The 117,525-nt window shown below is 44.3% G+C and overlaps 1 protein-coding gene across 1 annotated transcript; it reads left to right on the forward strand.

Annotated features, from left to right (window-relative positions):
* The first annotated feature begins 29,257 nt into the window (after positions 1–29,257).
* On the forward strand, positions 29,258–115,086 carry LOC129335815 (sodium- and chloride-dependent GABA transporter 1-like). The gene is made up of 15 exons (XM_054988622.1): positions 29,258–29,480; positions 36,370–36,501; positions 38,555–38,655; positions 42,704–42,813; positions 45,501–45,633; positions 47,600–47,734; positions 49,985–50,088; positions 55,605–55,729; positions 60,935–61,047; positions 66,721–66,852; positions 69,451–69,553; positions 69,975–70,075; positions 71,252–71,419; positions 114,474–114,655; positions 115,077–115,086. Exons 1-15 carry the CDS (start codon positions 29,258–29,260, stop codon positions 115,084–115,086), a joined length of 1,872 nt encoding a protein of 623 aa, XP_054844597.1.
* The last annotated feature ends 2,439 nt before the right edge of the window (positions 115,087–117,525 follow it).

Here is a 117,525-nt window from a genome sequence, read left to right on the forward strand (position 1 = left end):
TCTGCAACGTCCTGCAACGTTCCAGCTTCAGGTAAGCCATGCGGAATCGTCCATGGTGGAAAAGGAACTCATCCCTGTTGCTGAGACATATGAGTTTCCCATGTAAATTTCCTTTCAGTTACGAATCCCACATATGCTAGATGAGGCCATAGCTCCAGGCCTTGTTGTTATTGCCCCGAAGTTCTGACAGCTTCTCCCATATATACTCCTCCGTAGGGCTGGCCAAGTTTTTTCACTGCCATGAGCAAATAAAAAAATTGCTGCAGTCTCTGGCTCATTGTATACTAAGCTGTATATAGCACAAGCACATTAAATGGCCAAAAGTTGATTAAGAACTTATTTTTTTCATTTTGGTTTTATGCTGTCACTTCTCATGCTCCTCCATTTTAAAGAGTGTTTATGCCCTTGGTAAGAAAGAGATATTGTTTCCTTTAGTGTTTTTTATTGTTCCAGATTTTAATATTCCTTTGCTTCATTTATACCTCACCATTCTCCACACTGGGGACCCAAGGCAGCTTGCAACCTGCCGATTCCCTACAGTTTCTAAATTGTAGTGGCACACTAATTGTGGAAAGCTCTTAAAAGTTGAGCTCCACTTAGCCCTACTTTGAATTCAGCTCAGTTACTTTCAGGGAAGCCATAAGGCAATTTGCACCTGTTCCAAAAATCTTGGCCCATGTGATGTGCTATTTCTCTGACTGTGTGCTGTTTTTACACTCCCAGAAGGATACGTACACTTGAAAGCATTTGGGGGGAAATGAATGTCCTTGTGTTTTCCGCTTCTTAATTGCCTTAGTCTGATGTACATGTTGTGACGGAATCCTGTTGAATAAATATATCACTGTTGGCACTGCAAGTATGCGAGAGTTTGGCTTGCTGCTATAAATAGAGGCATTCTGCAACCTTGATAAAAGCATTTGGAAGTCTCCCTCCCTCTTAGGAAGAAATGGGTGAGGGGTGGGAGGGTGAGAACAGTTCTGCCTTTACCCAGGGTAGAGGTGTCAGCAGCACCCTGAGGTCACACAGGAAATAATCCTGTCAATGGAGGTGATATATAGCCCATGAAGTGACTGCAAAACAATTCCCAACTGTCCACTTCTATTGACAGCAATAAATCCCTGTGTGTGTGGGGGGGGGAATGAAATCATATTACCAGAAACAGGAGCTCATTTCTTGCCAATAGTCACATAAGCAAACAGCAACAGGATCCACACACAACATTTCTCTGTCCCTCCCCCTGCCCCCATCATACAGTGTTAATTGGCATTGCATTTCACTATTCTGCCATGCAGGCCTAATGGCCTTCCCACCAGATTCAAGTTCTTGCCCTGCTTGCTTTTTAAAATCTAATTTCTCTACTTGGACAATATCTTTGCCCTCACTGTTTTTGCCCTCTCCGTTCTACTCAAGTTCCTTTGTCAAGGTCACTCGCCACACATTGGATTTGTAGGTGTAAACCTGTATGTGTCTGTCAAAAAATGGGAAGTAATGGGACAGCTCCATCTTTGATGTCGGAGACTATTGCTACCAATCAGAGAATTATTACAGGACGGCCCCGCTGTCATGGAAGTGCAGAGCCATTAAAATGGTGGGACCATATTCTCATCAGAAATAGGAATGCTTGAACTCGGCTAGTTGGACTCACATCCTGTTCTCCAGTCACAAACATGGAAATGACTGTTTGTTGGACTTTGATTTTCCCTCAGCTAGTTCACAGTCTTTCAGTGGATTGTTTTTCTGTATTCTTTTCCAACAATGCAGTTCTGTGCAATCGGCATACATGTTCTTACACGCTCGATTGAGCTTCTCCCCTTGCTATGCCATTACTCTAGTCAACAAACAATTGTTTAAATAAACAGTTAAATCAGTTGAAAATCACACAGATCAGTCCCCTAAAATTCTGTGTTTAAGTTCTATTGTTAAACATGTTTACAGCAAAATTTGTAGCAGGAAGCAAAAATAAATGGGACTCTTATTTATTACTTATAACATTTGTATGCCACCTTTCTGCCCAAAATAGGGGGATATCAAAACACAAACAATTTAAAAGTACATTTAAAACAATTTAAACAATATTTAAAATATATTGTCGAAGGCAAAAAAAGTGTTTTTGCCATATATCAAAGGAATCACTGATCAGATGGGAAAGCTTATGAAAAAGTACAGCTTACAAACAGTATTCAGACCCACCAGAAAAATACAACAGATGCTACGTTCAGCAAAAGACAGTAGAGACCCCCTCACCTCTGCAGGAGTATACCGCATACCCTGCAGCTGTGGACAAGTTTACATCGGGACCACAAAGTGTAGCATCCAGACAAGAATAAAAGAACATGAAAGACACTGCAGACTTGGCCATCCTGAAAAATCAGCAGTGGCTGAACATAGCCTAACTCAAACAGGACACAGTATCCTATTCCAGGACACTAAAATACTGGACAACACTTCCAACTACTTTGTCAGACTCCACAGGGAAGCCACTGAAATTCACAAGCACAAGCAAAACTTCAACAGGAAAGAAGAGACTTTAAGAATGAATAGAACATGGTTTCCAGTCCTGAAAAACACCAGGCTAACAAAACACTCTACACCCGACAATAGCCCTGCAGAGAAGATTAGCACATCAAGCACCAATCCATATGCTAAAGAACCTCCTCAGGATACAGTGAAGCCTCCCGCCATTAGCATTCCACACCCTGGGAAACTCTTACAGGATGACTCAGCTGAACCCCACCCCTCCTGAGTAGATATAAATGACTTGCCAACATCTTTTCCACACTGTGACACTGAGAGATCTCTGTATTTTGGTGCTACACCTCTGAAGATGCCAGCCACAGCTGCTGGCGAAACGTCAGGAACTACAATCAGGGCCGGCGCCAGAGGTTTTAGCGCCTGCGGCGGCGCGCGCACACGCGCCCCACGGGAGGCGTGATGACGTCATCGCAGACGTCATCACGCACCACAGGGGGGCTGGGCTGTGCGCGGACCGCCGAGCGCAGAAGCTGCGGGCTGCTGCTGGAGCGGCGCGTGGAGGCTGCTCCGTGCGCTGCCCCAGCAGCAGCTCACAGCTTCTGCGCTTGGCTGGGGCAGAGGAGTGCGCAGCGGAGCTGAGGTGGCTGGCTGCAGCAGTAGCTGTAGCCAGCCAGGCAGCCCCGTGCCGCCGCCGCCACATGCCCCAGATGAGCGCAGAAGCTGCGGGCTGCTGCTGGAGCAGCGCGCGGAGGCTGCTCTGTGCGCCACCCCAGCAGCAGCTCACGGCTTCTGCGCCCGGCTGGGGCGGAGGAGCGTGCAGCTGAGCTGGCGTGGCTGGCTACAGCTGCTGCTGCAGCCAGCCAGCTCCGTGCTGCCGCCGCCGCGCGCCCCAGCTGGGCGCAGAAGCCGCGAGCCGCTGCTCGAGCGGCGCACAGAGACTGCGCCCAGCTGAGGTGTGTGGCAGTGGCGGCGGCGGCAGCAAGGGGCTGGCTGGCTGGCTGGCTGCAGCAGTAGCTACAGGCGGCCCTGTCATGCCAGCTTCGCTGCGCGCGCCTCTGCCCCCAATGCCCCCTCCAGCGCCCCTCCAGCACCCGCGCGCCCGAGGCCACTGCCTACCTGGCCTCCATGGGCGCGCCGGCCCTGACTACAATGACAAGACCACAGCTATACAGCCCAGAAAATCCACAACAACCAATATTTAAAATAGTTTTAAAAAATACAATAAATACAAGCAACACAAAGAACAGGGAGGAGGGCCAATAACAGATATTGTGGCACCTTAAAGACAAACAAGAGTCTTGTGACACCTGAAAGGCAAGCAAGATTTTATTCCAATATAAACTTGTGTCAGCAGGAGCCCACTTCTTCAGATGTGGTGAGTGGCTCCTCTCTATGCTGTCATTTTATGTTATAGTGAGGAGTCCCTCATTGCATCTGAAGAAGTGGGCTCTAATTCATGAAAGCTCATGCTTGAATAAACCCTTTTTAGTCTTTCAAGCGTTTCAAGAGTCTAGTTAATTTTTGCTATAACAGACAAACTTGGCTATCCTTCTGGAATTACCATCATGAATCTATGATTCCCTAAAGTTCCCTATTGAGGGTACACTCCATAGAAAACTCTGGTTTTCTACATGTTCCAGATGTCTCCTTCTCTTTCTACTGTCTCAGTGCTGTTTAGAAGATACGTTAGATGCTACTTAAGAGGACAAAAACTACCTTGTCAGACCAAAGTCCGTGTACTAATCCTGCATTCCAACACTAGGCTTGAAATGTGGCTACTCCAGCCATGTGATGTGAACATTGCAGAAGGTCTTGCATTCAGAGCAACTGCCAAACTTTTTATGCATTAGTAGTCATAGTATGAGAAATGGGATGTTCTCCCAATAACCAGGAAACAGAACCCATTTAGCCAACAGCTACCTGTGTAACATCAAGAAAAATGCCTTGGATGTAAAAGCCAAATAATATTTTTTGGTAGACCCACCCAAATTGACACAAAACAGTGTGCAAACTTTCAAGTATACCAGAATTCTTCACCAGGGTGGATATTACAGAAACAATTTTTTAAAAAATGAGGTTGCGGGGACAACACATGTATCATATCCTAATTTTGGTTGAACCTAATAAATGTATTATGAAGATTTTGTTCTTTTAAAATTTTGCTTTGAACCAAAGTAGCTGCCTACAACTTCTTTCTGCTTTGAGAATACCTAAATTCAGCCAATAATGAGAAGGGGTTGTCAACTGAAGGAGAATAAGCCTGGGAAGAAAGTGTGCTTATGGGGTTTCACCCACAACAACATAAGGTCAAACTACTCAACAACATTAGGTCAAACTACTCAATTTGGCTTCAACCTTGTACATCACTTTAAATTTATCTCCAGGGACTACCTACAAGAACTACCAAGCACTTCCTTTGCTCTCAGCCTTCAAAGGATCTGTGTCTCTCACCTGGTGTTAGAGAGAAGTTTAGCATATTGTTGACTTTTGGATTTCCAATGGGAGGAATCTATTTTTTTCTTCTCCTAGAATGCTAGAGATGCAAGCTGGAGCATTTTAAGGCAGCATGCCCAGTCAACTTTGTACACAGGATGTTGACAAAACCAGATATGAAGGCCATGACCTGAGATATGCCCCTCCCTTTAAAGAAATTGTAATATCCAGTCTAATGAATAGTTTTGATTAACCTGAAATCTTGCAAACTGTTTTGTGTCATTTTGGTGAGTTGTAATAAAAAGTAGTTTATGCAGATTTTGTTCTTGTTTGTGGATTTTGCTTCAGATGGCTACCTACAACTTCTTTATTCTTAGAGTGTTAACTGTCTGGAAGGTATCTTTGGAATTCTGCATATAGGCTGGTTAGTTTTTGTGTGGTGAGTTTAAAATGTGGCACTGTGGCTCGGTGGTAAACATCTGCATTGAACGCCCTCTGTCTGAAACCTGCTTACTGTTAAGGTAGACAGTGCTGAGCTTGTTAGACCAATGGTCACATCACACAGGCTGCTTTCACACATGTTGAATAATGTATTTCCAATGCACTTTAGCAATTGTTTGCAATTGTTTCACGCAGGAAAATCCAGTCGCAAATGATTGCTAAAGTGCATTTTCTAACGTGTGACAGCAGGAAAGCTGGTGAAGGGCGATTTTCAGCCCTTTTTTTTTTTTTTTAAAAACGGCACAATTCTCTAAATTGTCAACTTATGAAAAATTCCATTTCAGCTTTGCTGAATCCAACAGTTCACTAAGCCACTGGCCTCCAACCATTTAATCTGGAATAGACACATTGCAGCAAATGGTTTTGATTAGCCTGTGTGGAATGAGGGTTCCAAGGCAGTGGAGCAAAGCTGTGGCTTGAGGGTAGAGTATCTTTATTGCATGCAGAAGGTCCCAGTTCCAGTCCCCAGTTTCTCTGGATAACAGCATCAGGTAGTAGGTGATGTGAAAAACATTCATGAGGACCTGGGCCATTTCCAGACGGCTTACCTGCCCCCGGAACGTCACGCCACGTTGCTGGGGAAACGCGAAATATCGCGTTTTCTCACGCGAGTTTTGTGCAACATCGCGCAACGTCGCGTGACATCACGTAAAACTCACGCGAGAAAACGCGATATTTCGCATTTCCCCCGCAACATGGCGCGACGTTCCGGGTGCAGGTAAGCCATCTGGAAACGGCCCTGGAGAGCTGTTGCCAGTCGGAGGCCTTTTTCGCACTGCTTACCAGCTGCAGAACATTGCACAAAGCTCCTGGAACAACAGCATCTTCCTGACGCGATTTCGTGCAAGAACGGTAGTTCTCACGTGAAATCGCGCCAGGAAGACGCTGTCGTTCTGGGAGCTTCGCGCAATGTTCTATGGCCAGTAAGCAGTGAAAAAACGGCCAGAGTAGACAATAGTGAACTTTCTAGACCAATGGTCTGACTCAGTATAAGGCAGCTTCTTATGTTTATGAGGCAGCAGTGATATACCTGTTTTCACAAACAAAAGCCAACAAAGAGTGCCTTATAGGAGCTCTACAAAGATGAGGCTGTGGCGTTCCAAGCAGGCCTGCCATTTTCATCTGTAGCCCAATCAGAAACAGTGTGGCTTGGGATGGCTTCCCTGGAGGGAGGAAGCTGAAAGTATCACATCCTTACAGCAAAATAGTAGAGTCCCGTAGCACCTTTAAGATTAACCAACTTTATTGTAGCATAAACTTTCGAGAACCACAGTTCTTTTTGTCAGACGCATCTGATGAAGAGAGCTGTGGTTCTCGAAAGCTTATGCTACAATAAAGTTGGTTAGTCTTAAAGGTGCTACAGGACTCTTTACTATTTTGCAACTACAGACTAACACGGCTAACTCCTCTGGATCCTTGCAACAGGCAGCTAACTGGAAATTAGCTAGCTGTAAGTGAGAGTGCTTCTGGAAGCTCACAGAAGGATGGGATTGATAATTAACGCCCCCCCCCCAATTGCATATGCTCCATCAGTCCCTGTCTAACAGGCACCCCTCCTCTCGCTCCTGGTGAATATCACGGACTCTGTTTTGCTGTTAAGAGGTGCCTTCTAATCCCACCTTCCCCCATATGCACTCTAGACTTGTCTTTATTGAGGCTTCAGGCAAACGACAGGGGGAACGGTCCCAAACTCCAAAGCAAAGGCACACTAAAGCAAAGGCTTCAGCCAATTCCCAGGGCCTGTAAGAGTAAAAACTGGAGGAGCGTCAAGAGGAAGGGCAGATTCAAGCCCTGCACGTGTAAGTTCATGTGCCTGAGCATGAATGCCCTATGCATTGTGCAACCTGCCATTTCACATACTGCTGAGCTTAATTTTGAATGTTCAAGCACATGAAGTATAGACAAAAAAGTTTTATTTCCTTAATCTATGCTGAATAGAAAGGATAAAAATCCTTTCTGGTTTTTTTTTTAAGTTTGCACATTGTAAATTAATGTGGTTTACAGCTGGTGGGAAAGAGCCTATCTCAACATGTGATACCCAGGGAGCTCTTAAACAGTAATGCTTGGTGTGGGGAGAATAGGGGTGTTACAAACATATTATCTGTGAAAATGTGAAATATCGGAAGATGTAACAATGGTGGATTCAGCTATCTGGCTGGACTGCTTTCAAAGTGGTGCCATGTGTCTTTCTTTGACTAGCTTGAAAGCAGACATAAAAACAAATATTGCCCACACTCTAAAGAGCATCTTGAGACCCCAGATGCGCAAAAGTTGCCACCATTTTATCCCCCGCCCCCCAATAGCTGTGCCAGTTTTAAAAAATCCAGCGTTTCAATTAGGGCAGTTAACAGGCTCTGAAAAAGTGATTGTTAGCAGAGACAAAAGATGCATTCTATCCAATTTATACATCATACTACTCAAGTGAGAAATGGAGCATGTGGGAAATTGATGTAAGGAAAACAGTGATCATTCTGTCAATAGCGGCATAGAACAAACTGCCTTAACAGTAATAAACCAGATGACGTACCACCCCGAGCAAATTTCAGAAGAGCCCAGCTCTGCCGTTCAACCAGCAAGGCAGCCTTTGAAGCAGGATCTTGCCCATTCAGAGCCATTCCTGTGAGCAAGCCAAACAAACAATTGTTTAGGACATCACAGCCCGGAGGAAGCAACTTAATGGACTCAAAGGATGCTGGATTTATGCTATTGAAAACTGTCTTACTTAGCTGTCCTCTCCTTTTGAGACATCCATTGCAGGCATGGTTGGCGATGCATAATAATTATAATTATTCACTATATTATTATTTCATTTATACCCCGTCTTTCTCAACAATGCAACCCAAAGCAGCTTGCATTGCTCTCACCATGGGGCAAAGAAACTGGCATCACATGTAAGTAATGCATTTATTGATGCCCTCCCCCCTTTGATAATTTCCAGGAATCTTGGTGTTAAATGAGAATCAGATGCTTTCACTGCTGGAGAAATCCTGCTCTCTGCCCTCCGAGAGTCCACGAGGAGCTGCCCAAAATGGGAGGAGGGGTATGTGCGCATGTCAGTATGCAAGAGGAAGGGGCTTTCTTTATCTGTTATCCACTTTTAATTGATGTATAAGGCAGCAATGGACTTTAAAGCATGAAACGTGCTTTATTCCACTTAGTGAAAAGTTCTGATTTAAAAATATATCTTTAGTGCTGGCAGAGTGGCAGGTGATGGGGCAGAAGGGTGAGGAGGGACAGAGAAAGAGCTAGGGACATGCTTTTTAGGGGAGTAGAAAGGGCTTGTGTCCTCCCGCTTAAGCTTGCTCTCAGATCCAAGCTACAAGTGACGAATTACACTTGCCTGGCAAGTGAACAGACTCACGTGTATTCCTCCCTGTTCACTCCACTTGAAGTGGAGAGCAAGCGAATGGCAAGTGAACAGGGAGGAATACATGTGAGTCTGTTCACTTGCCAGGCAAGTGTAATTCGTCTCTTGTCGCTTAGCTCTCAGAGGCACCTCCTCCTGAATTCTAAATGTGTGGAGAAACAGACGGCCGTGCAGTTGCTTAGCAAGGAGGCAAAGACACTCCCTCCATTCTCAGATATACATTTCATCCTTTTTCTTTTCTCCACCTACTTCTGAAAACAGAGTCCCGGGCTCAGTCATGGTGAGAGTGTGGCTGGGAGGCAGCGGGGTGCAGTGGTTAGAGTGTCAAATTAGGATCTGGGTGAACCAAGTTCGAATCCCCACTTTGCCATGGAATCTTGCTGGGTGACTTTGGCCCACAAACTCTCAGCCTGACTTCACAGGGCCAAGCTACAAGTGACGAATGACACTTGAACGGCAAGTGGATTGAGTGGTGGGCAAGTGAACAGGGAGGAATACACTTGCTGTTCAAGTGTCATTCGTCACTTGTAGTTTGGCCCTCAGGGTTGTTGTGAGGATAAAATGGAGGAGAGGAGAATTACGTAAGCCTCTTTCGGTCCCCAGTGGGGAGAAAGGCAGGGTATAGCCGAAGTAAATAAAAATGAACTTGGAGGATTTCTGTTTCTGTGGAGAGAGAGATGATGTGGTGAAGAGAGAGCACTTTGCATGTGCTGAGAGGTACGTTCTGCCTGCCTGAGGCAGTGGTGCGCTGGCTGATATCTGACTAGTTCCTTTGCTGCTGTGCCTCCGTATTGCTCAGCCAGTAGAAATGGGACCAGCGTCATCAAAATGGCACCTCTGCATTGTAGTGCAGAGGGTTTGTTGTAGTATTTGTGGAAGACATTTGGTTAGAAGCAGGGACTTCCTGGTTATCAGTTGCTGGTTTACACGTTACAGAATACACAGGTTGTGTCTCGGTTATGTGTAACAGTCACGAGTGAGATGTGGGTTCCCCTCAGTTCCCATGGTATTGATAGTGACTGTGGGCCAAGCTAGAAGTGACAGGTTACACTGGAATGGCAAGTGAACAGACTCACATGTATTCCTCCCTGTACACATTCTTTTTTTTTTTTTTGAAAAATTTTTATTGGGTTAGAATCCATTATTTCCACATTTACATTCAATTTTCCCCAATTTTTTCATCTCTAACCCCCTCCCTTTCCCCCCCCTTTTTGTTGACTTCCAACAGCTTTCCAACCCTTTGTCCCCTTTCCCTTACTTTTATTAGCTTCCTCTATCTAAAACAAATATATATTCTCCATTATTCTAAGCAGTACATCCTTAACTATTTTTAACATTATATGCCCAAACTGTAAGCCTTTGTTTCTATCTTAGATAAACAATTTATCCCAATTTTTCAATTTCAGGTATTTCTATATATCATAAACCATATAGATCATACATTCGTTTATATCAAACAATTTGACTTATTCTCTATATATATTACTCATTCTATCTTTTTATAATAGTTCTATATATCTCTCCTCACGTAGTCAATCAATTTGACCCATCTATATCTTCAGACATTCAGTTTGGTACAAAACTTGTCAGAAAAAAAAGAAAATATTGTTAGTTAATCGCTCCTTATATTTAGTCCTTATAATTAATTATTTTCTCTATGTTCTGTTTGTTAACCTACATATATCTATATATATGTCAATCTATTAATCTGACTGCTTATTAATTCACATTTATCTCTTCTCCCCCCGGTAAAGTCTCCCCCCTCTACTTCAATACTTCAGTAGTTCTCAAACTGCCACAGTTTTCCTCCCACCTCCCATTTCTTCTCCAGGTATTGTTTCAGCTTCTCCCAGTCTGTGTTGAACTGCCCTGAGTCCAGATCTCTCAATTTTCTTGTCATCTTGTCCATTTCAGCCATATACAGCAATTTGTAAGTCCAATCTTCCATAGTTGGCACTTCTTGTACTTTCCATTTTTGCGCATACAAAAGTCTAGCTGCTGCTGTCATATAAAATATCAACGTCCTGTGTTGGGCTGGAATTCCCTCCATTCCCAAGTTCAGTAGCAGGAGTTCTGGGTTCTTATTAATTTGAAATTGTAAAATTTCACTCATTTCTCTTATTATTTCCCCCCAGTACTGCCTGGCTACCTCACACGACCACCACATATGATAGAGGGAGCCCTCATGCTTCTTACATTTCCAGCATTTATTAGAAGTATTCAAATTCCCTAGCGCAATCTTCTTTGGTGTCATGTACCAACGATAGATCATTTTATGAATGTTCTCTTTGATATTAATACATGTCGTTGTCTTCATTGTAGTTTTCCACAAGTATTCCCATGCCTCCATTGTTATTTCTTTATTAAAGTTTATAGCCCATTTCACCATTTGTGTTTTAACTATCTCATCCTCGGTATACCACTTCAACAGTACTTGGTATACCTTGGATATTCTTTTCTTATCTTCTTTAAGAAGGGTCTGCTCTAGTTCCGAATTCTCTATTCGTATACCTCCCTTTACAGAGTCCGAATTATATAAGTCTCTGATCTGTCTATACTGGAACCAATCGTAGTTAGGTGATAGTTCCTCTTGTGTCTTTATTCTAAGTTTGGATGCTTCAGTTTTAGTTATTTCTTTATACGTTAAACATTGTTGTTCATTATCAACAGCTCTCGGGTCTATCACCTCATATGGAACCACCCACAAAGGGGTTCCTTCTTGTAGATAAATTCTGTACTTCTTCCAGATTATGTATAGACTTCTCCGAACAAAGTGATGCAGGAACATCGAGTTGACCTTTACTTTGTCATGCCATAAATATGCGTGCCATCCAAATATTTTTTTATATCCCTCTAGGGCTAATAGTTTCTTGTTCTTTAATGTCATCCATTCTTTCAACCAAACTAGGCAGATTGCATCATGATAAAGTCTCAGATTGGGCAGTTGCATTCCGCCTCTTTCCTTTGCATCTTGTAAAACTTTCACTTTCACTCGAGGCTTCCTGCCTGCCCAAACAAAATCTGATATTTTCCTCTGCCATTTTTCAAATTGTTTGGAGTCTCTGATGATTGGTATTGTCTGTAGCAAAAACATTACTCTTGGTAACACATTCATCTTAACTGCTGCAATCCTACCCAACCACGACAAATTCAATCTATTCCATTTAATCAAGTCTCTCTCTATCTGAGTCCATAGTTTTTCATAATTGTTTTTGAATAGATCTATGTTCTTTGCAGTTAATTCGACTCCCAAATATTTCACTTTACTTGTTACTTCACAATCCGTTGTTTCCATTAACAATTGTTGTTTCTGCTTAGTCATATTTTTGCATAATATCTTTGACTTCTTTTTGTTAATGAAGAAACCTGCCAAGTCTCCAAACTCCTTGATCTTATCTATCACTCTTGGCATGTTCTCCAATGGGTCCTCTACAATTAACATTATGTCATCCGCAAATGCTCTGACCTTGTATGAATAGTCCTTTATTTTTATTCCACGAATTTCATCATCTTGACGTATTTGTATCATCAGAATCTCCAATACTAAAATGAACAACAATGGAGATAACGGGCAACCTTGTCTTGTTCCTTTACTTATCGTCAATTTCTTGGTCAATTCATCATTCACCACAATTGCTGCAGTCTGGTCTCTATAAATTTCCTTAATTGCTCTGATGAATCTTTCTCCCAATTGTAGCTTTTCCATAGTGGCAAACATAAAGTCCCAGTTTAAATTGTCAAACGCTTTTTCAGCGTCAACAAAGAAGAAACCAACCTCTTTGTCACAACGCTTGTCATAATATTCAATAGCATTGATCACTGTCCTTAAGTTGTCTCTTATTTGTCTGTCTGGCAAAAAGCCTGCTTGTTCCTCCTCTATGACTTCCGAGAGCCACCCCTTCAATCTCTCCGCCAATATCTTCGCAAAAATTTTGTAGTCATTGTTGAGTAGCGATATAGGTCTATAATTTTTCACATTAGTCAGGTCTTGGCCCTCTTTTTGGATCAATGATATATTCGCTTCACTCCAAGTTTCTGGAATCCTTTGATCCCTTAAAACCCCATTCATCACCTCTTTTAGGAATGGTGCCAGTTCATTAGCCATTGTCTTATAGAATTTAGCCGTAAGTCCATCTGGCCCTGGCGCCTTTCCTAGATTTGCAGATTGTATTGCCTTACTTATTTCCTCGTCAGTTACTTCACTATTCAACTTATTTCTCCAAGCTTCCGAGATTTCTGGAAGTTTGGTTTTCTCCAAATATGACGCTATTGATTCTTTGTTTACTTCTTTTTTATTATACAGCTTAGCGTAAAATTTATAAAAGGCTCTACTAATGGTAGCCTGCTCCAAATACGTTTTGTTATCTTCGCAAATTTTATTTATTATCTTCTTTTCCCTTTTCTTCTTCAATTGCCATGCCAGGTACTTCCCAGGTTTATTAGCACCCTCAAACGCTTTTTGATTCAGTCTTTTGAGATTCCACTCCAATTCTTTATTGCTCATTGCTGTTAGCTGTTCTTGAAGTATTTTAATTTCCTGGTATACCTTCTTTTTCCCTGGTCTCTTTTTTAGCTGTGTTTCTTTGGCTTTTATTTTCTCCTCAATCTCTTGTCTTTTCTCCTCTTTCTTCTTTCTTGCTCTACCATTTAAGTCCATTAGTATGCCCCTTACAACCGCCTTGTAAGCATCCCAAACTTTATTGGTTGGTACTTCTTTATTCACGTTGTATTGTATAAAAAACTTTGTCTCTCTTCTCAGTATTTCCATATTCTCTCTTTCCTGTAACAAGTCCTCATTTATTCTCCATGCTTTCCTTTTTCTCTTTTTTCCAAATTTCCACATAATTGGGTTGTGATCTGAGCCTACCATAGGCATTATTTCTACCTCCTTAGTCCATAATGCTAAGTCTTTTGAGGCCCAGATCATATCAATTCTTGATAATGTAGAATGCCTTGCAGAATAAAAAGTAAACTGTCTGCTTTTAGGATATTCTCTCCTCCATACATCTTCAAGAGTCTCTTGTTGAATCAACTCAAAAAAAAGCTTTGGTAATAGTCCTCTTTTCTTTTGTGCCGTTGTAGTCTTTTTGTCTAGTTCCAAGTCTGTCACTCCATTGAAGTCTCCAGCAAGAATTATCTGGTCGTATGCAAGATCGTCTAAATGCTTCCTTAAATCCTCAAAGAAGCTTTCTTTTGCACCGTTAGGTGCATAAAGTCCGACTACCAACACTCTCTTTAAATTCCAAATACATTCCACTGCTACAAATCTAGCTTCCACATCTCTCATAACAAATTTTGGCTGTAGCTCCTCTTTTATGTACAACACCACTCCTCTTTTTTTCTTGTTGGAGGCCGCTACATATTCTTTGCCCAATTTTCCAGATTTTAAATATTTTACATCCTGCTTTCTGATATGGGTCTCTTGCAAACAAACAATGTCACATTTTTGTTTTAGTAGCCAGTGAAAAGTATTTTTCCTCTTATTCGGTGAGTTTAGTCCATTTACATTCCAAGATAATACTTTACACTCCATACTCATGATCTTGTTGGTAAGTCTTTTTCATTGTCCTTAATAAATCGCTCCATTTCTCGCTCAGATCTGATGCGTTTTTTGGCCCCTCCAAACTCAAAGGACACTCCTTCCGGTAACTCCCATCTGTACCTGATTTTCATGTCCTTCAAAATCTGAATTAGCACTTTATATTTTTTCCGGTCCAGTAACACTGATCTGGGCAGTTCCTTCATTATAATAATCGTCTTGCCATCAATCTCCAATGGATCTTGAAACTGTTTTGTCACAATCCTCTCTTTCATATTTCGTGTTGTAAACTGCACAATCACATCTCTTGGTAGTTTCCTCTGGGTTGCTATTCTCGAATTCACACGGTATGCCACATCTAGGATAGCCACAACTTCCTCCTCCTCCTTCCCCAGGTACTCAGCCAACACCTCAGTCATCTGTTCTTGCGCTGACTTTCCTTCCACTTCTGGCAAGCCACGAAAACGTAGCTGCTTCTCCATATGTTTAGTTTCTGCAACTGACATTCTCCCCTTCACCAATCTCATCTCTGTTTGTTGCGTGTCTGCTAAATTCTCCATCGCGTCTTCTACTGTTTTAACTCTCTGCTGCGTTCCTTGTAATTCACTTCGTATTGTTTCCGTACCTTTTTTCACTTCTGACAGCTCCGATTTTACTGTCTGTGTAACCTCTTTAACCTCTTTTATCAGCTCCAATTTCGTGTCCTTAAGTTCTTTAATCATATCTAAAAGTTTTTTGTCCAGGTTTTTATCCAGGTTTTCTATTGCCGATTGCCACTCTTTTTTTGACATCGTGGGGCTTGCTTTAGCTCGCTCCCACGAATCCGCTCTCTTCCTTAACTCCGTGGCGTAAAATTTAACATTTTTCTATTTTAAATGTCCCGGTCTTCTTATAGAAATTAAGTTTTAAAGAGTCCAAAATGTCGGGCGTCTTTTCTCTATGGTTTCTCTATGATTTTGTAATCCAAGATGGCCTACTTCCTCTTCCGCTGAAGCCGCGACCCTTCCCCTTTCAAAAATGGCGATTCCCTACTTCCTGCCCTCCAGCAAGGGCCGCTTCTCTCCAGCCACTCTATTGTTATTACGCACTTCCTGTCTCCCGTCTTCCCACAGCAGATCTCGCGATGGTGTCTTTTTCTCACAGCTCCAAAGCCACAGGTATTCAAAACAATAGTCCCATTTCTTTAATAACTTCTTTAAACTTAGTCTCTTTTTAAATTCGATTCCTGCCGAGTCTTCCCCTCCTTTTCACTAGTCTGTTGCAGTTTAAAAATCTACTTTTTTTCCTCTCTGTTTTTATCAATCTGTCCCGTCTCAGAAGATAATGATCTTTACCTTCTCTTCACTTTTCTCGGGTTGTAATCGCTGTTTCGATTTTAAGTTCTCCTCTCAGCTTCTTCCCCCAATCGATGCTTGGGTATGTAGGTCTTATGCCAGCCGAATTGGCCCCAAAACTGCCGCAGAGATTATAGCCGACCCGTCGCAAGGTGGGACCTCAAGGATCGGGGGGAGACTCGCTGTGTAGAGCCCCCCCTCGTCCGAGATCTAGCTCACCCTAGGGTCTTGAGCGTTCTTTGCCTGCTCCCCGCCTGAGAGCAGTCGGCCGCGGGCTATTTTCACCCCGCCGGCCGGTTAAAACGGCAGTCCGGTCAGCTCCGCAAGTGGAGCTGCGTTAGACCTCCATGGATCCCAAACAGGAAGTCCCTCCCTGTACACATTCAAGTGTAACTCGTCACTTCTAGCTTGGCCCTGTGTTTTGTGCAGGCAGAATGGGCTGCAGTTTCCCCCTGCAGAATCTTCCTTGCCTGAAATGGAGCCCATAGGGGAAAGCCATGCATGTACTTAACTTATTATACTTATGTATATTCCGCCTTCCTATTTAATGGCAAATTCAAGGTGACCTGCAATAAAAAATATTACATTACATATATTACATAAGAGAGGTCAGATAAATGAGAGAATGCCCTTCTTCCCAGCAGCATGATGATGTGATAGGCTTGCCTCCGGCCCTGCACCCACTGCCCTCACCCCACTCCGCTGGTGTGACTCTCTAGGATCCCTCTAAAACTCTTGTGGCCATTACTACATTGCTATTCCTCCCACCTCTGCCCTCTCCCTCTCCTGCTAGTTGCCACCGAGGGCTAGTGGTGATCAGACCTGCATGCCCCATACCCATCAGCCCAGGTCATCTAGTTGCTGTCTTCCACACGTACCATAACTATGTGGGAGTGCACCTAAGAGACGTGTCTCTCAGCACATGTCTATGAATGTACTTAAAAGAGGCCTGAAGCACTGAGGTAGCCTTAGTGAGATACTTATGCTGCAGCAGCAAACATGTTGTCTGTCTTGGGCAGTCTCCTAGGGTCCTTGAGCCCAGTTTAACTGTTGCCTTGTCTTTTGTCTTCCATTATTCATCAGGGTTTCCATAACTATTGACATCCCACCCAAACCTCTTGCCTTTGGCCACATCTCTGTCTTCCCCACAGTCTGATGTCCTTGAATCGTTTTCTCTTCAGGGCTTCATTGCAAGAACATGTGGAACCATTTTGCTTTGATTTAGCTAATTGAGTCCGGTCCCACACGTGGAGCATTGATTTGATCAAACACGAGCTCAAAGCTCATTAACGGCTTGTCAATATTAGTAACGATAAACTTTGCGAGGAGCATCACGAGGCAGAGGGCCCGTGGCAGGAGGGGAGGGTGGCCCACATCTCTCCTCTCTCCACTGGGACATTTCAGTATGCACTAACTCCAGCTGCTCAGAGTACTACAGGGAATGTTATGGAGTTCCTGGATAGGAGGTAGGTGCCTCTTTGAGTTTCTAAGCATGGCCATTTAGGGAAAATCTTATCGTGGAAACATGATTCAGTAAGGACAAAACCATTGCATTGTGTGTGCATTGTTAATCATTGGTTGCATCAGATGTTTTGTGCTGGTCTGTTTCACTTCGGTTAGGCAACCGCACAACATAAGTTGCACTTCTTTGTTTTATTTTCAGCTGTTTTCAAAGTGGCTAGCCCACACATCCCTGCCCAGTGGTTGACATGCAGCTGGACGTTTGACGTGGGCTGCTTTCACACACATCAGCGAATGCACTTCCAAAGCACTTCTGCAGTTATTTGCAACTGGATTTTCCTGTGTTGAAACTGGAAAATCCAGCTGCAAACAATTGCGAAAGTTCATTGAAAATGCATTAACTGATGTGTGTGTGAAAGCAGCCCAAGATTACCACTGCCTTCTAAGGTACTCAAGGCATTTCTTGCTAGTACTGCTCATCCTTTTAACAGCTAAATGAGAAGCAGAAATTCAATAGGAGAAGCTTTTTTTCTTTCTTCCATGCAGATGTTGATTTCTCCTGGGTGTTGAAGCCCTTCCAAAACAAGAGAGTTGGCAATCCCATTATATGTGGTGTGATGGATTGTGCGGGCAACTGCTGTTCCTATAGCCTTTACAAAAATATGTCACATCTGTTTGCGTCACACTCTTTCTGTTACAGGCACAGGGTGTGTTGCATGGAGGTCACCTCATTTCATCTTCTAAATAGCTCTGCAAGCCTAGATGGAGGGCTGCACATGCAGTATTCACAGTGCAATCCTATGTAGAGTTACTCCAGTCTAAGCCCATTGAAATGAATGGGCTTAGATTGGAGTAACTCTGTTTAGGATTTCACTGTCAGCGTACCCGCAGTCCCTCCCTCCAATGTATTGTCTAGTTTTGCCCTTGTAATCGTCATTTCTGGGTTCAGATAGGGACACTGAGATATTAAAGTGGCCATGAAGTAACTGGAGCTAAGTACCCCTTGAGGCTCTGTGTTTGCCACTGGACGCAGCTTGGCTTGCCAGGATTATCCAAGGAAGCAGCCTGCTGGGAAGTTTCCTGGGAAGTTAATGGACCAGGCTGAGAGGTACCAGGTAGGATTGTTAAGAGACATTCTCTTAATTCCTTTTCACCTAGTTTCTCCCTGAAATCTAGCAATCCTTTGCTTTTCCTCCTTTTAGGAATTTGGAGTTAGTTTCTAATCGATTCTTTTGTTTTGATCAAAATGAAATGTAAAGAGAGGAGGGACAGGAAGGGAGGCTTTGCCAGATTTGAGGATTTCACTCTGTAGACGCTCAGAGGCAGGCCAGCCTTCCTATCCTCCTGCTAAAGCAACACCCTGAGGTAGATAACATAAACAATCACGAGGGTGAACATTACAAAAAGGTGCCATGATTTCTCTTTGAAGAGCAATGAAAGAGAAATCCTCCTTTTAAAAGAGACAAAAGAGAATAAGAAGAACCAGTGGCTATATCTAAAATGTGAATGTCTGAAAAGAAGTCCCTCACCCCATAACAACCCCAGTACCAGGGTATCAATCGACTCTGTTTCTTCCCCGGTCTAGACGCCAACGGCACCAGCAGTTGGATGTAGTAGGGAGACTAATTTACCTTCCCCATACAAACTCAGAGGTAATCTCCTTTCAAGGAGAAAGAGCGTCTAGTCAATCAAACCAAGTCAGCTGCTGGAAAAGAGGTTAGATTCACAGCTTGGCAGCTCCCGGGAACGTTGCATGAGACAAATGCTAGAAGCAGTGTTGCCACTTAGTGCTGCTTATACTAGCAGCCAGAAGGAGGCAGCCAGCTCCCTTCATCTGGAGGAGAAGCGCCAAAGCCGTGATGCTTCATGCCTGATGCGTAATATGGCTTGAAAAAGTGGTCTTGGTGCAATTGGTCCAAGGTGGGGAATGACCTTCTCCTGTGCCATTTCTCCCAATTGAATTGCCTCCATTGGCTGCTTGAAGCTCTATTAGGTCTCAGTTTGGGCACCTCTCTTCCCCCGCCCCTTACTGCGGCTGAAAGCAGTTGAGGTGAGGCCGATTGTAATTGATAGAAGGACCTGTTCACCAGCAAGTCAGCCCTGATCCAGTTGAGTTCTTCCTAGATGCTTTGAAGGCCAAGCCATACAACTTTGGTACCCCCAACAGCGCATAGAGCATGGCCGCAATATAGCAAGTTGAGCTTGCTTTCAAGTTCTTGCGTGATGTGCAAATGAACCCCAGTAACTACATGAACACCGTAAAGCTTAAATGCTGCCTTGAACTCGAGAGAGAAACAGGTACATGTTTAAAATCTTATTGGTTCTAGTAGTGGGACATTTGAACTTAGTAACCTAATATTTGGGTCGAATCACACGATAGTACACACATTGAGTCTGGAGTCCCCCCACCTAATGTGAGAGTGAGACTTGAGTGGAGAGTTCTCCTCCATTCTTCATGCACGTGGAACCCAATTAAAATTGGGACTGTGATGTGCTTGGAGAAGGGGCTTCAGTCCTCTACAGGCACTGCTTTCACAGGGTCTGTTGTTTGTCCCATTGGGAAAACTCGCATGTTCTGGTTAGGAAAGTGGTGCGAGGTGGAGGAGAGGCTGAAGTCTCTTCTCCACATGCACCACAGTCCCAAACAAAATTGGGCGCCAAGTGTGTAGGGTTTTGGGTTGTTTGTTTATTTCATTGATTGTCCACCTTCCTCACTGAAGATAGAGTACAGTGTTATAAAAACAATGAGGCAGAAATGGGTATCGGGGAAGTGCCTTGGACTGGTTTAAATCATTCCTTGTGGAATGGGCTCAAAATAATGCTGTTGGAGACCTGCAATCTTCAGGGTGGGAGTTGTTTTGTGGGATTCCACAGGATGCCATCGTATCCTCCATGTTATTCAACCTGCATGTAAAGCCTTTAGGAGAAACGTTTTGTAGCTATGGAATTCAATGTCATCAGTACGCAGATGACACCCAGCTCTCTATCTCTCTATCCAAATTCCCTGGGGATGCAGTCAAAATCTTGGATCGCTGCCTGACAGCTGTGGTCAGTTGGCTAAAAACAAACAAATTGAAACTGAACCCAGACAAGATGGATGTGATGCTGGTTGGGAAGGCAGAGACACTGAAGGACGCTTCCTGGGGAATTCCGCTGACCCTTGCAGATTCGGTTATATTGTATCAATCATTGCTACTAGAGAAGAAGTTGCAAAAAATGCCTTCCACAAACTCAGTATAGCCTTGACATGGCTGACATGGCCACCTGGATCCATGCCATGATAACACGGAGACTTGACTACTATAATGCACTCTATGTAAGTCTCCTTATCAGGTATTAGGGCTGTGTTGTAAGAAAATGGTTAAAGAGATGTATTGACAAAAGTGCAGAGACTGTAGACTATATTATTGTGCACTATCTATTATTGGTGTTTATCATGCCATGTCACATTGCTTATGTTTTGTTTCAACCTTGTTTCATCTCTGTATCAGATTTCAGCTTGTTTTCAAATTGTTCTATCTGTACCCTACTGTATTGTTTCTTGAATGTCCCAGCTGTTGATTGTCTTGAATTATGCTCTGTAATCTGCTTTGAGTCTCAGTGAGAAAGGCGGGCTATAAATAATGTAAATAAGATATATATAATGATCAATGCAATAACACTGGTTTACCCAATTAAAAAACAATGAAATAAAAACAATATAACACATCCTATTATAAATACATTTCCTGACTGACTGTCATACTGGGTGGAGAGACCTGAAGTCCAAGCGATGTGCTGTGTAATGTGTGAATCAGCACTTGTGTGTTCATAAATGCGCAGGCACAGAGTATAGATGTATATCATAATTTCCCCTTAGTTCTCTAGATGAGAGGAGAGGTGCATTGTGGCTGCGTCTTTCAATAGGCCGTGATGCTCTTGCCAGAGCAGACTATTTCCTGATGCTTAAATTGGCTGACACTTTAATTAACTTCTATTACCAGATATTCAGCCTGTCCTCCTTGATTTGACAGTCGCATCTAAACTGCTACGGAAAGCCTGGCTTTTAAATAACTAATTCTTCCAGCAGAGAAATGGCGGGAATTAAAAAAGAGGACAGAGGGCCCTATTATAAGCACAATAGAATAGGAGGCAAAATTCTGAAAAACCTTTGGGAGAACGAGTGAATATAGAGACGGCAGCATCATTAGCTATGCCTGAAGACGAAACAAATGAGGAGAACAAAGGGGCAGCCCAAGCCATTTTATTTTATTTCCTATTTTAATCTTTAAGCAAAGGTGGTAATTAGATACTGGTTTGGGAAAGGGGAGACAATACCCTTTGTTAAGCCAAAGATAATGAGAAAGCGGTAATGTATTTGTTTGTTTTTTGTGTGCAAGAAAATCACTGTGTGGCTATTGCCCAGGTTCCACATCAATCAGAGAAATAGGGATGTTTGCTGTATAGAGTGGATGATTTCCTCATATTGCAACAGAGAAGAAACAATGATAGGAAAACAAGCCACCCACCCACCCACCCACCCACACAAACACACACACACACACACACACACACAAACACACCTTGGTGTGTGGTACAACTCACTAGAACGTTCATTTCAAAATATTCATTTTCCTAACAGCTGAAAGCCCATATTTTTACAGGTAGATAGCTGGAGATCAATATATTTTGATGGGAGGGTGTAAAAGCTGAAATGGAATGTCTGGAATGGCCCTTTAAAGAAACAGCATTGCTGCAGAAAAGAATGGGAGAACTGAGAACAGCATTTCACTTAATGTTCTTCACTAACTCAACAATTTCAGACTCATCCCTTCCATTTACCCCATGGAATCACTATCACTGGTCTACCTTACATGGTCAGAATAAAACCTGGATCTGGAGGGACCCAGCTCTCTTTGGCTTGGTTCAGATATAATGCAAAATCATGGTTTATTGCAACTAAGATAAGTTCGTGAAACCAGTATTTGGCTCACAACTGATCACTTAGTTCCTGGTTTTCCTCCAGAAATGCTGGTTTCATCGCTTTTGCTCTGTCCAGGTGTCTTGGTTTCTGGAAAGTACATGAGGGCAAGGGGATTAATACAGGATGCCCACATTTGCACATCAGGAGAAACCATAGTTAAAGCCAACGCTACTTCGAGACTGTGGGTTTTCTGCACTTCGGCTACCAAACGGCAGCCAAACTTTTTTTGAGCATCTATACTTGAGATGATAAAAGAAGCCACAGTCTCCAGTTCACGAGATCTGAGCGAGGCTGTTAATGATAGGACATTTTGGAGGTTGTTTTTATAGGGCCACCATAAGTCATAAGAGATATGGTGGCACATAACACTCTCCCCCCCCCCCCAAATGGTAATTTCTCTGTCCTTGGAACACTTTTTCTCCAAACTGTTTTTCTGTGATCCAAGAATTTTATCAGGTGGTCTGGATGGGAAGGAGTGGAAGATCTAGAGTACCACCCAAATCAATGTCATTTTCCTTTCCTCGGCCCCTCACAGCTGTCATTCTCTCTTCCATGCCAGCAAAAAGTTTATCCAACCTAAAAAAAACCCTGTAATGTTACAGTGTTATAGTGTTACAAGAATCTGTTGAAACTATATTCTAGTACCTCTGCATTCCCAGCTTTCATTTTTTTAAGTAAGTATCTAGCCCTTTCTGTTACAGGGATACATCTTTCCCCTTCTATTTCTGCAATGAAAAGGGTTAGAGACTTACTTTTTTACAAAAATGAAAGCTGGGCATTCAGAGGAATCAGTACATTGTTACAATAGCTCATTATAAAGTTCTGATGCTATAGCTATCTAGCTGTTACTTTTTTAAGCTTGAAAAGCCCTGTAGTCGTGGAGGATGAGGGAGTGGTTGCTTTGGAAGGCTGAGGCAAGAAAAGTAAAAATTCCCATGCGAATGTTCCATTGCACAGGCATTCACAGCAACAATTAGAGCTCTATATGAAATCAATCTTTGCTTTCACACACATCAGATAATGCATTTCCAATGCACTATAGCAATTGTTTGCAATGGGATTTTCCTGTCCAGTTGGAAACAATTGCTGTAGGGCATTGAGAGTGCATTGTCCAACAATGTGGAAAAAGCAGCTCTAAGAAAATACCAACTTCCATCTATGGTTTCAGAACCTGGTTTGACAAACCCTAATTAATCATACTAATGAGAATGTGCGATGTATCTCCCCGCATCCTTCCATTAGGAATAATGCATGTTTGGGATTTCCTGCCTCATTATTTTCATCCCAGGGTAGCAAATGTATTAACAACTGCCATAGAAAGGCCATTTTAACGAGCTCCACAAGGCAAAGGCCACCCCATATGAAATGAGCTTCATTTCAGTGAGGCTTGAGCAAGAAAACTCTTGGGTGAAATTGTGAAGAGAAGGTACACTTTGGATTTCTTACTCCAGGAATCAAAAGGCCTTGAGGTTACTTCTGACAAGATATATTCAAGATCAGGGTGGCAGTTGAGAGGGTTTTTGCCAAGAAAACAAGCAGGATTGTGCTTCTTGGTCATCTTCTGGGGTGGGTCCTCTGTCTGTGAGGAAAATAGATGAGGCTGCCACCCACGTTTAGAGGGCATGTATGAGGTGCTGTGCTGGTGTTCGTAAGGGAAGCAGAATGGGAATTATCTGATGTGTCACCCCGTCTGAAAATAGAAGGGAAGGATGCTGTGGAATGGCAGTGATAAGGAGTGAAAGCAAGAGACCTGTGACAAGAAAAGCAGAGAAGATGACAGCACAGAGAAAGAGAGCACCAAACTGCAGCTCAAGATGAGGGCCCTGCTGTGATTCATTGCTTACTATAGCAGCCTTACACACTCTGAGCTGAGCTGCCACAACTGGGTCTTTAGGATAATATTATCATTCCTGGAGCACTGAGAGACTCCGAATGTGCTATGCTGGGGGCTGCATACAGTTCTTAATAAGGACACTAGCTCTCTCTTGTAATGGAGCCTCTCTAATGGCTTTTGGATTTAGGCCCTAAGAGGGTATGTCCTGCCTAGCAGAATATAATGTCCCCTGGGCACAGCAGCCCGCCTCGACTCAGCAGGAGCCACTTAAGGTGGATGTGACCCAGTTAGGGATTGAAAGCCTTAGGCACAGCTTGAATAGAGGCTGGCTGAGGGAAGCTGATTTGAAAGGAAAGCTTTCAAGACAAGAAACCCAGAGACGGGGAAGTCGGGAAGAGCTGTGTCTGAACAGTTGGCCGGAGGTGTGAGGGGGGAAGTAGCATCAGATATTGAAATTTTAGAGAGAGAGTGGCCCACAGACAAGGACAGCAGTTCATGAAAGGAGAAACTGACAGGAACATTTTCTTGTTCTGGATTAAATGGTTTGGAACAAATACATCCTTTGTTCTCTCAGCTGCTTGTATGGACCAACATGGAAGAAAAGGGTTCACTTAATGGACATGAAGCCCTTATAATGTAATTATTTAATTATTTTGTTATTCTATTGAATACTGAAATGACTGGTCCATGTGCTGCTGATGGAAGCTGAAACACCAGTCCACTCACAGAGAGGAATCTTCCTATGTACCTATTGGGCAATAAGTATTATTTTTTTATACTTGGGTTTGGTTTGGCCTCACTTGGAGAAGACTTCTTCATGTATTGCAGTGGTTTTTTTTTTTAAATGCAATTTAGCTCTGCTAAGATGTTTATTGCCTGAAATGTGTCATGAAGTATGCCTGTTCAAAGTGGGCTTTCAGCTTGCTGTGGCAAGAACCATGAAATGAACTATTCCATTCCACAGAAAGGCAACATTGTCAAGAATGTGAAATGCCCCTTATTAGAACAAAGAGGAAAAATGACTAGGAAGAATTGTCATAGAAAATACACCCACCCTTTGGGCAGAGTTCTAATTGCTACCAAGACAATTTTATTTTTCTTTACCCAGGCAGGTAGCCTCACAACCTGTTTAACTGAAGAGCCAGGGCTGCCGTTAACTCAATTAAACAGCTGCTTCCATCCTGACCAGTTTAATGATAGCCAAATTGCTTAAGGCCAGTATTTCTTGCTTAGAATTGTGACCAGCTGATTTCAGTGAAGATTTCTTTGCTCTCTGTATGTGTGTGTGAGAGGGGGGGGGCATGCTTTGATCACTTTGAACTTGACATTATTAGGTTATGCCCAGAGTATATAAACTTTCTGAAGGGCAACTAGATGCAAACAGCTTGATTTAATCCAGTGCTATGTGTTGCTATTCTCCACCATGGTATGTTGTCCAGTTCCCTCAAGCCCCGAATGATTATCCAAGCCTGCAGAATAGTTTAATCCTTCTTTAGTGCCTTCCTGTCTCTAGGCATAGCTTTAAGGGAAGTGGGGACTATGGAAAAAGAGGGGAAACTACTCATATCTCCCATGATTGGATCTGCCTACATTTTTCTTAACACTAAAACCAGCCGTGCAAGAGGAAGTATTGCACATTTCTTCTGCACCATTTCCTTGACAGACATTGCCTCCTAAAGTTGCTACTAGCTATGGGGGAGGAGGAATGGGATCCATATTATACCATATATATTTTTTCTCTTCAAAGAATAATCGCAACTTAGGAGGCAAGGAAATGGTATGGAGGAACAGGTTACACAGTAGCCTCCATGTTTTTAAATCAAGCATCTTCTGTGCAGTCTTTGGAAGAGCTCACAGGGAATTTCTGTTTGAGAGGGACGTGGTGACTCTAAATAGTCTTACCTAGAAAATGCTCTGATGCTAAGTAGATGCACAACCTGAGACCCGCAGCCCCAGAGCATTGTTCTGTGGGCCAGTTTTGCATCAGGCCTTCAGAGGCAGCTGCTGGCCCAATCTGCACTGCACTAGAGCACCCTTCTCAAGATGGCTGGCAGAAGCCATCTTAGAGGGATCCACTGGGGGCTTCTAAGATCAGCTAGCAGAAGGGTCCAGTAATGCCCTCTCCTAGAGCATTAAAGCTGATGCACCCCAGCTGGGGGCTTCAATCTGAGCAGTTTGTCTGCAGTGTGGAGACTAACGCTGGTCAGTCGGGTGCTCCGTCTCTGTCTGCTTGGTCTTGCCTTGTGGCTTCTGACTCCTTCTCTGATCTTGACTGTATTTCTGCCTGGCCTCAGAGGAGCCCAATTGACCATGATCCATGGTGTTACAGCAGCATTTCTGATGTCTATGTTGCCCTCTACTCATGCTGTCTGGTAAAGCCTACAAAGCTCCTTCTGCAATGTTCAGTGGTGGTATTAGCACCACAGGAGCCTCTGCTGGTAGGGCTCCCCTCTTCCCTTTCCCACCGTGGCAGAAAGTATTGTTGCTTGTTCTGTAACATACACAGAGTCCTGGAATATCCCTGCAGAGGTAGCTCATTTCACATATTGGAAGCAGCACCTTCACACACTCACCAACAACAAACCTGCGAGGTAGGTGAGACTGAGAAAAATAACGGGCCCCAGGTCACCCAATGAGTCTTGTGTCAGAGTCGGCATGTGAAATTGGATCTCCCCGATCTGACCAACATCCCGCCCCAAAGGTAGTCAGCCCTGAAGTCAATTATATTTAGCTCCTTTAAGCATCCTGCCATAGGGCCAGTCATAGTGCAGGTAATGGTAGTTTTTAACCTGAGATGAGGTATGTAAATATTCTAAATAAACAAATACAACCTATTTTAAAAGAAAGATCCCATTATTTGAATGGAAATGGCCACAATACAAATTAAAAGCCTTTTAAAAATGCCTGTGTGGAGTGAAATAGGTGGGGGGGGGCAGGGGGAGTTCCTCCCTAGCTACAGTCCTGCAAACGCCACACTTGCTTGGCTGTGTGAACTGAAGTGTCCTGGAATAATTAAGAATATTTGATTTTGACAGTGAAATTCGTTGTATAGATCTGCAGATAGGAAGAGCCCCTGTCCATTTTCATCGAGGCTGGCAGTCCTGTGCTTGACCATTCATCAGAATGTCTTCATTTAACCCCAATAAATGGAAATCTTATTTCAGCCTGGCCAGCCAAGGAAGGAACTGAGTGGAAGATTTACTGAGTCATTACCTTAGGCGTAGATTTAAATGAAATTTACTGGCTTGGTAGATGGTTCCAGGGCTGTGGGCCTAGAGGTCCTGCTGTATATCATATGTGCCAGTTTCTTGGAGGAGATGCTTTAATAGGGATTCACTTTGTGTTTTTGTGTGTTGCTTTTGTGTGTTTGCTGGTTTCTTCTAAGTTGGTGCTTGTCAAGCCTTGTTAGAGCAAACCTCCCCAAGTGAAAACAAACCCCCAAATTACTGGGTGTTGCAAACATCATCATATTTCCACCAATGGATATAGCCTGTCTTTGGTTCCAACGATGACGAAACATGACAGAAATTATCCCACCTCTTTGACAGCCAAATTAAACCATATCATTGATGGGTCACTCTGGATTTTGTGCCGTTCCTCACTTGCGATTAACTGAAGAATTATTTTTATAGTTAGCAAGTTTTCCCTAATATTATGCTTAAAGTTTGCATTCTGCAGATTTAAATTTTATTTTTTCTTCTCTTTGGTGAATAGGGCAGGCTGTCGTTCTCTCTCATTTCTGACATCCACGTTTACAATGTTTGACAGCTGTCAACACAGATCACCCTCAAAGGACAGACAATACCTCAGTCAGATGTTCCATGACTTGTGTAACAGAGGCTAGCTCTGGAATCTCTCCCAAATATATATTTATTTATACTCCACCTTTTCACTGGGACTCAAAGAGGATTACACAGTATAGGATTAATGGTAGGGACTCTCAACGAATGATACAATAGGGCATAGATAGCAGAAATCCAGACACAAACGTCAATCCAAATACAGAGTCTAAACAATGTTGAAACAAAACACAAGCAATCTGACATTAAATGGCATGGAAACTAAACAGTAGGAGCCTACCTAGATGGACAGACTGTGGAGTATAGTCTACAGTCCCTTTATCACAAGCATCACTCTGGGCCATTTCCTCACAGCACAGCTCTATTGCCTGTGTGAAAAAGCTCTCCTGAATAATTCAGTTCTGCTTCATTTGTGGAAAGCCAGCAGAGTGGGATGTTTTCTGACCTCCTTAGGCAGGCCATTCTGTAAAGTGGGGGCTACCATGGAGTAAGTGTTTGTGTGGGCAGCTGCTGATTTTGCCCATTTGCAGGGTGCAACCTGTAGAAGCCCCTGTTCAGATGAGTGAAGCTGCCATGGCGGAGCATAGGAGACCCCTGCTTTTATTTAGTTTTAAACCTGCAGCTTTTATAGTTGTCTAAAACATGGCTGTCACTGAAACAATTTTACTCATGCTGGCCATTCACACACAGGAATAATGTCTGGATTTGTCCCCTTTGTGTGCTAGTCTACTTTTGTCCAACGCTAACATGCCATCATGGAGATGAAGAACGAATGAAGCTGTACTTGTTGAACATCTGCCTGTCAGGCTGCCATTAATAGCACAAAGCATCAGGGTGGCTAGCCATTTTTTTAAAAAAATCATGTATAAATTTATTTCCCAAATAAAATATATGGAAAATAACGTTTAAACACACACAAACATTTTGCTCTTGCATAATAAAAGCATTGGTCTGTGTGTAAGGAGAGGAAAAGGTTACAAACACTCTTCCTCAGCACCTCTTGCCTGTTAAATGAACAGCCCTGTGAAGGCAGCCACCTTGTGTCTGAGGAGATAAGGCAAGGTATAAGTATTTAAAATGAATAAGTAAAACCCTCATGTTCTTATCCTGTCATCCCTCCAAGAAGCTCAGGCAGCGTATATGGTTCTCCCCTTCACATTTTGTCCTAACAATCTATGAGGTCAGCTTGAGAGAAGAGGGTGCCAGGCCGAAGGTCACCCAGAGAGCTTCAAGAATGATCTTGGGCTTGTAACACTCTAACCTCTGCCCCTCACTGGCTCTCTATTCTGATGGCACATCTCCTGCACTCTATCTATCTTGGCTCAGAGACACGCATACCACCCCGACTGAAATAAAGATGGATATTGTGTTTACTGAGCCTGGCTCAAACAGTCTAGCTGTCCAATTTGTGAGTGTACAACTTCTCTTTCTCTTTTCAGGTACTAGTAAGGGTGTTTCCAGCCTGATCCGCCCTGCTCTTCTGGCAGTGCCATTTCCCCCTCCTCCATGAGGTAACTGTGAGCAAGCAAATGGAAATGATGGACAATACATCAATGGAGCTGAACTTGCCCACCAAAGTGAAGGAACTGGCCCTCAATGAGACAGCAGCACCCACTTCTCCAGGAGGAGATGATGCCAAAAAGAAGATTAAAAAGGAACTGCCTGACCGAGGCACTTGGAAAGGCAGATTTGACTTCCTGCTCTCTTGCATAGGGTATGCCATTGGCTTGGGTAACGTCTGGCGTTTCCCATATCTCTGTGGCAAGAATGGAGGAGGTGAGATGGGCCGGTTACAGAATTGCTGTTTCTTCATACCAGAGTGCATGCAGGGGGTGAACTCTGCTTTTAGAGTGCCTGTTCCCTTGGTGTCTCTTGATCATAGCACTTGTAAAATCTACCAAGGAGGGACTGTGGCTCTGTAGAAGAGCCCCTGCTTTGCCTGCAGAAGGACACGGGTTCCACCTCTGGCATCTCCAGGTAAAAGAACCAGGCAGTAGGTAGTGTGGAAGACCTCTGCCTGAGACCCCGGAGAGCTTCTGCCAGTCTGAGCAGACCGTACTCACCTGGATGGACTAGTGGTCTAAGGCAGCTTCATATGTGCCATTCGTGTACTGTGTTCGTTAGCTGTGCAGTTTTAAAGACAGCATTATTAACAATGATTAATTGCTTGCCGATAGAAATGCGATACCCAAAACAACTTACTATATTTCAAAATAAGTAAATGCAACTCATTCACCCATCCATCCATCCGTACCCCGCCTTTCCACATCGTTCAAGGGGGCTTACAAAATAATTTTAAAAATTTCCCAATTAAAACCAAGATAAAATCTCTCTCTCCCCCCCACTTAAAAGATACCTGTCCTTCACACCCCTCAAAAGTCTTGGCAAATAAGCTTGCCTTGCAGAACCTCCTGAATAGTTCCCAGGAGGAGGCTCCCTTCATCTCCCCAGGGAGCCCATTTCACGGAGCAGGGGCCACGAAGGAAAAGATCAGGGCTCTGGGTGATGATAGGCAGCTTCCCCAAGTGGTGGGACAGCCAACAAACGGCTCCCTGAGGATTGTTGCCTTGGGACATAGGGAAGGAGACGGTCCTTCAAATATGTGGATCCCAGGTCATGAAGGCTTTAAAGGTCATGGTCAGTGCATTAAATTGAACTCAGGAAAAATCTTTCAGAAATCATTTGGGCTCTCGTTTTTTTTAGGCAAGCCATTCCCCAGAGCTGCTGTGTGTTTACGGGAGTCGGGTTGGCTCCATGGTGAACTTGTGAAGGAAGTAATGTTTAGAGTGACCTTTAGCCCCCTGACTGTAGACTCAAAGCACTGGTTTGGAACTAAGATGACACAGCTGGAGGCTTGGATAATGAAATATAGAGCTGGGCGTCATATTCATGGTACCCAACTCCAAAACTTAGGGCAATCTCATTCAGCACGAGAGAGAGTGCCCTGTGGCACTCTACAAAACCCAACTGAGATGATTCCACACGTCTAGTGAAGATTCACTAGCCATTCCCACGTAGCCTTAAAGGGACAGCCCACTCACCGAATGCTGGCGGCTTTCCCCCTTCACTCCAGACATTTCCATTTTCATAATGGTCACAGGCTAATTGGCTTCCATTTTGGGGGCATCTTTTGGGGGGGCACAGGAAAGCACGTTCCCAGAAAAGGCAACGAAAAAATGGAAGCCAAACAGCCTGCAACCGTTTTAAAACCAGAGACATCTGGAGTGAAGACAGAGAAGAATGAAACTGCCCTTAACTCCAACTCCATATTCAAGCTGGTGGACAAGAATGGAGTGGTTAACTGTGTCAAAGGCTGCTGAAAGACCTAACAGAATCAACAGGGAAGATTGTCTCCTGTCCAAGTTTAAGGCCATTAGAACCATAAAATATCAAAACCAATTAAAAACAGCAAAGCAAAAGAGAGAATCAAATTAATCAGTCATCATGATGCTTATTGGAAGAAATGGGTTTTCCAGCAGCTTGGTAAATGGTGCCAGAAATGGCTGCAATATGGGGATAGTAACATTGATGTACCTTATGGCTGCTGAAAACCCTTTAAATGCTTTAAAGACTAAACAATAAGACTCATTATGTCTTCTGGTGGATTTTCCTTGGCAAAGAACTGCAAAAGGTGGATGCCACCATAGAAAAACCCCTACCATGTGCTCCCAGATCTCATCTCAGGGAAATGGGGAGTCAGGCAGCACAATCAGATCTTGAAGGATGGGAAGGAACATACAGAGAAGGTGTTCCTATTATTTATTATTTATTTATTCAATTTATATACCGCCCATCCCAGGGGCTCTGGGCGGTGAACAGTTAAAATTGATAAAAACAAAAACTAAAATCAATATACAAATAATAAAACAAATTAACAAAGTGCAGTGGTGGGGAGAACCTTCCCCACCCCAAAGGTGGGAGGCCGACATGGCACCGCCCCCTTCAACTGATTTCCATGCCCTAAACAAAATAGGGACTGGCTACACTTTTAAAATCCACTGAGCAAGCTTGCAATTTCTGTGCCTTCCTCCTGGTCCTCTCAGCCATCCTCTTCCCCATCATTGTGGCTAGTAGCCGTGCCATCCTAGGCACAGAAGACTGTGGCTTTGCTTAGGATGCCCCTGTAAGTGTCTAATTCTGCCCCCAGAGAGCAGGTGAGTGAAAGGACTGGTGGACGGATGGAGTAAAAGGTGCAGAGGTTTCCGTAGAGCATCTCCAAGCTGAAGACAAAACAGTGATGCTTGTACATCCATGTGAGGATCGCAGCAGGTCGGCGATTCCATGTTGACTGAGGTCCAGGGAGTGGTTGTGAATTGGAACTTTGCCTGATACCAAATTCCACAAACTGTTTTTGGAGCAGCTTCAAGGCTTGGGAACCAAGACAGAGATACAGCCAAAGGGATAGCACCTACGTTTGTTAAACATTCAGGGAAGACTTGCTTGCCCATAGCTCTATGAGATGCTTACCAAAATGCTAAGCATCTAAAATCGTGTTGCCAGATTACAATCCAGATTACAATCCAAAGGTCCTACTTATTGTTCTTAGGGGCCAAACAAGCTGAGATAATTTTTCATAGGTTGGGTCTTGGTTTCCCAAGTCAACCTTCCCCCAAATGACTGTCATAGTAGTTGAGGCCAATCACAAAATGATGGGAGGTTCTAAGCAAAACATCTTCCTGTAACAGCGAGAGCTCCCTGCAGAAAGAAAGGTGATGCCTCCAGGGCTCTTTTGACATACCTCCTGTTCCACTGAGGCGGAGGAAAGCCAGGACAGGCTTTTTGCTTTCAGGAAAAGATGGTTTGAGAAAGAAGGATATGAGCACCCAGAAACACATTGACGGGTGCCACTGCTATGGCATTCATGGGCAGCATATTTTGAATCAATGTTCTATTGCATCCTCGCAGCAACCCAGTGATAGTAGCTTACTCAGGATTGGCTTGCAAGCTTTATGGCTGAGCAGGGCCCTTTTCACTCTACATACCTGCTTCCAGAACATCGCGAAACGCAGTGCAAAAAACGCGGAAGATAGTGTCTTCTCGTGAGAGTTTTGCATGACGTCGCACAAGTTTTGCACAACATCGCGCAAAACTCTCACGAGTCGCGAGAAGACGCTATCTTCCACGTTTTTTGCACTGCATTTCGTGATGTTCTGGAAGCAGGTACGTAGAGTGAAAAGGGCCCAGGTATTTGAATTCAAACCTCCCTGGTCCAAGTCCGAGTTTGATATGCGTTACACCCCACTGGATTAGACTTTAATGGGCCTTCACTTTTACAATCGAAAATTATTGTAATCTTTGACACTTTCGAGATGCTGTTTCCCAGTTGAGACTATAAGATAATTCTATGGAAATGAAAAGATCGTTTTATAACTTTTCCAGACTGGGTGCCTTTTTAAATATTCTACTCGATAAGTAAGCAGCCGTTGCTGTTTTAATTAGTAATCGTTACTGGAGTTACCATTTGCATTAATGGTAGCTGATTTAATTTTTTACATCAGTGCTTCCACAGACCAGTTCCTATTAGAGCCTTTGTTATGCTAAGCGTTGTCAGTTCTTCTTCGCTATTCAAAGAGAAGAGCTCATGAAACTGCAGAACTGGAAGGAATTCCAGGGTTGCAAAAGCTAACCTCTTCCATTTGAGATATGAATTATAAAATAAACAAAAAATAATTGTCTCAGACATTCAGCCACTTTCATCTAAAAGCCTCAGGGTCCCATAACCTTCTCAGGGCATCTTTGCTTTTCCTTCTTTCTCTCAAATTTGTGGCAGAACTGCCAAAGGGTATCTATGTGACGCCTGCTGCTTTTTTTATTTCTAGTAGAGCTCCTGTAACAGCAATATGGCAGGCAGAAATGTAATAGGCCCCATTTTTCCTTCATATAAGGATGAGGGGGAAATGCATCTGGTTAATGTCTGTCTGGTCACGTATCTGATTGATTTGCTAACTTGGTCATGGATGGCAGCACAAAAAAGGAGTTTGGGGGAGAATGGGCTTGAGGAGAGAAGTCCAAATAGTTTGCATGAACAGGGCCGGATCGAGGGGGGCAGGGGGGGTAGTCTGCCTCCGGCACCGCCAGGGAGGGGGCGCTGGGAGCAGCTGCCAGCTGCCGGGAGCGCACGGGCAGCAATGCGGGCAGCCTCGCAGCCCCCTGTCCTGCAGGGCAGGCGAATGGCGTGGGCGGCCTCGCAGTCCCCTGCACTGCCTTTTGCCTGCCCTACAGGACAGGGAGCATGCAGCAAGCCAGCCACCCCCTGTCCTGCAGGGCAGGCAAAAGGCAGCACAGGGGGTTGTGAGGCTGCCCACACCATTCGCCTGCAGGGAGGCAAATGGCACGGGTGGCTTCCCAGCGCCTCAAGCTGCCTCTGCTGCTCCGCCCTGTGTGATGACGTCACCAAAATGACATCATCACGCAGCGCCGGGAGCGCACACAGGTCAGACTAAGGTTGCCCTGGGCACTGGTAACCCTAGATCCGGCCCTGTGCATGAACATGCACATATTGTGTTCATGGGTGAGAAAGAAAAGCAAGCAAATTTTTTGTTTATTTACAACATTTCTACCCTACACACATTTCAGTTCATAAAAAGCATTTTCAAGGCAACTTCCCATAAAAATAATAAAATGTCACACAAAATTATAATAAACATCACATACAGTAAAGAGTCCAGTAGCACCTTTAAGACTAACCAACTTTATTGTAGCATAAGCTTTCAAGAACCACAACTCTCTTCGTCAGATACATCTGATGAAGAGAGTTGTGGTTCTTGAAAACTTATGCTACAATAGTTGGTTAGTCTCAAAGGTGTTACTGGACTCTTTACTATTTTGCAACTATAGACTAACATGGCTAACTCCTCTGAATCTATCACATACAGTGCAATCCTAATTTGGAGTAACTCTTTTTAGGATTACAGTGATAATGTGTATAAAGTACCATCAAGTCACAGCCAATTTATGGCAACCCCTGCCGGGGTTTTCAAGACAGGAGGTTAGAGGTAGTTTGCCATTGCCTGCCTCTGTGTAGCAGCCCTGGAATTTCTTGGTGGTTTCCCATCCAGGGGTGATCCTGCTTAGTTTCCACAATCTGACCAGATCAGGCCACCCTGGACCACCCAAGTCAGGGGTAAACAGCATATTACGACATACTAAGTCTAATAAGAGAGCAAAGCAAAAATGAAATAAAGTAGGTATGTCTTTCCATCAAAAACTCACATGAATACAGTGGATTCTGGTGTCTAAATATCTATTTTAAAAGACCAGTTGGCAATCACTGAGAAGAATATTTCACAGCCAGGGTGCCACCAGAGAAAAGGCCTTGTCTCTCTAATAGCCATCCACCTAATTTCTGAAAGCTGAGGCAGAGAAGGATGGAGCTGATCTTAAAGACCAGGCAAGTTCATAAGGGAGGAAATGGTTCTTTAGGTATGGAGGATGGATTAATGTGTGATATGGAAACAATGATACAGATTTCACAGATGTGTCATCATAATTCCCTTTTTCATGGCTCTGGGATTCCACATAAGGGGGGAGCTGCTTTATTTCCCCAACTGGGTAACAGGCACTCCCCGCCATGAGCTGTGGGACTTCCCCACACAAAACTGCACAAGAGGGAAAAGAATCACAGCTTTTTTTTTTTTTGCTTCATTGCTACATCTGCACTACACGCAAAATGGTTTGGAAAGAGGCAGAAAAGATGAGTCTGAGGAAACAGGCTCCGGGCTGTGGTTAATAACAGCGCATTTGTCTTGCAGAAAGATTGTATTACATTTGCAGCTCTATGAAACACTCCCTAGAAATGAATTGACTCCATCAACAATTATCTAGTGAGCACTGAGTACCATTCCTATTAATACCAAAGACAGAAAAACAGATCCAATTTTTTAAAAAATAACCCGCAGTATGCTTGAGGACCCAGGCAATAAAAACAGAACCAAATCACTTCAGTTTATTCCTTTTTTAAAAATACACCAACCACTAGAATAACTCCATTTTTTAATCAGATCAAAAGATAAACTGCCTGGAAAGACAGGGAAGGAAACCTTCAGAGGTCACAGAAAAGCTTCTTGCCGTGCTCATACGCTTCCCTTGTTCCTCTTTCCTTTCTTGTGCTTGGAGCTTGATTCAAAATTTCCTGGTTTGATCTCACTCCAATTCACCATGATGTCTGAATGCAGGAACTTTGGTGAACTGGAGCTTATTTACTGCTTACAAGCATCAAGGTTAAAACTGGGATTCTAAAACACTGTTTAGAATCTCTGTTTGTGGAGAATAAACAAACTCAAATTTGCTAAAGTGTCTGCTTAGAGAAATGACAGCAAATGGATCGAGATAGCAAGGGTCAAATCAATAGCTATACATGAAAGGATGTAGAAGAGGAATGTGCAAGCATGTCAACAAGTTGTGTTTGCGGCCAACGTTAACTCAGTTTGTTGTGATGGAGCCATAGATTTTAGCAGAACACAGAGGAGGTTTGAGAGGAGGGGAAAATAAGATATTTTGCAAAATATATTTTATAATTGGAAAGGTCTGGTATAAAGATACATTAACCATTTTGGAAGCTGGGCAGGTAATAGTTAATGCCTCTTTTAAGCGGTACTGCCTTTTTACCTCTTCCGAAAAGCTGTGGGCAGTTCTTCGACCGACATTCTTCCCTCCTTCCCCACAGGTGCCTTCCTGATCCCCTATTTTCTTACACTGGTGTTTGCTGGGATTCCGCTTTTCCTGTTGGAGACGGCACTTGGGCAGTATACCTCTGTTGGTGGACTCGGTGTCTGGAAACTTGCACCAATGTTTAAAGGTAATGTGAGTCCACTAAAGACAGCAGCAAGCGGATAGCCAGCAGCTGGTTTGTGTGCTTGTTTGCGTAGAGCCATAGAATACACTCAGCCCAGGCACAATGCAAAACCATGTTAATTGTGGTCAGTTTCTGAAATCGGGGGTCAGCTCACAGATGTTCACTAGTACAATCCTGGTTTTCCTTGACAATTGCTCGTTTCATTGCAGCTCCAGGGGAAAGGACAGGATTAAGCCAGGATGTTTATGGTCAATAAACCAACTTCAAACTTGTTTTGACATGCCTTAACTAACCATAGTTAGTAGGGTGGCCTGTGTATGGATGATCACATTAACCACGGTCATACAATATTTTATTTTATTTTATTTATTTTATTTATGTCATTTATAGTCTGCCTTTCTCACTGAGACTCAAGGTGGATTACACAGTACGAACTTAGTATAATCAGTATCAAGTACATTTCTATACAGTATCAAGGACATATCTGAACAGGCCTTGGAGTCCCTGCCAGTTCAATCCTCAGGAGAGTTGCACCTTTCAATATGTTTATTTAAAGTATTCGGACCCAAAGTAGGTCAGTAAAGTAAAGTCAATAGGCTTAGAACAAGGTTGCCAAGCCCCCGGTTGAGGCAGGGGATTCCCCCACCCCAAGCTCACTGCCCACTGCTGCGCCAAGTTGCAAGAGGGGGGAAATAAAAAAAATCACTGGCATCCAAAGCACAATGACATCATTTCTGGGGAAAACCTGGAAGTCACAAGGGTAGCTCTAGGAATCACTGGAAAGTCTATGGTTTTTACTTTCATGAGGATGCTGCCCACCCTGTCCTCACCCCAAACCTTCCTGCTGCTTGACAGGTTTGGCTCAGCAACCCTTGTCTAGAAGGGTGTTAACTCTGCTTAGAACTGTACCGTGCCTTTTAAGAGAGGTCTGGGAAAGGATTCTGGGAAACAAATGGTATTAGGAGCCTCGCATAGGAAATGGATCCTTGCTATTCCCCTTTTCCAAATAGGATAGGCTTTATTAGATGTACATCGAAGGGTCTACAAAGTGTCTGTACACTAATTAAAGGCCAAATGTTTGTGAAATGGTGTTTGTGAGGTCTGTGACTGGAGAGGCATCTGGGAGCAGTTTAGAATTAAAATAGAGTACTCCTTTACCTACTCCCAAATGTCCATTTCAGATTTTAAAAATTTGAATCTGGGATTTTAAAATTTCAGGGAGAAAAAAAGAATCCCCAAATTTTACAGCTAAAAATATTAAGGCTCTCTTATATTGAGTACTAACTTGCCAAATTCACACTTTAATCCGTTGTTTCTCTAAATCTTTAGCATTTTATAACTGGTAGCGCTGTACAGAACTCAAATTACTAGAACAGAAATTGCAGCTTTTTTGAAGAAATTTCCAGTTCGCTTCATGTGAGAGAAGACCAGATTCATTGCTTGTCTTGAGTTTGTTCTGCAGGATTTCAAAATGGACCCACAAAGGGACATCTGCTCCCTGTAACTCTTGCACCTCTGGGTGTGCCTTGACTCAGAGAGGAACCACAAGTGACGCCTGACACAGGTTGGACACTTGTCAGCTTCCCTCAAGTTTTGATGGGAAATGTAGGCATCCTAGCCTTGCAGCTTGGCTCTCTGAGGGAAGCTTGAGGGAAGCTGACAAGTGTCCAACCTGTGCCTTTCGTCACTTGTGGTTCCGCTCTCACTTGGCTTAACAATTAACCCTGAAATGAACCTTTCCACACCAATGCAATGTCATCAACCTTCTATGTCTTTCTCCTACCACCGGGACTACCAAGAAACTTGGAGAAAAATGTTTTTCCCTTTTAATAGAGGCTTCATGTGTGAAAAGGGACAACTGGATCTTTTCATGGCATGGTGCTAAATAACATCACCTGGGAAACAGCATCCCATTAAATTCTGTTAAAGGGGCAGGGCATTTTTTTTCTCCAGGGGCTAACTGTCTCTATTGCTCTCTTCCCTGTTTGTTGATTGGCACAAGCTTGTGTTATTTGGCATAATGCTTTCTAAACATCCTGTATTTCTTGTCTCTTAGGAGTGGGCCTGGCTGCAGCAGTTCTCGCCTTCTGGTTGAATATCTATTACATTGTCATTATTGCCTGGGCCCTGTATTACCTTTTCTACTCTTTCACTGTGGTGAGTGAAAGAAAATTGCACCAAACTACTGTTGCATGGTTGTGCCACTTCGTGAAATGAATGTTTTAATATTTGTATGGATAATAGAGATGACAGAGAGCTACTGTGGTAGAGTGGCTAGACTGTCACCCCAGGATCTGGGAGACCCAACTTTGAATCCTCCAACTCGGCCATGGAAGCTTGCTAGGTAACCTTGGACTAGTTACTCTCTCTCAGCTTAACCTACCTCACAAGGTTGTTGTTGTTGAGGATAAAATGGAGAAAGGGAGAGAAATGTTGAAATCTGCTTTGGGGAGAAAGGTGAGGTATATTTATTATAGTGCAGAATAGATGATATACACTCAGCTTAGGATGGCACCATAAATGAACGTCATGATTGACCGAGGTTTTGAACCCAGATGTCTGCAGTTCTGGACCTATAAATACTGGCAGTCTGTAAAGTTTATTCATAGCTTAATTTGACCAAAAGTGCATCAAGGTGGAGTTGCAGAACTCGTGTACTGGAATATCGGTGCATTGGTGGTGATGGAAAGAGTAGTCAAGTCATAGCTGACTTTTATGACAATCCCTGCTGGGGTTTTCAAGGCGAGAGACCAGCAGAAGTGGTTTGCCCTTGTCTGCCTCCACAACCCTGGTTTTCCTTGGAGCTCTCCAAATACTAACCAAGGCCGACCCTGATTAGCTTCCGAGATCTGATGAGACTGGGCTTGCCTGGGCTATCCAGGTCAGAGTATAGATGAATGATTTATTTATTAACTGGAAACAACCAATATCAGCTGTTGATAAAAGCCCTGATTGAGCATGCACACGAGGGAAAGAATATTCGTTGCTCTTGAGTGCAAGTGGAATGGGAGGTGGCGACGACAGAGGCTGCCACCCCTAAAATCCATCACCTGAGGCCAGAACCCCACTCTATCTTGTTATATCACCCATGCTGCCCCTTTCTTTTTTTAAAATGACCTAATGCACATCTATAATGAGATTTTGGGAATATATGCAATGATGTACTATTTATTTGACAAATAAACTGGCGAAAGACAAACAATTAATGAGATGAACTCACCTAAGTATTGGAGAGTCATATTAATGTTTCTCTTCAGCAAGGTGGACTCGAAGTATGCATCTTTTTAAAAAACAGAATATCGAGTCTCAGGGTGCTGGAAAACCCAGGGAAGCTGTTGGCAAGAATTGACCTCGTTGACTTTAAGTGTCTTTTTCCTTGAACAGGAGCTTTTCAGCCAAGGCTGGTCTACCTGTAATAAATTTCATCACAGCCGAGCCATTCTTATCAATATAAAGACTCCTTTAATGTACATGTCTCAGCAATCAATAGGACATAAAGGCATCTGTTTCTATTGTCCCTGTGGGAATCATTTCATTTGATTTAGACGCAGCTGCTCAGGGGTGGAATATATGCCCTGCTTACGTCCACGATAGGTCATTGTTTGAGTGTATTCCCAAGCATCAGTGAAACCTCTTGCCCATATATTCCATTGTTTAACATTTTCTGACTCATATGCCTATAGCCTCCTGACTAGCACCTGCATCTTCTATTGCTCTTCCGTGAAGAACAAATCAGTCGCTTGTATAGGTTTCATTTTGGTGACTGATTTGCACAGAACATCAGGATTTTTGCCCTCTGTTGAGCTCAGGACGGGTGGGTACCAAGACTTACAATAAAGCAACCTCTTCTATCTCCATTTCCTATGCCTCTATCAGTCTGCCATCTTCTGCCCTGTCCAGAACTGCTTGGTGACTAAGTCAGGAGAAGGTATCATATGAAAGCTGAGAGGCAAAACAAGCTGTTTTTGGGGAAACTTGCCTTAGGAAAAGAGCACCACAAAACCTCATTCTGGGAAAGAACATGACTTTCTGCTGCATAAGTGAGTCTATCGAGTGTTGTGGCATCAGAAACCATCAGACAAATCTCTTCCCAGGTGTAATTGGCATGCTTACATACCTAAGCCCTGACCTGGATAGCCCAGGGTCTCGTCAGGTCTCAGAAGCTAAGCAGGGTCGGCCTTGGTTAATAATTGGATGGGAGACCTCACCAGGAAAACCCCACCAGGAGTCGCCATAAGTCAACTATGACTTGAGGGCAAGATTTCATTCACATACCTAAAGTGGGTGTGATGTTTGGATAGGTGCATCTCTCTCCCATGCTTTTGTTTTAAACAGTAGAGGCATGGGGAAAAGGGCAGCTTAATTCTTTCCCCTCTGAATTTTTTTGGGCTCAGAATCACTTTGATTGGAAAAACGACCTGAAGGAAAAGGGTTAAGCAGCCCTTCCCCTTTTCCAGTCCTTCACTTACAGCGCAATCCTAAGAAGAGTTACTGAGTTGAAATCAGAGTTGAAATCAATGGGCTTAGACTGGAGTAACTCTTCTTAGGATTGCACTGTTAAACTCAGACCCAGCCCTTTGATTAAAAAAATTCTCAAAGGAAAGGTGCATACTACCGTACTGTCCATGTACTGTCTGCAGTCTATACCAGGTATTCCCTACTGAATTGTTTCTGGAATGCCCATCTGTTGCTTGTATTGAATTATACTGTGTAATTGCTGTAGGACCTGAGCTAGCAGAGTATGGAAAGAAGCAGATGTAGCGAGCAAAGAAACCAAAGGCTGGGCCAAGCCAGATGGGAAGGGAAGATGCAACCATTCTCTCTCTTTCAGAGCCCAGCTGTATAGACACATTTCCATATATACCACTGCCAACTTGCTGGGCATCTTGTCATTTCCAAATTTCAGGGTTGGTCTGGGATGGATGTGTCTTGCCAGGCTGCCCAGCAATTTGCTTTATGGCAGCATTACAGTGATTTTACAGCACTGTGATTCAGCAAGAGGCACAAAACTGTCAGTTGCTCTTTCATCTGAAGGACACCGGAAAAGTCTACATTTTCCCTTTGGATTTACAGATAATTTTCATAAAGATATAGGCTTGGATCCCACCTAAAACTCCCATGGATGAATTTCCATTTTCAGAGCATGACTTTCCTTCCTACTCTTCCTGCTGCAGCCCCCAATGTCACCCCAATGTTACTTATAGAGAACCCCAAGAATGGTTTGGGGGTATTGGAGATCTGCTCTGACAAGCGGTAATCAGCTAAAACCACCTCCTACTTTTGTGGCTGTGGAAATTTGAGGCAGGATCCAACCCACAACTCTTAGTACAGAAGTGTCTTATTTTTTGTTGTGCCTTCCTCACAAAACAATAGGAATGAGTATTACAAGAGGATGTAGGGTAAATCTATATCTGTAGATGGACAAGTGATGACAGATGAAAGAGCAGGCAAATAAGAGCTATTCTACGTGTCCAACCAGGTATTTCAAACTGGGAGATTTTGAGCTCTCTTTGGGATTGCACAGTGCCTGAGCCTTCGTGATAGTGAGAGCTGCCGACATTCTGAGAATGGCAAGTCCCCTGCTTCTTTACCACACACATGCCGTCTGAAGAACTGAGCTCTAGTCCAGGAAAGCTTATATTGGAGTAATGTTGTTAGTCTTATAGGTGCCCCATAACTCCTGTTTATTTTTGTCACAACAGGCAAATGCTGCTATCCCCTTTGGATTTTTAACAGTTGCATCAACACACAATCGATTCTAACGTGGACACATCTTATATAGCCAGGGAAAAAATCGTGCAATGGGAACTTACGTTTTTGTACATTTAGGCACATGGGGTTTCAGCTGTCCCTTAAAAATAAACAGATGAGAAAAAGAACTTCAAAAGAAATAGAAAATGAAGCAGAATACAACTTTTGTATCATATTTCTTCCTTCTTTCCATCAGTCCATCCTGATTTTCCTTCTCTGACACATTAGATTTTTTCGTCCCTTTCTGTTTATTGTTCCTTCCTTCCTTCCTTCCTTTAGAAACTTTAGAAAAAAGAACTTTAGAACTTTTCCTTTAGAAAAAGTTCCTGTTGGATAGGGGCGGGGATGCAGCACTTTATGAAGTGGGGGGGGGGGATGATCTTGGAATAAACAAGTGGAAATTCAGCCACTGAAGCAGATCTTGATGCTCCATACCTTTCTCTCCTCTCTCTAGGACCTGCCATGGCAGAACTGTGACAACAAATGGAACACAGCAAAATGCTTCTCCAACTACTCTCTGACTGACACCAGCAACCTGACCAGCGCTGTGACCGAGTTCTGGGAGTATGTCCCCCGCCTCAGTCAGGTTTCACCATCCTTGGGATCATCTCAACAGTGTGGGGCTGAGTTTGGGGGTGGGGGGAGAAGGTGGTGTGACCATCTTATTCATCGTACATAACAAACACACAGAGATACTTCCTTCCATATTGCTTCATACTCTAGTAGGGAGGTTGCTTAGGGAGCAACCCTAAGCAGGCCTACTCAGAAGTAAGGCCCATTTTGTTCAGTGGGGCTTACTGCCAAGTGGTTTAAGGACTGCTACTTTAATCCATATTTCTACTTCGTATTTGTGATAGGACAGATGAGAAGGGCATTCCAATTCTGAAAGGAGATTTGGGCTTTTGTTTAAATTAGTAAACAACAACAACATTTTATTTATATACCGCCCTTCAGGACAACTTAATGCCCACTTAGAGCGGTTTACAAAGTGTGTTATTATTATCCTCACAACAATCACCCTGTGAGGTGGGTGGAGCTGAGAGAACTCTGAGAAGCTGTGACTGTCCCAAGGCCACCAAGCGGGCTTCAAGCGGAGGAGTTAGGAATCAAACCCGGTTCTCCACATTAGAGTCCTGCCGCTCTTATCTACTACACCAAACTGGCTCTTGCCATTGCCTTTGGTGGGTTTCCCTTTCTCCTTCCTTGTGTAGGTTTTGGAGGATGGGAGAGCATTCTCATGAGCTAACATCATGACCTAGTTGGAAGAAAGATGGTGGTTGTGCTGCAGGATGTGGCTTTGTTTCTCATCTCTTGCTACAAAATGCAAGAGGGATATTTGGCAGAGTGGGGCATTCCTGCTGCTTGAACACAGCTTGGAGCAGAGGGTGGCTTATAATTGCTTCCATTCTGTCTGAGTGCTGCAGAAGAGTTGGAGAAAGCACTCTGCTATTGGCTTTAGCAACCACTTCTGAGGACTGACATCTTCTGGTCTACAGAAGGAGCCATTGGGAAGAGGCAAATGTGTCTCCGCCAGCTTGTGCCTGCTTGTGCATGAACCCAGAAGTTTAGCATGACCAAGAGATGGAAGCTGTATGTGGACTCTTAAAAATACGAGTCATCCTGTTTATACTGCAGTAAGGGGCTGCTGGAAGTTGCTTTTCCCTTCTTACATTTTGCAAGATCTCCCCTGATGTAATCAGACCTTGAGTATCACTTGTATGTATGTACATTCTGGGTCACTTAAATGTTACTTCCATCAGGAGTTCTCCACGGAGCCAACACAGGCTTGCACAGTCACACAACAGCTTTGAGAAATGACTCACAAAAAAAGGAGAGCCCAAATGGGCTCAGAAAGCTGCTGTGGGGAGAGGGAGAGATCCTGCCTTTTTTGACCCCTTGCAAAAAGAGTGAGGGGGGGGGAAGAGTTTCTCATTTTCTTTGCTCCATGTGGAGGTATTTTGTGCCCCTGAAACAGTAGAAATGGGAAAAACTGTCCCCCGCCCTTCACCGTTTTTGCACGAGGGAAAAAAGTTTGGGAGAAAGGCAGGAACTGTACTTACCCTAGCGGCAGCTTTCCAAATCTATTTGGACTCCCCCTTTTTATTAATGCAAGCCATTCTCCAAAGCTGTTGTGTGTCTGTGTGAGCCCCGATTGGCTTCATGGAGGAAGTAACATTTAGAGTGACCCTTTGTCTGGAGCTTCAGATTGATATGTTGAGGTCAGGGGTTGCAATCCATCCTTTCCATCCCATGCATTCATGTCCTCTGATGTGCCATAGGAACATGTCTATAGAATATATGTGACTTGGGGTGTGTTTGGTGGTCATTTCTCTACCTGACCTTTCTAATGGGCAAACAGAGAAGGATCTCATGGTCAGAAGCTTCACTGCTGTCCTTCAGAATCTCACACTGTGTTGATCTTCTCCCATCCCTGGGGAGGTGAGGTAGCCACATCTACTCACATGGGGAGGGGGCATGCCTGCCGCTTGTCATTTAGTGCTCCACTGAACAGCTGTCCTGCCCTGGCTGCCATTTGAGCCCTGCAAGCCACCTTCTCAGGCTGTGTGCACTGCTTGCCCACGACCACAGCCTCTTTAGTCATCTTTGTCAGTTTGTAGCTGATGTTTGTCAATAGACCCAAGTCCTCTTCAAATGTTACAATCCAAGAGCCTGCCAACCATGCATATTGAGTGTGTGCTGCTACCCATGGTTCCTGGTTGCTGTGTGGTCTAAAAGGGGGAATGGATGGATATTGCGTGGTTGTACAGCCTCTGTATACTTGACACAAAATCCTAAATTTTTCAAGGTTCTTGTTTGCATGTATTGAAGTTGAAAAGCCACACATTCAGACAACACAATCACTGTGTTTATTGAAAGCATCCATGTACAGTTGCTGGCCTGCTGGGATGCACAATCATACCTTCTGAAAAGAGCCTTTTGCCGTTGGCCTTTGCTGTCTGCACAACCATCCACCACCAGGATACATTTTCCTGCGCTCTCCTACCCCTTTCCCTCAATCAGGCCATGAGGCAAGGCCTTGAGTATTCACTGTTGTGTTATTAGAAGTCTTTCCATTCCCTTTCACTGGGCCCAGTGAACCCTACGGCTGCCTTTAAAGTTTGCTTTTTCTGTATTCAGGTTTCCTGTCCTGACATTGCTCACAGCCGTTGTTGTAACTTGTAATTGTAAGTATTCCGCCTCAGTGGAGCTCCGTTGTTCTGATTTCCTTTTCTCTTGCCCCTCTCTTTCAGGAGAAATATGCATCAGATCTCTGGAGGTCTGGGAGAGCCGGGCAATATTCGCTGGCCTCTGGCAGGCACGCTTGCATTATCTTGGGTTTTGGTATATTTTTCCATTTGGAAGGGTGTTGAGTGGACTGGAAAGGTACTCTATGTGAATAGTATTTTCCAATAATATCTTTGATTGCTGTATTCATCCTGTAGTTTTTTGCCTGAATGAATATCATTAGGGTTTTTACATTTCAGGGCAGAATTGTGGCATGTGGCATATACAGTTTTTGATATATATTTTTTAGCTTTCACAGTAGCAAAGTTGTCACACTTTCCTTTGTTGGGAACATTTTCTTTCCTAAACTGAACAAAGTGATTTAAACCAAAACAAGCATTTGTGGGCTTTTCAAGGCTTCAAAGTAAAAACTGATTTAGGGATTTCAGTGCAAGTTATTTGTAAGGCACAAAATAATTGCTGTTTGATTTAAAGGCTGCTTTTGCTATTAAATAGGCCTGAAACAATCTGAAGAACTGTTCACGTTTCAAGTACCATATTATGACAGTGAAATTTGTACTTGAAATCGGGTGTAGGAAATTCAATGAAATTTGTCATTAAAATTTGAGACGTCCTTGTTTTAATTAATATTAATAATAGATAATATTAATGGAGTGTCACAATATGATAATATTAACATAGAATACAGGTTAGCCCAATCTCTTCGGATCTTGGAAGCAAACTTGGTTGGCCTTGGTTAGTACTTGGATGAGAGACCACCAAGGAATTCCTGAGTCACTACTAGAGGTGGGCACAAACCATGAAAAAAATGAACCGTGCAGTTTGTGGTTCGTGGCGTTTTCATGAACCAGGAACCACGAACTTCCATGAACTGGGGCAAGTTCACAAACCGGTTAGTGGTTCGTGGGGCTCGGAGCGGCTCGGAGCGGCTTGGATGGCCAGCCGGGAACTCCTGGCTAGCCAGCCAAGCTCTGCTGTTTAAATGATCAGCTGCTTGTCGGGGATCTCCCCGACAAGCAGCTGATCCACAGGTTTAAATGCCCCTTTCCCTGCCACTTTGCAGCAGCACACAAAGGGGCAGGGCTTTTTTTCAGCTGGAATGCGGTGGAATGGAGTTCCGGAACCTCTTTAAAATGGTCACATGGCTGGTGGCCCCACCCCCTGATCTCCAGACAGATGGGAGTTCAGATTGCCCTCCTTGCCGCTCCAGTGGCACGGAGGGCAATCTAAACTCCCCTCTATCTGGAGATCAGGGGGCGGGGCCACCAGCCATGTGACCATTTTCTCCAAGAGCAACCCACTGAGTTCCACCACCTCTTTTCCTAGAAAAAAAGCCAGGGAAAGGGGCATTGGTGTTAAAACGAACCAAATGAACCAAACGAACCAGCAGACCAGTTCGTGGAAGTTCGTGGAAATGAGCTTCCACGAACTGCTAATTTGCAAACTACGAACTGGGCCAGTTCATGGGTTTTTTTGGTTTGTATTCTGGTTCGTGCCCATCTCTAGTCACTACACAGTGGCAATCAATGGTAAACCACTCCTTGCCTTGAGCCAGTTTGCTGTAGTAGTTTAAAGCAGCAGGACTCTAATCTGGAGAACCGGGTTTGATTCCCTACTCCATCACTTGAAGCCAGCTGAGTGACCTTGGATCAGTCACAGCTTCTCAAAACTCTCTCAGCCCCACCCCCCTCACAGGGTGATTGTTGTGGGAATAATAATAATATTCTTTGTAAACCGCTCTGAGTGGGTGTTAAATCATCCTGAAGGGCGGTATAGAAATCAAATGTTGTTGTTGTCGTTGTCATCATTGTCATCGTCATCATCATCATCATCAAAACCCTGTACACACAAACACACTCACACAGAAAATATTACATTCCCTTGGGAAAATACTCTCAGCATTTCAGAAACACATGACTACTTTCAGATACCATCAAGTAATGATTGCTGCTTCAGCTACTACATCAATTGCGAATGCTGACACAGAACGTAACTAGTCAGAGAATATACACCATCAAAATTCCTTGCCAGGAGGGGAGGAGAGGGGATTTGTTTCAGGCCTTCATTTAAACTAACTTCCAAATTCTTTCCCTTTCTTGCATAGGTGGTGTATTTCTCAGCCACCTACCCTTACCTCATGTTGTTTATCCTGTTCTTTCGTGGGGTCACCTTGCCAGGAGCCAAGGAAGGAATCCTCTTTTACATCACTCCCAATTTTAGCAAACTCTCTGAGTCTGAGGTTTGTATTCCCTTCTGATTCTCTACAACAGTGGAGGTAATTAAGGCTGCAGACAGCCTTTTATCCTAGCAATCCCCATTCCCAGCCTCCACTCCCCGCCACCATTCACTTGGCTGGCGGGGGGCAGGGGAATGGGCCTCCCAGGGTGTGCTCACAGCTCTGCCCAGTGAGTCACTCCCAGGAGTGATGTCATCATGGATGGCCCTGGGAGTGCTCCCTTGCTTCATGCTGGGCCAATCTGAGCCCCAAATGTGTTAGCTGTCAGACCTGCCCACACGTTAATAGAAGGCTTATGAATATGGCACTACCATAAGCCCCTCTCTTTATGTGTTTAAACACAGAAATACTGCCTATCAAGGTAGGAAATGGTTGCCAGCTCCCAGCCAGGAGCTGGAAAATTACTGGCATGTGAGTCACCAGCGCGAGACTAGCTTTCAGCTCCACACCCCCAGAGATGTGTAAAGATCTTAAGACAATAGGGTCTTCCAGGAGTTCCTGAATTAATCACCTCCACACCCCGTTGATCTCTTATCCACTCTCCCATTCTGGGGTATTCAGTGCTCTGATAGCCGCTCCCATCCTGCCATTGAGGGTCATCAGTCATCATTGATAAGTTTAGTTTCGCTTAATCAAAACTTTCCAGTGCTTTGTCTCATCCTGGAGATGGCCAATAAATTACTGTTTTGGGCAGAAGATGAAATCCTGCACCAGGGTACTTTCCACAGTATAATTGGGCTACCCTTCCACCATAATTGTGTACATGCCTTCGGATCCAGCATCCACCCTCAGACCCCCATCTGACCCTCTCATTTACCTGCCACAAAGAGCTGGTTGCTCAGTGCTCTCCCTCTCAGACTCCCTCTTCTCTTCTGGATTGGTAACTATCACACGACCCTACAATGCTCTCCAATTTTCCTCCCTGTTTCTCTAGTTAGCTCTGGGAGTGTGCTGCGTGATTTGTGTGTAGGGCTGCCAATCCCTTGCCTGGGGTGGGGAATCCCCTGTTCCCACCTCTACCCCCTGACCCCACTTACCTGGCCAGTGGGGGGGCATGCCCCCAGAGCACCCCCAGGCAGTACAGTGCACCCCCACACTCCACCGTGGCATCTCCATGCCCCGCAGTGGGCCCATTTTGGGCCGAATTGGGCCCGCGGGGGGGGGGGGGATTCAGCCCTTCGGCGAGCATGGGAGTGCACGCCGGGCCACTCTTTGACTCGTGTGATGACATCACTTCCCAGAAATGATGTCATCATCCATGCCAGGAGCACGTATGCACGTGGAGGGTGAGTGCTGGGTTCTCAGTCCCCTTTTTAATAGAACATCTGCTGGTTTATTAAAACAGTGCTCTAGAGGAACAATCCCTGTATATACAAGTGGAGATTTCATTCATTATCCCCTATTGCTGTCTCTTCTTGAACGCTAATTTCCGCTAAACTTGCAAAAAGGCCCCTGTTTGGGTAACAAACAGGCCGAATCAGGCCAGTGCAAATTGTGGGAGCACTCCCAGGGTTTGCGTGATGATGTCACTCCCAGAAGTGACATCATTGTGTCGCACAGGAGCGTGTGGGTAGGAATATTCGGAAGGTAAGTGTTGGCTACCCATCCTTCCTGCTGGGAGGGGAAGGAGACCTGGCAATCCTATCCCAGACTCCTCCTCATTCAGGCAGTCAGATGATCCCAGGTTATCAGCCTGATGTCCAACTAAAGAGATCAGACCTGTTGCTCTCCTTCAATGTTGTAAACGTGCTGCTGAAGGAAGATACTACAATCTTCCTCTGTAATATCCAACTATAAGCCATCCCAGAACACTTTCCTGTTCTTTGGCCTGAGAGGCTGATTTTTAAAAACTCTACATATCAAGTATTTCTTGCTATGGAGACTATCCCTTTTATTTTATTTTATTTTATTTTATTTTATTTTATTTTATTTTATTTTATTTTATTTTATTTTATTTTATTTTATTGGTGTGCAGTCACACTTCTCCATATGCTACAACAGCCCAAGTTTCAGTAGCCTGAAAAAGGTGTTCTGCACAATGCAGGACTCTTGAAAGAAGTTATGACCGCATCATTGCCTCCTGTGGGAGAGCTTAGGTATTGTAGGGTGCTTTGGAACTGGACTAGAGAGGGGTTTCATGTTCTCACACAATGATCAAGGACCAAATAGGATGAACCATTCCCATGTCACATAGTGAACGTTTGAAAATCTCTGACTTAGTAGACTATGTTGAGACATTTGCTTCTCTTACAGGTCTGGATGGATGCAGCCACGCAGATCTTCTTCTCCTATGGTCTAGGACTGGGGTCTCTGATCGCCTTGGGAAGCTATAACACTTTTCACAACAACGTCTACAGGTTTGTATTGTGTACCTTAATGTTCTTGAGTTATGATTTATAGAACTTCTATAGTGCTTCAGAAGGTTCAAACTACTTCACTCACTCAAGCAAAATTTGAACCTGGTGCTTCCTGATTGGTAGACTAAAGAACAATCTGCAGATCAAAAAGTCCTCATGTTTGGTGATGGATAACTTGAGAGCTCTGCATCAGAGTTTGCCTCCCACAGGGCTTTTTTTCTGGGAAAATAGGTGGTGGAAGTCAGTGGGTTGCCCTCGGAGAAAATGGTCACATGGCTGGTGGCCCCACCCCCTGATCTCCAGACAGAGGGGAGTTTAGATTGCCCTCTGCGCCACTTGGCAGTGTGGAGGGCAATCTGAACTCCCCTCTGTCTGGAGATCAGGGGGTGGGGCCACCAGCCATGTGACCATTTTTAAGAGGTTCCGGAACTCCGTTCCCCCGCATTCCAGCTGAAAAAAAGCCCTGGCCTCCCAGAGTTTTGTGCCTTCCAGACTCAGGCATGCCCCCGTCTTCTTGCTACCGTGGAACTGCTATTGGTTCCATTTAATAACTTACATGCAGCTGCCTAAGCAACATGATTTTGCAAACAGAGCAAACAGCAGCTCCGTTTGGGAAATGAAGACACAAAAATGGTGGTGGGGGGTGGGGCTGAAGTTGTTGTGGTCTTGAGGAGAAAAGGGCTGGCATGAACCTTGGAGGCACAAAACTCCCATTGAACAGCTGATGCAAAATCCTCACGTTGTTCACCAACAAACATAGACTTTTTAACATGCTCATCTGCCATTCTACCAGCTGACTGCACATGAGGGATATTCTGGAAGCAACCAGGCTTTTAAACCAACTCCTATCCTTAAAATTTAATAAACCTTTCAAAAAGGCAATAATTGTTTGCCACAACTCCAGATGGGTATTTGATAATTTACTTTTAATCCTCAAGGCAATTTGGAACTGCCTTACCTTCTCCTAAGAGATTTTTACAAAAATCTACAATATTGAAATATTAGTAAAATAGGATAACATTTAAATTTGTAGATCAGCTTGGAGATTTCCAATCTAGAGGCAATTTAGAATACAATTGATTAAAAAAATGGGAAATTGGATGTCATGCCATATCAACAACAACAACAATAACAACAGAGTGCTTATAAACTGAACTTCTGGACAGATTAGTGCCATACTCAGAACAGTGAACCAAGTCAGTGTTATTATTATCCCCTCAATACAACTGGGGAGCTGGGGCTGAGAGGAGTGGCTTATCCAAGTCCACCTACTTAGCTCATGGCAGTAAGGGGAGTTGAACTAACAGAGTGCTGATTCACAACCACTGTGCTGCAGCAGCTCATATCATACTGCAGGGCTAGTAGGTCCCCTTGCTTTGAAACCAGGAGGTGGGAGGACTTCTGGCTGGGGGAGTTGCCACTTTGCATGCATGCTTTGTTTGCTCTGGTTTGTATGCTCCTCCATTTGCATGCATCCTCCATTTGCTCAGTTCCGCTGAGCCCCCATCACTTCCTGTTTAAACTGGAAGTGATGTCATGGGGAGCTTGTGAGCATGCACATGCCATTTCACCATGTGCTCCAGTTAGCCTCTCCATACCTCCCCCCTCACTGAGTAGATGAGTGGTAGTGGGGGATGGCAGCTGAGGCCAGGTAATCCTCCATTCCCCGTGGGGGGCTGGCATCCCTAAACCCAAATCAGGAGGAGAGAAAGTGAAGCAAAGTAGCAGCCCAGAAAAATGGCAGCCTAGTACCAGAGAGGAGGGGAGTCAAGTCGCATCTCTGGTGCTTATCAGGGAGCAGGAAGGGGATGTTAAGTAATGACTCACTTGAGAAAACTTGGGAGATGGGTGAAAAATCCAGGAAGTGGATGTAACAATGAGGAAGTGGTTAAAAGGCAGAGTCAGGGGAACTAGCGAAGAAAGATCCTATTTGCTAGCAGTGATAGGAGTCTATAGGGCCGCCAGTTCTGGATTAAGACATTCCTGGAGATTTGGGGGGTAGAGCCAGGGGAGGGTGTGGTTTTAGGAAGGGAGAGACCTCAGCAGGATATAATGCCACAGAGTTCACATCCCAAAGCCACCATTTTTCTCTAGGGGAACTGATCTTTGTTGCCTGGAGATCAGCTGTAATTCCAGATCTCCAGCCACCAACTGGAGGTTGGCGACCCTAGGAAGAAGAAGAAAGCTACAGAATGCTAAAATATGGAGGTGCAGCAATCCCTTCCTGAGGCATGGACCAAACAAGACACATACATGTCTTTAATGCAAATAAGCCTCCTCATTGTAGCAAGGTCCTAGGCCCGATGACTTTCAGGGTAACTTATTCCATGAAAAACCAGACTCCTCCATGTTGTGTAGCCGGATGGAATTCCCTCACTGGAGATGATGCCCCTGATGAGGAAACTTCATGCTGACAGCTAAACTAGATGTCATAGTGTCCTTATGGCTGTCACAAATACACAATGGGCTGAGGTGCTCTTGTCCCCCGATCTGTGCCCAGGAGCGGCACCAGGGTTTTCGGCACCTGTGGCCGGCCAGCGGGTCGGGCGCCCGCACGCCCATGCCCGCACACACACAACAGCCTGTGTGATGGCGTCACGTGTGATGTAATCACAGGCGCGCACAAGCCAGCCCGATTGCTATGGTGGGCAGCTGGGACAGTGCACAGGTGGCCTTCCAGCTCTCCCGCTCAGTTGCCCTGCGCCACCCCAGACGCCTTCCTGTGGCTGCTGCGCCTGGCCGGGGGCGTGTGCTGGAAGTGGTGGCAGCGTGGGGCAAGAGAGCTGAGAGGCTGCAGCTCTGTGGCACGCGCTCCCGCCCCCAGCACCTCCTCCGGCACCCCCTCCAACACCCCGCGCCCTGAGGCAACCACCTACCTGGCCTCAATGGGCACGCCGGCCCTGTCTGTGCCTTATCAAGTGCCAAAATGGCCACACACACATTATGGCCTCTTCTGCACATGAAAAGGTGCTCCAAGGGAAACGAGAGCCTTACTCATTTTAAACTTACTTTAAAATGGTGGTGGTGTCTCCGTGGCAACCATGAGGATGCTGTCATGTCTAGTTAGGCCCTACATCACTTGGCATTCAAGACATAAAAGACAATAGTACATTTCAAAAAGGTTTTATATGCTAAGGGTAAAAATTCATGTTCGAAGCTAGAGCCGAGAAGCAACGGTGCCTTTGGCCTCCATCATCCCCCAGCACAAGATGTCTATCACAGAGCCAAAGGAAGAGGAACACAGAGATGCAAATCTACCCAACAGCAAAAGAGGTTCTCCTAGCCATTGGAAAAGAAGGACCCTTTTTCATATTGGCAACCAGTTTGCCACAAACAGTGTCCAGTCCATGCAATTGACTGCTGTATGAGAAACTGCCCACAACAGTCAGGGCTTTGACATCTGTCCTCATTATTATGTGGCATTGGCAGCCGTCCTGCTTTCTTGCCTCTGGCCTTATTTCCTGTTTCCAAACTTCTCTAGAGTTTTCTCTGCATTATCTTTTTTAAAAAATGGATAGCATCTTCCTTAGGGGCCACGGAGCATGTGATGCTCCTTTGGAAATGGTTTTTTGCTGCCTTCAGCTTTTTCATAAGCATGATGTGTCCCCAGAGAGAGTTGAAGAGGCTTTAAACATTCACAAGGAAAACCTTTTAAACCCTTTCTAGTTCTTAGTCCATTAACAAGTAACTTAGGCCTTGCTTGTGAACGTCAAGCTTCATTTGGGACTCTTCCAGTGCAATCCTAAACAGAGTTACACTCTTCTAAGTTCATATACATAAATGGGCCTAGAAGGGAGTAACTCTATTTAGAATGGCTGTTTATCCAACCATGGGGAAGCAATTTCTGGTGGCAACTGGTCTATGGCATGAACATTTGAATCAGACCTATATTTTTGCTCTCTTTCCCCCTGCTCTTACTCCTCCTTCTCCATGCAGGCTCATGACAATCTTTTGTTCTTTCCTTTTATCGACATCTCAAAATAGCTAAACATTTTTCATGATATGAAGAACACAGATTTTTTTTAAGGGCAGAAAACTCTCTTATACCTAGTCAAACTATTGGCCTATCAGTATTGCCTACTCTGATTGGCAGTGACTTTTTGGTCTCTAGGGCAAAGAAAAGTCTTTCCCAGCACCTACAACCTGAGTTCCTCAAAGAGATCCTCCCTCTCTTAGAACTAAGGGTCCCATTTTCCCGGTGGGGGTGGGGGAATCTCCTGCCCCCACATCTGTTGCCCACTGCCACTCTGAATGGTGGTAGGAGAAATTTTTTTTAAAATCCTACCATGTTGCGTGCAGTGTCACATCACTTCCAGTAAAAAAAATGGAAGTGACATAGGGTAGCTCTAGGAATCACTGGATACTCTATGGTTTTAAACAGAGCGTTGATTCCTAGAGCTACATATGCCATTTCTGATTTTTTATTGGAAGTGACATGACACTGCAGCTGACTTTGCCCCTCCATATCCCTACCAGGCACTGCCTGGCAACCCTACTTAGAATACTAGGGCTGCCCACTGAAGTTTATTTGCAGTAGACTCGGCAGTCAACATGAAAATCTTCACACTTGCAAAATTAACTTAGGGAGCTCACTGTCACAGAATGTAGTGAGGGTTACTAGTTTAAATGGCTTTGAGCAATAGAGGGAAAAGCTATATAGATATAAAAAGCTATTAGCTGTTATGGCTGAATGAAGTTTGTGAATCATTGCCAAGGGTCACCAGCATAATGCAGTAATCTACATGCATGGACCATGGTGCAGCAAGTATGCAGCTGGCTGCAATATTTACAGGACTGAAAAGGAGCAACAAAACATGCAATAAGTTGGAACCCTCTCTCTTCACAGAAGGGCTAAAGCAAACCCTTTTACTTTAGAAAAGATGAGCATGGTGGAGGCATGGAAGATCATGCACGGTGGAGAAAGTGGATTCTGAGTGCTTCTTCCTATCTTCCTAAGTTCTAAAATAATGAGACAAAATCTTTGATTTGCAGTAGATCCAGGACAAGCTCTACCTGCAACCCATAACAATTAGCTTGGGGAATGTTCTGCCTCCACATGGCCATAGCTTAGGTGGCTTTAAAAGAGAGGAGGAACATTCATGTCCATCAGTGGCTATTATCCACAGAAATAAGGTTACTAGATGGAACCTACAAGGGAGGGCTTAATTTCTGTCCATGGCTTTGTGCTTCTTATAGTTGTTCACTGTAGTAAATAAAGATGCTAGACTTGATGACTCTTGACTCAGTAGGGTTCCTTTTTGTTTTGAGAAATAGTTGCAGAAACCCATGCAACAATGGTTTTAACAGCAGAATCTGAGTCCAGTGGCACCTTAGGTGCATATGTGAGACATGTCTATGCGCCTACCCTGATTATTACTGGTACTCTGCTATTAACTGTCTTAGCATTTCCTTAATAGATACTCTTCACCTCTGTCCCATGGACTATTCTGAATGGCTCGTGGGGTGGAAAATGTGGGAGTCTTCCTTCTTTGTTACTTTCCACTTCTCTTTTCCAGGGACTCCATCATTGTTTGTGGTATAAATTCCACCACAAGCATATTTGCAGGCTTTGTGATTTTTTCTATCGTTGGATTCATGGCACACATCACCAAGAAGTCCATATCTGAGCTGGCCTCCTCAGGTAAGCAGATGCTGCCATTGAAATGTCCAACTGTAGGGCAAATTTGGCCCAGGAATTTTATTAAATTGCTAACCTTCTGCACCAAGAATAGCGGCATTGTGTGACCTGTGTGAGCTCAATAGCAAGCCATCATGCTGGCCATGAAGACTTTTTGTCAGCAGTGTAATGAGAGTTCTGGGCCTCTCAGATGCCCCGTTCTGACCATGGCTACAGCACATGGATAGAAGCAGCTTCAGCCTTCCCCCTGCACCATTTTTACTTCTTGAAATTATGGCCACTATTAGCTCTGGTAGGGAAACTTATGTGTAGTCATTATTACACATAAATTTCCTGCTGGAGCAAATAGTGGCTCCTGGGAACCATTTCAAGAAGTAAAAGTGGTGCCGGGGGGTGGGGGGAGGCTGAAGCTGCTTCTATCCATGTGCTGTGGTCATGATCAGAATGGAGCATCTGAGAGGGCCAGAACTCCTGTCGCACATGTCTTACAAAATCCTCAGGGCAGTTTCAATGACTTTGTATCATGAGAATTGGCCCATATTTGCATTTCTCTTATTTTGCATGATGCTCATATTTTGCTGTTCTGCTTAATGTACTGTATTTGCTACAGGTGGGGAGGGGAAGGAACTAGGCTTTGCACAATGAAAATCTCCTGCAACCATCTTGGTCCCTTCAGAGATAACAGGCATTATTCTTGCAATTTTAAGCATATCTTTGCAACCCCCAGAGGCAGAAGCTTGCTTCTTTTTCAAAACATGGGGATTTCAAGAAGCTGACTGCCTGCTACCACACTGGTGATTTTTGCTCCTGCGGAATGACACAGCCATAGTCCCTAGTCACAAACTGTAAGCTATTTTCAAAACTTAAAATGGCCCCCTAGAGGCAGTCGCTCGCCCCTTTGGAGAAACATACTCATTGGTCAAGCACATCCAGAAAGTCCCAGGTTTGGTCCTTGGCATCTCCAACTAAAATGGTGATAGGAAATACCTTTTTCTGATGGAGATCCTGGGCAGCAGCTGTCAGTGAGAGTAGGAGGTACTGTAATATAAGGGCCATTTCATATGTTCAGCATACAGGAATACTGTGTGTTTCCTCCACAGGGCCAAATAGCATCTCCAGGGTTGGGGAGTGAATACCTGAAGCTGTGTTATACTGAGTCAAACCATTAGTCTGTCCAGCTCAGTATAATCTACTCTGACTGGTGATGGCGTTAGAGTTACAGATTGAGGCCTTCCACATCACGTACTGCAATGTAGTAAGAAAACAGATCAACAAAGCCAGAATGATACCAAGGGATGACCTGCTACAAGATAAGCCCAATCAGAACAACAACAGAACACCACGGGCAAATCCACACGCCCTCGGCGCATCCCAGCGTTGCGCTAAATGTTCGCTAAACACTCGGAAGTATAGCATCTTTCTAGCATGATTTCAGAAATCGGGCTAGAAAGACACTATAATTCTGGGTGTTTAGCGAACATTTAGCTCAACGCCGGGACACGCCGAGGGTGTATGGATTTGCCCCACTAGTAGTCACATACAGCTCCCAGCTCCAACCAGTTCAACACATCATCAGCCTAGGTTGGACAATGATACTGCTCACTCACAGGCATCAGGAGGCAAATCTTTTCTTTCCCACAGATAGCCCCCAATCTTAAACAACTCCTCACGTGCAACAATGTACATCCCAACATGGACACAAACTCTTTGACCAGGGCCTGCAATAAACCAAGATGCCAACTCTGCTCCCATATTCACTCCAACAACACAATCACTGGACCTAACAGCACCAGCTATACCATCTCAGAGCGGAACTACAAGTGACAAAAGGCACAGATTGGACACTTGTCAGCTTCCCTCAAGTTTTGATGGGAAATGTAGGCATCCTAGTCTTGCAGCTTGGCTCTCTAACTGCTGTCCAATGGACTTTTCAACTGTCACTTGTCCAACATTCGGCCAAGCTGCCTACATTTCCCATCAAAACTTGAGGGAAGCTGACAAGTGTCCAATCTGTGCCTTTTGTCACTTGTAGTTCCGCTCTCAGGCTCATTCACTTGTTCATCTTCCAACATTATATGTGCCATCACGTGCCAGCAATGCCTTTCAACTCTCTATATTGGACAAACAAGTCAGTCTCTTCACAAAATAATGAATGAACATTAATGATAATGATAATGATAATGATAATGATAATGATAATGATAATGATAATGATAATGATAATGATAATGATAATGATAATGATAATGATAATGATATAAAAAACATTTGATTTATATACTGCCCTTCAGGATGACTTAACACCCACTCAGAACGGTTTACAAAGTATATCATTATTATCCCCCCAAAACAACAATCACCCTGTGAGGTGGGTGGGGCTGAGAGAGCTCCTAGAAGCTGTGATTCACCCAAGGTCACCCAGCTGGCTTCAAGTGGAGGAGTGGGGAATCAAACCTGGTTCTCCAGATTAGAGTCCTGCACTCTTAACCACTGCACCAAACTGGCTCTCTGATATAAAAAATCACGACATTCAAAAAACCGTGGGAGAACATTTTGATCTGCAAGGACATCCCATCACTGACTTAAGAGTAGCAGTTCTAAAGCAGAGAAACTTCAAATGAAAATTACAATGTGAGATTGCTGAAATTGAGTTTGTTTGCATATTTGGAACAATGGATCCCCCACTGGGATCCATTGGGACATAGGATTTTTTCACATTATAGATACTAATTTTCTGCACTTCACACCCAGGCTCTGTCAAGCTAACTACAACATGTATTATTGCCATCTTCCCGACATTCTAATTTATAATAATCCTCCAACCCTCTGCCTGGATTACGAAGACCCCTCCCTTTTCCCATTCCTTGTATCTGACAAAAGGAGCTCAGACTTTCAAAAGCTCATACTCTGGAGATCTACTTGGTCTTTAAGGTGCTACTGGACCCAAATCTTGCTCTTCTACTATAGATCAACACGGCTACCCACCTGAAACTATCTCCATAATCCTTTTAACTGGAGATGCTGGGGATTGAACCTGAGACCTTCTGAATGTTTGTAAATTTGGAACAATAGATCCCCCATTGGGATCCATTGGGACATAGGATTTTTTCCCCACATTATAGATGCCTTCTCCTCAGCCTGTGCTGTGCCCTGATCTGAATCCACACGGGCATTGCAAATAAAAACGCACTGGAAATCTGTCCCTGGGTCCCCAGCATCTGGCCTAGGTTGACCCTGAACTCAGGAGTCTGAACATCACAGGACAGGTTTAGTGAGTGGGCGGGAGACAGCAGGTCTCTAGGTAGCCTAGGAAACAGAAGTATTTCTGTATTTGGATTTCTATCTCTAGAGTTCAGGTAGGCTATAGTTGAACATAAATAAATAACACCCAGCTGCAAATACTTGCTTTTAGATCAGAAGGAGATAATAAACATATAATAGAAATCTTGTCTGACAACCCAAAGAGTCTCATGAAATTTAAAGCATTCATACTGGAAAAATAATGTATGAAAGGGGTTTTGTAAAAATTACATTAGATACAATACAAAAATGTCCTTATTCGTTCTTTATTGAAAATTCGTGTTGTTGTGCCAATAAAACCTATTTTGTAATGATATTGAAAGCTCGTATTGAAAAAAATTCATTTTGTGCCTTCCTTCCCTCCATCTTATCAAAAAAGGGCACACGTTCACTTCTTCAAGCTCCATTGTGTACGAAAAGACACAGAAGTACTCTTCCCTTCCCCCGTACTCCCTTTCCAGCTGCATATTTTTCATACCTTTTCCCTAATTCCTCTTCAACCCAGCGGCATTCAACAGCAAGCGTCGGCTACTACAGTCCACTAGAAGGGTCAACATGTAGGGGTGTTGAGAGGGGGTTACTGGGGAACTGGTCACTCTGGGGTCCAGGGTTCTGGGCAACTCACATAATATACTTTCATATAATATTGGGGGGAGCAGAGGGAACTTGTGTCTGGGGGTTTGTGGTGACTTTTGACAGCTCTGTCTGCATGAGGCCTATCCTAGCCTAAGAAGTATTTTTAAAAACTGAACTGTCTTCCCATAGTATATTAAGGGAAGAGTGAGTATGTTTACTTTTTCTTTTTTTCTTTTTTTTTTTTTTAAGAAAAAGGACATTCCAGGGAGTCAGACATATATGGAAGACCTTCTAGAAGCAAAGCTGTTCTTTAATTACAAGAAGGGGATAGGCTGCAGAAAAGTTGTACTCCAGCTTGGATTTTTTTCTCTGTATTATTTAATGTTCATATTTGATAGGTTTTATCTAAATTATTCCTTCTGTTATGCCCTGCGGTTTCATTACTCTTGTTGCTTGCATGGGTTGTTCATATTATTAACTTTGTTGTTTTTTAAAAATGTTTTTTGAAGTTACCTTGGAAATGTTACTCATGGAAGGCAGCGGAGAAATGTTTTAAACAAATACATGGTGGTGGAAAGTGCCAACAAGTCGTAGCTGATTTATGGCAACCCCTGCTGGGATTTTCTAGGCATGGGACTAACAGGTGGTTTGCCATTGCCTGACTCTGCATAGTGACCCTGGTCTTCCTTGGAGGTGTCCCATCCAGTTACTAACCAAGGCCAACCCTGTTTAGCTTCTAAGATCTGGTCAGGCTTGCCTGGGCTATCCAGGTCAGGGCAAATGAATATATAAACGTATACATACATTAAAGGAGAGGGCGGAGCTTTCAAAACCAGCATGACCTAAAAGAGATCTTGTTATCTGCTTGTTTGTTTAAAGGTGTAGGGACAGAGTCCATTTAAATCCTACTGATCTCTGATATTGTCAAAGGCTTTCACGGCCGGAGAACAATGGTTGTTGTGGATTTTCCGGGCTGTATAGCCGTGGTCTTGGCATTGTAGTTCCTGATGTTTCGCCAGCAGCTGTGACTGGCATCTTCAGAGGTGTAGCACCAAAAGACAGAGATCTCTCAGTGTCACAACAATAGTGTCACTGAGAGATCTCTGTCTTTTGGTGCTACACCTCTGAAGATGCCAGTCACAGCTGCTGGCGAAACGTCAGGAACTACAATGCCAAGACCACAGCTATACAGCCCGGAAAATCCACAACAACCATCTATCTCTAACTCAATTCCTTTGTTTGCAAATGTTACCTAACTCTATTACACCTGCAAATCCAAAGCAAGTTGCCAAGTAAAGCAGTAATTGTTCTATGCATTTTAAATGCCTACAGGTCCAGGACTGGCCTTCCTTGCCTACCCACAAGTTGTCACTCAGCTGCCCATGTCACCTCTCTGGTCTATTCTGTTCTTCTCCATGTTAGTGATGCTTGGACTGGACAGCCAGGTAAGACATTTTAAAAGCAACCTCTCTGAGAGTGACCAGGGGCAAGAACCAAAGATGTGATTCCTATTGAGTTCTCCTCTGGACAGAAGTTCCGTCACATAGATGGCTTTAAGTTCTTCCTTCACTATAAAAAGAATCCTTTTGCGCTGATTTTGGAAGGGTAGGCAACTGGCATTCCTGAGGCTCATTATGGCCTACAGTCATTTCCTGTCTGTTCCCCAGCATTATTCTGATCTCAAGAAGACCTTTATTATGCAGCTTTGCCACTTTCTCTGTTTTAATCCCTCTTGTGATGAACTAGAGAGTTCTTGTGAGAGCCCTCTCCTTAATGTACACATCAACCATTCACTTCCATTTGACTGCCTTTTTGCTCATGCACAAGACGGGCATCTAAAAGGAGAGAACTTCAGAAGACTCCCTCCTTTTGGCTTGTCGCTTGGATTTTATGTGGCTCGCAAATCCCGTTTGAAAAATAAAAATAGCCCTCAATTTAAAAATTAAAATCATAAAACAAACGGGCCCGGGAGAAGAGATGTAAGTGGGCAGAGAGAAGAATAGATTAGAATCCAGAATTTTAAAAATACTGAACTTGGAAATGAAAGCAATACACTCAAAAACAAAATCGGAACGAAACCCTCTCATAAATGGAAGAAAATATTTAAGTTTGGAAATATAGTGGTGGGGAAAGGATAGGGCCAACTGAATGGAAGAGGTACCATTGGATTATACCCATCCCTCTTTCTGGCTCTTCAACCTGGCTCCTCGGTGTGTAATCTGGGACACTGGAAAAGGGTAGATGGCAGAAGAATCTATGGAACTAGGGCTGCCATTGTGGTCCCATTTTCCCTCTGTATCTGGGTTCACAGCATCCTCAAAGGGCTGTTAATAAACAATATAAAATAATGAAGGCCTTGGACAATGTGCTTGAACTGAAAAGTTTAAAGGATGTTCTTGTTTCAGACAAGAGCTGTTTCTTTTAAGTCTCATGGAGATGGATTTCTATAGGTTGAATTCCCCTCTGAAATCTGCCACCTGGAGCTATTGCTGTTATCACGCAGTGGGTCCCTCTAGGTTCAGTCCTTCATATCTCCTGCAAAAAGAATGTCTTGGGTAGAAGGTGCTGCAAAACATTTTTCTTTACCTGAAACCTGGGCGATCGGTTGCCAGTCAGTACAGACAATACAGAGGTAGATGTACCAATTAGGGCTGTGCACAGGAAAAAAAATTTGGTTGATTCAGTTTGGTAACACTGAACTGGGGGGGGGGATCAGAATTTGGGGAATGCCAAATTTATTCTCTAATTCAGTAATACAGAGCAAATTGTTTCCTACAGGAAACTCAGTTTGGACATTTCCAGAGGCTAACCCTCTCTCTGCAAAGAGAAAAAAAACCCCAGTGAGTCTACAACTCTCAATCCAGGCAGCAGCCAGAAATCCACTCCACTCACTGGCCAGCAGAATCCAGTCGCAGTCCAAAGCAGTTCAGGAGAGAAAGCCAACAGCAGCAAGCAGACAGTGTGTCTCAATCTCCAGGCCAGAGCAAAATGGAGGCTGATTGAGGCAAGCCTTCTAGTTTAATTCCTTGCAGCAGTTTTTAAAAGGCATTCTCCTTCTTGGAGCCAGTTTGGTGTAGTAGTTAAGAGTGCGGGACTCTAATCTGGAGAACTGGGTTTAATTCCCTACTCCTCCACTTGAAGCCAGCTGGGTGACTTTGGGTCAGTCACAGCTCTCCTGAGCTCTCTCAGCCCCACCTACCTCACAGGGTGTTTGTTGTTGTGGTGATAATAATGACATACTTTGTAAACCGCTCTGAGTGGGTATTAAGTCATCCTGAAGGGCGGTATATAAATCGAATGTTGTTGTTGTTGTTATTGAGAATCCCATTGGCCAGAAAAGGAGAGCTGCTGCAAGGACTGGCTACTCACACTCCCTCCTCCCTTCCCCCTCCCCCTCCTGCCTCTGACTCACTCCCCTTCTCCTCCCTAATCTGGGCCGTTTTCACACATCTTACCGGTTCCGGTATGTCACGCAAAGCTCCTGCAAGGTCAGCAACTTCCACGCGCGATTTCCTGATTCTCATGAGAAATAGCGCAGGAAGATGCTGTCCTTGCGGGAGCTTTGTATGACGTGCCGAAGCCGGTAAGACATGTGAAAATGGCCCTGGTAAGAAAAGGTGGAAAGCAGTGTTTCTTTGCTGTTCCTAAGCAAAGAAACGACGCTGCTGCGGTAATACCAAAGTTTACCGAATCAGGAAAAATTTGGTAATTTTACCGAATACTGATCCCGAATTGCACATCCCTAGGACCAATGACTGGTGGCAGTTGCTTCATGGGAAGATCAGTCAAATGCAATGTGTTAATTAAGAAATGATGAAAATTAGAATGGTGTAAACCACATCTCAGAGCTGCAGCAGAATCATATGATACCGCTCTTCCTGCGTTGGAGTATGCATGAGTAGGAGAACAATCAACTTTTTATTGCTGTTCTAGAGCTGGAGAAAACTGCTTGCATATAGACAATTAGCAGATCAGGCCAGGCTAAAACCCCTTCTACTAGATGTGCTTCTTTTCTATGTGCAGATAATTTTTTTCAGTCGAAAAGGGGATTTCAAAATGCAATTTACTACCTGCAGTTTGAAGGTATAATCCAGAAAAAAGGCACAATACACTTTCGCTGCACAGGTAGAGCAGCTTATACTGAATCAATGACAAAATTCCCTTCACTGTCAACATATTGCAACCAAGCTCTTAAAACAGAAAAAATAGTCTATTTTTCCTTGCTGCACGATGCACTTATTGCCCTGTCTTGGATATTTATAATTTATTGCTCCCAGGAGATGCAGTTGTGGTTGAATTTTACCTGGTTCTTAATTCAGATTCCTTTTTTTATAAATGGCACAAATGCTAACTCGACAACTCCATCATTCATTATTACTTCTATGCCTCCTAAACAGCTTTTTAAAAGCAGTTAATTTTACGTGATTTCCCCACACCACTTTTTCTCAAGGTGGCTGGCAGCAGATACTTTAAAGTGACGGCTCTCCCTACTCTATCAGACACTTCTAAAATTAATTACTTTTAGTGTTGCTTCTTAATAAACTTACACACAGACGTGCCCCAAAGGACTGTGGTGTTCAAGCGAGCTTTGAAGAGCAACATCTAAGAGCTGTCTGTAGTCTTCTCATCGAACATTCCGTATTACATATGTCACAAAGTCTTACAATGGAAGTTCTTCGGGTTAAGAATTTGGTGCCGTTCTCTTGACAAATTGTGGGGGGTAGAGGATGACAAGAAGCAGTGAAAACGTATTTAGTAAAGGAACATATAGTTTTAAAATTGTAGTGTAGGTTACATGTACAGACTGGCTATTTAATTCATGGGGAAATGTCCTGGTGGGGCGCTGCTCTGGAGGGTTACTAATGGCCAGCTGTGAACGCAGGCAAACACCAGCAACTCTGCCCGCATCTCAGGGGCTCCCTGACTCAGATCCTTCAGCAGCCGTAGGAATCGGTCTCAGCTCATCAAATGCCTCCTCCTGTGCTGCCACCAGTTTGTGGGAGCAAACAATGAGTGAGTTCACATTCATTGTAGGCACTACTGAACTGAGAGCCAAACTAGATCGGATGGCATCCCCAAGTCCACCACAGGGACACCTCCGCCATTTTAAGTATAAAATTCCCTCAGTTTACCAATGCCACAGAGGCCCAATCCTGATCAGGACAGCGGCAGGAAGACGATAGTGCCTGTTCCCTCAACCCTTGCGCAGTTTTCAAGAGCCAAGGGTTTGGGCCCTTAAAAATGGTTCATTGGGGGGACAGGGAATAGGAGCCCCTCCTCTCCATCCCGTGGTCTCAATCAGGATCAGCTCTTGTAACATTTGTAAACAGAGGGAATTTTATTCCTAAAATGGTTGCTGTGTTCCCAGGGGGACTCAGGGATTCCCTCATGTCTACTTTGGCTCTCTGTGGCCCCTGCAGTGCTAGTTTGTAATGCTGTAAGAGCTGCTCAGCGTGGCTTGTTTCAGGGCCATTTTAGCTTTCCAGTCCACCCCTGGTAGACTATATGCAGTGGTTGGGAGATGAGTGTTGTGTAATGGTTAGAGCATTAGATTAGAGCTGTGTTCAAATCCTCTCTCAGATGTGAAGCTCATTGGGCTCTGCCAATCATTTTCTCCCAGCCAAACCTCTCTTGTTTCGAGGATGGAAATGAGGAATGGGAACCAGGGGTGCTGCCATGAGATCAGGCAGAATAAAATGTCGTCACACAAACACGAAGGGCTCTATCTCAAAAGTGACTCGCAAACTGCAGTATCAAGGGATGACTTGCAGATGTGAATTTCAGTTCTTACACCTTCTTCTTCCAAGGAGGTCAAAGCAGCATACATCCCTCACCACCTCAGCTTTTACCTGCACAACAGCTCTATAAAGCAATTTTTTTTCTGAGAAAGTGTATGGCCCGTATTCATCTGGTAACGAATGAACAGGCACAGATCACCCACCCCAGAAGGAATTCTGAAGTCACCTTTTAACGTCAGAATTTGGAAAAGAGTCAGTTCACCTACCCACGTGCATGCAAATTCACACGAACACATGAAGCTGCCTTTGTACAGAATCAAACCATCAGTCCATCCAGATCAGTACTGGCTGTTTTCACATGTCTTACCGGCCGTGCACAATTGTGCAAAACTCCCGGAACGACGGCGTCTTCCTGATGCGATTTCCTGTCATGACTCCGGTTTGTGGCACAATTTGCGCCACAAACCAGAGTCATGATGGGAAATCGCGTCAGGAAGACGCCGTCGTTCCGGGAGTTTTGCACAATTGTGCATGGCCGGTTAAGACGTGTGAAAATGGCCATTGTCTACTCAGACTGGTGGCAGCTTTCCAAGGTTTCAGGCAGAGGTCTTTCACACCACCTACTACTGGATCCTTTTAGCTGGAGATTGAACCTGGGACCTTCTACCTGCTAAGCAGATGCTCTACCCCTGATCTACTGTCCCTCCAGGGAGTCATCCTCTGCTGGGTAATACAGAGATGTCCATGCTAGTGTGAACTTGAGGAGGGGGCCTTGGCTCAGTGGCAGAACATCTGCTTTGAATGCGGGTTCAATCCACGGCATCTCCAGTTAAAAAAGGACCAAGTTGTAGGTGACGTGAAAGACCTCTAGAATAACATTGGCTGATTCCACACACGTTGGATAATGCACTTTCAATGCACTTTATCAGTCGTTTGAAGTGGATTTTTTGTTCCACACACGAAAAAATCCATTCCAAATGATCTGTAAAGAGGATTGGAAGTGCATTATCCAACGTGTGCGGAATGTGTCAAAGTTAGCCTGATCCGTATCGCACTGATGCTTGAATGTGGGGGTAACTTGCAACCTTGGTTTTGCACATGTTTTTTATTAGTCCAGCAGAACACATCTCTAATCAGTGGTATTTCTTCCATATCACTGATAGAAACAGAAACTGGGGATGAAATTAAGCATTAATGAGTGGATATGGTATCATGATGATGACAGCAACAGCAGACATTCCTTAGGCAAACAAGATGCTGGTCTGTATTGGGAAAACAGTGGATGCAAAACAGGGGATAGGAAAATTTTCCAGGGAAGTATGGGTAAAAAGAAACAGTAGTTCAATAGGTAAGTTACTGATGATCCATTTCTTCCTGCAGTTTTGCACCGTGGAAGGCTTCATTACAGCTTTGATTGATGAGTTTCCACATTTGCTCCGGGCAAGGAAGAAAATTTTCATTGCTGTGGTCTGTTTTATCTCCTACCTCATTGGATTGTCTAACATCACTCAGGTAAACCCAAACTGTATTTCCTTTCTCTGTCAGGTTGCTGCAGCTGCAGCACTGAGTAAAGTGGATATCCAATATCCAAAGCTGATTATTATTAGATAGATGCAGGCAAAAACTAGACAGTCCCTGCCCCCAAGAAGCTTACAATCTGAAGTAGGCAATAGGGGGGGAAGCAGAGGGAGGGAAGAGAAAGACAAGAGTAGAAAGGAATGTCTGTAGGCTACAGCAACCACCTGTCTTTATAATTTGGTTATGGTAGGAAAGAAGGATTAAAGGTTTGTGTTAAAGGTCTGGAGGAAAAGATGGGTGAAAAGCTTTTTAGTGGCATCTTTCTGTCCATCTCGGCATATGTAATCATAGTGCAGAAAGCCCTGGAGATTCCAATATGAGGCATCACATTTATTTAACAGTTCTGTTGCTTGCTATTGCCTTTCTATGCATTTTGTCTTTGCATCAGACATTGCTAAATGACCACAAGCTCCTCTGTGTTTTCTGAATCAACAGTCTGAATTATCCAGAACGAGTGTACATCTTCCACTAGGCTTCTGTTACCAGGGACTGGAGATCCATGTCATCCACTCTGAATTTTTTGTAGGCTACAAAGAGCCTCAAGGGAACAGGCCCCTCACATTGGGGTGTCTTGTCCACTTCACCTGGTGATTGAATCTTTTCAGTCACAATGATTTCCTACATGGATACTACTTTCATATAGGAGGATTGTCTATGCCCTGTCCTGTATGACATGTGCAAGCATCTCTTTAGACACATGGAAATGTGTTAGGACTCCACAGCAAATGATGGCTTCCCACTAGGGCTTTTTTTCAGGGGGAATGTGGGGAAACGGAGTTCCGGCACCTCTTGAAAATACTCAGCAATAGTGCTTGAAAATAATATGATTTCAAAGAATCTCATGTTTTCTTCCTCGTTTCCCTCTTGTGAGTTCCGCCACCTCTTTTCCCAGAAAAAAACCCTGCTTCCCACCATATGTGCATGTGGCAACAAACAAACACGGGCAGTAGGGTTAGTGCCCGCAGTGCTCCAAAATTACAAATACAGTTCCGGGAGCAAAAGAAAATGACATCTTGCGTGTGTTGACGCATCATTAGTGCTCTATAAAAATATACCATCTTTGAACTGTATTAAATATACTTTATGAAGAAATGGTGCATCTCTTCTTTCCCACAAGTGTTTCTGAAATAAATAAGAAACCGTTCCTTGAAAGAAGGATTTGGGGGTAAACTAGATTCCATTCAGAGGGCATTGTGCGTGAAAAGTTTTGGCAGATTTGGCTATGTGTTACATTGATTGTGCATTGCTATTTGTTTTATGGATGCTTAAGTGTTGCATCGCTGCAACTTCATGCATTGTTAACTTGCTTGATTCTAAGGAAATAAGGCAGGTTATAAATATTTTGGATAAATACAATAAATGTATTGTCGAAGGCTTTCACGGCTGGAGAACGATGGTTGTTGTGGGTTTTCCGGGCTGTATTGCCGTGGTCTTGGCATTGTAGTTCCTGACGTTTCACCAGCAGCTGTGGCTGGCATCTTCAGAGGTGTAGCACCAAAAGATCTGTCTTTTGGTGCTACACCTCTGAAGATGCCAGCCACAGCTGCTGGCGAAACGTCAGGAACTACAATGCCAAGACCACGGCAATACAGCCCGGAAAACCCACAACAACAATACAATAAATGCCATGTGTACTCTTCAGATGTGAAAGTGTACATACAATGGGCTGGGTCCACACAAAATTTTCCAGTGACAGAATAACGCTTTCCTTCCTGCCCCCTCCTGCTGCAGCCCACCGTCTCCATTAAATGCTGCTGCTGGGGGACAGGAGACCCCAAAGAGTGACATAGGGAGTTGGTAGAAATTGGTAGAAATTGTCCATTTAGCATGGATCTAACACAATGTGTACAGAGTTTTCCTGAGTGCAAAATTGTCTCCTGTAAAAGAGCATGTAAAGCTATTTTGGATGTGGTTGAAACTCAGACCTTTGCTAATTGGATAGAGGATATGCGGGGAAATCAAGAAAAGCTTTTTTAGCCAGAAGTGATAACCAAATGCAACAAGCATTAATTCCTACCATAAGCTACAGAAGAAAGCCCTGAGGTCAAGACAAAGGAGAAAAGAATAAGGGAGGCTGCCTGAATCCCCCATGCACTTATGTTGCTTATCTCATTCACTTTTATGGGATTTCATCAGTTGAACTATTCACAAGATTTCAGGCCAAACTACCAACCAATCTGACCTCTTCAAACTCCTTTATCCCAGCCCCCTAAGATGTCTATTATGAATACACAGCAAGATCAGTCACGGCAATCAAATAGAAACCTTATCAGCAAGGGGTCTCTAACAGAATTCTCTGCACTCTCCCCGAACTGCCGTTCCAAGGTCCTTTGTGGGAAGCCAGTGCAATTAAACCAGCATAAAATGGATATAATTTCATAGCACAGATATGCCTGCTGTCAACCTGCTTATGAGACGATATTTCAGATCTCTCCTCTGCTCTGTGCTGAGATCTCTTTTAATGGGATTTTCTGTCTTCATTTGCCTAGATGCTCTCTAACTGCATTAAGGCCTTGCATTCTGTCCCCTCAGGGTGGCATCTATGTGTTCAAGCTGTTCGATTATTACTCTGCCAGCGGCATGTGTCTACTCTTCCTGGTCTTTTTTGAGACTATCTCTATTTCCTGGTGTTATGGTGAGTACAAATGATCTGTGGTCCATTTTTGTAAACATACAGTATTGCCTGGATTGGATTCCCGTGGACATTTAGGGATAGTCCATTGTGGCTCCTGGTAAACAGAACCAAGCCCCAAAGTGGTCAAGCTTTCCTTCCTGGCTTGTACAAAAGTTGGTGATCTGGGACTTGAGAATGGCTTTGCCAGACCTCTCTGGTGTCCAGCCTAGAATCTTCTTGGTGCATCATACCTTTGGTACAATGGTTTTACCAGTGAATCAGTAGCCTTTGGTACAATGGTTTTTCTCAATATCTCCTCTCCCTTCATATCCCAAGGTCTTAGTAACTACTTCTAGCCTGCCCTGGATCTGTGGAAGAAAGGACAGGTAGCCATACAAAAACATTTCTGGACTGTTTAATAGATACTTACTTATCATTGCAGGTGTGAACAAGTTCTATAAGAATATTGAAGAGATGATTGGTTATAAACCTTGCAGTTGGTGGAAGATCTGCTGGGTCTTCTTCACTCCTCTTGTCTGCCTGGTAAGGATGCATTAACCATTAGAATTACTTTGCAGAGTCAAACAAAAGTTCTGCTGTAGTCTGTTTTCAAGACTTACTGCTAGGGTTGCCAGGTGCCCGCCAGTGGCGGGCAAACTTTGGGGATTTACCCCCTTATCCGCTGATCACATCCCTGCACTCAGATTTGGCCCCAAACCGGCCAAATTGGAGCGTGGGAGTGTTCCTGCGGCCAGTACAATGACATCACTTACAGAAGTGATGTCGCCATGCACTTGGCATGGCGATGTCACTTCCGGAAGTGATGTCATCACGGCGCGCTTGTGCTAACACATGTACGCGAGGGGAACTTCCAGGCCCCTATCCTCCTGCTGAGTGGATAGAGGTGCCTGGCAACCCTACTTACTGCTCTGATTCCACAGGAAAGCAGAACATGACAGAGACAACCAATCACCTTTTAGCTTCCCAACATCTACTTAGTAGTAGATAAACGCTGCCTTCAAATATGGAAGTTTCATTCAGGGCCACCAAGGAGGGGATAGGGCTACAAAATTCTGGGGCCCCAAACTCCCTGTTATCTATGGAGTTGGGCAAAATATTGTGGGGGTTTAATAGCAGTATGCCCAGGGCTTTTTTTCAGGGGGAACGTGGGGGAACAGAGTTCCGGAACCTCTTTAAAATGGTCACATGGCTGGTGGCCCCGCCCCCTGATCTCCAGACAGAGGGGAGTTTAGATTGCCCGAGGGCAATCTAAACTCCCCTCTGTCTGGAGATCAGGGGGCGGGGCCACCAGCCATGTGACCATTTTCTCCGAAGGCAACCCATTGTTCCACCACCTCTTTTCCCAGAAAAAAGCTCTGAATATGCCAGTTCTAATCAAAGATCTTATTTGTGTTCTTTCTGAATGGGTTGGTGGTAGGAATCCTTATCTTGGGGCCACTGCGAGCAGCCCTCTTGGCAGCATTTTTGAGTATTGCATTCAGTAGCCCCTGAAAAGTACTTGTCTAAGGAACCGAACAAGTTATGGTTGAAGGAAAGTAGATGTTTAGAGTGGGAAATGTGGGTGGCTGGGTTAAGGGAAGTGGAAAAGGCATGTAGGGAGATTGCAGAAGAAAGGTTAGACTGCTTTTCTTTACATGCTTATGCTGAGCTGCAATTATTTCCCTCCCTCCCCCCCCCCTCTCTCTCTCTGACCCCCAGGGGGTTTTCTTCTTCAATGTGATTGAAATGACTCCCCTGAAAATGGGGAAATATGTCTATCCTGCATGGGGTCAAGGCATTGGCTGGCTCATGGCACTCTCTTCTATGGTCTTGATTCCAGGATATATGTTGTTCTTTTTTTTTACCACAAAGGGAACAATCAAACAGGTAAGATCATCTCTACAACTCCCTTTTTGTTGCTGTTTTTGAGTAGAACACAGCACAGGTAGGAAAAACAAACACTTGACCCAGACAAATACAAAGAATGGAAGCACATGACTTATGAAATATATCTGTTTCTGGACTGGATCGTTTCAGACTGCAATTTTGAAATTCTTGAAAACTCATGATTAAAGAGCAAGAGTCCAGTGGCACTTTAAAGAGCAACAAGATTTCCACAGTGTAAGCCTTTGAGTGTCAAAGCCCCCTTCTTGAGATACAAGTAACAATGGAGATCCCTGACTCCTTATAACCCGGACAGAAAGTGGGAGCGGTGTTGCAAAGAAGGGATTCGAGTTGTAAAGGTCCAATGCAAAATGTAATCAGCTTGATTAAAGCAGGGAAGAAATGCTTAGGGGCAGGGAATGTAGATAATTGCAGATAAATGCTTCATAACAGAGGATAATGTTATATGCAAGTTGGTGTAGTGGTTAAAAGCTGCAGGACCCTAATCTGGAGAATCGGGTTTGATTCCCCACTCCTCCACTTGAAGCCAGCTGGGTGACCTTGGGTTAGTTACAGATCTTCCAGAGCTCTCTCAGCCCCACCCACCTCACAGGGTGATAGTTGTGAGTTTAATAATAATAATATACTTTGTAAACCTCTCTGAATGGACATTAAGTTGTTCTGGGCGATATATAAATCAAATATTATTATTATTAATGTTATTATTACCTAGGTGTTTTTGCCTCATTCCCCTGTTCCCCCACCTCAGTAGTCCCTTTTGACCCCAAGGATGTTGATTCCCAGGGTCAAGAGGCCCACATTGACTAATAGCTGTTCAGGTTGGGGAGCTGCTCTGAGGAGAGGGAAGGGCACAATATTGTCCCTCTTCCACCAGTAGAAATGTGCTTGGGGAAGAGAGGAGGACATGGTTTTACTCCCTTCCCCATTTCAATGCATCTCACCCAGCCCATGCAGCTATTATTCCATGATGGCCACATGACCCCTTCCTTGGCATTAGTATGGACTACTAGGGAGGGTGGGGGATGTGGCAGACATCTGAACTTCTTGTGTTGTTGAACTGTTGGATCAAACCCCATTCATCCTTTTCATACCTTCAAAATTATTCTTGAAACCCTTTTCTGACTTTGACAAAGCCCTTGAATTTTCCAGTCAAAATTTCCTCCTGCTTTGTAGATTTAATGGTTCAGGCAGATTGTGTAGGGGATGAATCTCTGGCCTGTGGAATACTAATTATGGATGTCAGCCACTCAGTAGGCAACAATATACATTTACTAGGCTATTCAAAACCTGAATCTGAGTATTTCAAAGTACAGAATATCAAATGGTAGCTAGAGATGGGCATGAACCGAAATACGAACCAAAATTTGTGACAAACCAGGCTGGTTCATGGTTCGTGAACCAGCGGTTCGTCAAATCCCATTTTTGACAAACTCCTACGAATTTTAGGCTGGTTCATTTGGTTCGTTTTTCAGTTCATCAGACAGCCTGGCACCGATCAATCAGTTTCCTAGGCAACAGGGGATAGACTTCCTGCAGACCTTCTGCTGACCCGAAAGTGACCTTCTGCTGACCTGTAAGTGACATTTTCATGAACCAAAACAAACCAATTTGTGAACCGGGGCAGGTTCGTGAAAGTTCATCGTTCATGAAATGTGACAAACCATGAACCGCATGGTGCATTTTTTTCTGGTTCGTGCTCATCTCTAATGGTAGCACAGAGCCTAAAGTAACTAAAGGACATTTGTGGAGGATATTCAGGCTACAAATTCTGTGTTTCTAGAAATATAATGTACAATCATGGAATTTAATATATGGATTGCAGATTTCTTCATTTTGAGATCCTGCTTGTGTGGATCTCTTTTTCATTTCCTTTGAAAGGCAAGTGTCTAGTCCTTAAGAGTTCGAGATCTCAGCAGTTCAGTGTGGGCCTGTAGAGGACTTCTAGGTGTCAGAGGTCTGCAATGCTCTACATAGCTTTTCACTTCTCCTTTTCGAGGATAAATCAGACCAAACATTTATGTGCATTTGCTTAATAGCATTTGGCTTTCTTGGCACAGAAACTGGGTTTTAAACAAAGCAAGTATATACACAGTAGCCCTGTCTATGTTCTATGGCTTCACCCAAAGCCATTCTGCTGTCTTTACCTGCCCCCACCCATGTAGGCTGCCACAAACAGAAATGCACAAATGTAGCCTTCTACTTCTACCATAAAGAGCTGCTTCCTGTAGTGATGTGGAGTGACTGTTTCTGTCTGCACATGACCCTAGTTCCAGATCATATACTGGTCCTACCAGCCTGTAAAAAAGATTTTCCTCCCCCATTCTATAGTTTTGAGGAAGACCAGCACCCTGATTAAGAGCACCAGTTACCCAGAAATTTGTTTTGTGCAGAAGCATCCTGAAATGCCTGGCATTCCTCTCAGAAGTAAAAAAAATAAAATCCCTGTTTTCCATCATACCTGCAGGGTGCATCATATTCATAATTAAATTGAATGATTCATAATTAAATGAAATAATTCCGCTGCTAATCTGACTTTAAGATCTCAGGTGACCTTTAAGTGCTCGGAGACAGCACAGTGCCTGGAATGCAAAGGTTTTGTTTGTTTCCTTATTTCTTGCTTTGAATCCCTTCCCTCAGCAGTTTTGAAATGGGAGCCCTAGCCTTTCATGCAGACCCCTCCAATAATTATTGCTAAAATCTAATTTCCAGTTTCATAGACACTCTTCAGAAATCTGATTTTGGACACCTTCACATTATCCTTTGCCTCCTGCAGGGAAACAAATTAATATGGCACTGCTTAACTATGATCTACTTACCCCCAGCTGAGGGGAGAGACAAATTCAAAACATCAAAATGTACATTCCCCGAAAGACTCCATCTTCCATCCGTGTGCGGGGGGAGGTGATGGGGAATGTCGTTTTGAGTTGGCATATATTTTCCTCTGTGCTAATTGCTCTCTTTGCTGGTTTGGTCTTAACTGGAGAACTTTTTCCTTTATGGATTTGAATGACAAAATCAGGGTGTTCCAGTGGGCTAGGCCTGTCTATTGTAAGAAACCAAAAGAGAAATCCAGTGGCACTTTAAAGACTAGTATGAGCTTTAGTGAGCCACAGCTCATGTCTTAGGATACAAAGGGAAGAAAGAACATAATTTCCCTAATTTTTACAGAAAAGTACAGAAGGAGAGGGGGGGAAAGGGAGGAGTTGAGCAGAGAAAGGTGTCTGAAGGTGTGTTTGAAGGTTTTTAACTGGTGGCTTGCAGGGCAGGCATAGGGTTATCCTCTTCTCGTTAGATGGGCTTTAGCATTTCCAAGTAGGGACAGACCATCCCCCAGCCAATGCAGGAGAGGTACTGTGATGTCAGGGCCGGCGCATCCATTGAGGCGGGTCTGGCAGCCACCTCGAGCACTGAGGCGCTGGAGAAGGCACCGGGGGTGAGGGCGCGTGCCGCGGAGCTGGCGGCGGCACCACTGGCGGCTGAGTGGGAGGACTGGGAAGCTGTCTGTGCACCTCCCCAGCTGCCTGCTGCATCTGGCCTGCAGCTGCTGCGCCCGGACGGGAGCACATGCTAGCAGCAGCAGCACAGGGCAGTCTGAGCGGGCAGCCTCCCAGCCCTCCCACTTAGTTGCCTCGTGCTGCCGCTGCCACAGCCAGCACAGAGCAGCAGGCCAGGCATGGCAGATAGCCGGGGTGGTGTGGGGCAATTGAGCAGAAGGGCTGGGAGGCCACCCATGCGCCGTTTGAGCTGCCTGCCATGTCAATGGGGCCAGCTCACAGCGGCATCCTCTGTGATGATGTCACATGCAGTGACATCATCACTTTGTCCACGCTCGCATGTGTGCGCGTGGGTGGGCGGGTGGCAACAACCCTGAAGCTGCCCCCAGCCTCAGGCACCAGAAAGCCTGGCACCGGCCCTGCGTGATGTCACTAATCCCCCTGCCCCAAGCTTCATGTGAACATGGCAGGCAACCAAAAGCGGATAAGGGGATTAAACCGAGGACCTTCTGTATGAAAAGCAGATATTCTACCACTAAGGCATGGCCCCATCCAGTCACAGTAGCAACCTGGAATCAAGTTCTCATGCCCAAAATGGAAACGGTCAGGCCTACAGGCCTAGTGCACGGCAACCTCAAACTGGGCCACATAATGGGCTTAGGCAGACGGCCATTTTCCTTTTCTTGAAAAGTTTAAGTGAAAACTCTGCTTTATTGTCCCAGGAACAAGGTGTGGCCTTCACACATGCACCTTGTGATCTGGGATGTTTTAAGTCTGAGTACACACGTGTGTTTGGAAGCAATAATAAGGGAAATGAAAAGGCAATTCTAGCCATTTTCACACGCCGGAAAATCAGGCAAAACTTATGGCACAGTGGCGTCTTCATAGCACGATTTCCTGTCATGATCCTATTTAGTGGTTACACTGAAAGTTTATATAACCTATCATATATGTGTGGTTAATGTGTGATATGTGTCCCACTGTGGGGAAATATAAGTAGGTATTAATGAAAGAAGGGAAAAAACAGGAGCGATACTGCTGGGATCTTCAGCAAGGGGACATTTTAGTAGGGAATTTGTGTGTGGGGGGGGTGATGTAAAAGCATCTTTGTCACAGCCTGTGCTAAGATTAGAAACATTGGGGCAGAGGGGGAGAAGAGAACCTTTGAAAACAGAAAAGTACTGATAACAGCATCTAGTAGCTCAGTGTTATTTTGGAAATATGTATGGTTACATCCACATGGGGCTTTTCTATGTGCAGATAGCAGGATACCTCTGCTGGATTTGGAAGCATTCACCCAACATCTTGCTCATTCTTGTTGTGAAGAGAGCAATTGCCATGTAGGTTCATAGAGCTGCTATAGCATAGTGGTTAAGTGGTTGGGTTGCAAATCAGCACTCTGCTGGTTCAGATCCCACCACTGCCAGGAGCTCAGCAGGGAATCTTGGGTAAGCTACTCCTCTCAGCCAGAGAGCTGAGAGGAGGAAATGAAGACCCAGAGAAACCTCTCACCTGTAGGAGATCCTTGCTTGGATTGTGTTTCCATCTGAGACCCATTGCTCCTTAAGGAAAGATGCTTTGCCCCATGCTGTTTTTCCAGCTCCCCTGGAAGCAGGGGGGAAACATCAAATGAATGGAGAGAGAAAGTCAAACAAAGTACAGCAAAAGGAGAGAAGGAAAGGGGAACATGAAAGCAAGGTAAAAGGCAAAAGAAGCAACTGGGTAGAGAAATAGGTTAGAGAATGCACACACCCTGTGCACGTGCATGCCATGCACATGTACACACATACACATATACACATATTACAAAAGTCAATAATGCTGGGGAAAGTGGAAGGCAGTAGGAAAAGAGGAAGACCCCAAATAAGATGGCTTGACTCAGAACCAAGCTACAAGTGACACCTGACACAGATTGGACACTTGTCAGCTTCCCTCAAGTTTTGATGGGAAATGTTGGCGTCCTGGTTTTACAGCTTGGCTCTCCATTACAGCTGCAAGACCAGGATGCCTACATTTCCCATCAAAACTTGAGGGAAGCCGACAAGTGTCCAACCTGTGTCAGGTGTCACTTGTAGCTTGCCTCTCAGTCGAATTGTGGGGGTAATAATAATATTGACCTTTTTCACCACTCTGAGTGAGACACTGACCTGTCTAGAAGAGTGGTATATAAGATTACAGTTGTTGTTATCTGCAGAGATGGTCCTTCAATTATGTGTGTCCTCAGATCACAAAGGTCTTTAATGGTTAGCATCAGCATCTTAAACTGAACCCAGAAATGGTCAAAGGGATTCTTCAAGTGAATGGGGCTTCCAAACAGAATATTTTTGGCTTTCCTAACCCTGTCCTGTGGAAAAAAGTAGGCACAACAATGCAACACCTCTGTCCATTTGCAGCCTGAAGTTGGTGAACTCTCTCTTTTAAAAACGGTTCTCTCTCTTTTGCATAATTTGGTCCACCTCAGAGCGAAGATTTGTTTTTACTGCAGGGCTGAGGCTAGTTGGTGAGGTCAGCCTGCCTCTGCGGATGTATTTGAATAAGATCTTATGTGAGGACAATAAATAAGTGTGTCTAGAAGAAAGATAGGGAAAGGGGCAGGGTTAATCAGGCTTGTGGCCTTTCCAGCTGACTGCCTGGATAATGAAATAAATCTGCTTGATCCTAACAAAGATAGGCTTGAATACTAATCCTCTAGAGATGCAGCAGAATCTTGCAAGCTTGCCACCTCAATTCAAAATTCATGCTTTCAGAAAGGAGAAAAACTAGTGAGCAGCAAGGCAATTGGGTAATTAAAAATATTAATTTTGTTTATAGGATCAAGAAAAATTAAAACAGAGCCCCTTGTTTGTCAAGATCTGGAAATGCTTTTCCTCTACTTTATTCAGGGCTTTTTTCCAGCTGGAATGCGGAGGAACAGAGTTCTGGAACCTCTTGAAAATGGTCACATGGCTGGTGGCCCCGCCCCCTGATCTCCAGGCAGAGGGGAGTTTAGATTGTCCTCTGTGCTGCAGCATGGAGGGCAATCTAAACTCCCCTCTGTCTGGAGATCAGGGGGCGGGGCCACCAGCCATGTGACTATTTTCTCCAAGGGCAACCCACTGAGTTCCATCACCTCTTTTCCCAGAAAAAAAGCCCTGACTTTATTCATTCATCACTTGGCTTCATCACTCTCCCCACTTCCAGATTGTACCTGGGGTGGGTCTTGGGGTCATATTCTGCTCCCATCTAGGTAGGTTGCCAGCCCATCGCTGGCAAACAGTGAGAGTTTTAGGGGTTGGGGGTGGGGACATGTAAATTGGCATCAGTCCAATGCCATGATGTCACGTCTGGCATGAACCTAGAACTGATGTTATTCTGTCAGGGCAATGCTCTAAGATTCTACCAAAATGCTTCAACACAATGACATCTCTTCTGGGTTTGCATCTGAAGTTACATCACAGTATTGGAGCGGTGCTGATCCCTCCCCCCAATGTCCCCCTGCCAAGTAGAAGTGGGTAACAGAGGCTGCCAGGCAGGAAGCCTATTGCCAGACTGGGGGACCTGGGCAGCCCTCCTGTGGTCTGTTTTCCAAGGTCAAGAAGACCAAATAAACACAGGGGACCTTGGTTCGCTCATTACCATCCCCTTGCAAAGAGGAGAACAGCAGGTACAAGGCCACATGAGCATGGGGCCTACTGTTGATTTTATCCAGGTACAACCCTAAGAGTTCATGTAGCACGTAAAACATCCTTGTTTGCAGAAAACCAGAGGAAAAGTCCTCAGCTTCAATGCAATTCAGGATTTCCATTCCCTGAAAAGTTCATAAAATCTCCAAATTTACGTTGAAATTAGTACCCATACTCACTTGTAAAAGCATTGTTGATGAAAAACAATTGAGAGAGATTTTAGTTGTTGGGGTTTTACTGTAATTAGTAGTGAAGAGTAAAAGGTTGGCAGAAGTGAAGCCGATCATCGAGTCTATTCAGTGCAGCAGCAAATGTCTTGAACGCCTGCTAAACCTGGTTTCCTATAGGTGTTTGCAAAACTGTGCATACACAAAACACTGCTGATGCAAACAGGTTGGGTCACTATTATTGCTAAAATCTTAGATGAGTACTGAACAATAGGATTTTGGAAAACAGAATGTTTTACTTATGCTTGATTTATATAGCTTGTGACTGAGTTAACTGTTGATTTAAACAGTTTCCATAATACCTTTTATTACGACCAACCAAATGACACACAATGGCTTATTAGCTTTCAAGTTCTCTAGAACCTCTCATCAGACTGGATGTTATAAAAAATAAAGTGTTTAAAAAGAGAGAGGAAAATTCCTCAGGATGTGATGCGCAACAGGTAATAAAACAATTAGACTCCATAGATCAGAACACAATCTAGTTTAGAGAGTAATTAGAGACAAGTGTTGGAATTTGTTAAAGCCTATGAAGTTTCATTCCTGAGGTCTACTCCTTTCTCTTTTTAAACTATTCTTTATAAAGAATTCAGTCAGATAAAAGATGAAGCTCACAGATTGTTAAGCATCATTTGGTTCATCCTAATAAAAGATACTATAGAGCTGCTGTAGCATAGTGGTTAAGTGGCTGCCGGTTCAAATCCCACCACTGCCATGAGCTCAGCAGGTGGCCTTGGGTAAGCCACTCCTCTCAGCCCCAGCTCCCCAGCTGTAGCGTGTGGATAACAACAATAATAACAAAACAATAACATTCAATTTATCTACCACCCTTCAGGACAACTTAATGTCTATTCAGAGTGGTTTACAAAGTATGTTATTATTATCCCCACAACAGACACCCTGTGAGGTGGTTGGGGCTGAGAGAGCCTGGCAGCAGCCCTGGAACCTGAGCGTGAGTAGATCCCTACCGCACCAGTCTCAGAAACCCTACCTGAGCAGGCAGTAGGAAAGGTACCAATAGTAAATAATAGCTTGGCCCCAGAACCTGACAGCAGCCCTGGAACCTGAAGAGGTAGATCCCTATCCTACCACAAAGAAAATTCAAGCTCCAATGCACTCTCCCTGTCTATCAAAATGCCAACAGCAGCTGTCTCTCCCTCTCCACTGTCTGCAAAGACTAGCCAGAGCTGGGAGCCCCCCCCCCCACATGGTCTTTGCTCTCTTGTAACAAATTTGGAGCTCCACACTTGGAAGGAAGACCACCTATCAAGCTAAATTGGGCTTAGATTGGGGTTTCCGGGGCAACAACAGGAGTTCAGACAGAGTTCAGACAATCCCTGCCTATGTTGCCAAGGGAATTGATTGCAGGTGCCAGACTGTCTGGCTTGACAAATAGCAAGGAACGAGGCTTGCAACAACCACCTGTTCGTTTAGAAGGGGGCCTCACGAACAGGTTCTTCGCAAACAGCTGATTGGGCTATTCGTGCCTTTTTTTTGTTCGTATTGCTGTTCGTGCCTAACTCTAGTCAGGATGCGCAGGCACAAAAAGCTAGTTCACTGTACTGTTAGGAGGGAATAGTTGAAGCAGTCCTGCCAAACAGCCACAAACAGATAGATGAACAGACAAATAATAGTCTATCAAATATTCAAATCCCTCCTCATGAGTGGTGTACAGGATGTGAGCCAAACTGCTGTATTCAACCATCCCTAGTTAAGAGAAAGTTTGCACATTTATAGAAAAGTAAAATCCTTGCTCGCAGAGCAAAACATTTGGCAGTCCAGGAAAGAACAAATCGTATGTAACAGAAGTATCCTCAAGCAGGGTTTGAAGAGTCGATCTGTAAAAAAATTAATAACTGAGTGCACAGGTCAGTGGAAGTAAATCCTGTCCCCTCCAAAACTTACTTCACTGTCCATTCCTAATTCATATCCAGACAAATATTCAAGGAGTACTTATGTCCAGGACAGGATAAATCAATAGCTATCTGAGGAAAGAGGTGTGTATTACATCTGAGCCACAAAAATGTGAAGCACACATCCAGGATGGGGGATAACTTCTGGGTAGTAGTGTATGTGAAAGAGATCTTGGAGTAAGAGTGGACTGTAAACTAAACATGAGCAGTCAGTGTGATGCGGTGGCAAAAAAGGCAAACTCAGTCTTGGGTTGTATCAAAAGGGCCATTGCATCGAAATCACAGGAGGTCATAGTCCCTCTCTATACTGCCTTGGTCAGGCCACATCTGGATTACTGTGTGCAGTTCTGGAGGCCTCAATACAAAAAAGATCTGGACAAAATCGAGAGGGTGCAGAGGAGAGCGACAAGGATGATCAGGGGTCTGGAGACTGAGCCCTACGAGGAAAGGCTGAGGGCCTTAGGAATGTTTAGTTTGGAGAAAAGGAGATTGAGGGGGGACATGATTGCTCTCTTTAAATATTTGAAAGGCTGTCATTTGGAGGAGGACAAAGAGCTGTTCCAGTTGGCAGCAGAGGGTAGGACCCGAAGCAACAGGCTTAAATTACATGCACAAAGGTACTGGCTGGACATTAGGAAGAACTTTTTCACGGTCAGAGTAGTTCAAAGGTGGAATCAGCTGCCTAGGGAGGTGGTGAGCTCCCCTTCACTGGCAGTTTTCAAGAAGAGGCTGGATGAATATTTGTCAGGGATGCTTTAGGCTCATCCTGCATTGGGCAGGGGGTTGGACTAGAAGGTCTGTATGGCCCCTTCCAACTCTGTGATTCTGCGTGGGGCCACTTGAAAACTTGTGAGACAAACACTGCCCCTTCTTTCTCTGCTCTGTAGCTTCACAGAAGCTCCTGGGTCAAACACCAGCCTACTCACTTAGAAATGTCTGTTCTTTGTGGTGCCCAAATGCTTAAGCCTTTCTTGTAGACCCTAGGGTTATCAACCAGCCTGGAGAAACATGTCCTTTCCCTTTAATAGCAGCTTAGTGCATAGAAAGGATCATTGAAGCTGTCCATAGCTTGGAGGTAAAAAACGTCACCTGTTATACTATCCCATTAAGCCTGTTTTAAAATGACATGATACCTCCCGCAACACAAGCAGATCCACAGAATTCCTGTTTGGTCCTTTGCTTAAGAAACTCGTCTCTTGGGTTGTGGTAGCTATTGCTAGAGAAAATCAGTGTTGGGTATTGTTATTAATAATAGCGTTAACTAACTGATTAATTTCCAATGCATCGCTGTATACAAAGTCCCTCCCATGAGGACTATAGGGTCTGAAATTTGACATGGGTGAAAGAATAAAAAGTGTGGAAGGTGGTGGGGGGGAAAGGGGGAGAATTAATTCCAGATATAAGAGCTTTGGTTTAGTTTCAGTAGGGGCACGAGAGAGAGTTAACACCAACTTGATTGGCTTCTCTTGATCATCCCTCATTTTGTAGCCACTTAACCATTTGTGTACATTGACCTTTCTCCAGCTAGGAGCAGAGTGCTGTTTTTATTTGAAAGAAGCTCGCAATCCTTGTCTTGTTTCTTCCTCCTGTGAATTCACCATTTTGGCAGCAAACAGCAGGGGGCAGCAGGGAGAGAGCATGAGAAGCTCTGGCATCTCATCTGCGAGAGTCCTGGATTAGTTTGGAAGAGCTGAGTCTTGGAGGGAAATTAGATTTTGATGCAGAACAAAGTGGTTTTGACAGACACAGGAGATTATAGGCCATTTCAGTCCTACTAAGCATAAACGGAAGGAGGGGAAATACACTGAGGACAGAAAAGTTGGGCTAACTGCTTTCTAGGCTCACCTAGGAAAAGACAGTTTGGCTGCTTCAGAAAGATGCCAGATGGCATCTGGGGCTCATACCAAATTAAATTTTTTTAACCAGTTGTAGGACTTCTATATCTTGCTTTAATTGTTTTTCAGTATTCTAAAGCAGATTTTTTTGGCTATGATTTTCACAGATTCATGAGAATCCCACTAGACAGCAAAGCAGGAGTCGGTGGCATGGCTAAAGGTCAACAGAGGGGTTCAATAATGGAGAGTCAGTGTGGTGCAGTGGTTAGAGCATTGGAGTAGGGTTTCAGAGACCCAGTTTCAAAACCCTACTCTGCCAGGGAAGCTTGTTGGGTATTCTAGAGCCAGGTACCCTCTCAGTCCTATCTACCTTACAGGGCTGTTGCATGAATAAAATGGAGAAGGGAAGAACAATAGACACCACCTTATGCTCCCTGGAGAAAAGGCAGGATGAAAATGTACTGAATAAAAATAATACACATTGGCAGGGCTTTTTTTCTGGGAAAAGAGGTGGTGGAACTCAGTGGGTTGCCCTCGGAGAAAATGGTCACATGGCCGGTGGCTCCACCCCCTGATCTCCAGACAGAGGGGAGTTTAGATTGCCCTCCACACCGCTCAGAGGCGCGGAGGGCAATCTCACCTCCCCTCCATCTGGAGATCAAGGGGCGGGGCCACCAGCCATGTGACCATTTTCAAGAGGTTCCGGAACTCCGTTCTACCACGTTCCCCCTGAAAAAAAGCCCTGCACATTGGGACATTTAACTCGGAGGAGGACAGGCTGTCTGCTCACATCTTTCTGATTACCTTTGTTTATTCTTCGGCCAGCGCTTTCAGCTAATGATCCAGCCTACACGAGACGCAACTGTTCAGCGGAATGGGCTGCAAGCAAAGGCTTCGCTAAATGGAAGTTTCTCCGAGGCTGCTGTCTAAGCAAAGAAGAAAAAGCACATCTCCTTGTCTGCAGCAGCCACGCTGCATTCTGGACTTGTGCGTGGGAGTTGGTTTCATTGCTTTCCTTTTGTTATTAATTCCAAAAGGGACTGTTTCACTCTGTATGGGTTTATTATGTTATTGTTGTTTCGTGTTCAGAAGTCTATTTTTCATTATTATTTCCCATTGGTTTTGATGGAAGACAGCCTACCCACCCTTCTTGGGTCTGCACCTTCATAGTTTTCCATCCAAACTGGACAAACCCTGGGGGAGGGGGTGCAGTAGCCTCCTGCTACCTCCACACTCACACATTTCAGGTAGATAGAATGAAAAGTGCCCATGTTTTGCTTTGAGGTTTATGGATAAATTGATAGGCAAGATTCCAAACGGGTAACACAGACAGCATGAGGGAATTTTGCACTGCACTGCAGCCACTTAGCTTGAATAACAGTAGGACGCAAATCAAATAATCTTTAAAGCACTGAAGAATTAGGATGGGAGGGAGGAAGCAAAGCCCAAATAAAAGCAGTAAAATATTTCAGAAGGATTCAGAGAACACAACTCACAGAGAACAGAAACTGTATTGAAGAAGAACTATAAGTAAGCTAAGGAACAAGGAAGGAATAATAGCAATACAGTCACTCTAAATGGCAAAAGAACTTGCAACTGCCCTCTTTCTCATCAACAGGTGAGCTTCAGTAGGTGACATCAGCTTGTATCTGATTAAAAGTCCCATCCCATATCCTTCAGGATTGGAATACCTCACATGTGCCTGTAATCCTATTGATTGAGCTTGCAGTCAGTCAAGAGAGCCCTGAGCTTCTCTCCCCCATCCCCTAAGGAACACTCTTTTATGCTCCTACTATGAAAACTCTGGCTTGTAACATTCTATTGGTGCATTACAAAGTCCTTGTGTTTGTTGGGGAACAATATAAGGACTTTGCATCAGATGTGGGTTAGGAGTTTTGTGCCTCCCAGACTACCTTGGATCTTTTCTGTTTGTGACCAAAGCAAGTGGGGAGAAGCAGCTTTAATCTTCACCCCATGTTGTTTTCAAATCCTCAAACTGCCCCATGGAGCTGCTGTTGGCTCTGTTATGGATAAGTAATGTGATTTTTACAACAGAGCCAATAGCAGGCCCACGGGCCAGTTTGAAGGAACAAAAACAGCAGGAGGCTAAAGCTGCTTCTCCTTGCCTGCTTTGGTTGCAAACAGAAAAGAGCCGGTGTGCGTCTAGGAGGCACAAAACTCTCATCCCATGTGTGATGCAATGTCCTTGTGTTGTTTCCCAAAAAACATGAGAACTTTGTAATACAGATACAGCCTAAAAGAGAAATGGCTGAGTGAGGGAGGCAGAGACAGTAATAACAAAATAAACAGAACAAAAGAAGAAAAACACAGAAAACATGCAGTCTTGGTCTTCTGTAACCCTTTACCTAACTTCTAAAACAAAGATTCCTTGCTCCAGATTCTTAAAAGCAGTCCATGTTCATAGTCTTCATCAAACACCTCTCCTTTATCCCCCTTAGTCTAAACCTCCATGTTCAGGGGCAGTATACCAGTTGCTGCCAGGGGCAACAAGAAGTAGCGCTTTCAGCATCTGTCTCTGGTTGTGGGCCTTCCAGGTCTGTTGCTACTGACTGTGTGGGAAAGGATACTGGACTAGATGGACTATCAGTCTGGTCCGGCAGGGTGCTTCTTATGTTGTTCCTCAAGAGGCCCCCCAAATAATCTATTCTTCAGTGGCCAACTGTGCTATCATCTGCAGCACGATGCATCTCTCTTCATGTTCCTGGTAGATCTCTCCAGTCTCCTTGTACTTATTTGTTGCTGAATTGCCATTGTTGGTCATCTTCACTGGCTGCTCATTTATAGAACGCTTTCCCCATAGGCAGGGCCAGCACCAGCATTCCCTGAGGTGGGGCAGGATCCATGGCTTCTGGCAGGTCCCCACTCATGCATCTCCTCTGATGTGTGCACTCCCACCCTTCCACGCCCTGCTTGTGAGTGCTTTATGACCTCTGCTTCCAGTTGCATGTGCTGCCTAATGCTGCTGGAGAAGTGCATGTGGATGGTGCACAAAGAATCACCATTCCTAGTGACCCTGGCAGTGGCACTCTTCGCTGCATCTACCATCCAGCATCATTGGGGGAATGGCATGCAGGCAGTGTGGGCAGCTGCCATTGCAGAGGATGGGAAGGAAGGAAGCACATGCAGCTGGGGGCCTGTGGGTGGGAGAGAAGGGGACCTAGTACTGGGCATGGTGGAGAGGCTGGGCACCCTCTGCCCAGGAGTCCCCCCAAACCTGAAACCCTCCTGCCCACATGATACCATCTCTCCCTGCACTTTCTCCCCACAGTTTGCCTCTGGATTCAAAATAAAATTCCTGCCTTTGCTCCTTTTTTGTTCCTTTCCTTCATGCATATTTCTGGACTGTAATCCTGCAGGCAGGACCTCTTGACTGTAACTTTGCTTCGTACAGTGCCTAGATGCTTAGCACCGTAAGAAATAAAAAATACCATCGCCATCTAAAAATAGCTGACATTGGACTGTAGATTCAGATTCCAGATGTTTAGCACCTGCAACATTGGCAGGTGGTACCCAATTGGTATGCATTGCTTCTGCCAAGCGGGGGAAGAGGAGAAACACTGATAAATGAGAGAGACTTCGCTAAAGCCAATTGCTGTAAGCTGAAGGGTTACCGGAGGTATTACCATTTATAACCTGGCACCCACTTACCATGCTTAAAACAAGATTTTAAATTGCCCCTTCCCTGCTCTAACAGGGTGAGTAAAAATTGCCTCCAGATGATTAAGCAGGCATGAGCACAGATTGTAAGAGCAAAATTTTCTTGTTTCTGTCATATTCTTGATATAATACTGATGGGCACAGAAAGGGTTGTATCCTCGTTAATTTGGCAATTTCTACCAATTCCCTCTTCCCACTGCAGACCACCTTTGTGCTGTTGCTCAGGAGCTTCTCTCTCCCAAGACCAGCACTGCATGGAGACTTGTGAACTGCCAGGGGAGAGGGGAGATAGTAAAGTTCCCTTTGGCTGTTAAAAAATTGAGGCTGATCCACCCCCAAATCTTTTGCTAGAAAGTTTTGGGAATATATATGTAGTGCTAATTATCTGTGAAAAATTTTAAACAGTTGTTTTTCCTCCTCCCCTCCTCCCATACTGCTTTGTACATTGGATTTATCTCATTGTTCTCCAGTTACGTTATTCAGTTTATTGGATGTATTATACTATTTTTATTTCTTTGTTCTCTGTGTAATCAAGTTTTATTGCATTGTTTATTGTATGAATTATACTGATCTCACATCAATATATCTAATTCTCAGTGTGGTCCCGTCTGTGGCTACTTAAATCTGGAAATTGCAGCCATGAATAGACAAGGCAGACTTTTCTACCTGAGAAAAGCCCCAGGGCTGAAGAAAAATCTGAAATTAAAAATATACAATGTTTTTCTAAAAAACAAACAAAATAATAGAAGTAACACCTGTACCTCTAAGAAACATGCCCTTTGCAGTAGCCATTGTGGGAGGTTGCTAGGCAGCCACAACAATATTGCAGACATTCAAGCCTTGGTTTCCGTCAGTAAAAAGCTGGGGGAGGGGAAGGATCTTTCCAGGGCTGCTTTGGCCTTTGAAGGAGTACTCATTGGTGCCAGGCCCAGCTGCTCACTACTATTCAGCAGGACCCACTGCATGAAATTCAGTCCAATATATAGTTTCAGACTAGGATCTGGAAGACCCGGGTTTGAATCTTGCTCTTTGATGATGCTCACTGGGTGACCTTGGGCCAGTCACACACTCTCAGCCTAGTCTGCTTCACAGGGTTGATAGGATAAAATGGAGGACAGATTCGTAAATTGGTTTGAATCCCTATTGTTGAGATAGGTGGGGTATGAAGGAATTAAATAAATAAATATAGCTGAATATGGGGGTGGGGCAGATGAAACGAGAGCAGGGAAAGGTAAGGTTATGGCGGCTGCCAGAAAGAGGAGATAGTGTGGGGAGGGGGATACAGGGGAAAGTAAAGTCCCCCCCCCGATCACATTCTTGCAGGTCCCCCAATGTGCAACTGGGCCCAATACAACTTGGTGGCCAGAACCACGCAGCATTTTTCCAGGGAGCGGCTGTCAGAGGGTCGGAGGGATGGAGAGCTGAAAACAGGAGCAGATAATGGTAGGTTGGCTGGTGGCTGGGAAATAAGGAAGCAGGAAAAGGGGGGAGGCTATTGGGGCTTTTAGGGGAAGGGAAAGAGCAAACCAGGGGGATACGGGAGAAAATAAGATTTCCCTCTGCAAGACCTTGTGGGTCTCCTGCTCGTTGTTTTATAATTTTGTAATCTGCCTTGAGTCTCAGTGACAAAGGCATATGATAAACGAAGTAAAATAAATATTTGTAAGGCTGGATCAATCTGTTCAGTATTGTGACAACTGACTCATTTGAAACTGTGGTCTGAATCCAGCCAGCTCCGCCCCCCCCAACTTACCCAGTTCTCCTCCTTTCTACAGTCCCCATCCCCCATGGTTGTTGTCAATGCTGCTACCAGGATCCCTAGCACAGTCTTTTTGAGTGGTCAGAGACCCTTCCTCCTTTTTTCAGAAAAGCTAGTTGGATCCAACCCATCAATTACAGAGTTTTGTCCTTAGATTTGTATGGCTCAGGCTAGCGTGATCTCCTCAGATCCCAGAAGCTAAGCAGGGTTGGCCCTGGTTAGTACTTGGATGGAAGACTATGAAGGAAGTCCAGGACTGCTAGACAGAGTCAGGCAATGGCAAACTACCTTTCTCTTGTTTTCCCTGTGGGTTCACCATAATTTGGTTCCAACTTAATGACCCTTTCCATCACCGGCCATTTTCACACTGCTTACAGATTGCTCAAAACTCCAAGAATGATGCGCCTTCCTGGCGCTATTTCCCATCATAACTCCGTTTATCGTGGGAAATCGCGCTAGGAAGGTGCATCGTTCAGGAATTTTGTGCGATCGGGTAAGCAGTGTGAAAACGGCCACCATCCTTAGGCTGCTCAATGTTCCATTACATACAATCTATACCTAACAGAGCATCTCGCACTAAATGAGCCCCTATGCCTAATGGCAGGGAAGAGGATCTACTAAGGTTCTATTCCATACATTGTCATGCCATACATTTTAGAAGATCTGACTTGAGGGGCAGAGCCTTCACTACTGTACCCCTATGATAAATAAATCATTATGTAGGCCCCAGAAACCTAATTAAAAGATTCCATGTTTCAGCTGTTAGCACAGTCTATCATGCAGCATAGGAAGCATGATTATAGATGGTTGTGAGCTCGTTCTGCTGGCTGGTGTGTGTGCAGGAATGAAAATAATAAAAGCATACACTTGGTTTATATTTAGGAAAGAAATAAGAGTTCTTTATTGCAGGAACTCCATACTCTGATAGGAAAGGCAGAGAAAGAGATACTAACTACCTATCTAGTCTAAGGATGGACCTGGATGGCAGGACGAGGCCTGCATCCATGCTGCCAAGATGGAGGTAGTAGAAGGAGAGAAGTGTTGCCTGGAACAAAGCCAGGAAGAGAAGGAGAGAGAGAGAGGAAGTCAGATGGAGGAAATCCTGAGAATAGCAATCTGCATGTTAAAGGACAGTCAGAGCAGTAAACAATAGTAAACAGTAAACAGAGTGCCCTGACCTCTTTATCTTTCTAACTCTTTGGTTTGTCCCCCTCTGAAACCTGAGGAGAGAGACAGCGCTGGATCCTCCTCTTCCAATACCCTAAAGTTGTGAAATGATTCCCAGAGAAGGATTATTAATCTCTGTATGATTTCAGAGGGCAAAGCCCACTTATTTGAATAATAAGGACATGTTGCTCTTTAGGACAAATGTTAATTAATTTATTGATTGATTAATATTAAAACATTTATAGCCCACCTTTGCTTTGTGGATCAAGGTAACTTACAGGTGCCAATTTAAAACATACAATGTACAATAAAACCCCAAATAACCCTCTCTCAAAATGGCTGATGGTGGTAGAAAGTTGTTGGTAGTTACAGCAGCAACGAGATACGATAATAATAATAATAATAATAATAATAATAATAATAATAATAAAGTTTTCAGAGTAGCAGACTTTGATAACAGCACAGCGGAAATAAGACAGACTTCTGTGATTCTAGCTCTATAAAAATACTTTACTGCATAATAGGGTAAAAAGGGTACATTTGACAGGAAAAACAACAAACAGTTTCTGACTACATCTTGATAGTCTCAACTAGGTACTAGAGAGAGAAAAGCTTAGACTGCATGGTCTAGTGAAGTTGTAGAAGTGTAGTAGCAGACTGAACAAAGAGCAATAAAACCTTAGTATATGTTGCTAGCTAATTGCCTCCCAATAAACTGGCTCATCCAATAGACAATCCTGGATTCCCTCATTAAGACTAAAGACTCCCACTTTCTCTGGCGGGAACGTCTCTCGAAGCCTAAGTGGTCCTATGCTAACTAGCTATCTTACTAAACAAACAGAACCACAATTTAACTCTTTCACGACTGAGCGTAGGACACTTGCACAGATTCCAACAAAAGAGCCATCAGGTCATAGCTGATTTATGGTGACCCTGCTGGGGTTTTCAAGGCAAGAGACTAACAGAAGTGGTTTGCCATTGCCTGCCTCTGCCTAACAACTCTGGTGTTCTTTGAAAGTCTCCCATTCAATTACTAACCAAGGCTGACCCTGCTTAGCTTTCAAGATCTGATGAGATCATGCCAACCTGGGCTGTCTTGGTATGGGTGTCAATCAATGTAGTTGTTTTAAAATAGGTGAAGTGTATAGGTGTGTTTCTTTTCACCAGCCCCTGAGAGTGAGCTAGCTGCCACATTTAGAACCAGCTGCAGTTTCTGAGTTCTCTTCATGGCCAGCCCAACATAGAGTGCATTACAGTAATCATAGAATCATAGAGTTGGAAGGGGCCATACAGACCATCTAGTCCAACCCCCTGCCCAGTGCAGGATCAGCCTAAAGCATCTCTGACAAGTATTCATCCAGCCTCTTCTTGAAAACTGCCAGTGAAGGGGAGCTCACCACCTCCCTAGGCAGCTGATTCCACTTTTGAACTACTCTGACCGTGAAAAAGTTTTTCCTAATATCCAGTCGGTACCTTTGTGCATGTAGTTTTAGCCCATTGCTTCGCGTCCTACCCTCTGCTGCCAACTGGAACAGCTCTTTGCCCTCCTCCAAATGACAGCCTTTCAAATATTTAAAGAGAGCAATCATGTCCCCCCTCAACCTCCTCTTCTCCAAACTAAACATTCCCAAGGCCCTCAGCCTTTCCTTGTAGAGCTCAGTCTCCAGACCCCTGATCATTCTTGTCGCTCTCCTCTGCACCCTCTCGATTTTGTCCACATCCTTTTTGAAGTGAGGCCTCCAGAACTGCACACAATACTCCAGGTGTGGCCTGACCAAGGCAGTATAGAGAGGGGCTATGACCTCCTGCGATTTCGATGCTATGGCCCCTTTGATACAACCCAGGATTGAATTAGCCTTTTTTGCCACCGCATCACACTGACTGCTCATATTCAGTTTACAGTCCACTCTTACCCCAAGATCCCTTTCACATATACTACTGCCCAGAAGTGTATCCCCCCATCCAGTATTTGTGCTTCTCATTTTTGTGGCCCAGATGTAATCCTGTGCACTTGTCTTTGTTCAATTGCATCCTATTCACAGCTGCCCACTTCTCCAGAGTATTCAGGTCTTGTTGAATTTTAATTCTATCTTCTTGGGTGTTTGCTACCCCTCCCAATTTGGTATCATCAGCAAATTTAATGAGCAGCCCTTCCACTCCTTCATCCAGATCATTGATAAAAATATTGAAAAGTACCGGGCCCAAAACCGAGCCCTGCGGCACCCCACTGGACACCTCCCTCCAATCTGATGAAACGCCGTTGACCATCACTGTTTGAGTGCGGTCCTCCAACTAGTTCCCTATCCACCGAACTGTCCTATAGTCTACTCCACAGTCTTCCAGTCTGCCCATCAGAATGTCATGGGGGACCTTATCAAAAGCTTTACTGAAATCCAGATAAATCACGTCAACAGAGTTCCCCTGACATTCGCTCTTCTCCTATCTTGTGGCACAGCGTGGCCAGGCCATAAAAAAGAGAGCTTTTGAACAAAATGCAGCTGATAAAAGGCAGTCTTGGCCATCATACCAACCTGTTTTTCAAACAGCAAGACTGGGTTCATCAACATTCCCAAATTCTTAACATGCTCTTCAAATGTCAACTCCATTCCATCCACCATCAGTGGATCTAATCTCTCCGAACCATCAGCCTTCCTGGCTGACATTACCTCAGTCATATTTGAATCCAACTTCAATTTGTTCTGACTTAGCCACCTGACCACAACTCAAAGTAGCGGTTCAGAAGGAGTGAAATGAATCTGGTTTTTTGGATGGTGTTTCCCAGTAGTTTTGCTGCTGAATTTTAATTATTTTGGATGGAGGTGTGTGTGTCGTTTTACCATTTTAATTACTGTGAGCTGCCTCAAGCACAGGTATAAATGTCTGAAATAAAATCTTTATCCTAGATCTGTGAAAAGGGCTTTACATGTTGCCAGAGAGGCTGCTATCCATCTTAGCACAGAGCCCTAGAGGCTATTTGGATTTTTGCACAATTTCAGCATCTTCTCTTAATTTCCAGAGAATTCTTAGATGTAATACTAGAAAAATGGAAAGAAATAAACGGAATCTCACTTTTGAAGTACTATTTTTGTTATCAAGCAATTTAAGAGTTGATAGACCTTTGGCCACCAGGTTATGCAGTCGGAAATTTGATATTTTTTTGTGTGATTCAGTGGTGTCTTCTTCTGTATCTTCATCTGTCCAACAAATCCATTCATAGCCCACATACATTGCTCCCACCCTTATCCTGGCTGAGAAGAAGAACGGAGTGGCAATACACATATAAAGAAAGAGTTTAAGGAAACATAGATATAATGCAAGACCTTATTGTTCTTCATGGGTTTTGCTACTGTTAATAAAAAGTTTGGGAGAATGTAACAACGATTCTTCATTAATGCCAAGAGACACCAAACATAAATATTTTTATCATTTGTGTGCATAGCTCAACATTCACGTTACACTTTGTCATCAACAACACATGTTGATACCAGCTGTGATTGGAAGGAAGTGAATAAAATATTAAAATGTATACATTAACTATTTTACTGTTCCACACTCTTGAATTCAAAAACTGCATGTAACGTATAAGATTTCCACACCTACCCATATTTTTTCCCCTCTCGCACCTCTCACACTAGACTTTTCTCTCTTCCTGTTTTGGAGACTGGATGGAAAAAACATTTCAATTCCTAGCATCAAAATACTAGTCCTGGTCATCATATCTCAAAAAAGATACTGTACAGCTGGAAAACACAGAAGAAGGGCAATCAAGACGATTAAGGGGTTGTACTTGTAGCACCTTTTCTATGAGAAAAGTCTAAATAGTGTGGGGCTTTCAGGACTGAACTCCTACACATCTGCATTCAGTTTTTAAAAAGTCAGAAATGATAATAACAGAATTACAGCGTAGTTCTGATTATTTTTTTAAGCAAAGATGACCCTTGTTTAAAATGCTGAATCTTCAACAAAATCCTGCATAACAAATCATAACAAATTATTTTTTTTTATTTTACCCACTGTTTGCATGCTAGGAGGGCAGTTTATGGATGGAATATCAAAAACAACCCTTCCTCATGTATCATAAGCTCAAGGCACTGCCTGGCCCAGAGTGGATATCAGCTAGGTGGGAGCCTGGAAAACTATCAGAACGTGAGTCATAGGTGGCTGACTGACTGACGGCCCCAACACGCCCCAGATAGGAACGCCTTAACTTAGGACAATGAGGCTCCCAGGAAGTTCAACACCTGATCTCTCTTCCTTGCACCTACTTACTCTAATCAATCTATTCAGCAAACCTGGTAGCCGTTAAGCTTCTCCCAGCTTTTTGGCCAAACCTCCAGACAACCCATTAGGTTATTGTTTTTGGACAAAGATGTCAGCTTGCCCTAGGGAGCACACTTAATGCAGAGCAAGATCTTAAGGCAGACCTAAATGCAGGTACATCAAAAGAAACATATACCTATATTGCTGGATCGAACCCATAGTTTAAAGCCCTAGATCCACAATATGACTCCATCTGGCAACTGCCGTAAAAAAGGCAGCCTGCACATCATGGCCAGGGAAGAAATGTGCAAGAAAAAACAAGGCAGAGCCAAGAGCCCTTATTAAACACGGCACTCAGAGATAAATTCAAGGCCATCTGTTGCCTTGCCTTACTCAGTAGAGCTGGCATCATCGTAATTGCTAGCAGAGGGAAATGGGGGGGGGGAAGGACTTTGGATAAACACAGAAGGGCTTTTGCATTTAGTATAAGCTTATTATTGCCGGCTTGGTAAAAAGAATTCAAACTGCAGAAGAAGGAAATGATGAATAGAGACTATCCTTGGTTCCCTCTTCTTCTCAGTCTATTCAGGAGGATGGCTGGGTGTATCAGTACAATTTGTTTCACTAAACCTTCCACTGCCGGCCAGATGCAACAGAATCCTCCCAGCTCTATTCTAAATGGGTTTCCCAGACTCCATCCTGGAGAAAGAACCCAAAGGCCTTTTCACAAGTTACAATGAACACATGCACAATCTGTTTACAATGTACACTGGGTTTTTCTTTATACATCTGTTGAGTAATTATCATGTTACATTCAACACATGTCCCAATGAATAAACCTCATATTTATACCAGTGTTGTTCCCCAGTTTCATTCTTATAAACAGTTGTACACAAGTACTTGCAGGATGCATGCACATTCATTGTACAGTGAACAGGGCTACTGTCTTGAACTGTTGAGTGGCAGAGAGGTGTTCCATAGGTGTGGATTCTCACAGGAACACATACATGAAGCTGCCTTATACCGAGTATTGATTTATCGAGGTCAGTATTGTCTACTCTGACTGTCGGCAGCTTTCCACGGTCTCATGTAGAGATCTTTTACATCACTTGCTTATCTGGACTTTTCCACTGGAGAGACCAGTGATTGATGACCTGGATGGCCCAGACTAGCCTGAACTTATCAGATTTCAGAAGCTAAGCAGGGTGGGCCCTGGTTAGTACTTGGATGGGAGACCACTAAGGAAGTCCAGGGTTGCTGTGCAGAGTCAGGCAATGGCAAACCACCTCTGTTCACCTCTTGCCTTGAAAATCCCTTGAGGGGGTCGCCATAAATCAGCTATGACTTGACAGCACTGCGCACACATACCAGGGACTGAACCTGGTGTTAGGTAGAGTGCATAGAGGGTGCCCAGCAGAATTGTGTTAGCTGCTTTGGAAAGAAAGTGAGAGCTATGTAAGAGCCTCTCTTTACCTTTAGTAAAGAAATATGAATCCTTTATTATAACTATCCTGAGGTCTTAACCAGGGCTTGAATGCCAACAATATTATGAAAATCATGGTTGTTTATTGCCACACCACAACAAACTACTTCATTGCCAGATGGCTGATGTTAGGTCATCATCATCACAACACTGTGGCATCTGCTTAGCTCCCCTTTTCAGACATTGCTAGACTCCTACCGTGTTCCCCTGTGCAAACAAAACATCTTTCAGGGGAAACCTATTGTTCCTCTAAAGCCTGAAGTAGCAAACAAGTGAATGGATTTACTACGAGTCTTTATAATAATAGAACCTGGAGACTGCAAGCGTCTACTGGGTCATTGTTGCAAGGTCATCTGGCCAAGCTGTTGTATACACAGAAGCAAATCTGCTTTCACAGGATTCTGAAGGCCAAGCCAGACGTGATACTGGAAGAGCCATTTACGGACCTTCTCAGTGCTTTTTAAAGGGGAATAGCAGTTCACAGAGCCCTGATTCAGATTGGGGGCTGTGATGTGAGAGTGTGCCTGTCTTATTTCCCTTCCACCAGCTGGGGAGAGTTAGTTTTGTTGGGTGAAACCGCTCTATCTTGAGTCACCACCATGGAGCCTGTTCCAATTGGCTCCACATGGCTGCTATTTCCTTTTACAAAGCACACGTCTCCCAGTGCTTGGCCACTATTTTGGTTCATATCCTTTTTGCAGTTGTGAATGGGGAGCTGGTTTTTCAATGTGCTGTTCATTGACCTGTTTGTGATAGTTTGGCTGGCTGCTTTACCCTACGCCTTCCAATGGGTACAATACAGCACAATCAGTTTTGCACGTGTGCATTTCTCACACAGGCCAATTGACTTCTGCTTCTCCCTTGTTGTGCCACTGTTCTAGTCAGTGAGAAATTGTTTAAATCAACAGTTCAATCAGTCACAAATCACATGAGTCAGTCTGTAAAGAATGTCCAGCCTTTCAGTGTTCATCTGATCTCCAGACATCAAAGATGATTTCCCCTGGAGAAAATGGCTGATTTGGAGGCTGAGCTCCATGGCATTATATCCCACAGAGGTTCCTTCCCTCCCCAGACCCCACCCTCCGCAGGTTCTAAGAATGTCTAGGACTTCCCCAGCTCAGATTTGGCAACCCTACCTCACCTTGTCACAAGGTGGGCCTGAGGTGCCATGAGAGTGACCAGATGCAACAACAACAGAAAAGCCCAGGACCTCATTCCTTTGAAAGAGGTGGAGCAGAGAAATTTCCAGCAGGTACCACCTGCTCTGGAAGAAGTAAGAACAGCTGCACAGACCTTATCAGGAGGCCCATGAGAAACTTTTGACAAAGTTCCTCATCAAAGGCTCCTAAGTAAGCTCAGTAGCTATGGGATAAAGGGCCAAGTCCTCTTGTGGATCGAAAACTGGCTAATTAATAGGAAACAGAGAGTGAGTATAAGCGGGCACTTCTCACAGTGGAGGGTGGTGAGCAGTGGGGTGCCACAGGGGTCGGTATTGGGTCCAATGCTTTTTAACTTGTTTATTAATGATTTGGAATTGGGATTAAGCAGTGAAGTGGCTAAATTTGCAGATGACACGAAATTGTTCAGGGTGGTGAAAGCCAGAGAGGATTGTGAGGCACTCCAAAGGGATCTGTCGAGGCTAGAAGAGTGGGCATCCATGTGGCAAATGAGGTTCAATGTAGCCAAGTGCAAAGTAATGCACATTGGAACCAAAAATCCAAAATATAAATACAAGTTGATGGGGTCTGAACTGGCGGAGACTGACCAAGAGAGAGATCTTGGAGTCATGATAGATAACTCACTAAAAACGTCAGCACAGTGTGCGACTGCCATAAAAAAAGCTAATGCTATGCTAGGGGTTATTAGGAAAGGGATTGAAAACAAATCAGCCGGTATCATAATGCCTCTGTATAAATCGATGGTGAGGCCTCATTTGGAGTACTGTGTACAGTTCTGGTCGCCACACCTTAAAAAAGATATCATAGCACTGGAAAAAGTACAGAGAAGGGCAACTAAAATGATTAAAGGGTTGGAACACTTTCCCTATGAGGAAAGATTGAGGCGCTTGGGGCTCTTTAGCCTGGAGAAAAGACGACTGAGGGGAGACATGATAGAGGTTTACAAGATAATGCACGGGTTAGAGAAGGTAGAGAAAGATGTGTTTTTCTCCCTTTCTCACAATACAAGAACTCGTGGGCACTCTATGAAATTATTGAGCAGTCGGGTTAGAACAGATAGAAGAAAATACTACTTTACACAAAGGGTGATAAACACATGGAATTCGTTGCCACAGGAGGTGGTGGCAGCTACAAGCATTGCCAGCTTCAAGAGGGGACTGGACAAATATATGGAGCAGAGGTCCATCAGTGGCTATTAGCCACAGGAGATAGATGGTATTCTCTTTGTGGGGAGGTGGTGCTCTGTTGTCTTGGTGCTGGAAGGAAGGCAGTGGGAGGGCTTCTGGTGTCCTGGCCTCACTGACAGTCCTTTAGATGGCACTGGATTTCTAGCCACTGTGTGTGACAGAATGTTGGACTGGATGGGCCACTGGCCTGATCCAACATGGCTTTGCTTATGTTCTTATGTTCTTATTCAGTTCTTGACACAAGGTCTATATTTTTACTGCTTAATGGGTGGCTGCAGCTTTTTATATCACTCAGGCACTTCAGTGAGAGAAACCAGAGCTGATCTGATTAACTTTTAATTGGCTGAGAGATCTTAAATCAGGTCTCTCCTGTGGCACTTTGTAATTTTGAGAAGTGCTAGTTGGTGCCATAACAAAATGGCTGCCACAGGGATGGGACCTTTCACAAAATGGATGCCATAGGATCTGGGTCCAATCAGAAATCATTCAAAGTTCCACAAAATTAGGATGTTCCATACCAAGCATCCTTCTATGGCGGAGGCACCTGTTCTCAAAAGGGTGCTTCCTGTAGATGCAAAGGTGACGTCTTCTTGATTTTTCTGAACTACTTTCTGCAAGGTTGTTTGCTTTGGAGAAGAGATACTTGGGGGATGAGCAAGAGGGTGTCAGGAAACACATTGGAAGGCACCAGAGAAATCATACTGAGGATCACTGTCTTAAAGGAACAGGAGCCCTTTCCCATCTGGTGACCCTGGTCTAAGAGCTTAGAAAATGATAGGTTCCCTTTCTCTTCACAGGGTGTCACTGCCATCCATTGTTTTTTTTTGCATGTGGTCACCTTAAACAACAATTGTTCAGTGACCCAGTATATATTTTGCAGTTCCAGTGTCCCAGCTTCAATCCCTGCTGTCTCTAGGCAAATGATTTCATGCAGCAGGGCTGGGAATCGGGTTGCCCACTGAACACTGACAACCAGCTGGAGCATTTGGTGGGTGGGGAGCAATAGCATGCAAGGGCATGTGAGGTGCAGGTTCGCTTCAGATTTCTATCCAGAAGTGACATTATGACACTCTAGGAATCTGCTGAACTCTGTGTTTTTTAACCATAAAGATATGCATATTCCTACCGCCTCGTGACGACATCATTTCCAGGTATAAACTGGAAATGGGGTCACAACACCATCGCATCATTGCATGACTTTGCTCCTGCTCCTTGCTCCTGCTGGAGTGAAGAGGTCCCCCAGAGTCTGAAGCCGGGAGGCAAGAGCTTGCCTGCTGCCACAAGAGGATGGGAAAGAAATATGGAGAACCACTGCCAGTTAGTCTAGATAGTCCTATGCTAAAAGGTCCCGTCCTCTCAGAAGAACTCCCCACACTGATATTACTACAGCGCATTTAGGCTTCTATTGCTTTAAGAAAGCTTTTACCTACTTTAGAATATCACAGCCCCAATAGAGGTAGGGTTGTATAGTGCTTAGCGTATTAAATGGGGTGTGTTTGCATTCTTTGCTATAAAACTCAGTGTTTAACCTTGGGCTATTCTCTCTCACTCTCAGCCAAACATGCTTCATAGCGTTGTTCTGAGAATAAATGAAGAAGAAAACTGTATGAATCTCTGGGAGGAAAAGTTGAATAAAAGGACAATAGATACATAAAGCTATAGAGAACAGAGGCAGCAAGTTGAAAAGGCGCATTATCTGGTGGGAGGAGGCTTTGTTAAATCATATAGGATATATATATATATATCATGTAGGATTGCAGGATTTGAGTCCAGTGGCACCTTAGAGACCAACAAAATTTTCAGGGTATAAGCTTTTGAGCGTCAAAGCTTCCTTCTTCAGTTACAGGATTATGTAGGATTGTGTGTGTGTCCTATAGACGCCTGTGAGCAACCCAAACCTTTTGTACTCTGACCCGTTTCTCTTCCTTGCACAGGAACCAGAGCACAAAATTTCTTTCTTTCCATGAGACAATCCAGCTTCTTTGAGCTACAACTGCATCTGAGCTATTTTTAAAGGTGCGTCAGCTTCTACGTCGGCAGCAGTTAGAGGGACGTGGGCACAGAGGCAGTAGCAGCCCCCCCCCCCCCGGCTCAAGAGAGCTTTGCTTGGCAAAGAGCCTGGCTGCTTTGGGTGGGTTCGATGATGGTGAACTCAGATGAAAAAAGAACAAGGGGAGCTCATTTGATCAGAGAGTTAGAGGACTGCAAAGGAACTAGAAAGGCCTCTGATTCAAGAATATGAGATGGGGGGACAAGCCTGCCTAGTGAGGGAAGGCGGAGTTGCTTGCATCATTGCATGGGGGAGTGCAGCTGAAGAGCAATAAGAGAAAGAAACATCTACTGATGATGGCCTGGAATTATAAGCCTTTCGGCTTCTTTACATGGAAGCATCCACTGATGATGGCCAGGAATTATAAGCCTGTCTGCTTCTTTACACGGGAAATTCATATTATCCCCTGATCTGAGGGTCAATGTAGAAGTTTTAGCAGGTGTGAAGATTGTTTTCCCTTCTGTACATCCAAATCAAATTAGGAGACAATTGTCTTTGAAACAGCAAACCAGATGACACCCAGGGGGAGTATGAAGGACAAGTCCTGTGGCTGTCCTGTATAATTTTGGGCTGCTGTCTGGGGGCTTTAAAGTCTGCAGATATGTGGGCAAGAGTTGACACAAACACACAATGTCAAAAACAGCAGCTATTCCTAGGGATTCTTCTTCCTCTGCCTTGCCTGTCCTCTCTTGGGGAGTGGAGCGGAGTCTTTCCCCCATAAAGATAGTTGGGGTCCTTCCCCCATAAAGATAGTTGGGGTGTGGAGAGCCTTAGCACTCTGGTTCACTGTTTGGGGCAGCTAGTGTGATTTTCAAGGGGCACAGAGCTTTCTGCACAGTCAGATACATGCCCTCAAATGAACGCTGGAGCAAACGGATCTGTAGATGAGTGAGAGCCACACGGCTGTGATTCAGGTATTACAGGGAGTCTTGCGCAGGCAGTGCCTGTACAACATACACGTATGGGCGATGTGCCTAAGGCAAGGAGAGGGGTTGGTCTTTTTAGCCCCACTTCTGAGTCTTCATCCCCCGTTGGAGCAGAGTTTCCACTTGTACGAATTGCCTTCATGAAGGCTCTCTGGAATCGCACGCCCCAGAAAGACACTGGCTCGTATCTAATCACTCCAAGTTTGAAAGCTTCCTCCAAGTTAATCCTTTAGAAGAAGAGCCACTTCATTTGAAGGATGCTCCTTAGCTGGAGGAACTTCCTCTAGCCTAAGGTGGGATACATACCATTATGGCTGATCGCCTGACTGAACCAATGCACAATTGTTATGTGCCTAGACTATATTCCAGCATGGGGCTGAAATGCCTGTACAGATATGTGGAATTAGCAGGAAGTATGTATGTAGGATCTAGTAGGAAAGGTCTTGTTCCCCATAGCCTGTAGACAAGTGTGTCCTGTATATAGATCTACAGGAACATTCGTATTGTTTGTTAATCCTCTCCAGTGTGGTGCAGTGATTAGAGTATAAGACTAGGATCTGGAAGACCCAGGCACAACTCTCCAGTCTGTCATGGAGCTTGCTGAGCTAAGCAGACCTTCCCCATATCTCTATTGCCCCCTCCAGAGGGTGTTTTGTACTGGAGAAACAGCCATCATAAGAGCACTACATGTGGCCACATTATAACGTGCAGCTTGACCCTCGGTTTCTAAGGTTCAACAGCAGTTGTTAATGTTTTAGTTGCAAGGACATTATAACCAAGGGTTTAGTCACACACACGTGTATATCTCTCAGTGACCCACATTGCTCAATAGTTAAATGCAGCTCTGATGAAAAATGTGCTTGAAGTGATGTGAGAAGCCTGTCTGTGGCACTGGATCAGTGAGAGCCGATTCATACCTGCAAATCATTCCCTGATCTCACTAGCCTCAAGTGATTTTGCAGATGTCAGTCAGCACCATTATAAATTCCTTCCACTCCTTTATCAACCCTTTGTACCACCCAAGTGAATCATCTTTGTACAGCAAGGGCATGTTAGAGAGGGGTCAGTTGGTTAAACTAACACAATACTCTGTGAGCAGCAGTGGCTATCCAGGGCCTCAGGCACTGAAGCTCCCCCTCAACCTGTTACACCGGAAGTTTTGGAACTAGAGATGTCAGGGACTGAACTTGAGATTTCCTACATGCAAAGCATATACTTAACCACTCAGTCCCAGGAGAGCAGTATTTTATTTTTATTTATGCTATTTATAGTCTGCCCTTTCCTCTGATACTTAAGGTAGGTTGCAAAATTTAAGTCAATACAATCAACAGGATGGGACATCCAATAAACAATGCAGAAGGATTTGGACTGCAGAAATCTGGAACCAAGCTTGTTTAAGCTAGGCATTTAATGGTCACAGTTCAGGTTCCAGGTTCAATCTGGTAAAAGCACCTTGGGTATCGAGCTATGAAAGACCCTTGTCTATCCGAGTCTCTAGAGGGTCAATGTCAACACTGGTTCATCATACTGAGCTAGATGGACTGATGCTCTGATTCAGTATAAAGCCACTTCTTGTGTATCTGTGTGCTAATCTGACCTGGATTTTGTCATCATATATTAAATGGCACCTAGTGGATCATTTGAAGTGTCATTAGCTGCACTGACTTCTGGACATGGAAGGAGTTAGCCATAGAGGTATATACATATTTCTTGACATAGGGGCTGTAAAATTGCAATGTAGGCAAAGGCAACAGGAAGCATCTGTTTCGAAGGTGTCTAGAATTGATTATTATGAATCTAAGAGACAGGAACAGATGTGGAAGTTGGCAAGGAAGAGCCAAATGAGCTTGCTGGCCTTTGGTGGAACAGTGCATGGCCTTTGGTGGAGCAGATGTGGCTTTCTACAAATCACTTTTGTGTGTGTGTGTGTGTGTGTGTGAGAGAGAGAGAGAGAGAGAGAGAGAGAGAGAGAGAGAGAGAGAGAGAGAGAACAGGCAAAAAATGGGGCAGGGATATTTTTAGTCCAGTGACATTCTTCTGTGGAACTGCAAGTTCTCGCATTACTAGGCAGAGAAAGGTGATTGTGATAAATTGGTTTGGGCATCTGAAGAGCTCGTGGAAAACATCTGCACTGGAAGTGGACAGATGTTTAGGTTGTAGCTCCTTAAGGCTATGATGAATCCACATGGAAGAATAATGTTGCTTTATTTCTGGGTTAAATCTTGTCCTCCTTATTTCCTACTCTGTAGCTTTTAAACCATAGCCTTGAAATTGGCAGTAAAGTGCAAAGAAAACTGGGCATTCCTATAGGCCGTATCTTCTGGAGCCGTATGGACTGCATGCAGTTGGCACGAGTTTCATGCACTTTTATGCCTCCTTTACCGTGTGCTACTGCAATGGGATTAGAGGAGGGACTACAACATGGAAGGGGAAACTTTTTTGCCGCTGATGAATACTCAGCAGTTCCTTGGGAGATGATTTCCTCCCCATCATGACCACTGAGAGGTGACTGATACTTTTTTTCTGGATTCTGCAAATTTGGGGGTGAGGGGAGAGTGGCATAGATGTTCTTTCTCTTCAGAATGATCATAATTGGGGCCCATAAAAACCAAGAGCACTGTGCTACCAGGGTGGGGCTCAATGGCGCATCATAAGGTTATCGTACCATTTTCTATAAGGGAAACCCTTCTGTGTATGAAACAGCATGAAACCAATGGGTAGGGCATCTGGAGTGATGGCTCCAGATGTGCATTTCACCACATGAATATTGCCGTGCAGTACATGAATGCACGATAGTATGTGTCAGTCTTGGCTCTGAAGCAGCATGAGCCGAGCGGCACTGGAAGGCGGCTACTTCTCCATCTTCCCCTCCTTACAGCACCTTGCTGAGCTCCCCTTCCCCGAAATTCTACTCTGTGGTTTACTGGACATTAATGAACAATGTGGGGAGTTAAACGAGAGCCTGCAGCAGCAGTGAGAAGCTGGCAAAAATCTCCCTCCTGCTCTCCACAGAAGGGAAATCCATTCCGTCAGAGGAGCTGCTGGAACTTATGTCACAAGTGATGTTTTGCATGTTATTTCCTTACATAGAATGCTTTTCATGTAGGAAATGTATAATCTGGGAAATTGGAGAGAGCTGGGCAGAGCAGTGTCATACAAGCACACCCAGAAATGGGAAGATAGAGTGTTGATGGAGTGACCATTTCTACGAGAGATGACTTTGTCAGTGCAAATCTATGGATTGGAAGCATCGTAGCAACCTCTTGGAACAAGACTACAAGTGCTGAGACAGCCAACAAGCCAGATTTACACTGCTTGCCTTGCACGAGTGGCTGCTGGATACACTCACAGACTGGTGAAACAGAAGCATCTCTGGTAAATCTGAAAGCCAGCAGGCAAACAACCTGTCGTCACCCAATTGATTGTGTTTCAGGCAGCTGTCTCAAGATGTTGGGACATTTGGAGGGGGAAACCACCAGGATTTGCAAGAGGACAGAAAACAGCTCACTGTTTCCAACAAGTTCATCACCACATTGGCTATATTAAAAATGTAGACATAGTTCATCCTACTTGCACACTGGGGGCAGCAGCTAGTATAGCTGCCTGTGGGGAGGACAGGCAGCCATCCTGTTGGAAGCAAGATTAGGTGCCTTGCAGTGTGATTGGCATTACCCACGCTTGAGTGGATGGTGGAGGGAAAGACTCCATTTTTTATCAAGGTTCCTTCTACATGACAAAGAATGAATCATGTCATTGGTTTCTTTAAAATTAGAATCTGCCCTGTCCTGAGAGTTCAGGGATAGCAATAATGGATTGCTTAAAATTCTACTTGGAAATCCAGTTACAAACTACGAAGGTCCAAAATCACTCCCTGAAACCTAGTCCACAGATGTTTAGAGATGTTGTAATGTTACCAACAGATGCGAGCCAGTTAAGATCATAATGCTATCAGACCCATACTCTAAGGCACAAGTCTAGGACCCTAGCTCACAGGCTCAGGAGGGGGTCCTAAAGCAGACTGCAGTTAGGAAGCCCTATGGAGTACAGTGGGAAGTATCTCTGATGCACAGAATCAGAACAACCTATCATGTCTATTTACCTGTGGGGAGGATGGGATGAAGTGAGTTCGCTAAATGTTTATGCTGTGCTTCATATCTGAAATATATATTTGCCTTATAAAGGAGACACAAACTCCAAAAACCAGTTACCGAGTGGTAAGCTGCAGTACTGCAACCCAATGACCTGAGTTTGATCCTGGTAGAAGCTGGGTTCAGGTAGCCGGCTCAAGGTTGACTCAGCCTTCCATCCTTCCGAGGTCGGTAAAATGAGTACCCAGTTTCCTGGGGGTAAAGTGTAGATGACTGGGGAAGGCAATGGCAAACCACTCCATAACAAAAGTCTGCCAAGAAAATGTCGTGCTGCAACGTCCCCCCATGGGTCAGTAATGACTCGGTGCTTGCACAGGGGACTACCTTTACCTTTACCGTGCCACTGTACAAGAGCTTTGTAGGATAAAACCAGCACTTCTTTCTTGTGTCCAGATGACAAAAGGCCACTGGCATAGTGACGTAATGTGTTCCCAGATTGCAACCACAACCACATTCTTTCTGTACCAGCTGAAGCTTCCAGATAATCATCAGGGACATACCATGCATCTTACAAAATATTCATTGGCTTCTAAAATGTTGACAAGTACAGTAGTAAAACTTATCCAAATCTTTTCTACGAGCTATTCTCATTTAGGCCCCTATCCCAGCAAAGTCCCATTGAAAAAGATAGGGTTTAAGTGCCACCAACTCTGGATTGGGATCTGTGTGTGAAATTAGTAGCTCATCAACCTTATCAAAATTTATGGGTCAAATTAGTCACAGCCAGGGCTTTTTTTCAGCTGGAATGCAGTGGGACGGAGTTCCAGCACCTCTTGAAAATGGTAACATGGCCGGTGGCCCCACCCCCTGATCTCCAGACAGTCTGGAGATCAGGGGGAGGGGCCACCGGCCATGTGACCATTTTTGCCGAGGGCAATTTAAACTTTAAAAAACTCCCCCCTTGTTCCAACTGACCCAAAGTGACATCATTGTGTGGTCCTGAGTTCCACCACTGAGTTCCACCACCTCTTTTCCCAGATAAAAAGCCCTGGTCACAGCTAACTTCTGAAATAGCAGAACTTTTAATTTAGCTGCAGCTTATGTGTCCCATTGATTTTAATAAGATTTCTCTGGATTTGGGCCATGAGAATTTGCGTAGTATAGTGGTGGGGGGGTGGACTCTTCTGCATCCACCACCATTGGAATGATATTAAGCTGCCTATAAATGATATGCAACTTTTATGACTGAAAGACAGATGGGAGATTTCAGGCTTTTTAGTAGTCCATGTTATTGCATTAAAATGATGTTTCCTCAGAAAACGATGCTGATGCTGCCCACAGAATAATTTGTAAAGAGCTCCTTAATATTCACCCTCACTATTTTCTTGGGCGTGAATGATTTCTATTGACTGGATTCATCCCCTTCAGACTTGAATGGGAGCTGCAGCTGGTACCTAAAGAACAGATAAATAACCGTGAAAGGAACAAGATAAGCCATCTAAGCAGGTGCAAACAAAGCTCACTGTGAGCCATGAAAGGATACCTACATAACCTTCCTACAGACACTGATATACACACTATGAGAAATTTTAGGACCTGGAGCACAATCTACTAAAGAGCTGCTTAGGCTATTCATGCCATGAATGAAAAATTTAAAGAGCATTTTGCTTATATAAAGGCTCCCATAAAAGGTAATCAATGGGTTGAGTTTGGTGGAGCCACCTCCATCTGGGGCACCATGCCCTCTTCAATATGCCACTCACCAATGGCTTTCCTAGTGCTTCTTTGATCAACCATCCCTTTCCCTAACTCTGGCTTTCCTCCACCTCAGTGGAGTAGGAGGTGCTTCAGAACTCTCTAGGAGGACCCCCCACCCCGCTTGCATCTGCAGATAGCATCTATCATAGGCTTTGCAAGTCACCAACACTGTAATTGGCTCCAGTCCACATGGCCGCCATTTTATGGTGTTGACCATTCTCTGATCTCAAAATTTCAAAAGTACCCAGAAGAGCAACCAGGGCCGTTTCCAGATGGCTTACCTGCACCCGGAACGTCGCGCCACATTGCAGGGAAAACGCGAAATATCGCGTTTTCTCACACGAGTTTTGTGCAACGTCGCACAAAACTTGCGTGAGAAAACGTGATATTTCGTGTTTTCCCCGCAGCGTGGTGCGACGTTCCGGGTGCAGGTAAGCCATCTGGAAACGGCCAAGATTGAGGGGTGCAGATTTTGGCAAAATCCAACAATAATCTAGAGAGGTGTTGAATGGCATCCAAGGATATGTACTGGATTTATTAAAACTCTTTTAGCTTCCCTCAGAATTCACCACAGCTTTTGATTGAGGAGAATTTCATGCCCACCCTTCAAAACTGTGCTTTAAATTTTGCATTAGCTGATAATTTTGGGGTGGCAGAAAGTGTAATGAGGAGGCAAGGGAGAAATGTTGAAGGCAGCCGAGGCAAAGAAGACATATTTGCACAAGTGACATATCTCAATATAATTTCTAAAACTCTATTAATTGAACAGATAAAATACATCTCGTCTATTTTGTTACAAAATATTAGCCATTTGGAATCTTTGCTAGATGTGAGCACACCGCTGTTCCCCGTAGGAAGCTTCTCTCGAGAATATGTACAGCAGGAAACAGGTACAGACGGATGGACAGACAGGTGCTCTCGAATAGCCTACACACATAGGTAAGTAACATCTTTGTTTTCTGGCATGGAGAATGAAAAGAAACATTCAGTGGAATGTGTCAAGTGATAACAGAGTGCAAAAAAAATTAAACCAAGAGATCATTAAAGCTTCTGACCCAGGCGTGGCTGTTAAGGAGTGATGCAGACACAGTGGCTAAATGGCCGCTAGAGAATTACAGTCATCACTTGAGAACAATGACCAACGGTCTCAGGCTCTGGCCTTGGTGATGGGTTTACAGCAGAAGGAACATACTAGGATGGCCCAGTACAGCAATGCAATGTAATGCAATTCTCCCTGCGCGCATGCGCGTGTACGCACACACACACTTTTTTGGGATAGTAACCTTCCTGGCAGGCAGCAGTTCCAGAAATCTTGGGGACACGGCTTGTTTCAGAGATCCCATAAACTTCCTACTAAGTATCACTTCAAAGCAGTACTACTACGGTAAGCAGCTTCGGGTTCCTTGGGAAGAAAAGCGGCATAAAAATATCTTCCTGAATGAGTAATTAAAACAGACTTTAAAGAGAAACCCGCTGCTGTCGCAGCTTTATTTTGGAGCAAGTTCTGTTTGCTCCAATTTGTGACTAATGTTGCTTTCTCTTTAGAAGAAGAGATGGTATATATATTACAATTTTTGCACCTTTAGGAGCAAGATGCATTTAAAAACATGTCATGTTGTAGCTTAGAGAAATAAAACCAGTAACTAGCTATTTTTGTATATGTAGTGGTGAATGTGAGCCCCTATGAGCTGGCACTGAGAGGGGGCTGCAGTGGCACCTCCCATATTCTGCTTTGAGCCCCCCCCCCCCCCGCGCATATTCATATATGAGAAGGATGAAGAGACATGAAAATTCAGGAACCTAGCCTATGTCTTTTATGTGCTTCAAGGACCTCAGGAGACAAGAACACCGTTGTGCCTACAGATAGCTTTCCTGGTGCTCACCAAGTCTTTTTAGAAAGTGGGTGAGGCCAGGTGGGGCTTTTGCCAAGTATGACTTCTGATGGGCCACTGGAGATATGATTGGCTGTGCAGATTTTAAAAAAAGCATTGCTTTGGTCGAAGCGGCTTCCACAGCACAAGGATCTTCACTGAATCACTGAAGATAAGTTGGTGTAGACATTTTGTGCCTGGCTCCACCTCCTCCAGCAGCCATTTTGTGGCTGCACCCACACACTGTCAGAATTCCAAATGTGCCCTCAAAGCTTGTGGACCCCTGGTCTGAAGTAATCCAAAAGGCCTACCTATACTATAAACATAACCAATTTAGACCAGACAAACAGTACAATCCTGCACAGCTATAGGACCACTGGCCAATGGACTTAGAAGGATATAACTCTTGTCATAAAGATCCCTTCAGAGGCCTGAGAACTGTACTTAAGTGAAGCCTCTGAGAATTCTTTGCTAGAGATCCCTGCCCCCATCCTTTTACTGAACTACAGTGCCCAGGACTTTTCTAGGGAGAGGAAAAGAAAATTAAGACCGTTTCAAGTCTTCATTAAAATAGTGTTCTTTATATTAAAGGCGTATTTCTTATTACAGCAGGATTGGAGTCCAGGGGAAACTTGGAGACCAACAAGATGTTCAAGGTATGAGCTTTCAAGACAAAGTTTCCTTCTTTGGATACCTTTTTCAGATAACTTCAGAGCTCTGACTCTTCAAAGCTCAGATCCTGATAACATTGCTGGTCTCTAAGGTACCACTGGGTTCCAGTTCTGCTGTTCTCCTGCAGACCAACGCAGCTACCTGCCTTATTTCTTATTACAGAACATCATAACCTTGCAGGACCGAGTAGACATTTCTTATTTCAGACATTTCAATTCCAAAGCACAGTCTTTAAAGCTGTTAACCCATCTGCGTGTTGGGGACGGGGAGGGACATGATTAAATAGCTGCTGGAGTGTTACTTAAGAATAGCTGCTGACAGATTTTGGTCTAAATGTGCTGGGTTTATAGCAGAAACAATACCATGTATCTGCTCTCCACTTTAAAAGGTAGAATTTTGAAAAATGCTTATCTGGCCATTTTAGCTAATTCTTAATCTAAGACTAGGGGATTTTCTTAAGTGGGGTATATATAAAACTCACAGCCTAGTGCACAAAGGAAACCAGAGGGCAGGTCCTATTTGTGCAGAACTCTGTTGTGTTAAGGTGAGAAGGTGTTACAAGATGCTCTTTGGGCCTGGATTTGGTAGACTGTACAACCAGCCTTGGTTGGTGGTTTATATGATACTGGAACCATGTGAGCCAGTCTGGTGTAGAGGTTGGTGTGTCAGAGGTTCGAATCCTGACTCCACCATGAATCTCTCTGGGTGACATTGGAACCACTCACTGCTTAGCCTAACTCTCCTCCCTGGATTTTTCATAAGGGAAGAGCACCTGGGAGGATAAAAATGTAGTGAATATATATTCCTACTTCAGCTAGGACACAGGATTATGTAGACAACTATTGCTTTGTTTTGTTTTGAATACAGAAGAAACTGAAGATCACAGCAAAAATTAGCAATGTTGTTGGGCTTGCAGGCACGCTTTGAGCAAACTCACTGCTCGATTGGTAAATTCTTGCCACTAGTGGAAAAAGACAATTGTCTGATCCTGTGAACTGCACTGGACAACATCACCACTCGTAGCAAGCGGCCCATCAGGTTTTGCAAATGAACGTTTCAATCTATCATCCCTCTAGAAATCAGTTATTTTAGGTAGTTTGGTGGTGCTTAATAGCAGGCAATGGGGCCTGGGACATTTCAGTGCCATGACACAGTCTTAGAATGTGTGAAACAATAACCATCCGGGCTACGGTTAGTCAATTAAATTTTTTAGGTTGATTTAATGGCATTTTGATTAACTAAAATGATACCCACTTACTCAAGCCGCAGACTTTTAAATATTTTAGATGCTTTTAATACAAATACTTATAAGAACTGCACCTGGCAAGCGCCATCTTAGAAGAGGCATTCCCTCCTGGGTATGCATCCAAAGCAGGGATCTCTCTTTTAAAGTGATGCAGCATCTATGCATTGTCTAAAAGTAAAGTATGCTATTTTCTTCAGAATTTTTATTAATAATAAATAATAGTGTTTCTGGACAGGTGTTGAGATTCTTTCCATTATCACAAGGTCATATCTGGAAGAAGTGTTCCAAGAGACTCAGGCAGTCTTGAAAACCCACATATTTTCCATTCTAGATGAAGTAGTAATAGAAAGGGGAAGAGATGAAAATTTCAGAGAAAGTTCCTATGATTGAATACACTCTTGTCCTCCTGAATGCATTATTAATACCTCTGATCTCTCCTCTAACAGAACTTCATAAATACTTCATCAAAAAACACACCCCAATTATTTCCTCAAATGATTTAAGGGTTTTTTTGTTGTTGCTCCTTTGTGTTAAATTAGATTTTACTTGACATTCATCTAAACACACAAGCTGTCTGGGGTTTGACTAATGCACTGTGTGGAAAGTTACTTTTCTTCCTGGACAATAGAACACACGCACGCACGCACGCACCCCCCCCCCAAATGCTTGCAGCATAGTTGAGGCAAACAATGAAATCTTCTCTGGAAGCTCTCATAACTCCTGCATGCATGGCATAAACATGCAACGTCAGCCAACCCCTTTCCTGTTCTGCCTTCCAGTCTTTTACAATATAGATGCTGTATTTCGCTCCTCCGCCTATGGATATAGAAATTCCTCCTCCACCTGCAAATATAGCCACTATAGAAGTAAGCTATGAACCTGCCCACCCACTGATCCTGTTAGCCTAGTATTGTCTACTTCAATGAGCAGCAAGCTGTCCACTCCCAGATATGGGTCTTGGGTATGTCTTGGATCACTGGTAGAGCATCTGCTTTGCATGCAGATGGTCCCAGATTCAGTCCCTGGTATCAGGTAACAGGTGATGTGAAAGACCTCTCCTTGAGGGCCTACAGATCTGCGGCCAGTCTAGAGTTACTAGCCAATGGCTGACAGGAAAGGGGGTACAGGCATGGGGGGGGTGGCACTTCTGGTATTCCATAGATTTTTGCCCAAATCCTAGAACATTCCATAGTGACATCATTTCAGTGTTTTAAATTTCCCCATCTAAGAGTGGAAATGAATAGAGAGTAGCAAGTCTGCCATGGTATCTGAATCAGGAAACCTACTCTCTGTATGCCAGTCAGAGTAGACAGTACTGACCTTGATAACCCAATGGTCCGATTCAGTATAAGGCGGCTTCATGTGTTCCAACTGAAGTCTTTTAAAATTGGCATCAGTGCCATTCTGCACATTTTAAAAGGCCTCTGAACATTGAGTGGAACTAGGGATGCCAGCCCCCCTTAACCTCTTGGCTGGTGGAGGGGGGAACCAGGTGCTTACCATTTGTCACTCTCTGGGTGCTCCTTGCGCATGTGCTTCCATGCCTGCATGATGATGCCACTTCTGGGAAGTGATGTTATTGTGCAGCCGCAGAAGTGTGAGCACGCTTCTCAGCAGGCCGATTTGGGAGTGCTCTTGGGGGTGGCACAATGTCACTCCCGGAGGTGACATCGTCATGCCACCCCGGGAGTGCGCCTGGGATGACCATTCCCCCACCTTCCTGCTGGCCAGGTGAGCGGAGGGGGGGAGAGGGTGGGAGCGGGGGATCCCCCACCCTCAGCGGGGAAATGGCATCCCTAAGTGGAACACAGATCCTGACACAAAAGGCCTTGCGGTATTTGTCAGGCCTTGGTCATCTAACCAGTTCAACTGAAGGGAGAGGAAAAGCAAAAATGAAGGCCCAGAGTGCAAAGCTGCTGCTAGTGAACAGCAGCTGAGGTAAATTTGCTGAGGTAAATTCACACTCTGGCTATCTCAGTGCTACCTAACTTGATTAACCCATGTAGGTGCAGACCTCTTCCTTATCTGCCCAGATGCTGCTTAATCACCAGCTGACTCCAGTCCTTTTTCTGCTCACAAAGCAAAGAACCAACACATTTTCTCCTTTCTAATCAAACAAATGAGATAAAACTTGTTCTGCCCTATTTCCAAATCCTAAAGTTGATCTTCTTAAGCTTCATAAGGAGAGAGAATGAGCAACAGCAAAGGCCTTAAGCTAATTAAGACTGTTCCTCCCTCATGCGTGGGGAGATTTTTTTCTTCTAAAAATACAACCGTAGCCTACTTTAATACCATCATTCTGCACATCAGCATCTCGGATAGCAGCAAGGAGCTGAACTCTGCTTTCGTCTCCTCCCACTGGAATTCCCTACCCACCTAGCTGGGTTTTTTCTTGGTAAGGGTTTGTTTGTGAAGAGAAGCAAGTAAGCAAACTTTAAATGGGAGAGAATCGACTTAGTGTTATACGATTGTGCTTCTTTGCTTGGCTACTCTAAGACACCAACCTCTTAATTTACTTCAGTATCAGATCATTGACATGGTCATGAAAGAAAAGCAGACAGACTCTGGGTGACTAGAGCATCTTGCTTCTCTTCTGTTTATCTTAAATATTATTTTATTTTGTCGTCTCAGAAATGCTAAGGTGGGTCCTGTCTGTGACCCAATATGATGCATTTCTCTGCTCTTGTAAACATATTACTAATTCAGGCTACCAACTGTCTAAATAGACAAGTCTAGGGTTGCCTGCTCCCAGCCCACACTCCCTGCCATTCCACACCTGGCTAGCAGGGGAAAAGGTGTGGGGGAATGGCTCAATTTTGTGCACTTCCCTTGGGAGGCATGCAGTCAAAATGGGTGCATACACTACCATGTCTCTGGAAAGTGTAGAAGCGTAGCAAAGCATAGCAAAAATGCCTCGGCATGACCCATCTCTTCCACATCATGCCAAAAATGACATCATCAACAACACTGGAGTGCATGTGCTTCACATCTGTGGGGCCTGAGTACCCCCCCTCACTGCCCTCCATCCCCACTTGCCCTCAGGGGGACCTGGCAACCCTGGACAAGCAAGTGGTTAATGTGTTGGCCTAGGTCAGGGTTCTACCAACCTTTTCAAGTCTGTGGGCACCTTTAGAATTCTAGTGGTTGCAACCACAAAATGGCCACCACAGGAGGAGGAGCCAATCACAAAATACAGAGGAACCCAAAGTGCAGGGGACAAGAGGAGTAATTTTTTAAAAAAGATACTGGGAAAGAGAATAGACCAACACTGTGGGGGAAGCTACCACCCAAACGATGTTAATTTGCACAATCAGATCTCCAATGACCAATCAAAAGCTTTGTTGGGCAGGCACACCATCTGGCCCCGCCCACTTTCTAAAGACACTGGGCAGACCCCAGTTATTGGCAGGTGCCAAGGCACCCACAGGCACCTCTCTGGGGAACCCCAGCCTAGGTCTTTGGATACACCCTGATGCAGCTCCCTTGGTGACCTTGGGGCAGTGGCTGTCTCTTTACCTAACCTACCTCACAGTATTGTTGTGAGGATTAAATGGGGGAAAGGAGAACAGTATAGGCCAACCTGTACTCCTTGGAGAAAAGGCAGCATAAAAATTTGATAGAAATACCAGGCATGTAAGTGAGGTAGTAGAAGCATAACAGATTATAAAGAGGAATGAATATGAGAATAGAAAAGAGAAACTGGGCTGAATCCACACACCCGCGGAGCGTCCCGGCGTTGCGCTAAATGTTCGCTAAACACCCGGAAGTGTAGCGTCTTTCTAGCGCAATTCAGAAATCGCGCGAGAAAGATGCTACACTTCTGGGTGTTTAGTGAACATTTAGCGCAACGCCGGGACGCTCCACGGGTGTGCGGATTCAGCCCTGGAATCTCTTTGCAAATGTACACTGGTGCCATAACGACAGTGGGAAGGGTGTAGTTATTATTGCCCCCGCTTCCCTCCCGAGTCATAAACACCCAGTAAGAGGTTTTTTGGGCTCCTACAATTTGAACGTTTGTACACCAAGGATACAGAATCCTGTGAGAAGGAAGCTTGAAAATTAGCTGAAGGGATGGAGGAGAAAACAAGACCCTGCCAGGGTTAGGAACCAATTTCTACCAAATTAATCCTGTGCAAATGTGCCGTTTTATTCTGTTTTGTAAGACAGCTTCTTGGTCTGATATGGGTCTGAATGATGGGGTATAAATCAAATGACTAAAATAAAAATAAGAGAAAGCGACAGCCTTTTGACATTATTAATTAAGGAACAGGGCACTGCCAGGAAGATTTCTAGATCTGATAACAACTCCCCTCACCCAGACTTTACCCGAACTGCCTGGTGCTTCCTTTAGCAGGCATGGTCTGTACACATTCAACCAGAAAGGTGCATATTTACAAGAAATGTAATTTGCTGGTGCCCAGCAGAGCTTTCTCAGTACAATCCTTTAATGTAACTGCAGAGAAGGTTGTAACATCCGAAGTGAGGCCATCTTTGTGTTTGGCCGCACCATGGGAAAGGGAGGTGCATTCTCTTTCTCTCTCTCTTTCTCGAGCTTTCTCCCGCTGACTTTCTCTTCCAACAGCTGCACGAGAACAAGGGGCACCCCCAGAACAAAGGCAATGAGGAGAAAGCATGGCAGGTGGCGCAAGACTTCAGCTCCAACTTAGCAAGCTGTAGTGGTGGCAGCGGCGGTGGCAGCAAAGGCGGCAGCAGTTCCTCAGCCCCAACAAGGTGGACTATCCAAAGTCAAGGGCCCCCAGAAAGGTAAGTAAAGTTTATTTTGGTCAGAAACCTGTGATAACAGCGAGAAACAAAGGGAAGCTGAAAATGGAAGGAAAGAGAGGGAGAAAGAGAGACGGAAGTGGAGGGAACCGAAGACACAAAGCAAAGGACAGTATAGCAGAACACTTCCATGTTGTGTGGGGGCAAGCATATGGTTAGATGGCTGGGCAGGAAACATCTTCTTGAGCTCTCGGACAGTTTCTATGGATGGGCTCCTCACAAACCATCATTTCAAGAGAAATAAGGAGGAATTAGGCATGTTCATAGTACATTTACTGTAATATTTTTTTGCTTTGTTCTTGCTTTTCTCATTTTTTTTTTTACTAAAAAATAAATCACAAACTAGATTTTCTCTGAAGACAGAAAAGGGTCCCAGGGTAAGTCTGTGCTGTTTTTTGGCTAGTGCTGGTTGAGCTGCTACACTAGACTGCGTGAGCCGCTGGAGTACCTGCGCCTCTCAAGCAAGGAGCTAGGGGGGCAGGTTTGGTGCGGGTGGTTGTAGGGTGGTGGCGGCGGCGGAAGTGGGGGCTGATGGATGATTTTCACTGGGGTCCCTTGGAGCCCGCTGCCTAGACCACGCAAGGGGGTGGAGCTGCAGGAATCAGAGGACACGTAGCGCGTCAGAGTCTGGTTGAGGGCCGGCTCCATACGAGCGAGGCACGGCTTGTCCAAGACTATGACTTTGACAATCTGCTGGCACTGTACAAGTGTCCCCGCCGAGGCAGGGTAAGAGGGCACCAATGCTGTCTCCAGCCTCTCCCGTGGCATGTTAGGATGCGTGCTGGGCTGCATTCCACTCTCGAGCCCCGGGACGGAGTTGTGCTGGTACGTTTGAAGCCTGTTGTGAATTGACACCTAGTTTAGAAACAGTCAAAGAAGCATTAAATGTTACAAGACTTCTTCCCATCCACTACTGCTGGCTGCCCTTCAACCCCCCCTCCTCCGGTCATCACTTGTCCCCGATAAGCTACAACCCACCCTTAAACATTTCTGTTCTTCCAAACATTCTTATCCCTCAGCCCCCACCAACACACCTCTCTCTTTCCACAATCCATCTCTTCCCACCCCACCAGCATTAACCTGAAAATGTCCTTCTAGAAATAAAGATCTCCATCATAGCAAAGGCGGTGATGCTGTTTCCACATACAGCACAACCTCAACTATCCAGACGGAGCAGATACAATCTGATAGTGGAACTCAGAGCAGAGAAGAGAGAAATTTCAACTTGAGGAGATGTAGGCAGTTGATGGCTTGAGGTGACCAACTCTCAAGCCAACAAAAATAGTCTTATTTGGGCTGCTCTTTTTTCTTCCTGTTACATCTCCTCTCCAACCCCCAACCCCCTTTCAGTAATCTGTCTGTGATTGAAAATAACTGGGGGGAAAGACTCTCTTATATGCTCTGTCATTATATGGTTCCTTTTCCAAACGGAGCTCTGCTCTATGATTGAAGCTCCAAGAAAGTCCTGCATCCTCTGTAGACCAATGGGGCAAAAAGAGGGAAGGATAATTGAGGTTGCACACATTTGCAAAGGAAAAAAAAATGAGATTTGCTAACACTCAGAGAAAGACTTGAGCTCTTCCCAGCTCCCGTCTTTTTGAGCAGAAAGGTGCACACATGATTCACTAATCTGTTTACAAAAGGAAAAAAAAAACTAAAAAAGCAGAAATCGGACATATTTCAACAAACTTGCAGCTTGTTCTGATCCACTTGATGGTTTGCAAGTGAAAGGAGATGATTTTACATATGCCGAAAAAGGGAGAAAAATATCCATCCAGCTTGTACAATGATTGAAAGGAAAAAAGAAATCTGATGAAATGGCAGCAGATCAGGTAATCTCAGAGAAAATGGAGATGCTTGCTTCTGCTGAGGAGTAAGAGGGGGGAGAGGGAAGGAAGATGTGTCTTCACAGAGGAAGTATTCGGGGTTTCCCAATCTCAGATTGAAGCTAGGAATTAAGATGGAATGGAGCTCCCTACAGGGCTACAAGACACAGTCCTGAAATATTCCATAAGGGCACATGTGCTACAGGGCACATGAGGAAAGTGAGGGGGGAATGAGGAATGGGAAGAAAAAGATCTCTTCCATGTACTACAGATGACAGATATGAGGAATGTTTGCTTGATTTGGGAATTCCTTCAATGAACAGAGAATTGTGAAGGATCTTTATCTGCCTCCTTAGAATTCTACATCCCTGAAATAAAAATTCCTTCACGCCTATGAGCCAAAAGGTGTGTATGAGGCCATAGAAATGTCTGTCCCTCTTCCCCATTAGCAGGAGTAGCAGGATAATGAATTAGCTCCTGTGAAGCACATCTTCATGAGCACACCTTCAGCTATGGATTTTCTCAACAGGCTATGGAACAGAAAGCTGTGGGAAAAATGGCCTCAGAGAACAGAGGCCCAAACAGCAGTAACTGAGAAGAGCATCAGAAAGGTAATGGAGCCACGTGCCAGCCTAGAAATGGAGGTTCTTTAAGGAAATGAATATTAGTGGAAAGCTGCAGCACCTGTCCCCTTGGGAAATAACACCTGCAGGGAGATGGAGGCAGAGATGGATGGAGGTATTTGCTGGTGAAAGAGCCTTGGAGGAGGACAAAGCCAGGCCGAATGAAATATTCTGGAGATTTCTTGCAGATGAGTTTACCTGAGGAGGTGGGGAGCGCAGAAGGACTCCTGCAACAGAGTCCTTACTCCCAAGGAATAAAGTTCCCTCAACCCCCCAAGCTGGTAAATGGTTGGCCTAATTTTTCACAAAGAGTCACAATGAATACGTTCTTGATCCCAACTGAGGTGATCGTGTCTGAGGCAGAAGAGACTATGAGGGAAAGATCACAGCAGTGAGTTTTAGC

This window comes from Eublepharis macularius, chromosome 9, assembly GCF_028583425.1.
Source record: "Eublepharis macularius isolate TG4126 chromosome 9, MPM_Emac_v1.0, whole genome shotgun sequence".
Taxonomy (NCBI): Eukaryota; Metazoa; Chordata; class Lepidosauria; order Squamata; family Eublepharidae; genus Eublepharis; species Eublepharis macularius.

Excerpts from the sequence above, each read along its gene's own strand:
- LOC129335815 (XM_054988622.1), top strand. The coding sequence starts at position 29,258 with ATGGAGCTGAACTTGCCCACCAAAGTGAAGGAACTGGCCCTCAATGAG. Across the intron at positions 70,076-71,251 it reads TCACTCCTCTTGTCTGCCTG|GGGGTTTTCTTCTTCAATGT; the intron begins GTAAGGATGCAT and ends TCTGACCCCCAG. Across the intron at positions 71,420-114,473 it reads CAAAGGGAACAATCAAACAG|CTGCACGAGAACAAGGGGCA; the intron begins GTAAGATCATCT and ends CTCTTCCAACAG.